This window comes from Paralichthys olivaceus, chromosome 2 (genome assembly GCF_024713975.1).
Source record: "Paralichthys olivaceus isolate ysfri-2021 chromosome 2, ASM2471397v2, whole genome shotgun sequence".
NCBI lineage: Eukaryota > Metazoa > Chordata > Actinopteri > Pleuronectiformes > Paralichthyidae > Paralichthys > Paralichthys olivaceus.
In genome coordinates this window covers 13,530,792-13,666,836 of record NC_091094.1, presented here as the reverse complement: position 1 = coordinate 13,666,836, position 136,045 = coordinate 13,530,792, and the positions used below count along the sequence as shown (strand labels likewise).

The following is a 136,045-nucleotide window of genomic DNA, read 5'->3' as shown; positions in this document are numbered from 1 at the left end:
TCGCTCTACCATGTGGACGAGATCAAGACGATGTCCTAAATCAAACTCAAGCTCTTAAGGCCGCTTTTATCAACTACTTGCAGACAAAGTTGGCTGCTGGTATCATTAATATACCCAACCCAGGTTCCAATCAGGTGAGATAAGGTTTATAAGTAAAGATTTTTCTCTCTAATCACATTCTTTAAATGATAAAAAGTTAATTGATAGTAAATTATCTTTGTGATCTCACCCAAACAAAGAGAAATACACACTCTCAAAATACATTATATAAGAATGAAGCACATTGTAAAAATCTGAACCAATAAATAGAATAGAATAAAACTTAAAACCAAGTGTTCAGCTAAATTCTTTGTGCGACTTTACAGTCTTATTTAAATGTCTCACCTATTTTCCATGCATGAACCATATGGATTGTTATTTACTGGTACAAACGATGCATATTACCACAAAGCAAATGTGTTGTTTCTCTGTAACTTCATATGTATTATTCAGGTTGTCCCTTGTTTTTTATTTTTCAGCCCGCCTATGTGCTACAGATTTTCCCACCGTGTGAATTTTCAGAGAGCCACTTATCCCAGGTTGCCCCTGACCTCCTCAACAGGATCTCCAGCATCTCGCCACACCTCATGATTGTCATCACCTCTGTGTAACCTTCACTGCTGGGAACCGTCCCACAGATGAATGTTCTCGACAATGAGCCTCAGGAAACCAGAGGAATATGAGATTTTTTTTTCCTGAACACAATAGGAATGTGTAGGATACACCCATCAACTCTTTTCGTTTTTATTTTTCATCAGTCTCTATTTGATTTTTTTTTTTTTGTCACTCCTGTCTGGTATTTTTGTCCTTCTCAAAAGAACTCAGGGATGGACCGAACCAGAATCTTATTTGACCATTTCTCTGCTGTATTTCTATTTATTGGAGTTTAATTTTAATGTTCAGAGATGCTTTGATAAAAAAAAGTTCAGGATGTTTGATCAGCAAGTGTGACTATTTGGGTGGCCTTTTCTTTTTCTGTCTTTTTTTAACAATTGTCCTATTCATTTCTTCACCAGAGAGGATCATAGAGGCTGTTGTACCACAATGGCTAGAATGACATTTCAATGTGTAATTTTAAATTATAAACAGACCTCCTCACCCAGGTTTTCTTTAGAGGAGGAAGAATTAACGGAGATCCTGTAGAGGACCACGTTTGTTTAACAGCTCCTTTAATTCCACCAGCTCTGCTCATGTTCTCACTACTGACGCAGTCCCACATCCGGCACCTGTCTTTGCATTGAACAAGCTACAGTATGATTTGGGAGTTTTTGAATACAGGACTTTGTAAATATTTTAAATATTTAAACTTTGACTGTGGAACTTGGACAACAGAGATTTGAACTCTGGGGAAAACCAGAGCACAGTGTGGAAAATTTTGATGGATATGATGACTTTTGGGTGTAAATACTTGTAACTCAAGAAGGTTGGCAGACTCTCCTGTGGAGTCTGTTGATGGCACTTCAGATTTTGTAACTCAAATAAAACAAACTCCAGAAAATTTGAATATTTATGAAACAATCTTTTATTTTTTGTGTCATATGGGTTTTCGGTTAGAGTTTTAATAACTGTATTGTGTTATAAGTAGATTGGTTTCTATTATTCAGCTTACACTCCAATAAAATCCAGAATAATAAAAATACAGTAGTCCAACAGCAGTGGAGAGAATGCAGTCACCCTCCCTCGGTTTTTTCTGATCTGAGCTTCTCTGCTCCTGTAAACCCCTTCATGTAAGCCCCGCTGCATTATTCACAGCTGCTGTTTTCCTATTGTGACATGTCAAAATCTGCCATAACACGAACAACACATGAAATTAACCAGGAGTTGTATAAAAGGTTCCATAAAATGTTAAATTTCCTAAAATCATCAACCACTCAGGAATCTGAGGGTGTACTGTACTGTTGGGTGGGAGGGTTATGCACGTCATAGTAATGCCTCCATTATACTGAACTGCCAGGGAATTAACTAGAGGTAAAGCAGGTTGTCCAACAACCAGGAGATCGTCGGCTCGATACCTGTCAGCATGCCGATGATAGAGCAAGTGCTGCAATGTAGATGCACTGTATACATGTGTATGAATGGTAACATTTTAATTTGAGGGTTCATCAAGGCTAGTAAAGCTCTATGTAAATACAGACCATCTGTGTTACATTGACTCCATCCATCAGTCAGGTGTAATCAAGTATTAGTTTTGCTTTCGCTGATAGGATCAGGATTGTCAAATGATAAACATGGTTTATTCTACTTTAACATATTGATCAGCAGGTACATGAACAGTTCATATTACTGATCATAAAACAGACGTCCCTCTCTTCTTACCTCAGGGGGACGATAATCACATGTTACATGCAAAACCTATGTTTGACATGCTGATTTATAATTTTCATGAACTAGTGTTTCAAGTCCACACTGGAGCCGAACAGCGCCACCAGCTGGTCTTCATACTGGGAGATGTTCCTCTTCATGATGTCCATACAGGGGCCCAGCAAACGCTCAAACGCCTGGATGTCGATGACTAGAGGAAAAACAGACATCGAGAGTAAGTTTTCCCATTTCAGGAGTTTCCATTTCCAGAAACAACAAACATATATATCAGTTTGCCCTGTCACACATTGTCATCATGTGCAGTGCATCAATATGATGTCAAATGAGGATTTCAAGAGAAAACAGTATATGTGGTATGTATTATCTGTGGATAATATAGTTGTTTTTTCACAGTGAACCAGCCGGGATCCTGATTCATTGAATTGCCCTGTTGAATTGAAGCCTGTGCAGTGAACTCAGGTCCCTGTCTACTTCCTGGAACCATGGTTCAAAGGTTTTATTTCTTTATGGAGGTATTCATTTGTCAAAAGGTTCACTGCAGCGCTGAGATTTCAAAATAGTCAAGTACCAAAATGCGGCATCAAATGTTTGGTCAGAATTCAAATTTTACTTTACTTTATGATCTGATGTGTCATGAATCAAATCTAAATTCCACGACAGTAGACTTAGAGTTCAACTAATCCCTGCAGAATCAAAAGTCAGACATTAAGTCCCTCTTGTAGGAGGAGAAAACATTTCCACTTTAAGTGTAAATTCTTCTGTTCACTGAATAGGGTGTCTGTGGCCGTTGTGCATCTCTGTGGTTTAGTGTGTTTCTCTGTCATCATTTTAAGTGTCGTTGGTTTGAGTCTCTTTATGGTCATTTTGCTTTTATCCCTGTAGTCTGTGATACATAAGTGTCTCTCCATTTGGTTAAGCCTCTTTTTGCCTCTCTCACTCGTGAATGTGTCTCCTTGATCATTCTGTGTGTTTTTTGTGGTCATATAATGTTGCCTTGTAAATATTTGGTGTCTCTTTGTGCTTGTTTTATGTTTGCAGTGTTTCAAACAAAAAATCAATAGTCACTTTACACAAAGGCTCTAGGGCTGTCTGACCCCTCATGCCACTGGGCCCGTGCTCAATAGACCCATTCAGTAACCCATCCATAATAATGGATAATAATTATTATTATCATGCATAATATGGATTTATATAGATATTTTCGAGCACATATGTTGTGAAAGAGAGTCAAAATTGTAATAAAAACCCATGAAGGACAGACTGTGACTCAGCCACATCCAGCGACCATCAGCACCCCAACCTGAACTACAGCCCCCTTCACTGAAAACAAAACTGCAGAGTTTTAAGGAGCTGTGCCGTTGCTAATGAAAAACATTGACACATACCTAAGCATTTGGTTTCTCCCACAGCGTAAACTGATGCTGCTCGAGGTTTGTTGGTGACCAGCGCAAGTTCTCCAAAATACTGCCCCCTAGTGCAGCGAGCCACCTCCACCTCAGCACTGTCCTGCTGGCTCGCCTGCGTCTGTGACACACAGAGACACCTGAGACTGCTGCCCTCATTTAGCACTGTGATGTTATATACATGTATGCATTACCAGACACAACAAATAAGTAATGAACCTTATGCTAAAAAATATGGTCAGAATCTGAAGAAATTCCTTAAAGGCAGACTTGACATATGAATAACGCGTTCACAAGGCAGAAAAGGTTTTAGAACTTTGGCAAACCCAAATTCCAATCAGGTCATCCTTGAGTAGTAATGAATGTTTGGGCCAAATGTAATGAAATTCCTTATCAGTGTTCCTGATGTATCACATTTACAAGTCATGAGGTCACTGTAACCTTTGACCTTGACCGCTAAAATATAATCATAAGATCATCTACCAAAATTGAATCATCTTTCAGCCCTAGTGAAAGTTTGTACCACATTGTAGGACCTTAAGTTATCACATTCAGGAAAAACAAAAATAACTATTTAGAAAATAGCTTCAGTTATAATTAGAATAGCTCCAGTTATGATACTAAAAATTGTGCTCACTTTGCTTTTTATCATTATCTTCACCTCTCCTGATTCCACAATGTAGAAGCAGTCAGCCTGATCCCCCTGCAGGAACAGAAACACGTGTTCATTTTATCTCATCAACATTAAATGAGCATACGCTCAAACACATCTCCCACAGCTGTACCTGTGTTATAACTCGCTCTTCATCTTTGAACGCACGTGCTCCCAAAACATCCACGATCTTCATTCTCTCAGAGAGCTTGTGACAAGAAAAACGAAGCGTGATGACAAATCAAATGCCTGAAGTTACCGGACGCACAAGACGACTGAACAACCACGTATTCAATGATAATGTTGTTTGTGTAGAGGTTGTGTTTCAGATCCCAAACCTCGAGAGACTTCAGAAGAGGAACACACTCGATAAAGGCCTCGTACATCCTCCTTTTCTTTGCGTTGTTTTTCACGATCAGTCTGTGAAACGTGGCTCGGTCCTAAAAAAGAAACAACCAAAAAAATTAGTTTTGTGTTTAATCATTATTCAGTTTATTTCAGTAGACTTGTAGATGTATGTAAATGCTCCACCTCAGTATACGATTGTCTAATGTCTTCATTCACTTTCAATAAATGTGATATTTGCAATATTCTTATTAAGAGAGATTCCACGTGGTAAGTGGGCCGGACAACAGGGTGGGCCAAAACTATTTTGCAATGCGGGGTGGGGGTCAACCATGACGACATCTCAGGGGGTCTATGTCCATTTATATCACATTCCCTTCTCTTTTTGTTGTGCTCAGCCATAACATTCTGTTCTTTTGTCATTCAAAGTCTCTCCTGGTGGAAATCATTGGACTCACCAGGCCCCACAGGGCGCCTTCCTGCGTTGCGACGATCGTGGCAGCTCGTGGAGTGTTGTACATCAGAGCCAGCTCACCGAAACTCCCCTTGTTGTCGTACTTTCCAACACACAAATCCACTCCATCCTTCTTCACAAAGATATCATACACACCCCTGGAGATGATGGCACACAGAGAAAACAGGGAGGGCGCTATCAGATTGACATCGTCTAGTTTAGCATTGAAGCTCTGTTATTTTATTCTCGACACCGCCATCATGAAAATTTGTTATCCCAATTTTCTGTCATCTGCTGGTGCGGATCTCTTAACCTCAAAAAGACAGTGCAGCAAAATCACAGGCCCGACACTTGAACGACCTGTCAGGGCTCCACAAGATAATGGACCTTGAAGAAGACCCAGTCAACTGGATCCTTGTCGACCCCTGTCCCAGGAGATCCCCCTGCCCCCGTCCAGCCACAGATACAGTCTGCAACATGGAATTCAAGAACTCTTTCTTTTGTCCCACTAACATTTGTCTTTTAAATCATGAAATGTAATTTTATTATTGTTTTTTTTCCTAAACTTTCTAATTACCTTGTATGTTTTAATGCTATTAATGCTAACTAAGCTATTCATTTGTTCTTCCACTGGTTTTGGATTGTAATGAAGCAAAGCGTAAGTTCAATCAGTCCAACTTTCTATGTCTCGTTCATGCACAGTTATCTCTCGCTCTCCCAGTCTCATCTAATCAGCGAACTTGGATGTTTACGATAATCCAATAGTTGGTTGCCATGATCTCAATCAGCCGACCATGTTGCTGCTGTCAGACTTTAAATCAGTTCTCCTCTCCGTCACAGTCAGCTGTCATTACAGTGATTGGCCCTGACCCCCCTCCTCCTCCTCCTCAGTCACCTCCAGTCTTCTTATCCAGTCCCCTCATCTCATCTGATCCCATCAGTCATCATCAGTGTCTAGACCCGAGGAAAAAAAACATCCTCTCACTTCTCTATGATGTAGAAATTGTCTCCGTCGTCTCCCTGATCGATGATGTGCTCCTGAGGTTTGACCAGCACCTCGAACATGGCGTCCAGAACCTCCGAAAACTGCTCCTGGAAGATATGAGGCAGGTTTATGTGAAAAACATGTTTTAAAAAAGAACAAGCTTTGTGTAAGGCGAACAAACACATCAAGATATTATCCATAAGTAAGAAAAATAAGTGACAGAGCAGAAGAATATACACTTTATACTGTATGTTTGTGTGTCTGTACAACTATGTGTACAATATATATCATCAAATTTTCCCTGAAAATTACTGTCACAAAAGAAAATATTTGTTATTCATCATTCTTACAATATAATATAATTCTCACCCCCTCCAATGTTTTAAAGAGTAAAATATATCTGCACGCGTCCTGAAGTCTCTGTCGCTGCTCGTCAGTTTTGGGATTCACAACCCGAGGCTCCGTGTCATCGTCCTCGTCATCATCGGGGTTGTAGGCCTCTGCACAAACTGCAGCAGGAAGAGCCAGTTTAAAACACTGCAGCCTGGTCCACATTAGATAATATTCATCACACATGATGCTCCAGTGACTGACCTGAAACTCTGCGACTGTATTTACCGGTGGTCGACTCTGCAGAGAGAGAGATGATGGGGACTTTATTACAGTACATTTGATCAGGTTGTTTCTTCTCATCTTAACACTGTACATATTCACTTTTCTGCAAAAAAGTGTATAATGTTTTAAAATATATACATGTGTCCCACATGTCCTGTATGTATTTTACATGCATGGTGAATTGTTCATGGATTTAGGGTTTTATTTTCTATCATATGATGATATTCTGATATGATCTGCTTATTGTAGCTGCAGTTGTCGGTAAACAGAATATAAATCCTGCTTTTGTTTACATGGACATTTGCTTGACTGTGACCTTGCAGTTTAAAAAATGTTTTGCAGAGAACAATTCCCTGTGTGAGGCTGGCAGTGTGAATCTTTGTTGTTGGGTGTTATTTCCTCAAGTTAAACTTTACTGAGCAGAAAACAAACAGAACCATGTAGTACTACTCACTAATGTCGTCTTCCTCGTCCTCTTCCTCATCCTTCGTGGACTTGTTTGTCTCAAATGTGACTCCTTTTCTCGTTGGTTTGTGTTTCTTGGATCGCTGGTTCCTTTGGTTTTCCAGAAGCTGTGTAAAATGCTGCACTGCAAATTCCACCAGATTCGGGGGCCTGCAGCGAAGCACCTCCACAGCGTATCCCTGTAAAAGCTCCTTTAAACCAGCAGGTATCTCCACATTACTCATTATTCAAAGTTCCGAGGTCAGAGGTTAGATGAGCGTCAACAATAAACCTATGACCTCTAGAGGAACCTGTGCATTTCCTCTGAGCTCAGTTATTAATCCCTGAAATATCAGATCTGAGCATCAGCTGCAGATCTGATGAAGAATCATCTGTGCGAACATCGCCGATGACTCCTCCTCCTTTTGTGACGCTCTCTCACGCACCCAGCAGCTTATTGATTTCTGTTTTTAGCACAGCTGGTCGGAAAGTATTGACCTGGACTTTTCACAAAGGTTAATTAAAGGCTGTCGATGAATTACGCCTCAGAACCTGATGATTTGGCAAAGAAACAACACAAAGAGAAGACTTGTAATGTCGACAACTGCAAAACCATTACATTGTTTCCAAAAGAATTCTTAAAGAGATGCATGTTGTCAAATTTATACTAAAACCGTTTCAAAACATTATAGGGGGTTGAAAAAAACTAGAGCTATCACCTCAGGGTTGTTTGCTTCCACCAACCAGTGAAGTGGCAGTTTACAACTTTGAATGAAAATTTGGTAACCCCTTAAATTCTATGAGGGGCGGTGTACAAGAGACTGCAACAACACCATGGTCAGAACAGAGGACTTATATGAGTGTGAGACATTTGGTGCAGATCCACATTCAAATCTGGATCTTGTGATTTAAATGTGGTTTAATTCGGGGACATATATATATATATATAAATACAACTAAAATACAAATTTAGAAAAATGCACAAGACAAGTCTCATTTCTAAATATTGATTCAGATTTTTATTTCTCTCCATGCCGACACTCACATACTGTTAATTTCATTTTATAACGACTACTCTCAGTACTTCAACTAACAAAAACAGTTGGTATCAGAGGTCACTGAGTGGAGTGTGACTGACACGATAAAGGAAAGTCTGAAAGGTTTGTATTGCTGAGAGACTGAACACACACTGCAAAACTAAGTGCACCTTTTCCCTGATGTGTACACCTGCTGGCAGATAACAGAAGGTAAGGCACAACGTGTTCAGTTTACTTCTTTTCTCTTGTGGAAAAAAAGACAACAGAATAAAAAAAGCTTTAAACAAATAAAACAATAATGAGTGAGACATTCGCCTGTCTGTGTGTGTTTAGCGTGTAAGTGCTCTAGAGGTGCAGAGTCATGACAACATCTCTGCACTGCACCATGATCGGGTCTGAACACTCTGCGTGCTCGACAGTACCACAAGATTTGAAAGATAATCAAGTACATTATTGGTTATTAATATATTTGTGTTGTTTGATTCAATGTGTGTGTGTGTGTGTGTACTGGTAATAATTCTGTCTTTGTGTTACACAGTACTGTTTCCTGGGATTCACATATGAGGTGAGGCTGATTCTTCATCACATGTTTGGTGCTAACCAGTTCAAGAACTTCATTGCGAGTTCAAATCCTAAGAAACAAGCCTGAAAATAAGAGACAGAAAAAAAACAGTTAGTGTAAAACAGTGATTAAACAAATATGAAATATAATATAAAACACTATATATACTCAGTGTTTCCCATTAATTAATCCGCCACTTCTAATTTATCCTGCCAGTTTCATAATGAACAGAAGATCTCTAACTTGGTATTCAATTCTGACTATAGCTTTTTTAAATTCTTTTTAACGTCAAATTTACGACCAAACCCTCTTTATCACTCTCACAGTGAACCATCCATCAGCCAGAACAATAAGTGAAGTCACTCACTGCGTTTGCAGGGAAAGCTCTAAGCATGACGGCATTGAAGCCTTTATACAGCGAGGCCGCGCCCTCCTCTCTTATCAGCTCCCGCAGGACGTCCCGGACGCCGTTGGGATATTTTCCCTCAGGAGCTGAGGAAAAGACAGGTTATGAAAATCAGCCACAGACACATTTGAACAGAGTCTGACTGTAAAACATTAAGAACATGAGAAAATCTTCATACGCACATACACGAGAAAGTAAAAAGTCAACAAACCTAAGAATTTTAAGGGTAAGATATTCACACTCATCTTATCTGAAAACAAACCTGTCTGGAAACGAGACTTGAGGACGTCGGGTGGAATTGCGACGGCCCAGTTAAAGATCCCGGCCATTCCTCCGGCAAACAGCACACTGGGAATGCTGAGTTCGTTGTGGCTGCAGGGAAAACACCAGCGGTTCGACTGCTCTGCTGCTTTTATAAACATGCGTGCAAATACTGTGAGGAATAAACGAATAATCACCTTTTTCCTGCTGGTGTGAGGAGATTCTTCAGCCACTCATAGGACATGAAGTACATCCCGCTCGCTGGAACGTCTGAGATACAAAAGGAGGCGTATCAGAAGCAAAATACTCCACCATAACCTATATATAACATAACTGAGAATATACAGTATGTGAATACACAAACACTTCTTTTCTCACTGTAGTATTGTTTTTTGTATTCTCGTGTTCTATTCTGGGGTCATATGTTCCTTGTAAAGAACTCTGTTGGGATAGAAGTTGGATAAATAAATGAGTAATGTTTGTTTTTGTGCTTAAACAAGTTTGCATGCGACATGTTTCACGTTCCTGATTGTGTCCCACTATTCCACAGATCTGAAGGTGATTGTAGCGCAGCAGTACAATGTGATAGTGAAGTATTTGAAATACTTTAAAAATGGCTTCAAAGTGTGTTTTAATGAGCAGCATCAAATGTAAATGTATATTTTGTTCATTTACAGGTAACTTTTAAAAAAGTCCTTTTCCAATGAGGTATAATTTATCATTATTCTATCCACCCACTTTAAATACTCAGCAAAGCATGAACAAAGCCGGACAAACACTATTCCACCAACTTAAATACAAGTTGTGACGTTTGCAGACTCAGGATCTATTGGAGTGAAGACGCACCTCTCATGAGAGTCAGAACTGTGCCTTTGTAGACTCCTCTGATCCCAAACTCTCTGTACAGCTGTTTGACACAGTCCATGGGTCCAGCATACTTCACCTCACCAGTTGCCGCCTGGATCTGTAACACGCGCACGCACCCACACACACAGTGTTGAAATGCCATCAGGGTCACTGATTGGTTCCTGTTTATCTCTACAAACCCACACAGTGATCTCTGACCTGTAGGAGGCATTTGATTCGCTCTCCGGGAGCCATGATGGCCGTGGTGAACACGCCGGACAACATCCCTGCAGCAAACAGCTGTGGATACCTGCAGGGGACGAGTGGAAGAAACTCGTCACGAAAACATTTAACTGAGCAATTCAGCCACCAACGACAGATCCATCACCTACGTGAGGATTTCATCTGGAGTTCTCTGTTGTAGTTTCTTGCCAAGACCGAATCCAAAGAAACACACGGCAAACATGGGTGCGACTCCAATGATCGGGGCTGTCATGCCTTTATAAAGCCCTTTCACTCCCTGTGAGGGGAGAAGGAAAGAGAAGTATGAGGGAGGAAAGAAGATTTGAATATATTTTTGTTTTGAGTAAAGCAGCATGCACCCTCACCTCTTTGGCCAAGGTCTTTTTGAAACAGTCGATAGTTCCAGCATATATGAGGCTCTCTCCAGGTTTGGGTTTGGCCTGAGTTTGTAAACGCACCTGACAAAGAAAGAAAAAGAGAAAGATGTTTTTCCCCACACTTAAAGGATAAAATATGTAAGTGGCCCTCACAAGAAATGGTTGTCAGAGTTAAAGGTGGAAGAACTTAACTACTCTGACCTCAACCTCATCAAGCACCTTCACAATATAGTTAAGCCGGACCGACTCAATTAAGCTTTCTGACTAAGTAAAAAATGTATATATTTCATAATTTTGCTAAGTTTACTGAGTCAAACTGGAGTCAAATTTTAAATAATTAAAAAGGAAAAACTAAAATATCACATTGTCATAAGTATCCAAACCTGAACCGTGGTTCAGGTGGCTTCATTTTCCCTGAGATGTTTCTACACCTCAGTCCTCCGGCGGTAAATTTGACACAATTTGTAAGAAGATACACGTCACCTGACGTATAAAGATTTTTTTAACTGGTGAATAAAATGTGTTCATGTGTTGCAGCTTCCAAAGAGTGATACGACCAAAACACAACAATACAAATCATATCAGTCCATGTGGATGATTGTTGTGACATTATAATAACTTATGAGAACATTTGTTGCTCGTGCGATTTGGAGTCTTAAACTCTTGATAAACAACTAAACATTTTATAAAATGGGAGCGAGACCAACCATGTGTTACACCTCCTCACTATACTTGCACAGTACATAAGCAATATATGGATATACATGTATATTGGACTTTTGTAATATTGCTATAGATGAAGATTGCATTGAAATAATCATCGATATCGTTGCTGATATCTGGAATAAAGTAACAGCTGCAGTGTCTCTGATCAGGAGCATTGATCTAGTTACTGTAGGTGTGTTGATGCAGTGCTGTGTTAATCTGAGGTCTGTGCACTGAGCTGCGTAATAAACCAGAGTGTATGTGGGTCAAAGGGCTGTGAGCACACACACACACACACACACACACACACACACACACACACACACTAATATATAATACAGCAGCAGATCAGATCCACACTGCTGACTGACTCTGCCCGGGAACATGTGTGTCTCTGCCCCACGCTTCACGTAGGGAACACGGTGTCTTTACTTTGATGGTGTCCAGCGGATGTCCAGCGAACACCAGGCAGACTCCTCCGAACCCCCCCGCGAAGAAGTTCTTCAGCGGGCTGATCGCCTGCGGCTGTTCAGACATTTTTACTTTCCGCTCTGCTGCAGGAAAAAACCCCACAAGACAATAAAAACGACAGCGAGAGGAAACACACGACGAACAGACAATGAAAGAACAAACCCCAGCTCACCTGCTCCCGGTGAACGTGTGAGTGTGTGCGTGAGAGAGTGAGAGAGAGTGTGAGCGGTGTTAGTGAGCTGCTGTCACTCTAACCTGCTGAACCTTTCACCCACTTTTCCACCCGGACCGGTTTGACTGCAACAACCACTCTGGTTTGGTACGTCCCGTTTTGGTGTCCGGGTGGAAATTCGTTAAACTTAGTTTTTAAGTTTGGAACGTGAATATATTAAATCAAACCGAGTGATAATTGTGTCTGTGTGTGTATCACTGTGTGTGTGTATCATGTGTGTGTGTATCACTGTGTGTGTATCACTGTGTGTGTGTATCACTGTGTGTGTGTATCACTGTGTGTGTGTATCACTGTGTGTGTGTATTACTGTGTGTGTGTATCACTGTGTGTGTGTATCACTGTGTGTGTGTATTACTGTGTGTGTGTATCACTGCGTGTGTGTATCACTGTGTGTGTGTATCACTGCGTGTGTGTATCACTGTGTGTGTGTATCACTGTGTGTGTGTATCACTGTGTGTGTGTATCACTGTGTGTGTGTATCACTGTGTGTGTGTATCACTGCGTGTGTGTATCACTGTATGTGTGTATCACTGTGTGTGTGTATTACTGTGTGTGTGTATCACTGTGTGTGTGTATTACTGTGTGTGTGTATCACTGTGTGTGTGTATTACTGTGTGTGTGTATCACTGTGTGTGTGTATCACTGTGTGTGTGTATTACTGTGTGTGTGTATCACTGCGTGTGTGTATCACTGTGTGTGTGTATCACTGTGTGTGTGTGTATCACTGTGTGTGTGTATTACTGTGTGTGTGTATCACTGTGTGTGTGTATCACTGTGTGTGTATCACTGTGTGTGTGTATCACTGTGTGTGTATCACTGTGTGTGTGTATTACTTTGTGTGTGTATCACTGTGTGTGTGTGCAGGGTGGTTCATGTGTGAATGTTGGTTTTTGTTTCCATTTTCATTTTGGCCTTTTCAACATTTAGTTTTGCATTCAAAAAGATAATAATTCCAATAGTTATTATTATCGTAAAAATAATAAGCGTTATTGTAATTATAATAATTACTATGATGATAATTATAATTATATTACACTTATTATTATTATTATTATTAAGCCAATATTACAGTCTTTGATTTTATGTGATTATATATTTGTATCATTTGTAATATATATGAAATATAACATTATTCGTTTGAAAATAAAACGAATATTTATGTAGAGAATACATACTACATATATAGCTTTGTTGTTTACCAGTGGTGTATATATAGATGAAGAATAGGATAAAAAGGGGGTGTAACAGTATCATATAAAATAACATATTTATAATACATTTAAATTAGCAGTAATCTATTGTTATCTACACATACCAACACACTGAAAATGCACAAATTTAAACAGGAAATTCTAATAAAAATGATGATCAGTAGTATTTACCGGTAAATACATTGTAAATCCTTACATTACATTATTACGCACCTCTATCACTCAGTGCTTGTTCATACATCTTAGTTTTTCCTCACACAGTTGTATATGAAGCATTTAATTTACATACATCTTTTTTAAGGAAGAAGTTAAAATGTGAAAACAATGATCCAATCCGAATACTTCCACTGTTAAAATATAGCTTTATTAGATTTATTATAACACAGTCAGAGCAGATGTGCAGACAATGTTAAATATGGAAAGGAAACGTTCATCTCTCTCACTAACAGTGAATGAATGAGTACTTGGACATAAATCTGATGTTACTTCTAGATTGTGTTCTCAGACACATGTTTAAAGGAGCCATTCCAGGGACAGAAACAGAGAAGCTCAGTGTAAGATGGGAGAACGACATCAATCACTACATCACAGGGAAGAAACAAGGAAAGGGATGTGTTGCTGTTTAAGAATAAGACCACGAGGAGATAAACAAAATGCCCTGTATTGCCTTGTTTTGATTTGCAGTGGAACTATGAGATTATAACCAGAAATCAACAACACTGACCAGTTAAATATTTAAGATAATAACTGCAAAACACGTTTCCTCTTCACATTAGTCAATACTCAGTCTTTTACAGCACGTTGTTAAAAGCCTTATTGCAGCACAGTTAGGCTGAGTGTGAATGCAGCATTACGACAAAACCCTCAGATCTGTAAACAGTCAATGACTTGTGGCGCTGGAGGAGTTTAGCGTGTGTCAGTTCAGAGCGATCAGCAAACGTACCAGACCGAGCCACAGGAGAGACTCAGTATGTAGCAGCAGGTTACTCAGCTAAAAGCTTAGTAATGATAACTCATGAGTCCAGGTTTTTTTTCCTCTCAATATGACAGTACACTTGCTGAACTTGATTTAGTTTGAAATACACTGAATGCGGAAGTGGATGAAAGAGGAAGCTCTGTATGCTGTAAATAAAATAATGCTTTCAGTAACACACAGTAGTTTGGTCCCACTGTTAGGGAAGCACATAAAGGCTCAAAGTATTCTCACAACTATTTTTTAATTTGAATAAAATGTCAAATCGATCAATTTGCTCTAAAATCTGTTTGATTTGGTTAGAATAAGATTTAGTCATAGTTACTGTTGCTTTATTACTTTAATTAATAAAGTATAGTTAGGTAATGTGTAATTGTTATTATTGCTAAGAATTCACTGTGAGAAAAGCTCCTAAGCTTGCCCTAGATTTGGCTATTTTTAATCTCCGTATGACTAAACCTCACAACGCACTCGTCATATTTTTTCCCTTCTTGACACAAACTTAAGACATCCTCCTGAATTCATCAGATAAAACTTATTCAAGAGGAGAAAAGCTGCAAGATCTTCTTGATGTCAATCACAGGGATGCTGGACGACCAGTCCAGGAAAACATTGGCGGAACTGGTTTGCTTCTCTCAGTACAGTCTGGCACAGATCACAGGGCGTCCCATCAAACATCAGTTCTTCTTCTTTCAAGCTTTATTGCACCTCCCTGCAGTAGATGGGAGCAGACTACAGTGTGTGAGCGTGATACTGATATGGTTAGACCTGGTTCTCACAGATATGTGGGAACTCCTTGTAGATCTGCTGCACAATGAGCTTATCCATCTGTTTGGCTGTAGCGCTCCCTTCCTCCTCTCCGGGATCTTCCTCCTCCCTTAGAATCCTCTGCAGTGCCCCCTGCAGGTCAGACAGGCGGTGCTGGTGCTCAAGGTAGTCCGTCGAGCGCATTATGGAGTGCATCAGGGAAAGGTACTCCATCCTTAGCTTCACGGGAAGGGAAGGAGAGCAGATTATAATAATGAGCTGTGAATGTAACAGAAATAGTATTGTTGTTTGTGTGTGTGTGTGTGTGTGTGTGTGTGTGTGTGTGTGTGTGTGTGTGTGTGTGTGTGTGTGTGTCACCTTGTCTCCAGGTGAAAGGTCAGATATTTGCCGGACGGCGATGTCAATCATCACCATCATGTCAGTGCGGTAGAAGATGTCAGCCGTCTCTCTGTTGGCAAAAACATCCTGCAGAAACTTGAGCACAGAGTGCGGTGCAGGCGGGGTGTGTTTGAACATGCACACGGGGTCATCTGGAGAGGAATGGACAAAAGATGAAGAATGATATGAAAAATAAAAATGAGGAAGCTTCAGGAATAGATATTAAAAATATGGAAAATATGACAAACAATGTTTTAGTTTTTTTTACCGCCTCTGTTCAGAAGCAGAAGAACTTTCTCTGACAGGATCTTGACATTTTTCTTCTTCACCTCCTGCATGATCACATTGTTGCTGGGAGCTGGACGACACAGACACAAACAAGCGTGAATCATAAAACAATAAAAGCTCCTAAAGATGTCGTCTGTCAGAAAGGCCTACTGGGGATGTTCTCACTTGTGTGGTGCAGGTTGAAGGCCAGCAGGAGGTTGAGAAAGGTGTCGGGCAGCTGCTCAGTGGGGTCGGAGGGAAGCCCGTCCTCCACAACATCCAGCAGGAACTGAACAAAGTCATCATTCAGGTGTTCTGAAGGAGGGGGGGTCAGGATTACAGGCACTCTGTATAACTTGAATGTGCTTTCTAAATAAAAGTGCAATTTCATTATTTGGAAGAATCGACTTTCTTCACCAACAACACATACAAAGCGTCTTCATACCATAGTGATGATATGGCACCTGCTCGCCCATTGAGAAGATCATAGTCAGCACCAAAGCTGTGTAACACATCTTCTGATGCTCTGGGGAGAGAAAGACACACAATAACCATAAAGATATCTGAGTAAGTGTGTGAACAATGAGAGGAGGCACAAACGTGTCTGTGGTTTCACCTTGTGTGTCATTCTGCAGGTCTCTGGCCAGCTCCATGGGCAGGATGGAGTTGAGCAGCGTGGAGATGAGAGCGGCGTCCAGGCTGCACATCGCCCCGAACACTTTGAGCAGCAGCAGCCGCAGCGACACACGGAGCTCCTGCCCGCACACATGGTGGCAGCGATGAGCCAAATATCCACACTTACACATTACTTACACAGACTACTGAGGCTAGAACAAGTGCACCCGGAGGACTGCAGGGAGGTTTGAAACATTCACTGGGCAGAATGTGTAATGAGCAATAAATATTAGTTGAATATTAATGATGAACAGGTTCTAGTAAACTGACAATACAAATAAACTTAATTAAAAACCATGACCACAAACACCAGCATTTTGTTTACAGAAACATTTTTACTAACTCTAAAATTATTATTTTTCCTGGACAGATCACTTTTCAGTGACTTATAAATATCTTTCCTCGATTCACATCTCATCTACCGGGAACACATCCATAATCTAACGAAGACGTTCAACCAGAAACTGTACGCATAGACTAAAATCAACCATATATCACCCACACTGTTTCAGACACATGCATTTCTTCCTATCATGCATTTCGTCCCTCACTATGACAGAAACCATGAGACCAAAGATTCATTACACTCTGCACTGCATTGCCCCAACTACACAAACAACGTAGCCTCCAAATGCTTTTTCCAGATCCTTGAACAATAACACCTCCAGCACCTCCCCAGCACTTAGCGCTTTACTCCCGAGACTCAACATAAGAATGCAACACTAGATTAACAGCACTTGCACTTCTTCCGGTCCTTTCCTTACATACACATAATCTGGAATGAGATCACACTGGAGCAAAAACCACTGTCACACACTGAAAACACACATTTACACAAAACTTAGTGGAAGGTCAAACCTGCAATGACTAATTTTGTTTCATTGTTTTGTTCACCTGATTGTTTCTATTTTTTTTTTACCTTTTTATTGAATTGGAATGTGATTTTACGTACTGTATATGTTTTTATCACTCTTGTCCCAAGTGGGAGAACATAGTTATATACTGTCAGGCCCACAGCTAGCAATGGTATTTTTCAATTGCTCTGTTGTCTTTTCCTGCTAGAAATAAAATGAAATCAAATAAATATATAATTTGAGTGTCATTATTTTTTTCTTACCATCTGGTAATATGAAACCAGAGAGATGATGCTCTCGCAGTGGTTGGCCTTGCACATCCTCTTACACACCTCTGGATCTGCATCAGTCTGAGGAAAAAAAGGTCAGAGCTTTTAGATATAAAAGCAAAGATCTAATAATATCATCACAACTATGTAACTTCATAATCTGAACACTCCAGAGGATTACAGAGCTCATTAAGAACTCATCCGAACATCCCAACCCTGATCTGAGTGTTGGTCGAGACGAACTGCCAACTAAAAAAAATATTTGGCAGCGGGAGGGTTCACAGATTTGTCTTTAAACACACTGTTGGATTTGTAAAGTCGTCTGAGCCGCTCTGATCCTATCAAACATGTCTGGTATTTACAACATAACATCTGGACGGGTCCTGTGGCCACATCACAGATTCTTCCAGAGAGAAAACTTTATATCGATCGATGAAAAATGTTCCTAAGCTCCTTTTTCATATCAGTTTAACAGATGTTACATTGCTGTGCATATTAATACATAATAACTCTAAAAATAATTTATTGCTTTTGTTGTGATGTCTTTTGCAACTTCTGGACACACACTTATGAAAAGTGAAAAATAAATCACGCCACTGCTGTAGTTTAATGTGGCTCTCATCAAAGATCCTCAAATGACTGGATTATTGTGCAGATGCCAACTGTTTGAACTCAGCTCGGTAAATCCAGTTTTTCTCATCATGCAGCTGCAACATGGAACAATACAACAAATAAATAATAAAATAATAGACAGAGCAATCTTAGTTTTTATCCTTTGGACAATCTATATTTTTACATCACCTTATTTTACCCCCAGCTGTTCTAGTTTTAGTTGATTCATTTGCTTTAAATTCAATTCAATTTCCTGTATTTATTTCTACAACTTTGACTCTTGCTCTTGCATTTGCAATTTTTCAGATTTTACGGTTTCTTATTTGTGTTTTCTTGGAGACTTAGAATTCTTTGTTTATTGTGTGTACTTGGCTATAATGGAAATGTATTCCTGAGTTAAAATAAAGTGAATGAATGAAAAATGTATCTTTAGTTAGATATGTGTCATAGCCATCTTCGGTCAGGATGTAACAAACCTTCTCCCACTTCACCAGCAGCCTGTTAGAAACATGAACTCTTAGACGAGAGACATCCAGAGCTCACTACATCATACCAGAATCTTCAGCAGCTCCTCGAGGTAGCAGGCGATCAGAGCGTGGTCTTCGTGAAGCGCCCAGCTACGCTGCTGGGAGTCGTCACGGTGACGGGCGAGGTCACTGAAGATTACCTCCAGCCGCTGCTCGTCATGACACACCTGACCCTGCGGCAGAGCTGCACTCGAAACCTACAGAGACATAGACACACCCACATATTCATTATAACTTGATTTGCCAGTCAGATTAACTTTAATGATCCGTTCTCTGAAATACAAAGGAAGTTAACTGATCAAGTAAAAACATATTATATGTGCGGGCATTGAACTACAGAGCATAGTGTAATCTTTACATTGGCTCTAATAAAAGCCCCTACAGTGTTTTATATCTTTCACTCATGCAGTAACTGTAAAGTTACTCTAAACCAGTGTATTCATACTTCTTCACTTGCTTTCATACCTACCGAAGAAGCTATTTTCTGTAATTCATTTTAAATGTATGACCAAACAAGATATACATCCAAGCAACAATTTTCTTATCTTTTCTTGATCAGTATTTCACTGAGGGTTCAATATCTAAATGCACTGAGATTAGAGTGAGAGATTAGATCACTGAGTATTTCAGGCATAACACTCAAAAGAGGAGGTGAATACAAGCCAGCAGAAAAAGCTTTCACCAATTGCCGTTAAACAGGGAGGAAGAAACAGAAAAGTCTGCCAGGAAATAATCAGCAGTTCTGTCATGCTTGGTTTGAAGCTGCAAAGAGTGAATTTAAAAACAGGAAATGAGAGACATTCTGTCCCCTGCATTTTAAAATGTCCAAAATCACCCATCACTCACTGTATAGTGAATTTGTAGTGCTGTCTGGATGCTAAGTGAAAAGAAGTGTAGAGATATCTATATATATCTACCATCATGCATTGTGCTCGTGTTGAATTAAGAAAAATAGCAAAGAGATGAGAGATGTGAAAACAAAACCTCAGATAAGCAACGACAACCAAGAATGGAGCTGCAACAGTCCCATTATGAAACCACATTTGAATTAACTGGAGCTGCATTTTCATTTAGATCTGCAACAAATTGCTCACACTCAACAACATCAGCTAAACATGAAAATCCTGGAGCCCATTTAACTGGTTCTTCCTCAGGTCATGTCTCACCTCTCCACAGATTTCAGTCGTTTTGGTGGAATCCTACTAAATAACAACCAAATAAACAGACGAAAACATATGCATGGATGCGTTCCAAACGTAAGTCAAGTATTAACTGTGCGACAGGTACAATGTACCTGATGCCACAGAGAAAATAGTAGTAATAGTAGTGAAGATAGTAATAGTATTATCCTATTGGACAAAGGTGTTTTTTTTCATTTTGCTGATAACTTCTTTGCATTGTCCTCCACATGGAGCTCTCTATACACTCAGTGTGGAGGAGTGAATGACTGAGTGATTTCAGACAGAGCCAGTGACTCTGAGAAATATCGAAGCTAAATGCAGCTGTAACTTTGAACCACACTGGTTTAGGCTCCATGATGCTGAATCCACATGAAAACAAATCTGACCTTGCTCTCCACCAGGGAGAGGAGAACTTGCTCCAGGGCGGAGGATGCTTGAGGCAAAGTGGTCTGCAGATGGCCGACCACCACGCCCACAGCGACCCGTGACAGCTCATAACTCAAGCTTGTGTTCTTCCGCACCAGCTCAATCAGCTCAGCCCCGATGGTCATGGGCACCGGCTCAGAGATAGTGGGGCTGCCAGGGGCACTTTCAGCGACAGACGGGGGCGCAACGGGCCATTCGCTTTCCGGCTGGTTCTCCGCAGCGGGCTCTAAAGTGGTGGTGGGCTGAGGAGGCTGAGGAGGCTGAGGCGCCAGGCCTTTCTTCGCAGGAGCAGGCTGAGGGGGGGAGTCAGAGGGCAACATTTCTAAAGGCAGCGCAGGGGGCTTCACACGAGATGGCACTGGAGGGGGGGGAGTGCTGGAGACGCTTGGCAAACTGACATCAGAGGAGACCAGGGAGGGGCAGGAGCCCGACTCCAAAGAGGTGGTGCTGATCGAGAGGGAGGGAGCAGGGGACGGGGAGAGAGAGGACACTCTGGAGGGGACCTCCGGCTCAGCTGACAGAGAGAGAGAGAGAGGGGGAGAGAGAGAGAGCTCCAGTTACAGAGCGGACACCGTGAGCTAAGACTAAGAATAGAGTCTGTTTATGTAGTAAAGAGCTGAAGCAGGTAGCATCAGCTAAAAGTAGCAAAAAACAACAACCCTGTCACATGACTGTAAAGTGGAACACTGAGATGTTGGTAATGAGCTGCAGAATGAAACCCCTCGCTCCCGCTGCCCTTCACTAACCTGCAGGTCGACTGCTTCTCTGTTTCTCTGGGGGAGGAGGGGTGATCGGAGCCGCACGTCGAGGCTGAGGGGGCACCTGCAGGAGGGGAGTCCACCATTATTATTGTATAGGGCTATAAACAGTTTGTTTATAAATGGTTAAATATAGAAAATGACAGAAAATACTGAAAGAATGTCTGTTTGTGTCATTAACAAGTCCAAAATCACAGTGAAGCACAGCCATGCGTGCAAAACTGTGTTTAATCAAAATAAATCTAATTAAGAAACATGTTTTATTGATTAATAGAAAACTTTGGTCGTAAGTTACAATAATAAATGAAAAACACTGATACCTGATAAAAGCCCTGCTCTCTTTGCATATTGTCCATGCTTCCTGATAACGGCACGCTGCCGTGGCGTCCATAGTCTCGGTTAAGGCCGTTGGGCGGAGGAGGAGTTTGACTGAGAGATATTTCACTGCTGGAAGTTGGGAGGCCTTGTTTCTGAATGGAGGAGGAGGAGGAGGAACTTCGTCGTGCGAGGGTCTCCTTCCTATGATGGATCAACTTCCTGCGACAGAGGAGGAAAATGACCTGTGTGGAGGACACTGATGGGACAATGTCTTACTGTTTAACGTGACACATCGGACATGAACATTTTGAACTCACTGCAGAACGTCTCGCTGCTCCAGGTTGTATTTGCCTCCATTTTTTAAGGCCACGTTGTGGATGCCTTCAATTGCTCGGTCGATGGACTGCAACACCTCATCCTGCTCTGGAGCCTGGCAGATTCAGAAAAAGAGAACATGAAGGGAGGAAGATGAACAAATCAAATATGCATTATCGTGGCAGCATGCTTTAAAGAAAACAGGAGAGAATAGTGGCCCGGGGACATGTTTGTGTGTGTGTGTGTGTGTGTGTGTGTGTGACTGCAGGCAGAAACAAACTGGGGCAGTTATCTAACAAAAAACAGCTTTTTCCACCAGAGTGTTTCAGTGAGGCCTCACATTCAGCCTCATTAAACCTCCTCGGCCAATGTCATTACCAACAGGAGAGAGCATTCCTGTCTGAGCCCATGATTTTACAAATACATGCTCGGACTAGTTCAGTGTCAGTCTCCCCACAGTAGAACACATGAACTGAACAAGTCATCAACTCACATTTATCTGAGAAAATAGAAGAACGAACTCCCATTGAGACTGACCGCGGAGAGATTGTTGAGAAATGAATATCTAAGGAAGGAACAAGTTGTAAGAACCTCCATCAACCCAGACAAATATCTGTCCATCCACTTTATTCCAGCACACTGAAGACGATTTGAGAGAGACTGTCCCATGACTCAGGTCTGCTCACAGACTGAGGGGGAAGTGGAACCTGAACAACCTGAGACTCTTCAACCTTAGTTATGTGACTTGTCTTGCAGCATTAAAGGATTACAAATGGGTTTGTTGAGTGTGTGTTGTTTGGACCCAAACACTTTATCTGGTTTTGTTGGTAAAACAAACTGGGTGTGACTGAGCGATGTCCAAAGCGATGTGGAGGAAGGTAGCTACTTATTAAACAATAAGAAGTTCAGTTGAGAGTCTACAGAAATAATTGCGGCCTTGCTGTTTTGTTCTTTGGAGCTGTCTTCTCTCATATTCTGGACTGAATCCCTCCATCCTGTCCTCTCTCATCCTCCTGTCCTGCACCTCCTCCCCCCCCCCTCTCTCTCTCTCTCTCTGTCTGTGACACTGCAGTCAGCAGCTGCAGTGCTGCTGTGCAGGAGGCCATGTCTCTACGATAATGCAGCCTCCCTCTCTTCCTTCCAATAATTCATGTGTTCTTCAGCAAACATGCAGAAATCAGCAGTCAGCTCCAGCAGCAGGGGCCTGCGCTGCTGCAGCTGTACACAGGCACGCACGCACGCGCACGCCCGCACGCACGCACACACACACACACACACACACACACACACACACACACACACACACACACACACACACACACACACAGGATCCGTCTGTCTAAATCCCATCAACCCTCTGATCTGGGTTACTCCTCAGTCCCAGTTCACATCCCCTCAGACAAACAGTTGCCATCGGGCGGTGTTCACCTGGATTTTCTCGATGTACGAGGCGGGGATGTAGCCGGTTTCCCCGGAGCTGCAGCGGGAGCCCAGCCACCAGTGATTGTTGCTCCTCTCCAGGATTAGGAAGCTCTCCCCGGCCGCGAAGTGCAGCGAGTTGGGCTCCGCGGATCGGAAGGCGAACAGGGAGCGGTACATACTTTATAGCGACACCGAGAATGAGCCGAGAAGAGCCGGGGCGGTGTCCGGGGATCGGCGGTGTCCGAGTTGGAGTGCGAGCGGTGTCTGAGGCGGGTTAGAGAGTCTGTGGAGGCATGGCACCGCAGGATCTCTGGCTGCTGCTGCTGCTGCTGCTGCTGTCTATTTACAATCCAGCCCGATCATCTGACCCGGGACCGCTGCCAGTCAACGCCGCAGGGGGCGCTGTCACACCCTGAACACGCCTCCCAGGCATTTTAATCAAGCACAGAGTGAAGAGAAGCCTCGTACTGTTTTTATTATATGAAGCAGACATCGTCTTAAAATACGTTTATTTACTTCTGATGAAGGAGAATCATCAATCTGACGCTTGAGACTTTAGTGGTGGGATTTATTCACTCTACTCTCGGGGTTTGTTTTTGTTTTATTTCATTATAAGACACTTTTTTAAATCAACAACTTTACAGTATGAATAATAACAAGTCTAGATAATAAGGATTTACACATGGACTGTTTGTTTCAGGGCTGCGTCTCCAGACTTGTTTAAACTATTCACTATAAAGTGAATAAGAATAAAAACACTAAATCAAATTAAAAAATAAATAAATACAAATTCAAACTTTGAGAATCATCTTCAGTCCAGAAGTATTTAACACATTTGTTTTCTTCCTCTTACATCCTCCGGACTTGGAGCTCGATTTTTCGTTACACAACACCGGAAATGAGCGTCTGGTGTCACATTGAACTGTGCCCCCCTGTGTGCGAGACAGAGCAGGTTGATTCCGCCAACATGTCCTCCGCTGTGCTGTGCAGCAGAGTCCTCCAGAGAGCGGGACACGGGTTTGTCTTCTCCTCCAGGGCTGTGCCCGCCTCCTCCAGGTATGATGGGCTTCCACATTCAGGGTTCATCATTCATTCAGGGGGGACAGAACAAAGTGTTTGGTTAAATAACTCGTATAATCAGACTCCTCTCTGTGAGACCACCACATTTAAACGTCATGTTGTGAAATGTTGGGTCAGTTATTATAAGCAGAGCTAAGGATGAATTTAAAGACATATTTTCATGATTCCCATAATGAACAATATCAGTAAACACAACAGCTGCTACAGTCCTGTTGGTTCAGCAGAGCAGATTTACCTGAAGACAAGAGCTGTAACCATCATTTTAAACTGTCAATTAATAACTTGATCATTGAATATAACATTTTTATTTCCAGACTAATCATTAGGTTTCGTGGATTACAGAAAACTGTGAAGCTGTAACCAGGGCATCTTCAGAACGTAGTGAATTTATCTGTTCACATAGGTGGAAAAGATGTCAACAACTGGGAAACAAAACTACAAGCTAGTATATAATAAAACAGAAATAAATACATTTAGAAATTAAATATTATTCATCTTTGTCACTAACATTTACGTTTGTTCAAAGCCCACTAGACATAAAGAAAATAAACTATATTATCTATGTTTTATCCAATGTTGTTACCTGTGATCAGTGGTTACTTATTGTTTTCTGAAGACATTTCATTATTATTATTGTTTTCTATTATTTGAATAGTTTGAACTGGCATATTACTCCATCAGGATTTCATTTAGAATAAGCTCTAACCCTGTCAGTCAACCTCTGGCTCCATCTTGTGGAGTTAAGCACGACATCTACACTTTCTTCAGGCCAGGACGCCTCATGAGCTCCAATCCATCACATCTCAGAAACAATGGATTGCTGAATTCTGCTGCAGCTCTTCAGTGAAAGCAGAAATGTTTGTTTCATGGCTCATGTCTGTCGTGGCTCCTCCTCAGTCCTCGTTCTTGCAGTGACAGGCCCAAAGCTTTTTTGGCAGTCAGCCTCCTCAGTAGGTTGGCATCAGATCTATGGCTTTTAAACTGGGCCATATGGCAGCAGCTCTGCAGTGCAGTCTGTTTTTGTGAAATGCAAAGAGATGCAGAATACAGTGATGAGAGAAGTGCACATAATTACATAGTGTTTTATGACTATAGTTAACTTTGTAATGATGATCAAAATAATAATAATACAAATAAAATGATCAGACTTCTGCATTTAAAATCTTATCAGTTCTAACTGAGTTTCCCTGTCTTTCATTCCAGCCCATTTCTGTCTCGTGCTCATAGACTGGGGCCCAGTGATGATGAGATGTACCAACGTACCTCGGTGTCCGTCATGCAGAAGGAGCCGGGCAGTGGGGTAATGATCCACAGCTACAGTTCCGGAGGGTTCAACATCGATGGTAATCGAGTGTTTGGACCCTGTGCTGTGCTGCCTCCTGCAATCCTGCAGTGGAACGTGAGAGAAATATACAAACTAACCTCACATGAAGCACTTTACAGCCTCATGCTTTGTGTGTCATTTTAAACAATGTTCTGTGTTTCTTATGAGCTTAAATCTCTGTTTCTGCAGGTTGGCACTTATAAAGACATCACTGAGGAAAGTGTCTCGCTCTTCCACATGCTTGAACCAAGAATAGGTAAAAAAAAAAAAAAGATGCAGATCAATATATGGAGAAATTAATTAAAACAAACACAAAGTGTCTTACTGGTACACTTCAATGACCTTTGACATTATCTACACATATCTGGAAAAATTCTTACGCAGTTAATTCCCATCTGGTGATTGGGGGAGTCTCAGTATATTATTTACATCATGTTCATATTATCAAAACATTAAGCGAAACCTTGTGCTCTGTATGAAAGCTTCTTTATGCAGTTATTTGAAATGTACCTTGATTTCATCACTCATCTATGGTCATATAAGTTATATAGAACCCAAAAAAAACTTTCCTGATGCATGTCAACTGACTTATTTTCTTTTTTTCCTCTATTCAGAGATTCTTGTGCTGGGAACAGGCGCACGGCTTGAACGAATCAACCCCTCAGTCCTCGCTCTACTCAAGAGTAAAGGCATCGCTGTGGAAGTGCAAGACACGGTAAAGTAGAACAAGTGTATCACTGTAGTTAAGAGCATATGTTCATCCTGACATGGTGAAACACTAACAATAACAAAGATGAACAAAAGCCTTGTTCAGACCTGGGGGACAGCTCTAAGTATGTCAGGTCCCACCATCTCCATATGTGTCTCCTGTGAGGTCACATTGTGATCAAATCTCACTTTGCTACATGCAAATAAATTTGTAGATCATTTCTGTTAACAAAGACCAAATGATTTTAACCAGTCTGACTAAAAAGGTGTGTGTGTGTGTGTGTGTGTGTGTGTGTGTGTGTGTGTGTGTGTGTGTGTGTGTGTGTGTGTGTGTGTGTGTGTGTGTGTGTGTGATTTGGTGTGTGTTTGGTCTGGATAGATGTTAATAGCAGGTGTGAACTAGGCCACAGATTTTCTAATTGTTTCACCAGCAACATTGAGGTTGACCTAATATTCCTTTTTTTTACCCTTTGCTGTTCATCAGCCGAACGCATGTGCAACCTTCAACTTCCTGACCAGTGAGCGGAGAGTAGCAGCTGCTGGACTGATCCCTCCACCTGTCAGCACTGCCCTGGAAGTAACACAGGAGTAAGTCCCGGGATATACGACAGTAGTAGATACTGCAGCCTGTGAGATGGTTGTTCTTCTGGGGAAAAAATCGGCGATCTCCACCTCTGATGTTTGGTTACAACAGTTAGTGTACAGATTCATATGTTAAGAGCCCCCCCTCATCTGTTGATATGAGGTTTCACTGACTGCCTCGAGAACTAAGTGTGTATACATGTGTATATAATTGAGGACACAAATGATGCAGAATTAGACCTGAATACCGTTGAAGCTGCATTCCTATGTATAAATTATATATTTGAAGCACCACATTTAGCAATAACTCAAATATAATGTATTTAATGTATTTTCATGCATAAATGTATAAGGCAATATACAGTGTGCTGTAGTTTTTAATTTTAAATGGACACAATGATGAGTAGTGCAGCAGATAAAGACAATCTGTGCAGTATATTATTATTGTCTGTGTGAATATGTTCCAGTCCTGTACCTGAGGTGTTGGTGGCGACTGTCCTTCATTTGGTTAAGCCTCTTATATCTGTGCGTATGTGTGTCCTCTGTCTCCTGCAGCGCCGCCATGGACAAGCATGTGCAAGCATGTGCAAGCAAGTGACACAATTTAGTGGCTTTGTCCTTCTCTCAGATAAGCTCCCTCGATAAGAGAATCCACAAATCCTCTAACATCAATGTGATTCATCTCTAATCATCTGCCAATGTTTAAATCCCTGTCGATCACACGCAGGGCGCTGCTCGATCACGTTTACCTGCTGCTGCTGGATAACAGAAGCATTGATTGGGGCTTAAAGGACCCATCCGTCCATCTAGATTGCTTATCCTCCAGGGGTCACAAGGGGGGCAATCCCAGCTGAGTTAGGGCGAGAGGCGAGGTAGACATCGGGCAGGTCGACAGCCCATCACAGGGTTAACACACAGAGAAAAACTATCATTCACCTTCACACGTACAGACAATGTCCAAATAACCTCATTCTAATCTTCATATCACTGGAAATCAAAACCCAGACAAATTCCAGATCTTGGTTAAGCTGAATCTTACAAAAAATGCTATTTCCAGTCAAGCTGATGCCTGGATCATGCATGAGAAGGTTTAATGGGAATATCTGAAAGACTATCCACTGTGCTCAGGATTTTACTTTGGTGCTATACATAATAACTAATTCAGAAGAACGGACCTCAAAATGATCGACATAAGAAAAGAAATTCCAAACTTTTTGTCAACATTGAATTATTTTATAGATTTTACACAAAACAAATTAAATGGGAGAAAAAATGAAACACACATTTAAATCCACACAGTCCGGTCCACATGCTACTGAAAACCCTCCGCCCAGTTGTTTGGCCTGATGTGGAAGGTCTCCGTCAGTCATTGTCTTCAGAGTTGTGCGACTGGTGTCTCTGTGATCCTCCGATGCAGAGCTCTGCTCCTGTGATTCGTCGGTACAGATCTGCGATGTCTTCACTTTCAGTCTCAAAGTGGTTTGTTGCATCATATGAGCGGGACACAAATATCTAGTGAGTCAAGAGAGAGAGGGGATCTGTTACAAACACGTGTCCACCACACTCCATATTTGTATTTATTATTTGTTTCTTTTCTTTTCCCCTCATCACCTGACTATTCTTTCCATCTTCGATGGGAACTAGCAGGTTTCTGATTGACACAAATCTAGATTCAAAGTTTGGACAGAAAATACCATTATTAAATATTGTTTAAAATGTAATCTTACTGACAATCAATAAACAGAAAATCCGTCACTAACTTTTGCATGATGGGCTCGAGAAGATCCAGGCCGGGCTGCACCTCCTTCTCCGGGTTACTGGTTTCTGAGGTCGTGCTCACCGTGGCGATGTACATCCCATCTGAAGCCACGTTGTGGGTGAAGGACACTACAGATATGTAAATGTCTGCATGGAAAATCAGAGTTGTTCATGCATTAGTGAGATAATATATTTTTTAATTTGGAATCATTTCTTAACAAAAGACAGGAATAATACAGTTCTGGCAGCTTCATGTAATCATGCACCAAAGATTTGGAACAAACTCCCAGTTCATATCAATATATGAGACATTCAAAAAAAATGCTCAAAACATATTTTTATGATCTTGTTTTCAATTGATTTAAACATGTTTTACCTCATATGTAGTTTAAACCTTTCTTCAACTAATCTTTCCCTATACATTTTATTATTTACTATTTCTTTACTCATATATCTTTTACTGTGTTAAAATGTCCTATCTTTAATACCTGATTTCCTGTTGAGTTGAGCTTGAGGGATGATGATTTGACATGAATTGGCCTCGTGGGTGTTTTTAACTGGATGATTTAATAAACAGATGACACGTATGACACGACCCACTTTCCTCACTCGATTAGGAACATAGCTGGGATCACAGATCAGCTGTTTACAGTGGAACAGCTGTTTAGCAGAGAAAGAAAAGACAAATTGTACAGAATGGACAGTTATGCCACTGGATCATTTTTTCCAGTGTATTGACTAATTTTTCTTTTTCTTAAATCTACCTTACCTTCCCCTCAGATTTCACCGCTTTTACTTTGCCGTTGTCCATCACAATCTCATCCACTGGTCTGTTCAACAGGAAAGTTCCTCCGTACTCTGCGCTCAGCCTGAAACACACAGGCAGGATGGGTAATCAACGAAACACACTGACTGCAGTTTTTAGATGTCGTTGTAAATCCCATTCAGTGTGAGTAAAACCTGGCAAATCCCTGCGGCAGCTCTCCCAGCCCGTACATTGGGTAGAGGTATGGACTGCTGGTGTGACGGGACAAAGACTCAGAGTACAGCCTGATCCGTCTGATGGTCTCCACACAGGGCTGGTCCAGGTAACTGCAGGGACACGTAGGGACGATAAATGGGATCAGGCACTTCAAGGATCATCTGTCAGCATCTGGTCCATGTACAGTATGTCCCTGGGACTGACCTGTCACTGCTGTGTAAGGCTATGGCGTGACCTGTGAACTCCATTACATCTAATCCCAGGTCGAAGCGGCAGAAAAGGTCCCGTGTGGTCATTTTCTTTGGGTTGACATCTTGAAAGGTGCGAGGGTTTCTCTCGTCAAAGTTGAGGGCGAAGAGCAGCAGCTTCCTGAACCTTCTTTTGTCAAACATGCCCATCAGGTCTGAAACATTGGGTTTATTGTTATTATCCAACATGGGCTCCGAAAAATATACAAAAACAACGCAATAAAATACCTGAAGCTTGGGCATCTTCCTCAGTGGCGGGGACCTTGTGAACTTTTCCTGCTTTGTATATATAACTGCCTTCAACTACCTTGAAGTCCAGATATCGAGTGACCTCAGTGTGCACCAAGATTTTCACCAGCTGACCTGTAATGCAAATAGACAGCACACGTTTACACTGAAACAACGGAAACAAAATGAACTGCACGAGTCACACTTCAGATGAACGATACTGAGCTCTCACCATTGGCCAGGAAAAATTTGGGGATGAGGTCGATGTTCCACTCTTTCCCAAGGCCCATGGCCTTAGGACCTGGAACCTTGAACTTCTTGTACAGCTGTAAACACAGAAACACACTGGATAATAAACACCATGATAAACGTGTGTGTCTGCATGTGTTGCTGTTTGTGTGTTCACACCTCTTCAAGGGGAGAAATGGAGGCGCTCTCTCCTCCATAGTAAGGATTTTTGTCAATGTGAAGAACTTTTTTCCCACTTTGAGACATCAAACCAGAGATGATACACTCCTAAGACAGAGAGGGAAGCTGGTAGTTAGTGGGTCATGCTGTCAGAACTAGAATCACACTCATGCCTCCACCAAGCCCCAACAGTCCCCTTTAATTCAATAAGCTGCACCAGATTTCACACACTCTCGGAAAATGTTGAAAAAGGCCCCAATATTGCAATGTTAAAGAAAGTGGAAAAAAGACTTCCTGATCGGTCCCCTGATCCAGATCTGCACTAAAATGTATTGGGTTCTTTCCTTCCACACCTGTGCACTGAGTTTTTTTGTTTTTGTGTAATCGTGCTCACAAACAAAGAAACAGACAGGGGTGAAAACAAAACCTCGCTGGCAGAGTTAATCATGAAAAGAGCAGGGGGGTGCATCCACAGATCAGGACAAACATAATGAGATAATTTAGTCGCTACAAATCCCTTCAGGGATTTTAGAAACAGGTGCTTAGAAAGTCTGCATGTGGATAAACAATGAAATAGTGAAAAACATGGGAAGAGTTTTACAATAAGAGAAACTTAACTGTCACTTATACTATCTACTTATACTAAGAGAAACTGATGAATCAGTAGTTTTTAATCAATGTGAATGTGTCTCTACATTCAAGCTTTGAAAGTTATGGTATAATTACCCTTGACACGTTTCACAGCAGAATCAAATCAAGACACCAACAGAGACTTTATAATGAACTAACTTACTGTCAGACTTTGTGCTTTAAAGAGGATTTCTGAGCTTATCTACCCCGTTAACTGACACGCTTTCCCTCATGTGACTCAAATACATATATTACAATTAAAAGGCAAGTTTTCTTACCTTAAGTCCAGTTCCGAGCACTATCACATCATATTCCTGCATCTTAACACTCACTGAGTCAAAGTGAATGCACTCTGCATCAACGTGAACGTGCTTGTGTGTGTATGTGCGTATTTGTGTGTGTGCATGGATACGTGCATTGTGTGTACTTGCACATAGACCTAAGTATGATGTTGATAAGTGCTTTGTCTTCCTCTTCACAATAATCCTCTTAAGACGAACATGTCTAGAGAGAGAGAGTGTGTGTGTGGGCGTCTGTGTGCATGAATGAGAGAGAGAGAGTTTGTGTGTGTCTGTGTGTGTCTGTGTGTGTGTGTGTGTGTGTGTGTGTGTGTGTGTGTGTGTGTGTGTTTGTGTGTGTGTTTGTGTGTGTGTTAGTGTGTGTTTATCAGTGTGTGTAGGTGTCGGTTTATATGAGAGAGAGAGAGAGGGAGAGAGAAAGAGAGAGAGAGTGGGTGTGTGTGTGTGTTTATCAGTTTTTGTGTGTGTGTGTGGGTGTCGGTTTATATGAGAGAGACAGAGAGAGAGGGAGAGAGACAGAGAGAGAGAGAGAGAGAGACAGTTGGTTGAGTGGTGATCTGCTGACTACAGGCAGTAGATGTGGTTTGTGTGTGTCTGTCTCTGTGGTACTTATAAATATCCAGTAAATGTATATAAATGTATGTACAGCAGCAAACTTACTTGAAGTATCAAAGAAAAAGTAATGACTATGTATAATGGCTCAGTTCAGAGTGGTTAATGTACTATGTTATTAAATAATGTGGATTTTATATATGTATTTTTTACTGAAGCTCAGTAATCAGATTCAAGATTCAAGATTCAAGATTGTTTTATTTGTCACATACACAATCATACACAGTACAATGCATAGTGCAATTGTTTTTGTTCCTGCTACCAGAGTAGTAATAATACATTGAAATATGTAGGAAGTGGACACTCGCTGTGGCTGTCAGATCAATGTAGTGGAAAGAAAATGTGAAATGTTTCTGAATGATCATAAAGTGAAACTCATATTTCATCAGTGAGCCTCCCGGTCTGACCTGCTGCAAAAACTCCATCACCCATGATAACTTGAGAAGAATCTATAGCACTTGTTATCTACACCAGAGTATCCCAGTGTGCGGGGATACAAACTTGTGCCATGCGCCGCCCCCCCGTGGTGGTTCCGGGACACGCTGTGCGCAGATGAAGCGCACCTCAAGGCTCCAGCGTCTTCATTTCCTCCAACGGGAGTTTGAGTGAGGAGCAGCAGGAGAACCATGTCTCCATCACAGACAGTAAGTGACTCGACTGAACCACGTTAGTTTACTGAACCTGGACTTAACCAGCGGAGTTTCATCGTGAAGTTAGCACCTCAACTGCCTCCAGGTCACAGAGAACCGTGTGGGAGCTAACATCTGCTCCTCCGGACTCCTCCTGCCTCCTGCGTGTCTTCACGCTGAGGACTCCTCAGTGAGGAGTCATGTTGTTTGAGTTATTCGTTGAGTTATTCGTTGAGTTATTAGTTGTAACTTTGAGATGAAGTGAGGAAGTAGAATGAGCTCAGAACAAAAGAGGCGTGTCATCTGCTCGCGCCTGTAATGGCAGCTAGCTAACTTTAGATGCTACTGTCACTTGTCCTGGTGTTTGTGGTCAGTCAGAGGAGGCGAGTCTCTCATGCACACAGGATGTGTTTGCACATATCTGAGTGATTAAAACAGTTTGGAGGTTAAAGGATGTAAATAGATCGAAATGATCTCAGTGATAATAAACAAGTTAAAAGTTTGTGTTGTGTAAAAGTTATCTGACTGAACCAGAAACTGGCTCTGTCCATTCATCTAATATCATGAATTGTGACATTTTATGAATCACATAATAAGATGTTTGAATGCACTGTGACACTTCTCTATCTCCAGAGAAATGGTTCACTTGTTCCTTTTGTGGACTCAAATCTGAATCCTTGAAACCACACGTTGTATATGCATTTGTAAATAAGAGCTTTTTAAAGGGCTGAGCAACGTGGTCAAAGATTATAGAGTTACAAATGTTCACATCTGATGATATCAATATAATGACAATTATATATTTTGTCTTATTGCTAAACCTAAATGTGTTGTGACACACACACATTTGTGAATAATAATAGATCTTCATTCATCAAGTGGTCAATGTCATTTATTTTTCAGATCATTGCAAACATTCAACTTTATTATTTTTGTATGTTTGTGTCAGTTTTCAGGTACAGAGCCAAACCAGCACAAGCGTGTATCTGTGAAATCTAATCCTGGATTCTTAGAGCGACTGAGTGAAACTGCAGGAGGAACAGCTTTTGGCATCGGATTGTTTTTTCTCTCAATTTATATTCTCTTTACCAATGAGGTAAGAACCACTGACTCTGCGTCTGCATTTAATGCATTATATCAAAAGCCACGCTGTTACACTGAAGGTTTAATTGCTGAGTTATGTTCCATGTTAAAGTTACTCCAGATTGACTCTATGTACCTGCCTCTCTCTTCAGGGACGAGCTCTGCAAACAGCGTCCTCTCTGGATGAAGGTCTGTCTCAGGTTGTGTCGCTGGGGCCGTACTTCAGCCTTGAGCTGCAGAACAACAACCGTCTAGTTCACCTGTCTACTCAGCTGCACACTACAGAGGTAGGCTGTACTTGACTGTTGGTTTCAGTTTTGATTCTCTGTTGTGTCAAATTGCTCCTCACATTTACATTTACATTCCCATAATAAATAATCAAGTGTAAAAAAAATTCCATACATACTGAAGTTCAGACAGGTTGGAATGCAGGCAAATCTGACAAAAAAGGGCAGTTCCAAAATATACAAAGTTTCATTTTAAATCGATACTCAAGCAATGCACAAAAATTTACTTCAACTAAAATTACACCATGTACTTGTGTTTGTGTAGCCCCTTTATGACCCCAACTACAGAGTGGTGGTGCAGGCGGTGAAGCTGCAGAGGCAGGTGGAGATGTATCAGTGGGTGGAGTACCAGGAGAGCAAGTGAGTCTGTTGTCTGCGTGTCAACACTATGGTTGAGGTCAGGTGTTAAAAATGTTGGCTTGAATACAAAATATTCTCTGACTGAAGAGGTAATTGATTTCAGGGATTACCAAGAGAATGGAGAAACCAAAACTGAGACGACATACACCTACAGTGAGTTTTTGTATTTTTTTTTACCTTTTTGGCTCTTCTTTACTCTTTGTGTATATTTTATTTGACGCACTGTGGTAACTCTGTTTCCAGACACTGAGTGGAAATCAGAGTTGGTCAACAGTCGCCATTTTGACAAGGAAATTGGTCACCAGAACCCAAGGTAAGCCAATACCTCTGAGTAGAGCCTGACTGATTTAGATTTTTGGAGTACATTACGGAGTACAAAAAATTCCAATACAGATATTTCAGCCAATAATATACTGGAAATAAATTGGGCAATGATTCCTGAGATGATGTTCTCAAACTTACAACGAAATCTAATTGAGGCTTGATATTTTACTGTTTAACCATGAAAGAAAATGTACATCATTTTTTCACCTAAAATGTAATTGTATTTACAGTGGAGTCCAAAATATTTTCTGTAACTTCACCTTAACTTAATCTTTATTTCAGTGCCATGGCGGTTGAGAGTGTGACAGTAGTGGCTCCTGAAGTCAGAGTTGGGCCCTTGGTTCTATCTAAAGGTATCTCCATCTCTAAACAACCTGTTGTAAACAGACATACTTCAGCTGGTCTGTTTGTCAGACTGTCACTCATTCATCCTCAGGCCTTGTGGAGCAGATCAATAACTTCCAGACTCTGAGTTTGAGGGATTTCTCCACCTTGAGCTTGGACACTTTTCTCACCATCTATGATGATTATTTCTATCACACTCAAAACCCACGCAGGCCGGAGGTGAGTATCATGAGGTGAACCTCTGCCTGATGCACACAGTGCTGGCCTCTTCTGTCATTATATGTTCCTTACTGGCACATTTAAAGAGTTGTTGTTATTTGTCTGGTTTTATTCATGAGGTCGGAGATGTGCGTGTGAGATTCTCTTACGCTGGACTGAGTGGTGAGACGTCTCCACTGGGCCCGGCTCAGACTGTGAGTGATGCAGATAACCTGGTTAATAGTCATCACGATCTGACATGTCAGTAAATAATGGTCCTTACGGAGTTTCTGCAGGAATTCATGAATCAATCACTGACAAATGAGGTGAACCAGTGCTGAGACTATAGGTCTATTAGTGGAATAGTTGGTCAAAAAAAAAAGGAATCAACAACAATCTAGATAATTCAATAACTTTTACTTAAACAAATATTCATTAAGTTCCAGCCAATCTAATGAGCTGATTTGTTCTGTCATTGTAAATTAAATGTTTGCTGATTGGACAAGACTTTGAACAACCTGTAATAAATGTTTTAAACTTTGATTGAATGGGTTATTATTAGTTGCCACACTATTGTCACCTTAGTGCTCTTTAATGGAATTTGAAACTAATGATTATTATTACCAATTGTATATTTTTTGGTCTATAAAATGCTATGATGACCAATGACAAAGACAACATCATAAACATGTACATGATTGATAAAATTTGTATTTAACAACAGGGAAAAATCCGTGCTTTGGGTGATAAGATCAGAGACTGGATGTGCTGTAAATAAAAAGTTTATATGTGAAAGGCAAGGACCGGAGAATGTCTGGACCAAAATATCTAGACACTTCATGACTCTTTGCTTTTTTCTCAGGTCAGCATCGTGGCCATGCAGAGAGGGGAGCAGCTGATGGCATTTAAAACCAAGTCAGGAGACACTCTGGAGATCCTGTACCTGGAGGATCTCTCTGCAGAGGTCACTGTGCTTTATCTCCCTTCTTCACTGCTGTTGTTCTGGGAAAAATTCCACATGTTGGTTAAGTGTGTGGTTCTCCACCTGGTCTTGATGCAGTTCTTTCATTGTCTCTAGGACATTTTTGAGAGAGCGCACCAGCACAACAGTTTGAAGACATGGGGTCTCAGGGCTGCAGGATGGGCCCTCATGTTCCTCAGTATTCAGTTGACCATGCGCATCATCTACACACTGGGTAAACGAATACTGACACACTGCCAATGATGATTTAATCCATCTCTGTGTCCGTCCTTCATGTTGTGTTTTGTCCCTGCAGTGGACTGGGTTCCTGTGCTCAGAGAGCTGGTGTCCGTGGGGCTGAAGATCTTTGCCCTGTGTGTCTCCTGCTCTTTGTCTCTTCTTACCATCGGAGTAGGTTGGCTTTTTTACCGACCGTTAGTGGCAGTGGCTCTGGGAGCGCTGGCTCTGCTCCCAGTGTTTCTCGCCCGCTCAAGACTTCCAGCCAAGAAGAACAAATGACTCTTGAGGTGGTGATTATCAAAGCACTTCCTGACACCTTCAAACGTGAGGGTACCGTGGCAAACTGCATAGGATTGGATTTCTTGGGTTAAACACACCAAAAATGTATCTAGTGTTCAAATTGATATAAAAATAATTTACAGAGTTCCCCATTGTCTCACCCTGATAGAGAATCACCTGGACCACAGTGTTGATGTTGTCCAGTCAGATTCAAGCTGTTGTTGCCTTTTAGCTCTGTTGTTATCAGTTGTGGCCTTTCAGTAGTTCATCCACTCATAAAATTCTACAACATAAAATCACTTCAGGGTCATTTTTACTTTAGTTGTCACTTTGTTAGGTACACTGAGTGGAACTAATGCTGTCCCATACCAAATGCTATATATAAATATACATTTCATGTTTTCGGTCTGTTGCTGTTGGATTGTATTAGTTTCAGCTGGTGTACCTAATAAACTGCTTGATTAAGTTCCTTATGCAATATGTAATCCCTCATGTCCATTGTATAATACTTTGTGCATTGTCAGGGAATTGGTCTGCAGTTGAAAAACTAATGAGTAAAGATCAATTGTGAATAAAATGTACCTATTTTTTATTTGGAGAATTGATGTAACTTCTTTTTTACCGAACAGTCTGATCTGTCGACACCAAAGTGGGGATCTGCAATTTAGTTTTATAGTTTGTATTAAGTGTATGTTAAATAAAGCACGTTTGTTAAAAACCAAATTAATTGTGTCCTGTTTTGCATCGATTGTTTGTATGTAATTCAGTTTGAGGCATTTTGCTCACATGTATGTTGAGTGTATATTTTAGAAGTGACACTAGATCTGATTGTGGTGAAAGTCCATTTAATGCAGCAGCACAGAGGCCAAGAAGTTCAAACCTGAACAGAAATATCAGTAGTGGCATATGTACCAACCAGTAACTAAGAGCCAAGAGACTGCCATAAGTACCTCTGCATAGGTGGGTCTATTCACCTCTCTGTTGATTTGTATGTGAGAAAAACATACAGGAAGCATGTACGTATGTAAAATGATTTGCTCAATATATTTTCTTGTCTTACAAAATCCATACAGATATTTTCATAAAGATCAGGCTCTGTAGGTGAGATAACCAGATTGTATTAATCCACAATTTCCACAAGTGTCCTTGAGTTTTCAGTGCAGTTCACACATGTTCCAAAAGACAGTGTCCAATTACATGTGCATGGTTGTAAACTTTTGCCTCCATCATGCTTATTCATTTTTGTTCAGTTTCTGAGCTGGACCATAGTTCATCGGGTGCCTTAGTGTCTGTGATTAAACAAACAAATAAGGCAAATAATCAAGATTCTTACAAAGAAATTTATTACACAAAACACTAAGTTTCCATTTGCGTTTTTTAACAAAATGAGTTTCCAGTCTCATATTGTGCATGTGATCATACTGCACAAAGGATTCGTATATGAAGCACACAAACAAATTTTCAACTTCATGTGTGCATCCGTTTGTTGAAATAATTGAAAGGACCACGGGTCACAGTGTACAGGTACTTCACCCTAGTTGGCTGTGGAAACATTCCTCAGATCAGCAGGCGGGGCTTAAGCACTTGACTGTAGTTGGCAGATATGACACAGCAGGTCCCTTGGCTGACCTCTTTGATTACAAGTTGATAAAGGAGGTTTCCTTATGGCAAATTTACTCATTTTTAAGTACAAAAAAGTAGTTTTCCATTACCTCAAAATTGAATACTGACAGAACTTGACTACGTATGCTTAAGACAAAAAAAAGTAAAAGCAATACACCTTTAGTAAAAACTGGGGAGAACAGTCTTTTGTGTGGGTGTGTTTGGGGGTGGGGGGTAGGTTTGACCTAATGCTCCTTCTTTCCCCCAGTAGAAAGCAGTCCTCGTGCCCTTGTTTACAGTAGGACACATTTACTGCTCTTCTTTCCCCGCCTGGCCTGTAGTGCAGCCCTGGTGGCCATCTCAAACACTTCCCTCACGCCATCCTTTGTTTTTGCTGAACACTCCATGTATCCGAAGGCACCAATCCTGTTGGCCATGTCCCGACCATCCTCTGGTTTCACAGGTTCCTACAGAGAAGTTCAAGAGGAGTTTTAAGACACAAGCATTCATCAGTAGGAGAGGGTAAATGTGTCTTTGTGTTCTTCAGTTTTACCTGCTTCATTTTGGCGAGCTCCCTCCGGGTGTGCTCATCGTTACGCAGGTCCTTTTTATTTCCCACCAGAATAATGGGAACATTAGGGCAGAAGTGTTTCACCTCAGGGGTCCACTTCTCAGGGATGTTCTCTGATGGACAAAAAGACAACACCAGTGATGATCCTTTTCATTATCAATAAACTTGGACTATTTTGTTAATTAAATCAATTTATTTGGCTTGTGAAACACTAAAAACTGTTTAAAACACCCATCATAATTCCCTACAGCCTAAAGAGATATCATCAATGATTTAATTTTTTCTGACCAACAATACAAAATCTAAAGAGTATGCAATATGAAGCAGAAAGATCTCGCAGTCTGGAATCATCAAATCTTTAGCATTCTTGCAAGGAAAAAAAGAAGAGAAGCATTCAATTGATTTAATTCTGTATACTGAGAAATGTATGCAACTGTGCTCTGAGCAAAAACAATCCTCTGAATCCTCTAGATGGAGACATTGGTTTAAATACAGCAGGTTGCAGTTAACTCATCAGTTTTGTGAAAAATGCCTTGAAAACCGACTACAGTTGTGATGTGTAGTTGAGTGAAGGTGCTACATGATGTGACACAATCACAAGACGAGGAGGGTATCAATATGCTTTTCCATCGTACATGTGTGTCTGTTAACATGACACCATTAGATCCTCCTCTTTAAATCTCTAACTGGTCTTAACTGTTGTCTGTGTTCTCTACTAATTATTTAATGAGACACCAGTTAACGAAATCAATTTTATTAGGGTGGCTATGCTTCCGTATTTGTTTTTACAAATGCCGTACCAGCATTTAGATTAAATTCACAAGAAGATTGTTATCACTTACCAAGACTGTCAGGACTGTCGATGGAGAAGCACATGAGAATGACATCAGTGTCTGGATAAGAAAGTGGACGCAGTCTGTCGTAGTCTTCTTGTCCTGCTGTGTCCCAGAGTGCTAATTCCACCTGTCACAAAAGATAGCAAGAAATCAAACACACATAACCAAACCTTGTTCAGGATGTTTTTGATCATTAGGTTTAACACTGAACTAACATAATGATCCACACTATTTTCCGGTATTCAGATACTCACAGGGCACAAAAAACAGCATATTTGCACTGAGTCTAATTAACTATTCTACATAAAACGTCACCTTGTGATAGATATAGTTACTTTGCCTGAAGACTTCTCACTCCCTTAGTAATATGATCTGTGAGTGCCTATGTAACATTTTTAATAAGGACATCAGGATCATCTGGAAGAAGTTTCATAACTAAATAAAATAATTATAAATCTATATTGTTATGGCTTGATATGAAGTGTTTATTATTATTGAGATATGTTGGCTTTCACATATGAAGAAAGCAGCAGGAGATCTGGGACAGACGTGTCCACAACGACAGGAAAATGTCAGCACCTGAGTAGAGCCCGCAGGAGGCTGTACATAACATTAGCTTCTTTCAGACGTGCATTTAACTCTGGAAATCCTCCGCATTTTCTCCAGAGGAGGAGCATTTGTGAACGCAAATTTCTCGGACTCTCTGCCAGGCCCCCTAGTATAAAGTGCACCGAATCTGATGCGAGAACACAGCAGGAAATCCCCCTGGAATCACGTGAGCAGGTGGGGATGTTGACACTTTTAACAAGCGACAGAGGTAAAAAGAAAGAGCCATGGCTATAAATAATTTGCTGTGGAAATCACATGTTTTTGTTTACAGTACATTGACGCCCCTATCGCCACAAGCTTTGGAAATTGGTTTTCTTTCTAAGTTGACGGCTTTGTCTGTGTCTTATGTGTATGGCACTTCTTTATTGTTCTGAGATATCTGTAACCCTTTTCTTTGTTTTTCAAATAAATGTTTGCATCTGTTGTGTGTTAGAAACACGCTCATTAGCTCACTGTGAATTTGGCAGACATTCTCCTACTGCATTGTCACATGGGCTGGCAGGTAAAGTTCTGGAAAATGTCTCGATCAACTGACCCATCTGTACATTTTTTAGGAAAACATCCAGAGTTCATTGCATGTCTGAAAGCAGTTTCTTTTTCTGTTCCAGTCGGGGCACTCGTGATTCAATCACATGAGGAGAAAAATATAATGTACCTAGGGAGTGATTTTGTAGAGTAGGTACAACCAGCACAGATCTGTTGCTGTAATCACTCCCAGGTGCCAGGTTACATAATACTGATTCACATCCGAAATGTGAGCAAGCAATTGTTACCTGTTTGCTGTCAACTTCAATGTCAGCAACGTAGTTCTCGAACACTGTGGGCACGTAGACCTCTGGAAACTGGTCCTTACTGAACACGATGAGCAGACAGGTCTTCCCACAGGCTCCATCTCCCACTATGACCAGCTTTTTCCTGATCGCTGCCATCGCTGCAGACAAGACACAGAAACAAACAAGGGTTAGACGAGAGAACACTTTATCTTTAACAACAGGGAGGGTCATTTTTATTGCATTCAGACATTATGCAACCACCACCACCACCACAGCCCGGTGAGAAATGATGAGCAGCAGTAACCTTCAGCTGTGTTGACACAACGCCAGAGTCTCTGAAACCAACACCCGAGGCTAACTATTTAGCATTCAACGCCAGGACTGTTTACACTCAACCAGTCAGCTGTATAGTGTGTTATATACAGGGAGGGACACGTGGACGCCATCAGAAGGCCCAGAGCTCACATCTATACAGATGATTTGAAGTGTTAAGTGGGAGTAGGAACCTTCTTCCACGATGATACATTTCCGCTCCAGTGTGACTGACCCACCCCAGAATCAAGCTCGACTAACATTTCTCATTCACCACCATTATTTCCCAACTCCACTAACCTGAGAGTTAACACGCTGAGAGCTGGTTCAGACACACAGCTGTGAATCGCTGCCGGGCCGGCGGACCTAGACTTAAACGAGCAGGAACATCCTCTGTTTACAAAAGACTTGGTGCTAGCTGGTGCAGCTACCAGCTACCGTTAGCTGGAAACGCGGCTACCGCGCTAAGTTTACATCTTTGTGAATTTCTTTGAAAGTGGTGTCATAGATAGAAGACACTCACGATACAATGAATATAATACCACGGCAGTGTTCGTGGCTCGCTTGATAACACTCGGCAAATACCTCGCTTTTTCCTTTCACCCACAAACCGGTGCGGCTAGCTAGCTAGACTTAGCTAGCATAACGGAAGTCAAGGCGAATGTATCGCTTAGTTAGCTTAGCTGAAGAACGTAGACACAATATCGGAAGAAAATATAAGTTTATCGAATATATTTGACAATAATATTGCTAATAAAACAGACTGAAAGTCCACTCTCCGTGTAAACGTTCACTTCTCACCTGCTGGTGGTTTGGAAATGAATCCAGACGGGCTCTCAGTGGTGCTTTGTTGGCCTCCTCGCCGCGGCTGCTGGAGGAAGTGATTCAGGGGCGGGGAGAGGAAAACAGAGCCCCGCTGTACAAACAGTACAACAGTACACTCCATTCATAGAACAATAACAATAGCTTTACTGACAGTACTGACAGTACTGACAGTGTTGTTATTATTATTATATGCATGAAGTTTACTGTTTGTATTACAAACCATTCAGTCCAACAGACCTGACGTGACACAGAAGTCCAGCTCTACAACAAAGTTCTAGAAAGTCTCACATTAAGGATTGTTTTAGCTTTACAGATTAATGCAATTAATAAAGTTTGATTTTTAATTCATTTTAATATCAATTTACTATTACTTGATTTTTTTCTAGTGCAAACAAAATCAGAAAAACCAATAAAACTGTTTTTCACTTCAACACCAAAATCACCATTTGGTGTAAAGACTTAGGGATTATGAAACTAATTTCTTTTGAGCAAATCATTATAAAAATAATCACCTTAAATCATAATATCCTCCGTCAAAGGCTGGAGCCCAGCAATTGTTGACCTTAACTCGGAAACCATTTTCCCACTCTTCTTACCTCTTCGGGCAGCCCTTGGGAATAGGCCATTTTGAGCCAAACCCATAGGGGGCACCACAAATACCCAAAAATATATGACTCAAAACCAGCCCAACAGAATATGTCATCAAATGGTGTACATCCTCTGTGGGCAAGAATGAACAAAACATCATGTTTCATAGATGAATCAACCTGTCATTTAATGTCAAGGAACAGAAAATTGGCACAGTGCCTACAATTGATGTGAAAATGCTTCCCACAAAATATGATCTGAACTGGCCTGACAAAATTTGGTGTTCAGCCTTTAGACACACAGATACACCTTCCTATAACAAATGAGCAAGATTAGTCATAAAACATGGCCACCATCAACCAAAATATAACTAAGGCTCATGTAAGTTTAAGGCTGTCAAATAATAGGAGAACAGTGCTTGAAATGTTGTGCAGTTACTTTTGAAATTTGTATTTACTGAAGCCAAAATATCCGGAATGGAAATGCTGCCATCTTCCGCATTGGGAGCCAAGTCGGCGCAGATTCATGAACATACATCAATGTGATAAGAACTACCTAAACTGACGGAAAACATGCGTTGACGGGCATTTGACTTTTTAGTTTGGTCCATGTCCCATCAACTAACATGGAGAAGGTGGGATTTATGAGCTATGACACAGCCAGCCACCAGTTGGCGAGTGAGACAGTTTGGCTTCACTTTTGGGGGGGGATGGATAAATGGACATAGATGTGCAGCTTGGCCGTGTTCCTCACTCTCTTTGTGCTCTGTGTTATTTCAAGAGTGATACATGGGCTCAGACTTGCTGTTTGCTAATTGATTGGTAACTTGATGACTGGATCATCAGATAATAATACTAATAATAATAATATGTACCATGTAAGCACAACGGCCCTTTGCAAGAAATATTTTGGCTTGTGATAGAAGAAAAACCACTAATGTCACTAACAACATTAATAGCGGCTTTGTTCTGCTCAACTGCCCCTAGTGAGACATGATAGTGAACCAGCATGCACAATACCAGGAAAATGAAGCAGAGACAGTTCAGTGGAACTCAGCCCACATTAATCCCATTATTTATGCCTGTTCCTCTCCTGCTGTAACATGTCAAAGTATCCTATATATAAAAAAAGCTATATTAACAAAGGAGACACCTCATCATGTCAGCAGATACTGTACATCAGTAAAACATGTTAAATACTTTTAAGAAATGACAATATTGGTTGATATTGTACTTTTGTGCAGCTAATGAGCATAAGATTATCATTAACAACATGGTACCTGTGCACGAATATACCTCATTTTATTGTTTCTCTGTATAATGTACTTCTACACTTCATCTTAGAAGGACACTTTTAGTCCATATTTAGTCTTTTTCAGTCGAGATGGAGATTGTAATTAGAAAAGTGTTTAGATGATGCTGCTGATTCAATGAACGCATACTGAGAAATGATTTAAACAGTCCTGAGGCAGAGACAGTCCGGGAGACTGAGTCTATTCTCAGTCAGTGCAGCAGTGTATTAATAACTACAGCTCTCACTCTAATCCAGATAAGAGGCTTTCTCAGCACTGCTCACTTCCACCTCGTGGAAACCAACTCAGGCATGTTTCCATGAAAACAATCACACTGAAACCTCACATTCATGTGTACGTTTGAGTAACTGGTCATTTAAAGATGAACACAAAAACCATTCTGGCGAAAGAAAAAAAAGGAGGAAGTATTTTCCGAGATTTGTTTCTCTGAAATCCACAGGCATGATCCTCCTCTGAGAATAACACCAGTGTGTTGACAGAGGCCATCTACTACCTAACATTTTTCCACAAGCAATTCCATTTCAATTCAATTTTATTTGTATAGCTCCAAATCATAATATACATTATATCAAGGCACTTTACATAGACCTTAAAAATGATAGAGAAACCCATGATCAAGCACTTTGGTGACTGTGGAGAGAAAAACTCCCACAATAACTGGAAGAAACCATTAGCAGAACCAAACTCAATGTGGGTGGCCATCTGCCTGGACTGGTTGGGGTAAGCAGAGAAAAATGGGGAGGAGAGGAGAGATGGGTGGAAAAGAGGGGGAGAGAAGAGAGAGAAAGATAGGAGGGAGGTCGACATACAGGCCAACAAGTGAAGTTGAGCACCAGATGCAACATTGGCTGGCAACAGGTGCAAACCGCCAGGTAGCTTTAATATCTTGCAGGAGCTTGGAAAACAGCCTGAGGAGCATGTACAACAGAGATGATGGAAGCAGGCTGGTTGTCTGTAAGGACGCCCAACTTAGGTACAAGAACAGGATCTTACTCTTTTAGACCAATCTAAAATCCTCCCAGGTATCCTCTGCCTCTACAGGCTGAGGCAGGGCTTGTCTGCTGGGTCCATCTTAGGCCAGATCAAGCTGTCATTGCAGGTGGTAGCAGCACAGGGAGGGAGGACTCGAGCACAGACACAGGAAGGCTGGTGCAATGAAGCAACTCTAATAGATCAAGTGATGAGGACAGACAGACAGATAGGAAGGGACAGACAGGTAGCAGGAGGACCAACACACAAAGACAAAAGAACCCAATTTTGTACAGGGCTGGTAAAAATACCAGGGAGCAGATGATTGAAAAAGAGGTAGAAGTTTTAGTGGACATTATGGACGACAGGTGAACAGGTGGGTCAGGAAACAGGAAGTATGTACAGAGACATCTAGTGGGCACAGCGAGTATGATAGAAACCACAACAGCATGTTCAAACTGCCCAGTCCTACCAGCAGTGGAAACACTCTGGATAACAAGAGGAAACATTTCTGAAATTGATTTCTGGGAAATCCACAGGCCCGTTTGATCCTCTTCTGAGAAGACCCAGCTTTGTAACCAGATGTCATTTAATACTCATCATCCTCTGATCTTCATTCTGGTTATGATTTCTGAAAGCGAGTGTGTCTTTACTTCGAACAGAAGATATCTGATTTTAGAACAGATACAGGACATGAAAGAAATGCAAAGCACACACTGTGCCCTGTCTTTTTTATTTGCTCTTTTCCAATGACTTTGTCAGTCGACTCTGGCTGCACGTCAAGAAGTGTCAGCCTGACCTTAATTTATCCACACGTTACATTGGATACAACACCGGTAACCAGTGTAGCCTCAAATATCTTAATTCTTCTATCTTTTGAATGGAAGAGAGTTATTAAGGTGACACAGCAGGAAATGGACCTCTCCTCTCTGTAAACCATGATCAGAATACCTGTTGTATCATGATGCCCATAACAGGAAAACAACTGGGATGTGAGGAAACGTTTAAAAGCTTTCTGAACATGTTACAGGAGAGTTAGCTCCGCTGTTCATGAACAGTAAAGAAACCTTCTCCTCTGTTGCCTGGGGTGTCGAACTGTCCCAGAGCCACAGTGCAAGGTCATGGAGTGTGACCCTGATCCACGTGACAGAGACCCTCATATGTGGAAGGGGTAGTCCTGCAGGTATCGCAGCAGAGGCCTCGGGAGTGGCAGGTGTTCTGGACAGTTTGTGTGTCTGTTGATGGTGAGGCGAGCCAGGTGCTGCAGAGAGGGGAAGGCCTCGGGTTTGTGTAAAGGATGCATCAGGTTTAAGGGGACCCCACCCTCAGGGTCAGGCTTTGTTTCGGGGGTAAAGTCATTGGATGCCTGGTCCTGTGGCGCGTGGCCCGAGCTCTTGTAGTGCTGTATGAGGCTGAGGACGTCCGGGAAGGACTGCAGTTGAGGCAGACCAGGGGAGATGGAGTCCAGCCAGAAACAGCCCCTGCTGTACTCGATTCGTACACTAGTAGGTCCACAGCGCGTCTTCACTGATAGTGCCAGCACATACTGTGGGTGGCTGCTGTCCCGCACCAGGAACGTACCCTCAGACTTTGTCAGCAGAGCTTCCCGAGCATCCCTCGCTGAGAGGGAACCCCAGTACCAGCCTGGATAAAAGAGGATTTGGATTTTTATTTTGCTTTGGTGAATATGGCCATTTTAAGTGTTTTACTTTTGGAAACTCCCACCAATGCTTTCTAAATATTACTCCCAGTGATGACAGAGGAGGATCACACTCATGCAAGGAAATCTCTTTATTCACAAAAGACATTGTTCGGCTTCTTTAGTATCTCAATTACAAAGTGCAGCTGCCTTTTAAATAGGAAACACTCCCCTTAAGATAATCAGCACCTGGCAAAGCTCTAAGTACATGATCACATTACCCCCAATAATCTTGTTGGCCATCACAAGGTAATGGGATTTGTAGTCGCTAAGTGTGGAGTACAGACAGAGTAAAAAAACATCTAGATAACTTTAGAATAAGAAACACACACAGAGTGTGGAGCTGTATGTCTGTGAAGTACCTGAGGTCTGTAGATACTGGAAGGTGGTGGCGATGCAGCGGAGGTCCTCTGCTTGGTCCCAGCACGGAGGAGAGGGATGTGAACAGCACGAGGCTTCTCGCCCCTCATGCTGAGTAATGGTCACTGCCCGGGCAACCATTTCTGACTGTTAGCGTGCAGACATGTCAAGATAATGTTCATGATGGGGCACTGAGAAAAATATATAAATTTACATTAGAAGTGTCAAATTAGATTCTTTTCCAACTTTCCACTGTTTTCTGCTCCAAAATATCTCTTTCAATAATGTAAGTTATAAAAACCTAGTTGGTGGTTGAAGCTATGTTTTTGGGGTTGCAGTTCAGTTTGACAGCGTCACGGTTATTGTGACAAAATGAGCCAACAAGCATAAAACAGAGCAAACTAAAACAAAGCAAAAAAGATAGAAACAAGCAAACAAATCAAACAGAAAGGTAAACACAGGATAAAAACATAAAATACTACTACTACTACTACTACTACTACTACTACTAGTACTACTACTAATAGTAATAAATACAGTGATATAACGAAATGAATAGCTTAATTATTAGGTTTATATAGATACATTTCAACAGGTATTACTTGACAAGAAATACTCAGGTACATTGTATTGTTTGCATCATATTTATATTAGTATTACAATACAGAATATCATATTTATATCATATTTATATTAGTATTACAATACAGAAACTGTTTGAATAAATCATATTTTCAACTACCATAGATATTTATGTAATTTGTGTGTATATTTGACTGTTTCCAGCACATCAGCTACTCTGTAGCCCAACATTAATCGAAAGTAATATTACATATACATGCATATGTACATGCACAATAAATGTACTTGCATATAAAACAGATCATAAATAATAATTATAATAACAACAACAATAATATTAATGAGAAATACCACATAACACACATTAGAGAGTGTCCATTATGTTTGAAATCATCTTACCTTACATCAAAGACAACCATATGGATGGGAGCAGATTTCTCAACAGTCCAGAGAATAATCCAGCAAAATGTCAATAATCAGATATCATCCACCGACTGACTGATGGAGGCGACACTGAACATTTCTGTAGAAGTCATGAGAAATGAGAGAATATATCCTGTGAGAGTGTGTGCTGTAACTCAAACTGTGTGTGTGTGTGTGTGTGTGTGTGTGTGTGTGTGTGTGTGTGTGTGTGTGTGTGTGTGTGTGTGTGTGTGTGTGTGTGTGTGTGTGTGTGCTCAGTGAACTGCAGGACAGAAAACAGCTCGGCTCAGTCTGAACTCACTCAGGTTCCAGGAATCTGTTTCCCAGAAAGGTTTTGTGTGACAGCGCCCGCAGTGACACTCTGCAGCTCTGAGTTAACACACACACTGTCTGCAGACACCACTTCCTGTAGGCTTTTCAAAACAAGACGCACTACACTTCATCTCAGAACATCTTAGACCTGTGACAAATGATTTTAAAAGTTTTAAAAAATACCCCTATTCTTTGTTTTTAGAGCTTCTCGGGCCAGGACCTTTGCTGTGAAAGCATTTATATTCTATGTAAATTCCATTTGCAGCTCCACCTATAGCCTTCCTTAAAAATCTGGAGACTCTGAAGTGTTCTAGTTATTTATATTTTGCCAATTTTTAGGTAATTGCATGGTGAAATGAAAACAATCGGATCATTTTGAAGTGATCCTGGAGTTAAAGAAATACGACTTGCAGTAACCGTTTCTGTTGTCAAAAAACAGCATGACACATAAGTGTTTTAGATTATAAAAAATACACATGATTGACTTAAAGCCTGTATTATGTCATTTTTTTATTACTTATTCCATAATATCTTAATACTTAATGTGTGTATACAAAATATTCATTCAATACTTGTGCACTGTCACCTGCATGGGAAATGTAAACAAGTGAAAGAGTGCACTCGTTTATATCTTACAGAAGCAGTTATGTCAAAGTCATGTATCTTTGTTTGTTGTTGATTTGTTATATGAATCTATTTACTTCACCATTTGAAAGCTACAATAGACTGGAGTCCAATTCCTTCTATGCATAAACATGTGGAATACAGATGATTGTTTTTCATTTTACAGTCAATTCATTAGGTCTCTGTAAAAAGAGCACCAAAGCCTCTGCAAGCTGCTTTACCACTTTAATTGTGCAGAGTTGAATTTCACCGATTGCAGAACTTGAATGTAATCTTAATATGTAATCTCTTCCATCACCTGTTGTTCTTTCCAGTGACAGTTTTGAACCTTTTATGCTGAAAGAGAACAGCATAACTTCTTTAGGTTAGAGACGTCGTCTTGATGCAGCTGCTGGCACTAACTTGTGTAATGCTGCATTCACGTTCAGTGAAGTGGAAATACAGTTTTACAACAATACACTGTATGTGTGTATGATACAATATCACTTATATGATTTAAAAATTGCAACCACAGGATTGCTGACCTTCTGACTGTCTTTTTTTAGCTGACACACATTTGCTGCATATCACACAGAAATCCATTCATTCATCCATTCATTCTCTCCAGGATCCACAGTTTGTTCTCAACACAAATTTCTCAGCCTGTGGAGAAAACTACATTGGTGAAGCAAATGGCTGTTTTTTTTCTCTCCTCTCTTTTTGTTTTCCAGGAAAACAACTGAACTGTGCCATGTCAGACACCAGTATGTCTTCAAAAAGTCAAGGTTCACGATCGCCCACCCACGCCACAGTTCCCATGTACAGAGATAATGACCACATGAAAACTGACTTTCAGTACTGTGCTGGGTTTCCAGGAAAAATAAAAAAGTTCACATCAACCGTCTTTCCCGTGAGCAATGAGAGCAGCAGAATGCACAGCTGAATGCTTCTGGGTAGAGAGGCTTCCTGGAAAACACACACAACAAATTGACCTCTACTGCTGAGCCGTGATCCCTGATGCTGCTGCTGCTGCTGCTGGCCTGCAGAGAATATATAGGACTATAGAACAACACACATGTACATGCACAGTGAGAGAGTAACAAGGTCACAAACACGAGGAAATAAAGAAAATATTTTATTGTGGCTCCATGTAAAACAACAGCCGTCACCTGAATGCAGTTAAATCTTGACTGTGTGACTGCAGGCAACTGTAAAATATGTGATTTGGATAGATTTTCCTGATGTGAAGAGTGAACCTCTGCACCAATGCAATGTAACGAACAATCCACCTTAAAACAGACGTTTCATAGCCATCTAATGATCTTTAGGAACTGTATAAATACAAGAGATCAAAAAAAGAAAGGCTAATGAGCCCCACAGTGGAGAGCAGATGGGGGATGTGGTCGACACCTTTGAGAGAAATTGGCAAACGTAAATAAATCCAGGAAATAAAAAGTATATTTATCCTTAAATAGACTGACGCACACACAGCAAGACGGTTTCTACTTTTATTTCTGGTTCTTTGGAGTTTGCATGTTCTCCTGGTATCTGTATGGGTTTCCTCTGGGTACTTCGGCTTCCTCCCACAGAGGTTAGGTTAGGTTAGGTTGGGGTTAGGTTAAATGGGGACTCTAGAGACATTTCTTTTTAAGACAGTTAAAAAAAAATGTGTTTTTTCCAGCAGAGGCTTGATGCATTTTGATCGTTTTATTTTATAGCAGTGGAAGGCGCCCTTACCTTTGCAATCACTGTCTTGTTTTTGAATGTGTCAGCAGAGGAGAGAAGATTGAACAAGATGTTTCAAAGTGCACTCGAGCAAAACTACAAGGCCAGACTACAAAGAAAAGAACTGCTTCCTCCTAGATAACAACCTTTAGAACTGTCTCCCTTCTCATAATAGATAGCTAGTGTCTTATCTATAAATCTTTTACATTGATGTGGTTAGTTGAACATTGGTTTTAGGATTTATTATTTTTTTTATTATTCTTAAAAAGAATGAAATAATAATTGGTTCCAGCTCCCCCAGAACTCTCAAAGGATAAGTTGCATAGATAATGGATAGATGGATTTCAAAAAGATTTGGCTTCACAGCAGTAGTTTTATGTGGCTGATTCACCAGAAGACTAACATGACTACAGATTTTTATCTGACAGCTGCTGCACCTTCCTAGTAGCACCTTCATCATGACTTTGTTTCCACATAAACTGGTATTCAAGCTAATCACCCTCCATCACACTCAACGTTGACTTCTCACTCAGTTTTGACAAAGCAGCTCCTGGAATTTAATATCTTGGCTTTAATTTCACAAAAATATTCACATTTTCACATTTCTGCATCATGGTGGATCTATGTTTGTGTTCGCTGCGTGTCCTTGAGTAAAAATAAAGAAGGAATGGCTAGAAATTAAACAAAAAATAACAAGTCAATTCATACATATTGGGTATCGGTTTTCTTCTTGTGTACTTATTTATACGTGTGTGTAAAGCATCTAACTTTCTTCGCCGTTCTCCCCCGCACCCTTGATGAGGCGTTTGTTGCCCCTCTTGCCTCCTGGTCCACGCGGCTTGGCAAAGGCCTGCTTTAAGGTGTGCTCCATCGGGTGCACTTCCTCGTACAGGAAGTCTTCTGTCAGGCCATCGCCACTGTCTATCTCCATCTACACACACACACACACACACACACATTGTTTCACAAGTCCTTCAGCTGATGAATCATGGAAGCTTTGGTCGTTACACAATGAGTGAGTGATGGTGCACCTTTTTGGTGACCTCCAGCTGGTAGTCTCTCTCCACCTCGTCCAGTAGCCTGTTCTTACAGCTGGAGTACAACATCCTCTCCTTGATACTGCAGGTGTAGCCAGGCATCGAATATATGAACACTGAAGGAGTGCATGAAGTGGTCAGTTGATATTTGTTGCTTCACTGGATCAGTTAGAACCGAGTCTGCTGATAAAGCTCTTTGGACAAAGACACAGGAACCCGGTGCGGTTGGCAGCATTTAGCTTGAACCAACTGTGGTTATTTTGAAACCACTGAGTATCTGCACATGTTTGATGTCATAAAAACTAAACAGAGCTGCAGTTAATTATTTTTATGACTTGGGAGCAGTGGAAAAAGCTGAAAACACAACAGTGGTCCATCTAACCTGATAAAGTTGTTATGGCTGACACATTAGCAAACAGTTTTTACACACCCTGCCGATGAGAAACAACATTAACATTCATCTGGACTTTCAAGCTGCCTCGCTCTTCTGTTACACTCATTCTGAAGAATTAAGTCTAAAATACAAGTGAAGATAAAAAATAGAAGTGTAAGTGTATTGTAAATAGAATAAAATGTGTGTATACTGAGTAATGAAGGACAAGTGCCTATTAGTATACATCAATAGGAATGAGAGCAAGATAAACAAAGTTACTGTGACTTGTCAAATCTGGGCGAGAGTGTGTACTGACCCAGCGCCTCCTGCAGCTGACCCTGGTGGGAATGTTTGAAGATGAAGAAGTGGTATCTGGGTGAATCTGTGGGGATCCTGTAGGGAAGATCGTGGGTCTCTGTGGGTTTGGTGTGAACCAGCTCGATGGTCTCTTTCTCTACATCCAGCCTCTGAGACACAATGCACACAAACAAGCTCTGGGGTCAAGTAATGCACACTTGATTTTGCTGTGGGGCTTCTTACATGTTGCTTGCTGTTCAGTTTAATTGTGATAAAGGGTGTTTTTAGCCTGAGCTCACCAGTTGTATGTAGTTGATGCGTTTCTGCTTGAGTTGCTGCAGAGCTCGTTTGGCCTCTTCTTGTAACGGGAATGCAAGGCCCTGAAGAGCCTGTGCCCTTTTATCTAAGCCAAACTCCATCGTAACCTGGACAATAAAACAAACACAATTAAAATAACATGACTGCTTGAGCAGGAAATGAATGTGCATGAAGAAGACAAAGCAAACCTTGGCTCGTGCGGTTGGAGTCCCGGTTCGTCTACGTTCATCCTGTGGACATAAGAGACAGTTTTAAAAACCTTACTCCTCTTTCTTTACAAATATTTGTATTAGGAGGAAAATCTACATACCCATACAACTTTATCCTACAAGAGGAAATGTGGAAGGAAACAGGATTAATACAGACGATACTGCATAGATAACATACTTATTATCCATATTCTGACATTTGATATTGTCTTAACTCTACCTCTGTGACTTTAATTTGTTGCAGTTCCTGCTCGGCAGCTGTGAGAGGAGCTGGGGAGGAGCAGGACGACATGTGACGCAGGTATCCCTGGAAGCACAGGTCCTCCTGCAAACACACAGACCCCAGGACAACAGGGGGCTGAGGTACTTCGTCTTTTAATGAAGATTCATGGACGAGTTATCAAACCTGAAAGCTTTCACTGACCTCGACTGTGCCAAACATTTCATCTTGGATATGACCTCCTCCGAACTCTTTCTTCAATGTGGCACGGGTCGCTGCATACATCATCTTTTGCCTCACCTGGAGGATGGCACAGCAGACAGGAGGACCGAATGAACTCCAGACATGCTTATTATGTAATTAACACTTATCACACCATGAAACCACTAATCAGCCATGACAGGTATCAACATCTCCTTAACTTACTGCTGATTGGTCAGGTGACCAGGCGATGAAGACCCACTGGTATCCCTGTGCATTCTGGGAGTCCAGACGATAGAGGATGTAGCAGGGCTCCCGAGGCGTGAGCAGAGGCAGCAGGCACTGGTCGTAGTCTTTGTCCCAGCTGTGTGCAGGCTCTCTGAATGAATCTAGCACCAACTCCTCTGCAGACAGAAAACATGTATCAGTAAACTCACCTCAGGATTCAGAATGAGTAACTACAGTCTTAATGATGTCACATGTATCCTAGTATGAGTAAATATTTCATGTTTACCATTTCTGATGACGATCTTCATGATTCTGATGGCACCTCCCTTCGCTCGGGCCAGAAACTCTCTCAGCTCAGATGTTGCTGAAGTAACCAGATATAAGGCAGACAAGTCAAAACTGAGGATGGGGGGGTTGAAGCAAGTGAGACAGAGTTAGGTAAGTAAGAACCTGAGACTCCACTTCAGGGAGAACATTTGATCCACTGCCAGGGAGTCACGCTATCACCTTCAGTGACTCAGACAGACCCGCAAATGTGCGATATGACCAGAGAAATGTGAGTTTTACTGATGAAACTTCTTCATCATCCCCTGGTTTCTGACTGTGAAAGGGAAGTTTGATGCTGAAAAATAGATTTAACGATTTGTTTAACACCCCCCCCTCCTCTCTCACCATGGTTACCAAACACAGCTGTCTCATAAATGATGTAAGATCAGGTGAGGAAGGAGAGAGAGAGGTATGCTTCCGCCAACCTGTCCCCCTACGCTCCGATTACCAAATGCAATAACACACATCTATATACGTTGCTCTTTAAATATCCATAAATGCCTTGAAGTGTTAAATATCACAATTACTGACATCACAACACTGATCATAGACAGGTGACCTGAGAATTGTGATGTCATAGACATGTGACTTTTACAGCCCACAGTTATTTATATTAACAGCATTTAAATGAAAAATCTGAGAATATCATGAGTGAGACAATGAATGCTACAACTCAGAGGTAAAAAAAAGAAAATTAATTAAAAAAAGCAATTAATCTGAACTTAGAACTAATTTAGGTCCAATTAATTAACAGAGTTGTATTTTGAAATAATTTCCCTTTTGCTTACCGTTAATTCCAGTTTGGTGGGACATCTTGTGGCAGTCACCTCTACACACTCCTCTTGTGCATCAAGGACCAGGTCCAGGTCTGTGTGTCCTCTCTCCTCGGCTCTGCTCGGCAGGTAGGCTGCCTCTCCACTGGTGGCAGACAGATGGACCCACGCACACCAGTGACATTAACGCCTGGAGGGTGACTCGGGAGATTCCTAACACTTGAAATACAATCTGCGGAACCGTGGCTGATGAGTAATAACGTGCTGTCAGTGGATATGCCACCCTAACCGCTGATCTAAAACTCTTTGCGTATCGATGACTGCAACTTTGAAGAGTCTCGGTGGGGGGGCCTCTCCCAGGTCACATACCGTCCTGTACTGTGGTGTGAGGGGCCCTTCGAGCTGTGGACAAATCCACTGCTCGTGACATCAGCGCAGTGTTTTCAGATAGTGGCACACACGTAATGACATTTTATCAGCAGCAGATACAACTGCATGTTCTCAAATTCCAGCCAGAGAAATGTGACACCACTAAATTCAACAGTGTTACCTGGACCGAGAGCGGTATTAATGCTCAGGACCTGTCGAGCATGTAGACAGAAAGTGTTACTATTGACAGCTGATGAAGAGGAGAGATGAGGTGGACAGCTCAAGCAACACATGCACTGTCAAAATATGAGAATGTACATTTTAGCAGTCAAACACTGTTCATCTGAGAGTGTGAGAGAAGAGCTGCAGATGTGAACACAGGAGGAGAGGGCTCCTAAATGTCGGGACAAATAAATCCATCACTGACACACTGACAAAGTCACTGAGATACACACACAAGTTTGTGTTTCAGGACTTTGCATTGACTTCTATTCATTGTGGAGGCCTAAACAAAACCTCATCCCTAACATTAACCTTGACCCACTCATGCCTAACCACAATTCACACCTTACCACTAACCTCAACCAGGACCTCAGGAATGACACTTTGGCTCATTAGGTCCATGTTGTGGTCCCCATGAGGTCCACTGGTCCTGGTCAAGGCCACAAGGTCAGTGTTTATAATGCAAAAGGTACAAACACGAGTGAATGAGTGTGAAAAGTTAAATAGTTATCTAGAATCTTAAAGACAAGTGATTCAACTAGCACAAGCCCCCCCCACCTCCCACACACACACACACAGAGGTTGGTGAGAGAAAGATAAGTGTGCACCTGTGAGGTTACCTGTGATGGGATCATCCATTATTCACTCTGTGGTGAGTACACAACCCAAGCATCTATACATTATTCAGCAGAGCACCCCCACTCCCCCGCTGCAGGCAGACACACTATGTGTTCAAATAAATAAAAAAAGAAAACACCCATTCATCAAAATGATCAACGATGCCTGTTTCCCTCTCACACTTGCATGTGTGTTTACAGACTGAGTGAACTTCTGTTTGAGTGAGATTACATGAGCGATGTGTTGTTGTTGTGGAAGCAGCGATATACTGATCTCATAGAACAGAATCAGTCATTAGCAGATTATTGATAATAACAGTCACCATTAACTGCAGCTATATAACTGTGTATCAAGAATTCAGGTAAAACCTCATATTTTTTAATTTCTAAAACAAGCTATCACTGTTATCAAAATTTTAAATAAAAACACTGAACATTTTTTACATTATACAGGACACGCCAAGATAAAGGATTAAAACATTCAAATTTTTATTCTATAAAAAACAATAATAAACTTTTTACAGGAAACAGTAGCACCATTGTTTAAAATACTGTAAAATACTGATGGTAAAATGTTTAACATTAAAATATTTTCTGGTATGTCTCCAACATACTATTACACCACAGTGTTCTTATTGTGACAAAATACACATGATGGTATTCCTGCTTCACCGCATGATGGCAATGTGTTACACCCTCTATAAGTCGTCAGTGCATGGAAGCCAAAAGTTCTGTTGAAAGAACAAGAGGAGAAAATATAAACGATCACACCGTTCATCACTGTTTATTCAGCAGTAGCTTATTTAGTGCATTTGATCGTCTCACCATGTTCGTGCAGGCGCTGGCAAACGTCATGTATCTGGGGTTAAACTGCAGCGTGTTGATGGGTCCTGGATGTTTCCCATCCAGCACGGCCACCTTCATCCCGCTCTCAGTGCTCCAAACGTGAACTCTCCCGTCCTCTGAGCCTGCACAGCAAGACGTGGTTAAACAAGATCAAGGAAGAGATCTCACAGGAGGGTCGACCAAACATTAAGTGTCGGAATGTTAGCTCACCGATCATGACAAACTGTGAGTCTGGAGTGAAGCAAGCCTCCAGGGAGATGCCTCTACTGTTGTTGTAGCCCTTTAAATGAGCAGAGGCAGAGAAGTCCTCAACCACATACAAGTAACTGTAAACAGGTGAAATTCAATAGTTGTGTGGCTGAGTGATAAAGTGGCTGTGTCTCTTACAGAAAAATTGTGCAGCACAGATCCACTGAATGCATTGAGGACACGAATCATCCCTCCGTTTGTCGAGATGAGAATCTGTTTCCCATCGTTACTGAACTTCAGTCCTGTCCAGTCACAGGTGCGATTAAACCTCGTCTCAAAGGAAGCGAATGGACCCTTTCAACAGGGAGATAAAAAGTGTTCAGGACACAATATAATACAGCAGCAGTACAAAAAGGCTCACACGCCCAAAAAACATAAAACATGAACACAATGGATTTGTATTTCACCTTGTCGAAAGCACGAAGGTCGTAAAGTTTAATGGCCTGTGATTCCACCCCTGCAGCAAATATCAGCCCATCAGGGTCGAAGGAACAAACAGGTTTGCCCAGTGGATTAGTCAAACCCTGAAAGACAGACACACAAATATCTAGAACGGTGCTCGGTAGAGCGCATACCTCCGCCCAACAGTCCCATTAAATGTAATCAAGCTACACCAAGTTATACACACGCATACATATCAGTTACTTAAATGTGCCTGATCAAGACATATGAATGCTTCCCGGGGAAAATGGTATAATGGTGTAATCTTGCTCACAAAAAAACAAAAAACTAACAAACTGACTGGGGTGGAAACAAAACCTCTGTATACAGAGACAAAGTGAGAAGTAACAACAGACACATGTAAATAATACCTCCATATTTAAGCCACATTCATTTTTGACTTGTGTTTGTGTCATACACTTTACATATTAATGTCCACCCCTTCCATTTAGTCATTGTTTATAGAATTTAATTGACTATAACTGCTGTATTTTGGTCCAGTTTACCATCTTAGAGGACAGGTCCATATTCCTAAAGCAGCTCTGGGGACACCCAGTGGTCACAGGACAAATTAATATAAAGAGGATTTGCATGCTGTTGACATAAAGCACTCTGATGTGCAGTCACTTCTAAAGTCCTGCTTTAAAGCACCAATAGCTACAGCAGAGGGTTCACAGAACACTCACCTGACAGTTTGGAGAGCGCAGGTCCCAGATCCGGATCGTCTTATCCAGTGAGCCTGAGATAAAAGTTTCATCCACTGGAGACATGGAGAGAGCAATAACCCTGAAACCAATATGTGGTAAACAATCATTTTAGATGCAGTTTAGTGTAACAAGGAAAAGAACAGATAACATGAAGTGTAAGTTAATGGCACCTGTGGAGAACTGGGTAACTAGTTGCTATGTCAGAGGCCAACATGTTCACGCTGATCAGGATTATATTTTACGATTAGATCTCTTTTTATGTCTATGTAAAACATTCAAGTGTAATGTGAAGATATACTTGTGACCTTATTAGTATCAGATGTGGATAATTGATAGATTAGAAGATGTACTTAATTTATAAACGTAGAGTTTGTGATCATTTATATATTTATATTACACAATATTAGAATATGATGTTTGATCTGGTTAGGACCTCTAGACCTTAAATACTATCCAGTATACACTGCAGGAGAACAGAAAGGTTTGCAGGTCTTCTGTTGGTATTTGTCTACCCATCACATGACATCACAAGGGTCAAGCATACTTTATGCTTATTTAGCCTCTTATTATGTAGTGGTCCAGGTGGTCACATACACTCACCTTGCAGTGTGTCCGGGGAAATAGCGGATGTACTTGTTGTCACTCAGAGACAGGTATCGTATGGTATCTGCACGACACAAAACATCTTTATTCACCAAAACTCCAACATGGTCTGGGTAAAAGTCAGGGGATGGGGGTGCTTTTCAACATTTCCGTTGATTTCTCAGAGAATAGGTCGTGAATCTTGTTGAAAAAACCCAAATCTGACATGTTTATGGGGCTGATGTTTATGAGTGCTGTTAGGCCTTGGCACTGTGTGACATCTAGTTACCATCTAGTTTGTTGGAGCTGTAGACCACTGTCTGTGTATCTCCATGTGTGTAGCGGATGAGGTCCACTCCATACTTCTTGCTGAACAGAGTACGTTTGGGTCTGAAAAAGAGAAAATACAATATTGATTTCAGTCAGTTCATAATGAGTGCTGTGTCTGAAACACACAGTTCACATAGAACATAGAACTGTGAAGCCCGGTTTAAAAAAGAGCAGAATAAAAGAGGTACATAGATTAAAATGGGGAAAAGACATGACATGTTTTAAAAACAAGATGAAGTGGTTAATCCATACAAATAAAACAGATAGAAATGTGTAAAATAAATAGATAAAAACAATGATGGTGTGAGGTTTTGCTTTTATAGTATAATATATTATATATATGTATGTTGTGGACTTACTTCCCCTCCTGGATGTCATACAGCACGATGCAGTCGTCGTCGCTGCTGGATATCGCGTGTTGTCCACTCGGGCTGAAGTCCACACAGTTGACCTTCTGAGAGTTCTCCCTGTAGGTCCGGGCCACTCGGAAGCTCCGCAACACACCGTCCGAGATCTTCATGTCTGCTGCGGACCAGAACAACAAACCCACCCGGTACAACACGACCACGGCTCTGTGGTCTCTGGTCTACTGGAGCCTGGCAGTCATTTCTGCTGATTGTCTGCTTCTGTCCTCACGGAGCCACGAGACGAGTTCAGTGCTCATGTTTCCATTCAAACAATCAAATCCAGCCATGTTTCATTGAGTAAACAACTAGCGGCCATGTTGTTCCTGACCGGACTGACGACGACGCACTCGCTTTGTATCTCGGCGTCCACCGAGTGGGCGGTGTTTCACGTTCACTACCATAGTCAATGGGTTGAACGGGTAGAGAGGAAGCTGCGTAGGAAACGAGCATACCTGCAGGTGCCACTCGGAAGTACTTCACTGCCGAGCAGCACGTGTTTCCTGTTTGTGCTCTCCTCTGAGTTAGTGTCACACTGACACTGATCCACCATGAACAGCTGTAGAAGAGTAACACGGACCGGCGACTGGAGCCCCGGAGTGAAAACCCTCCTGACTCGGTTCAGAACGCGGACAAGCTGCCGCCAGGACCCGTCGTCCCTCAGCCGGGGCCAGGCCACCGCCGCGGAGGAGAAGCCTCGCCTGACAGCCGCTGACCTGGCCCGGAAGGTCCAGCAGGAGAGGAGGACGCCGCCGCAGGCCGCCGAGGCTCCGGTGTCCGCTCAGCAGAAGAGGGTGGAGGAGCTGAAGCGATTCAGTCTGCAGCTTCAGAACGTCCATCCCAACGTGCTGGCCAAACACCTGCACCGGAGCGTGCTGTACCGGGATAAAGACGTAGTGGTCATCAGTAAACCACATGGAGTCCCTTTCAGAGGTAAACAAACCAGCAGCCTGGTCAGTCACTGATTACTTCAAGGACAAGATTGACTTATTGCCATCTGCCAGGACACTGTTCCTATATATGAGAAGCTGCCTGATAGTATTGAGCATGCTTTAGTCCTGCTGCAGCATTGAAGATGTATATCATGACAGTTTCAGTTGTTGAAGTATAGATTTAAAAAAAAAAGTGGAATCTCAAGCTGAAGCTGGATGAAAACATGTGCTGCTGTCTCTCAGATGACTCCAGGGTCACGTCCATTTCCTCTGTGCTTCCTGTCCTCTCCAAAATGATGGACGGGATGAAGGTGAAGTCTGACTCTCAGCTGCTCCCCTGTCTGGGCCTGGAGAAGGAGATGACAGGAGTTATCCTACTGGCCAGGAATGAAGAGGCAGTAGAGCACATACTCAGTCTGCACAGAAACAACCAATTGAAAAGAAAATACTGGTAATATATAAATAAATTACATTTTTTTTCCTCAAGGACTAACTAAACTTAACTCCCGATAATGTCTTGACATTTTCCAATGGGGCTGTACGTGAGAACGCAAATATCCAAGTGAGAGGCTCCAGACATTCTCTGGAGTTCATGTCTGGAAACGGCTGAAGAGATTCAAGGTCCCACCGGCCACACTTCACATTCTCTGTTCACTGATCTCCCTCAGGGTCATCACAGTGGGTGTTCCTGTGCCGTCTGAAGGACTGATTGATATTCCCATCATAGAGCGAGGTGTCACAGGCCCTCGGCCACACTACAAGGTGCCTCTTCTGTACTTTACATGCTGTAGCAAGTATTTGTCATTAAATAAAATCACTACTCATTTCTGTTGTCAGCTCCACAAAGTGCAAACATGCTGTGGCTCTAGCTTCACAAATGCAGACAGCAGATTTCTTTCCTTTGTCTCAGGCTATCAACGAATACCTTTTTTGCTTGTGGTCATTATGAGTTGTTAATCCATATTGTTAATTTGCAGTTAGTTTGAGTAAGTTTCTGCTTAATCATTGATTAAAACTCTATTTAATTTTAGTGTTCTTGCAGAAATATTCAGTTTAAGGTGCATGATTTCTTCATTCTCATGTTTTTTTTAAATTTCAGATGGCATTAAGTCCTCTTTTCAAAATGAATGATGCAGGTGATGGTTTAACCAAAGTGCGAGCTCATCGACAAGCTCATCCTGCCGTGACCAAGTACAGAGTCCTGGACAGCAGCAGTGGCTGCAGCCTCGTGGAGCTTCAGCCTTTCACCGGTAAGAAGATTGTTCTTAAATTACTAACAATCTATTTTTTTGTCAGTTTTTTAAATTTAATTTTTTCTTGTCCACAGGAGTGAAACACCAGATGAGGGTTCACATGGCCTTGGCTATGGCGTGTCCCATTATTGGTGACCATAAATATTCCCACTTGGATAAACTGGCACCCCAGGTACAGTGTGTTTCTAATATAGCAGAGAGAACAGGGGGACACTGACATATGCACATAAAGTAGCAACAGCATCAACATCGATGAACTGCCACCATGCCACTCGTTTTAGTGGCAGATGCAGATTTTAAGTTTGTCACATCATTTCACTTGTGCTGCACGGACAGACACAGTTCTCTACTACTGGCATATGGCAACCCACATTCCTACAAGGCCTAGTTTTTTTCAGTTTCTAAATATCTAAATAATACACTTTTGGTCCACAGAAATTACCGGAACGTGTTTTGGGAAAACTTGGCCTGGAACAGAGCAAGATCCGGCATCTTCCTCTCCATTTGCATGCTCGACAGCTGACACTGCCACAAGTTAGTCAAGCAGACATCGACGTGTCCTGTCCGCTGCCTAAATACTTCACACAAACACTGAAACGACTGCATTTGAGTCTTCCCGACAAAAAGGACGATGAATAACCAGATCCTTGCTTTTGTGTTAAATTCTGTTCAATCCAAACAATGTCTGCAAATAGTGGGCATCAGTTGTGAAGGATTTCAGCCTGAAAAAGTGTGTAACCATTTAAATTAAATGGAAATGACTGCATTACCTCTGCCAAGGAGGTTTTCATCTGTTTCTTTATTTTTAGCAGGATTATACAAAAACTACAAAACCCATTTCCTCCAAACATGGTGTGGGGATGATTCTTTGGAAGAAGTAACATTTTGGTGCTCTATATTATTTGACAAATAATGTTCACAATTTCCTTTTATTTTTCTACTATGAGAACCAGACAATGTGTACGGTTGATTGGCCTTGGCGGAGGTATGTGTTCCATTGTCATGCTAGTGTAAAGCTGAGTAAATGACTGTACAGTGCTACACAACTCATTTTTAGTAATAAACAAATGAAGCAAAATTGTATTACTACTTTTTTCAATGTAGTACAACTACAATTACGTGTCATTTCCTTGGAGGTATCACGAGAATGCTATGTCATTTTTAAAAGGCCCATTGCGAATCCTTGTTTCAAACATCAGTTGCATGTCCAGACTAGTGAGTGCCAGATTCTTTTCATTGTCAGACTGCATGACATGACTCTTCATCCAAGGATTAATAGTGCATGAGCTAAACAAAGATGTTTCCACCTGCATATCCTGTTTAATAACCTACTATACACACATACATACAGGAGTAAGTTGGCAAAAACAATTCTTGACGGGTGTTCTTTAATGGATAGCTTTGACCTGAGAAAAATGTTTCCGCTCACATGACTGCACTACAGCACTTGACCATGTGGATTTCTGAGGGTCCGCTTGTATTATCCACAAGCACAAATTACTTCTTTGTTTTTTTAAAGAAAAAACAGGCACAAGTTTTTCAGTTTTTAACATCAATACAAGATTCAATATGCAATCAGTATAGAAAAAAAAAAAGCAACCATGAGCAGTGGCCCCTGTAACTGTCCTTTAAGATGTAATGTATCATAGTGGGACATTGAGAAGTAAGACATTAACTGTCTGTGAGGTTAAGAAGTGGAGGGAGAAATATCTTCATATATTCAGAAGATTTGACTTTTACAGGAAAAATTAACACCCCTGCTCAGCTGAGACAGCAGCAATCCAACAAACTGATCAGTGTTCCCGCAGCGGTGAGAATAAAGCCGTGGCTTACATTGGTGATCAAGAGAAAGAGCAGTCCACCCAATCAGCTGAAAGCAGAAAACGTAAGGAGAGAAATTCTCGAGTGTACACTCCTCAGAAGAAAAATGATTGTTTCAGAAGTTGATCCATTTTATTTGAGATGGTCAGTGAAGTTTATAGTCAGGACAGCTACTGCATAGTCAACAATCAGTGACTGTGGAACGAGTCCCCATCAGTCCAGTCAGTCCGCTCAGTTTAGCCCAGGTTCTCTGCACCAATAATCTCCTGGATCTCTCGGACCACGATGATACGAGCCAGTATGTGTTCCACTTGCTGATTTGTGAGTGGCTGCGATGAGTACCACATTGGGCTGTTGGGTGCAACGACAGGTTCTGGAGTCATGTAGTACGCATCATTGCGTCCTTTAATGCTCTGAGGACTGGAAAAGGGAAAATAAGGGAGATTTTAAAAATATTTTGTTGCCTTCATATCGAAAAATAATCCAGCTAAGCATGATTTTTGTGATTTAATGTTACTCACCATTTGAAGAGGTAAAAGTCATAAAGTTTAATGGGACAGCGAAGTGGATTATCCGGATCTTCAATCTGTTCTTCGTACATGTCGTCAGTTCCTGAAACAGATGTCACAATATAATCAGCGTCAGCAGTTTCTGCTTCTCAAAGGCAACAATTCCAAGAAAGACTTCGACTGAGGTGAACTGCACCGGGCACCTTTCTGTCCGGCACTGTGTGGACCTTGTCCTTTGAGAAGGCGGATGCTGGTTGCTTTGTCCTTGGCATTAGTGGGGTTCTTCCTCGTGTGTCTGAGGACCTTAGAGAAAGCTACTTTCATGTGCTGTTCAGGCGTCATCAGGCAGAAATACCTGTAACAAAGAAACACGTATATTTACATCAGAAAAACATGACTGTATCATCATAGAGAGCAGATTGGGGTCATTTATTGGTGGTTACTCACTTTGTATTGAAGTACATTAGGGTAGTGAGGAGTGTGGCTGGTGAATGTGCACCGAGCTGTTTACACTCCCACAGCATCTCCTCTGTTACATGACTTGGAATGATGTAACCTAAGATTAAAATGCAAAAATAAGTACAAAAACAAAACAAGGGTACATGTTGATTCTTTCTTACCTAATGGGTGGACACTTGGTTTCCAACCATCAAGGATGTTGTGTAAAGACCCACAGAAACGTGTGTAATATGGATCAGAGAAAATATCATCCACACGTCCGTTGTCCGAAAGATACTATAAAATGAAGCATATACACATTATGATCTGATTTTTGGAAAGTAAAACAATCTTTATGTTCAAACAGGGTGGTACTAACCTTTTGTATACACAAGAATACATAATACAGAACGTCAGGGGCAAATTCTTCTTCTTCTGATCCACGTGCCTCCTGCGTCATCAGGGAAAGACCCAGGTTTAGCTCGGCTACAGCACTGGACACCAAGTCTTCTTGAAAACGCAGCGGCTGACGACCTGGACACAACCACAGAGAGATGAACACAGGCAGAATTCACTCGCTAATTTCTCAGTTACAAGTAGGACAGTTAAAAGAAGTACTTCATGACCAGCTCATGAATCAGAAAAAATGAAACTGTATTGCTTCTGGTGGTGTTAGTACATATCACGAAATATATCAGCAGTGTTGTCAATGTATGATAAAACTATTGACTTACGTCCTATTGGCGCAAGCCGGGTTTTTTCCTGCTTGCTTAACTCTATGTTTTTTCGTTTTGCCCAAAGGCGCCAGACCTCCAGGCCCTCCTCTGGCTTAAGACAGACAGGAACCAGAATTTCAGTGGGCGGTTCAGCTTCAGCCTCCGTCTGTACTTGACCCTGCACAAAAAAAAGGTTAATGCTTTGTGGGAAAGAGGGCAGCAATGGTATATCACACCTCTAGATAACAGAAGTAGAAATAATCCATGCATAGTTTTTATTTAATGTAATAGTTCCATTATATTAATAGAAAAACCAAGATGTATTAGGAAGGTCTCAAACACTATAAGAGAGTTGAATTAGTAGATTTCCAAAACTGATCCTTCATTTCTGGACTACAAAGATACATATATGCCACAAGTTTGGGTTACTTCTATATTATTTTTTATCCTCCATATTCACTGAGCTTTGGAAAAACATAGTACAAAGCATAGGACAAACTAAATTGCAGGTCTACAGTCTGTCTGTTAGTAAAATTGTATTCTAACCTGCAGATGGAGCTGCTGTTCTTGCCCCTCTTCTCCTTGACTCTGTTGTTGATTTGGGTCCCATATGTGTACCGACTGGGTAGTGTTGTAAGTCCCTCCTACAGCCTGCACTGCCACAAGGTTGTGAATGTTCCCGTTCATGAACTGCGCTGGAAACAGGGTCTGTACTATTTCTTCCTGTGTCCCAGCGGAGGCCAACTGCACATCTGTAGACCTTGAGAGGGAACTGGGGGACATTTTGTCCTTACCGTTGGTGGTGGTAACTTGCACTGTGCTGTACGTTTCCTGTGGTAAAGTAATGTGAGTTACACCCTGCTGTTGTGGCGCAGAGTACACAGGGATGGTCCAGGTCTCACCTGTGGGACCTGTGATTGTCCCTGTGGTGCTGAACAGCTGAGCACTGTCAACAGTGAGCAAATCTGGTCGTAGCGACACATAGCTTTGCTGTTGCCCTTGAGGGATGGCCAGAACAGTAGCCACTTGCTGACCCTGTGGAACAGCATAGGAAACAGCGAGAGGGACATCCACCTTACGTTTCTTGGCAGGTTGGAGAACAGCGGAGGCAGAACCAGACCTCCTGTCTGCCTCCCTAGGAGAGTCCTGTTGATGGGTAGGAGACATGGCCTCTATGGTCTGGATCTGAATCTGTTGGCCATCTTGTAGCTGAATTTGTTGTCCACCTTGCAATTGTATATGTTGGCCTCCTTGTAACTGAATATGTTGTCCAGCCTGAAGCTGAATTTGCTGCCCCCCTGGCAGCTGAATATGTTGTGTTCCTTGTAACTGGATTTGTTGTCCTCCGCTTACAGCTGCAACCAGCTGTGCCTGAATCTGTAACAGACAGCATTGTATTAAAAAAACATCACATGGATGCACTTGATATGAGTGACTGATATCAAAACTGCACCTGCTGTTGCTGCTCCTCTGTGAGATCTCCATGCTGGATGAACTGAGCTGTAGAGATTCCCTGCAGGTCCTGCGGAGAGGGCGAGGCCACCTGAAGAACCTGGCTGATGGTTTGGCCCTGCTGTTCCTGGATCTGAACCTGGTATAGAGGGGTAGCAAGAAAAATAAACACACGAGTTAGAAATAATATACTTCACAGTTCACTGACAAATTATGAACAATTCCACGAAGACCATGAATTCATTTAAATGAGTTAAGCTTCAATTATACAAAAACAATTAACAGACAGGGTATCAGCGTAATTTGTCAAATAAACATTCTTCTCCACAGAAAGATAATAAAGTGTGTTAAAGAATCTTATCCTAATAATAATATTTATAAATTTACAGACACACAGGAAAAGATGGTGCAGGAGTTGAGAAACTGAATGACTGATCCTAATTCAATGTGTAGCTACAGACATTTCTCCAAACAGCAAGTAGGGAAGAGGTATGGTTAACCATGAAGTGAATAAATAATAGAGTAGAATAAATAAAAGGAAGTGATTGTGCTTCATGTACTTTGACTGTTCCGTATTATAGTGTATCAGCTATACTGTAAATAGGGGAAAAAAGGATATCTACTATTTTTGTTTTGAATTTGAATCTTGCATCTTTTCTCAACAGTAAGTGGATTCAGGTTTCAGAGCTGGCAAAAAAACCCACCTAACTCAAACTGCAATTAATGTAACAAAGGCTATTAAACATCACACTGCTATTTAATCTGTTTTACTCTACACAGTGAGCAACGACTGCGTTTCTGGGGCCCTCCACTCTGCCCCATCTGGCTTGTAAAGTTGATGAGAAACAGATACTGGCTATAAACCAACCTGCACTTGGAGCTGCTGATCAGACCCCTGGTGCACAGACAGCTGAGGTGAAATCTCTGCAGAAGTCACCTTTACCTATTGTAAAACATATATCTAATAAGTATATATGGGCCGTGTAGCAGATAGATAAACTGTGATAACATGTTCAAAGACGGTAACCATTCTAAGAAAAGGATCTTACCGGGCAAGCCAGCTCTAGGAGCGACCCTGCCACCTCTGTGCTGTCTGTGTAGATGCAGTTGGCGTCCTGCTGCTGGTACACCATGGCTGTGGTGGTGGCGGCACCTTCCTGCTGGTTGAACTCCTGCAGCACCTCAGGGCCTTTGGCAAGACAGTCCAGGAACTCCTTCATCCTGTGCTGGGGAACAGTGCGGGCCTTCTGCCGCACATACTCATCGAAGGACACCACCCCACTGTCCTGCTCATTCATTGTCACTTTGACCTGAGGAGAGAAGAGAATGGATCTGAAAAACACTTGAAATGCTTCAAGTCCCAAACACCACATATCCACAATGAGCTGCAATGAAAGTTTTAATGGAGATCTTTGTGATGAAGAGGAGGCAGCTGTTTACTCTTAGACCTACAATTATATAAGCACAACATAATGAACTTTAAAAGTATCATTTCAATAGCTGCTCATTTAATAGGGTGCGAGGATTGACAAGGGACAAAGTGCATTTTAACTTGTGATACAATGTCTGCTCCGCGTCAACTTCTCAGTAATTTAAACATAAGTCACACAGACAGCACACATACAAGCACATGTGTATTATAAGATACTTATTTCCATTATGTGCTTGAACCAGTATCAAAGCACCGATATTATTATCACCAGACATTTTTAGTTCTCGTATAATAACAGCCTCTACGTTAGCTAGTTGTTAGCAGGCTAGCTTCACACTTAGCTAGGCAGTGTTTTGTCACAACACGCGCGAATATTTGCCTCAATAACTGTATTCAAACACCGTCAAATACCAAAGTGACGTTTTATAAATATACACCGTGTATTTATAACACAGTGCGCGTTAACAAACACCAACATAAACAGTCCATTCATTGCAGTTGCACGGGGCTAGCGAGCTAGCTAACCGCGGTGCTACTGCTAGCTCGATGGCTCTGGATCCCGTCATGCTACCTTAAATAAAACGAAATCCTCTTCTTTCCGCCAAGGCACGGTGTTTAAAACTAAAAAGCCGATAAACGTCGAACAGCTACCAGGCAGAGTGCCACTCACCCCGCCACATAGTGCATGTGGCAGCGGTGGAAATCCCCACAAACAATGCTGCGATTAGATAAAATTAAGAAGCGGCGGCAGGCAGGCAGGCGAGGTCTCTGACGTCTGCTTGTTTCAGGGGCTGAGCTGAGATCCAGGCTGTGGTGCGTAGAACAAAAAAACACAATAAGTTTCCCAAAGCTCCAGCAGAGCTCGGATTGATTTGTCCAGAGGAATCGCGGGTAGCGTTACTACACCCTGCACCGCCCAAACACACGGACGGCAGCGGGCCCTCGGTGTTTATCCAGCGGGATATTAAACGACGGAAGTAAAGGCCCCGAGATCGACGCGACTCCTCTTCAGACTGATGATGTGCGAGGCGGCGGCCTGTCCTGCTAACATCAGCCCCCTCCAGCCCACTGCACGACCAACACATGTGGATCTCTGCTGCTGACATGATCCACACTGAAAACACAACATGTGCACAATTCAACACACATGCTGTGGTGGAGCCTCGTCAGATTTCATAATGTTTCTGTTTGAACGGGCCAGATCATCACCAAAATACCACGAGTACCATAATATCTACACATGTACTTATTATCTATCACATGTCATTGTTTTTATTTACTGAACGATAGATCGATATGTATACAGACATAAAGATAGACAGATATATAGAGACATAGATAGATAGATATTCAAGATGTTTATTGTCATGGACACAGCAGATAATCACAGTTTACAGCATGTAATGAAATATATATATATGTATATATAGATAGATAGACCGATATATAGATATGTAAATAGATAGACAGACAGACCCATAATGCATACATACAGAGAGACAGACAGATGGATAGATAGATAGATAGATAGATATGTAGATAGATAGATATACATACAGACACACAGAAAGATAGAGAGATAAATACATCGATAGATAGAGAGATACATAGATATGTAGATAGACAGATAGATATGTAGATAGACAGATAGATATGTAGATAGACAGATAGATATGTAGATAGATAGATAGATAGATAGACAGATAGATAGATATGTAGAAAGATAGATAGATAGATAAATGGATGGATAGTAAATCTGAATGACAGCATCAAGTGCAGGCTATTCTCAAAATCTAGTCTCCATTTGTGTTTATATTACAGGTCACATTGTCTATGAGGTGTGGATAAAAGTGCTGATAAAATAAAATAAAGGTCTCACTGTTGTCAGACTACCTCCTCTTTATGTTCCTCCATCACTATAATTGTCCATCCATACCAATCACAACACATTTGAAATTGACCACAAAGTGAACCGGGCCTGGCACACATTTGAACGCATGTGCCTTTAACAAGATCTAACCTCCCCAGTCTGCCTTAAAGAGCCAGGCATGTGCCGCTGAGGGCCTCCCCCTGCTCGCTCCACAACAAACTGCCTCTCGCCCATCTTAAGGTGGACCACGACAGATGCACTGTAAGCATGGGCTGTGCCCCTGACACACTGGAGAGGAAAGAGTTAATTCCCACACTCACTGCAGAGGAGCTGAGGTTCTGCTCTCTGGTGGGAATGGTGGTGGTAGTTACACATGTATATTCATGTCTTTTTCAAAACGACATGCCTTTTACATCCCATTGATATATTGTAATATATATGTATATATATAGATATTTCATATGTTATGCATTCCATATTCTGTTCATTAGCCATGTTATGTTTAGCATCAGACCTTGCAAATACTTTCCAAATTAATAAGACCGTCAGAGTGTACGTGGCTATCTGGCTGCTCAGTGTCACTTCATGTGACTTTGTGGCACTGTAAGAATCTTAATGTAATCCTTTTCAGAAGGGATTTACCTCAACACAACTGCTGTAGAAAGAGGCAGTGAACTGTTATTAACTATTTACCTTTTTAAATCACCTTATGTGAAGACAATAACCTGGTAGATATTTATACAAGCATTTTTTGTGGAAGTGACCCCTGGTATTTAGGCCCCACTCTTTGTGTTTACAGATGACATCATGATGGGAGACTGCCAAGTCACCAGCCGGTGCTGCAACAGGACGTCAGCTTGAAGACTATATAGCTGTGAGCATGTGGGTAAATCCACTCTATTCGGTTCTCACTCTGACGCTCTTCATCTCCTACTCAAGAAATCTGTTGTTACGGACGCTTTTACTGCAGCAAGAGATGGAGTGCAATGCATGAGGCATTAAAAGGAAGCAGGACACAAGGAATCACAGGTATATCTGAATTATCTGGCAATAATGAAGGGGGGGGGGGTGAATTAGTTTACAGCCCAAATTGTTTTGGCAACGTGTTTTGGGAATGTTGTGAAATAACTAGACAGTCCACTACAGCCCTCCATGACAAGCTTTTTAATACATTTGCAGTTGTTGATCCACCATTTTAAAAATGTTAATTGAATAATTTCACAGTAAGTCAGGACATGCTGTATTTGTTAATCTTGTGGTTTATATGTTTCGAGCCGAGTAAAAGTAAACAGAAACAGAAACAACATTAATTTATCATCAAAACTCAAGAAAACATTATGCTAAAAATATTATTTTACACGATACTTGAGCTTTATCGTCTCCTATATGATTTTCTATTTATTATTATCTATTTATTTTCTATTTTCAACTGTGGTTAATTGAAGTGGCAGCTTGATGTCTGGGCCCCACTTTGCACAGATAGATCTGATTGGCTTATGCTGTAGTTTTGCCAAGCTGTTTTGTCCACAGATGTTGTGGAGTGTGAAGTCCCACAGGATTACTCAAGGGGATTAATGTCCTTTACAAGATTGAACCTCCAGATTCGTAATTTGGGATTCTGTATGACTCCTTTACCTTTACTTAACATCCAAAGTCTCTCTCCTATCAACTTTTTAAAAACTATGTGAAATACCCTGTAGCTCAAAATATGATATAATATTACTTCTTGGTTTTTCTGCAGGTTTTGGGATTTACGTTTCAGTGCCAAAAAATGGAAGGTTCCACTGTGCTCTTCATTATATTAATTGAGTGTCTCTTTTCACTTGGAGGTCTAATTCAAACTTCATATTCACTGGATAACTCTGATTCAGTGCAAATAAATCGAAGCATGGACAGAAACAAAACTACCTTCAGCATGGCCAGTGATTCTGTGGAAGGCAGCAGACATAATGAAGACAGTGCATCACCTCAACTTATCAATAAAACTCACATTCCAGTGGGGCATGAGGGAACCAGTGATAGAAACCATCCTGGACCTGGAATCACTTTAACTAGAGCACAAGAACTTTCACTACACCACTTACGGGCCCAGGACAGAGGAGCTGACAAAGCTAATACTTCAATAACAGCACACGTTCACCCCAGAGTGCAAGTCATCTCAGGGTCAGCTTTCTTGAAGGGCAGTCACATGACAGCTGAGGGACAGTTCAAAGAGACTCTTACATCCATAGGAAAGGATGACTCTCTGGATGGTAAGTGAACATGTGCTCCCCCTGCGATTCTAAAAGGATAAGCGGTATTGATAAAGGATGGATTCATTATTCTGTATCCAAGTCTTTTCTCATTTCTTTCTTCCATTCTCTTTCAGGTGGTGACAGCCTTAAACACCCCGTCCAAACAAATGTCTTTACTTCAGTGACAAATCGCAACCCGCATGAACCTGGAGGTCCCTGTGTGCTCGGTCTTAGGCCTTGTGTTGTTCTTAAAAACCAGAATGGCACCAATCTGCTCTGGGACGACATGAGCCGAACGCTGGCATTCGCCTGGGAACTACATGTCTTTGGATGTGCCAGCCTTTTCATACTGATGGCAGTCCTGGCAGTTTTGGGAATGGCCAGTGCGTGCACCCTCCCTCATTCCCTCTGTCATACCCTGACCCTGGTGAACAGTCTCCTAGTTATGGGTGGTACCTTGCGTGGGGTCCTCCTGCTACTTGATCCTTATGGTACCCATCAGATTCTCTCCCGTGCCACTCTAGCAGCACTCCATAATGTTCCTCTCCAGCTTCTTCTGTGGGCACAGGTTGCCCTCGCCCTGGTTACACTGGAAGGGTTGAAATTATTCTTTTTTCCTCCAAAGCTGCAACGCCCATGGGTCGTTGGAGGGCTGGCTATATCACATTGCACTCCATTACTTGTAGCAGACCTATACTCCTTAACTTTATGCCCTGCTCTCCCTCTGTTGCTGCAGACACTCTCCCTCTGCTGGGGCCTTCCATTCTGCATAGGAATCCTCACCAAGTCTCTCTCTTATCGAGATCCCTTCCTCAGGTCATCTGTGCCTCAGTGGTTTCCTTCTTACAGGATTGACAGGCGAGCAAAGCGGGTAACAGCAGTGTGTGCCTTCTTCGGGGTTCTCTGCTGCAGCCTTCAGATGTATAGTCTCCTCTGGCTTTATGGTTTACTGGGGAACTGGAGGCGCTTTGGCTGGGGCTGGTGGCTTAGTCAGTTTTGGGCGAGAATCCTTGAGTTATCCTGGGGTTTCTCTTTGCTTGTCCTGGGATCCTGGATCTTCTGGATGCCCTCTAATGGACAGTCAAGGGCTGCTCATTGGCCTATCAGATTTGAGATGTCTCAAGGGGTGGAGGAAAAATGCTTGTGGTGTAGTTTCCTGGCCAATGTGCGAAAATGGCCACTGAGAAAATCTGAGACAACCTTGGAAGACTTGATGCCGAATAACTGGGCAAAATATAACCTGTCTAGAGCAAATGTCAGTAATAACATTATGTGCCCGTATGATGACCAGCCATCTAACCTTACAGTAGAATACAAGCCTGATCCAGTTAACAATAGCATCTCAGACCCTCAGCCTGTACTACTGTTGCAAAAAGTAGGGGAACATGAATGTATTCTTTCACTGATAGAATTTGACATGCGGCCCCCGTCTCCTATCAACCTCAGGCGCAGCATTGACAATGCCCTTCACCATGAACAGCTTGTAGCAAGAGGCCTGTTCTCAACACCGACCTCTTGGACTCACACAGAAGCCAATAATGGGGACAAAACAACTTTCCCTCCAACTTATGTTAGATATGGGTGGATGTTGGATCCAGAGTCTTATTGCGTCACTTAATCATTTCCAAGTCAATGATCAAATACTGTCACCCAGTGCTACAGCTGATTACAGTGGAAGCATTGGGTCTCAAACCAGTGTCTATAAGGAAGGAGAGTTTAATTCAGTGCTGTCAGCAACGCTGCATCAGTATGACTGGTCTGATGATGTCACAGACCTCTAAATTTGAAGGTTCAGTGTCTAGATTTAAATAGTTTCTAGTGGTGAAGTTGCAGATTGCTACCAACACCCCTCACCTCATATAGGAGAACCTACGGTGGCCTTCAGGTAACCTAATTTTGTGAAAGGCTATCTCTCGAGCCAGTGTTTGTTTTGTCCGTTCTAAGCTACTGTAGAAACATTGTGGTGCAAGATGGCGGACTCCATGGAAGAGCACCAGCTCCCCATGTGGATATAAAGGCCTCATAAAAAGACATTATCACTCTAGAAAGTAATGCTTCTGCAAGAAATGGACCTTATGCATGCAAAAAGTATTTACTTTTGTTAATCTAATTTGGTCTTGAACTGAAGAATGCTTGGAGTGGTATGCACATGTAACTCTTGATTTCACAAGTTTGGAAAAGATAAGGCTTTAACTTTCTTTGGATCTTCTGATACAATTTTTATACGTTAAATGCTTAAAAACATTTAAATGAATAGAAATGGCAGGAAATACTAGATATTATGACTTTCTAATAATGCGAGATGAATAATGTTTTTTTTGTATATGCCGATGTTATGCAGGACAAAACAGATTCTCATCATATGAGTCAACATCTGTCCTGCATCAGATTTATGTTGTAACTGTTAAAAGTAAGTGTCTCTGGTTATATGTGAAGTTACCACTGCAACATGATTGGAAGTTTTCACTTTGTTGTAAATAAAGCAATGTTTTGAATCATTCAAAGTCACAGTCATTGCTTTTTATAAATCAACTATCTGGAAAAAAGTTACTTTAATCTTAAATGCCTTTTTAGTAGAACTGATCACAGCAAGCATCTTTACGCTTTCAGTTCTGTCTCACCAGAGTACCATTCTGAGGTCAAAGGTCAAATCAAGTTTTGGTTAAAGTAATGAGAATTGATATTTGTAACTTATTTTCTCAAAAACATTTTTTAATATGAACTTACTCTATATGTAGTTACATTAAATATAAATTGAGATTGAGACTCTCAGCCAAGTTAATGTAAAGCAGGATCAGAAAACAGTCGGTTATTGTTACAGAACATGCTGAAATAAAGCTGCTCTTCAGTTTCCCTCTTCTTTCCACTTCTCATTCATGTGTCACATGATGGATCATCACCTGCTTCTCCTCAGCTCCTCAGACCTGGCTGCCTGTGATTGGCTAGTCAATTAAGCAGCACTGAGGAGAAGCCTTTAAGTGTGGCACATCCACACAGTGACAACCTCAGTGTTTAGCTTATCAACAGTTTTACACACAGCACATGCGTAAAGTGCGCTCATTGTCAGAGGTTGGATGCCTTTCAGAAATGATATGCTGCTCTTTGTAGTGACAGCGACTCTAGTGTGTTTAAAAGGTTTTAATGGACAAGCTGTTGATTTAGGAGCTTTGCCTGCGTTACAAGGCAGACTTCACTTCAGGAGTGTGTTGTCTGATGATGGACAACATGGATCTGCGCTCCCAACTCGATACGGATCCCTCACCTTCAAGTTTGATAAAGAGGGGGATCAAAACGTGGCTCCTGGTAAGTTACAGATCATCTGTCTCTGAATGATGCAACTTAAAGAATCTGACTGATGACAAAATGTCTCTTAATGTCAGTAAGGTCTGAAATTTGTTTTTAATTTAAATGGGCTTAAGAAATGTATCAATCATTATATTTTCAAAGACTGTGCTAAATATCCTAACATCTATATACTGTAGTGCATCTTTTCATACTATAAATCTTATGGGTGTTGAATTTTGATTTGGACTTGAAGGGAGAGAAAAATCCCTCATACATCAAACAAGTTAGCTGTGTGAAATTTGCCAGATTCTGTTTAAAACAGTACAAATGAACATTCTCAAATGTATCACATTTTTACTGGGAATGGACAATGTACAGTCAGCTACTATCTCCAACCCACAGCTGCAGAGTTGGCAGATGAAACCTGAATACCAAAACAACTTTGCATGGATCCTAATATGAGAATATGTTTTTGGAAGCTTAATATAATATCTGTTCAGAGTTGGTGAATGAATTTGGTTAAATTTTGTAGTTTATAATGACAAACCTGTGACGTCCATCAACAGATTGAGTTTGTGCTTGTGTTTCCAGTGTTGCACAGTTTGATGGGAGCAAAACTCAAGCATCTGGATCCATCAGTACAATGCAGTGACAACTTGATGACTCTGAAGGTCAGACGGGTAGGAGCTCCTCACGTTCTTGTGAATAGTGGTAAGTTTCGAAGTAAATTGTTTTTCAATGCTGGAACGCACGACGCTGTCACCGTTTCAACATGGTTCTAATGACAAACAGGTGTGGGACCTCTTACCCCTCTGTCTCGAATGTCCTCCAGCTGTGGCTCCTCTGTGAAGAGGTCCCGCAGGCATGTGGCTTTTGCTGCACCCTACCACAGCTGCCATGTCACCCAACAGGTAAGGTTCATTTCTTGTGTTGATAGTCATAGTAACTAATTTGGTCTTTTAAAATAATCTGCAAACATGCAAGTCTTAGTCTGTATGGATACCTGCAATTGAAAGTATATTTATAATTTGGTCTTAACAGCACTCCCTGAGTGAATCTACTTTTGTTAATTACCTCTCCCCAGGACGTTATTTTATGATGTCACCCTTGTTTCTTGGTTTATTTGTCAGCAGGATGATACAAAAACTAAAACGATTTCCACGAAACGTAAGAGGTTGGGCAATGGGACTAGAAAGGACCCCATCAAGCTTTGGTGCAGATCAAGACACGTTTTGTTTTATTTTTTAAAATCACTTTCTTTAACTTGTAGGGCATTTTATAAAATTCTCACCAATTCCCCAGTGAATAACTGATGGATCTTGATTTAAAAGAACAACTCAGACATAGTGGGTAATTCAGTTGAGAATGGTAGCTTTGTCACCACCATCTTTTAACTGACCTAAACTTTTTTACTTTCTTTGCCCCTTTTTTCCACTAATTTTTTTTATTTTTAATATCACAGGGTGGTGACTATGTACTACCACTGCGTTTATGGGGGAAACCCATGACCATGTCCTGCCCTGCTGTGCTACCACCACCTTCTGTTTCCTGCTTCCCAACTGGAATGGTGGTGAAGATTGGGGGTATTGCAGCAAATGAACTCAAAGTAAAAGGTAGGTGACTTGACATATTGCTATTTTCTTGATTTACAGAATGCTTCTGTCAGTTTTCTAATTTGATATGAAAACTGTTGCAGTCTCTGGTGCATGGGTGTCTCTGTCATCAGTCTGTGGCAGTTGTGGAATTGCTGTTGACTCGTTATCTGGAGGATTGACACTCACTGCACCCTACAACAGAGGCCTGTGCATAGAGATCAAGGTATTGTGGATGCCCTTGTGGTAAAACACTGAGATGCATGCATGCTTTGGATTTACCCAGTTTCTTTCCTTGCAGGATGAGGAGTATTTGCTTTCTCTTCTCTTGGTGGATGTGGAGCTCTTAGTCACATGCCCCTTATTATCTGAAATTAAACCAACCACATCAACAACTACACCCCCTAGTGACAGTAGTCCAATCTTGCAGTTCCCTCAGTTCCCTCAGTTTCCACAATACCCAGTATTTCCTGTGCCCACTCCTCCAGCAGACACCCCTGCTCCTACCATGAGTACAGTGGCACCACTACCCCAATGGATGCAGTATCCCTCAGGTCCTGCACAGTATCCACAGTGGCCTCAGTATAACTTCTTTCCCAGACCTGTACCACCAACACAGTCTACTCCTAATAAAAACACTGCTGCTGCTACTGAGTTACCTCAGTTGCCACAGTCTCAATATGATGGGAAGCCTGATCCCCAGGTGCCTCAGTTCCTACTGCCACCTCAGTATCACTTCCTCCCATTCCCTGAACTCCCAAAGCCTCCAGAAGGCCCGCCCCAAACGGTTCCAAATCAAAAACCTGTGCCCCAGCAGCACAAACCACAACCTCTGTATCCTCAGATCTACCAGGTCCCTGTGTTGTATCCACCACCAAGGTATCCCCCTCAAAGACTAGCTACTCCATCTCCAACTGCTGCTCCTACCACCCCTGCAGCCACCACCCTCAAGCCTGCTGTTCAAAAGCCCTTTTATGTTCCACACCCTTATATGCAATATCATGCACCTCAGCAGGCTCCCATGCCTGTATTTCCTGATCCTGCAACCACACCTCTTACAAACTCAGCTCCATTTAATCAGCAAGGACACCAGCCTATGTACTATGCTGTGCCTCCATATTACTATTTCCCTTCTCACCAGAGGCCACCAAAACCTGGTAAATGGTCTGCTAATGACCCCCAGGAGCATTACAGTCTCACAGATGATAATGATGATGATGATTAACCTGGATTTGGCTTGTAAAACTGGAATAATCACTTTCCAAGGATCCTTTCCTACTTGATGGAAATCAACTGCTATGTTGCTACAGGGCTAGCAACTTGAATTTCTTGTCATGCATTTAGCAAGGATTCAAAATGTACATTTTCTTAAAGGGGAAATAAAGGGCAACTTGAGATACACAACCATTGCCTGAATATGTATGTTTATTTGTTGTCTTATCTGAAGTATTGGTAATTAAAGACATTCAGGGGTGTGACTCAAATCTCCAAATTTGGTGTCCACTGACTTAAAAACCATGAAAAGAGCCCACTACAATTTCTACGAAACAGTGACTTCTTCAAACTAATTGTTTTGGCCTTCTTGTGAAGCTCCATGATATCAATAAGAGGCAACAGGGCAAGTATACTTTTTTGGTTTTTGTTTGTTTGTATTTTGGAGTATGCTTTTTGAGGGGTATAAAAGATTTCTTCAATGCTGAGTTTTGACCCTTGTCAAAAATTCAGGTTCCTAGTCCAGGGGTTGAAATGCAACTATAGAGGGCTAAAAAGCTTTTTATTAATCTATTATTTAATTTACATCATCATGAATCATGTATTTTGTTTTAATCCACTAATGTATTAATGGCTTAAGCCTAATTGTTTTCCAACACCTTGGCCACACTGCTTGGAGTAAAATTCAGGATGGTTTGGTTGCATTGAAATGCTCCAATATAAATGTTGTGCCAAATACCTAATCAGTAAAACGTTTAGTTTTTTTTGTGTGGACTGTAACTTCCCTTTAACCCTTAAATAACTAACATGATCCCAGCAGCATCAATTATACCAAAGTCCCCCTAATGCACGATCATTTCATCTTTTAGTGATAATCAGTGTAGTGCACCTGTTTACTTTAGTTTGGTTCAGCTTATTTCGAACATTTTTATAAGTCTGAAGAAAAAAAACATTTGTTAAATAGAAATCAGCAACGAAAACAACTTAACAACAAACATTCCGTCACATGAATGAACATAGATTCATATGTTAATATTATGATGCACGTCAATATGGATCATGTGCGTGTCTCTCGCGCATCTCGTCTCACGTGACATTGTCTCAGCCAATACGCGTTCGTCTTGAAACACTTGTGCTGGTTTTTGTTTTTTTGTTTTTAATGAAAGTATCATCTACTTATAAACAGTTATTTATTGTAGACTTATTCACGTACGATTACATTTTAAAACCTGCAGCACGATCCACGCACAGCGCCGGATCCCTTACAGTCTCCTCGGTGCAAACACAACCACAGACGAACACCCAGTTCTCAAACACAGCAACCGACCGGACCGGCTCCTGATGCGCTCCGCCGGTGAGCTGCCTGTGTGCGGCTCAGCTGTTCTGACGTCGAGCACGCTATTTGACGTCACCGTGGGAGTGTTCCGCCGTTGGGAGAAATGAACGGTCATCAACACAATCCTCTCCACGCTCATGTAAGTTCACGCTGGCTAAACACTCGTCCATCGTCCTCCGCGAGCTGCTCGTTGAATGAATCGCGTGTCCGAGGCCCTCGGCCCTCGCACGGCTCACGGTCGGTGGACAGGGGGGGTGGTTTACGGTTGGTTGTGTCGCCGTTCCCCGGTCGCCTGAAGCGAACCGTGGCTGAGGAGATGGTTATTTTTTTTTTTTATTAGCTTGGGAGGCTAACCGGGATGCTAACTGACAGCCTGAGTGGACGGATGGCGAGTAAGCGCCTGTTTTGAGCCCCTGGACAGCCTGGGTGGGCGACGTTAAGTGTATTTACATGTGAGTGATGCTTTTATTTTTTTATTGCCGTTGCTGTGTAATTACCGTGTTCAGGTTCCACCTCAGAGACAACACCCAGATCTGACAAGCACATATTTTATTATGCCACAGCGGTGAAACCAGGACATGCTAAATGAATGACAGTATCAGCTGACTGAGCAGACCGTCGTCAGGAAGCACTGGATGTTGTTACCTATAGAAAGAGGAGAGATGTTGTCTGGTGCAAACCTGCACTGGAGGAGCTGTAGCTCAACACCAGCCTGAAATACAAGACTGCTGAGGTGTGATTAAAGCCTGGTGGTGTGTGACAGATGGTCAGCAACACATCTCCAATCCTAACTCCCCCTCTTTGAGCCTCTCATACCTGTGAGGAAAGTTTCACAGAGGTGGACTAAAAGAGCTGCACAGGGACAATAAAGAGACACGTTTAGAAGAAACCAGTTTAGAATCAGGAAGCAGAGTTTACAACTATTTTAAAAGAGGTCAAGTGGAGATAAAAATGAAATCTGTACAAGAAGTAAAAAATAAGTTGAGGGAGAAAAGCAATACAAATGAAGTAGCTAGAACTGTGTGAAGTGATACAAAAAGAATATGATACAATAACAGCATGGCCTTGTAAAATAGTTTATTTTAAGTAACTTGTGGATTCAAAAAATGTTTCAGTTTGGTTTTAAAAACTGCATTAGATGGGCCATTCTTCAGACCATCCGACAGCTGGTTCCAGCGCTGCACTACATCACAACACTGCGATGACTGTCTCATGTCCGGTTTGTCAGCAGTATGGGTTTTGAGGAAGTTGGTAAGATGTAATATTTGTAGAAGAACTAGTTATGACAAATGGATGCCATGTTATTCATGGCTCTGTCAATAATGTGTGCGTGAAATTTGGTTACGACGATTCAAGATACAAGTCCAGATTAGGATGCACGCAGTTTTATGGTGAAAAACCATAAACCCAGTAATTACTCTCATGAGTCTGGTCTTTTACTTTTTAATTTTACTGGCATCAGAATCAAAAATACTTGATATATCCCTGGGAGGGAAATGGGTTTTGTGACAGTCGCTTCAGCCAAAAGTAAAAATATACACAGACCAAGACAATAGCAATAAATAGAAAGGCAAAATATAAAGTATAAGAGTTTGTAAAAATATGTGCATTATAATACAGTATGTAAAAAGTATATTCAACAATAAAGCTTATCAATATATTCAATATTCAAACAGCAGACTTTAAATATGAAGTAGGGCCGATATCTGCAGCTGTGGAGGAACTGGAGGCCAGTCTGGCTCTGCACAATCAATATGAGACACTGATGCCTCTGCAAGTAAAGCAAACGCGGCACTGTTACCTCGCCCCGCTCAGCTGCACCGGTGTGCACCCTGAGGTGAAACGAACGCCCCCCCGGTGCACCGCCTTAGCCTGTAGTGCTAGCAGCTGGAGGAGCAGAGAAACCATCAAACTGAGAGCAGCGAGTCTCCATCACTTAATATCACACAACGATTCGAGACAACCGACAATTTAGCGATAAACTACATTGACACTTTCAGCCAATATGTCTTATTGTTGTGTTTGTTAAAGACCGGGCCTACGGACGTTAGCCGGCGAGCTAATGTCATCCTCCTCTTATCTCGAGCTAACGTTAAGCTGCTCGGGCTCAGACTGTTTGCAGTAACACAACATAACTCACAAATCCTGACAAACGTGTATGATTGACTTCAGCATGTATGACCATTTCCACCACGTGTGGAGACACTGAATGCACCTGTTACACTGGGACATCCCAATAACATGTAACATGCATGTGGACAGAAAGCTCTTTGTATTGTTTTACTTACTTGCCTCGACAATAGGAAACTTTATTTGTAGCAACAGCAGCTCTTGAATAGGATGGTGGTTGTAAGGACCCCGGCTGTTATATGAAGGAAGTGATCTTTGTATTCGAATATTTCTACTGTATATTATTGTGTTAACCAATTGTTACATTATAACATTTGTGGCTGTGTGAGTGTGTCCTGCAGATACCCTCTGGAGAGGTGGGCTATTTGGCAGCATTAATTAACATTAGACAATTAATTAAGCTAACAGGCCTTTGGGGGCCTGTGCTGTACAAAATTACAGTGTTTTTTATTTTGCCATTTCATTTACGAACCCTCAGACTTGCGTGAGCTTGGTTGTTGTTATTCTGAAATCCCTTCCCGTGTCATCGGACCTAAATATGTGTTCGATCAATTGGCTTTGTTCATGTAGACTCGGGGTGATGTTTAATGCCATGTTATATGAACACTTTCAATTCTAAGTTGAGAGCAAACCCTACTGATTTGGTTCTTGAACTTATCTCACCTGTAAGGTACCCTGTGGAGAATTGAATGTAAACCTGAACTGGATGATTGAAAGACATATTACTGCCATATAAACATAGTTGTATCAAAATGTGAACAAATGCCTAACAACACATTTGGAAGCCATTTGATTTGATCAATATGTATGTGCATGCACTTGATTGATTTATGTCCAATATCTTCTCTTCTTATAGCTCAGCTGTGGTCTATGTTACCTCCTATTATCATTGGTTTATCTTCAAGATTCTTCACTCTGTTTGTCCTCTAATATCGGACTTTGTCTGTTTGCTGTTTGGGGCTGCGATCAGCGACGTCCTGCTGCTGGAAGCAGGGTTGAAGAGAGTTGACTTCTCTTGTAAAATAATGTGTCAGTCACCAGAACACGTGCTTGTTTTTTATTTATTTTGGTTCCCATATGCTGTCACATGTGCAACGGCTCGTCAGCCCAGGGTCCACACAGACATTGCTTTACTGTGTCACCAGTGGGCAAAAACTCCTCAGGGTACCTTTAACATTTAGCATTGGTCGCGCTAACATAGATGGTGCAGAATCACCATATCTAGAATACTTTGTCTACCCTCCTACTCACATGTTTACTGTTATCTGTCTGTGATTTGTTTTATTTTCATTTATTTTATTTTATAGTTTCATTTTTTCACTTTTTTTCTTAACTCTGTAAAGCGGCCTTGAGTACCTTTAGAGGTGCTATACAAATTTAAGCTATTGTTATTATTTATGTTTGAAAAAATGGTCAAATGCCAGGAAAAGATCTGCATTGCCTTCACACGCTTTTTATTTTTCTGTTTTTTTCCTTTGCAGCATGTGATTTTTCTAAATGTCCTTGGAAACAGCTGACTTAAGTTTGACAGCTATCTCATTAGAATTACCCAGAGAGCGTGGTGCAGGGAATTTGCTTGGATTACAAAGCCCTTTCCTGTGTTAATAGACCCACACTTGATCTGCTGATGAACACATATAGAGGTGTTTGTCTGAAGATGGATTCTTGCTGTGTTGAGCATCTCTTTATCATAATAAAATCTTGCTTCATTTTACTTGATTATATTGATGCTGAACAATATTATTGCCATCACTCTGTGTATGTCACAATATATAGGTTACTATACTATTAGAAGTTTAAATCAGATAAATGAAAAATACATTTTGCAAGGGACAAAAAAAAGGCACATGCACAACACTGAGAAGATTGCGTGACCTTGAAACACGCATGTACAGAGAGGGATAGGCGAATGTTGGCTGACCTACTTCAGAAAGAACACTTTGCCCTCAGCCTGGAGGAGTCAGACACCACTGTCTTTTCATTGTAGTTAAAGGATGTAGTTTGATGTCTCTGCACAACCTTTGTTCCTGTGTCATATCTTGAGCTTACAAAGCCTCCTGCTATGCACTGCATTGACTGACTGCGTGGTCATAATCAGTGATTCATAATCAGGAAATGTGGTTAGAGAGCAATTCTTTTTTCTATGCGAGGCAGCAGTAGATGAAGCTTAGTGATATAATCACATTTTCTATGTAATTGCATCATGGTTTGCGCTAATGTGTCAAAAAATATATTGATGCAGATGAATGAACGAGTGAACGAGCAATGGTAGCAGGTGAATGCTAAAACATCGATTTAAACATGAATGAATCTATTTAAAATGTGTTATTCTTTGTACAAGCATGTTGATCAGTAGATCAATTGGAAGGATCCTATTAAGTCTAATGCCTCCAGGCCTCCACTGTGGGATCCATTCCAAATCAGCTCCACTGTCAAGACAAGAAATGCGCATAAAAAATACTAAGTAAAATTGAAACTCAAAAAGAATTGAGTATTATTATGATAAGTGTCCCATAACTATGTCATTGTTTATGCCACTGAGTGAAGGTTGTGGCTTTAAACCATTTTTCTATGAGCAGAGAATGACAAACACTTGATAAACAGGAAAACATTGATAAAATCTGAGGTTGATCAGATATACCTCCTTACGATGCTGTGGTGAAACCACTCAGAACGTCCTCTAAAAGACATAGAGAAGAAAAAAAACCTGTCCTTTCCTTGTCTGACAGTGGAGATGACCTGAGAGCGTAGTCTGCACCGACAGTCACTCCACAGAGGAGGCCTGCTGTTCTACCAACTACCCTTTAAATAAGGGCTTTCTAACAGCAGGACCAGCACTGAGTCACTGTGTGTCACAATGGAGCAGTAGATGGAGTTTGTGTTGAGAGACTCTGCTGCCTGCTTGTTAAGTGATGTTTAGTCTTTGCTGACTCATGCAGCCATTCATCTGTCTGTCAGGTCCATCCCTTTGTGCTCTGGATATTTTATCTTGGGTTCAGGGAAACATGTAACATGTCCAACTTAGGTTTGTAAAACAGGCTATGTGGGTGCCAGTGGAGCTCTAGATGCCACCTGCATGAGAAATCACTGTGCTTGAACACTGGTTTAAAAAGCTTTCAGTTTCATGAGATCTTAATAAACAAAGTAACCATGCAACTGGGTTCAAAACGGAGTATTTTGGCTATATTGAGGAATAGTTTTTAGTATAGGGTTAAAGTATTACAAGAGTCATCATTTAAGAAGAAAAGTCATAATATTTAACTTTTAGGATCCCAAATCTTGAACCAAGCTGACTGTCTCTTAACTATGAAACCTCTTAGATGTAACCAACAATAGCATCACTACCAAACATTCTGATGAATTCTGAAAACTGATGTGATGATCCATGTTGCAGCCATGTTTTGTCATGTCTCTTTCTATATACAACTGATTCCATTACTTAGTGTAATGTCATGTATCAGCATTATGTGTGCTGTCATAGTGTCCAGGCATCGACTACTTACTGCTGTCTCTTACGTTTTTAAACAAAGCTCCAGTGTCTCAACGTCAGCATCTTTAGAAGCTTTTAAGTCTCACTTATGCAGGATTCCTTTAACATATCCATTAAGTTAATGCTCAGTCGATGGCATGTTCAAATCTGTAAATGTCTGTGTGATGCCTATTTGTGAACTGTTTTGTTTCTCTTTTGTAAGGAGCATATTTATAGTTTTTTGTTTATGTGTCCGCTTCATTTAGTCAATCCTGAGTTGTGAGTCAGAAGAGGACAGGCTGGGCTGATGGTAAGCTCTCACCCCCTTCCCTGTCTTTCTTTCTTTCTTTCTTTCTCTCTCACTGTCTCATGGGTAAACTATAATGGTTTAAATATATTAGCAGTCATCAGTGAGGTACAAACTTGGAATGGTTCTTTACGTTGCAGAAGTGATCCTTGTTATGAAATGAGATAAGAGAGGTGATTGCTCTGGATCTTAATCTGATGAGAATCAAATGTCCATTTAGAATTTCATTTACAGTTTTCACACTCTTTTTGTTAGCATCATGGAAGCACTCAGTTATGTTGATTTTGTTCATTTTCATGATAAATACTTTCTGAAATGTAATTATTCAACTATCTTGAGAGCTTTTGTAAAACTGAGCTTGGAATAAAATAATGAAATGAGACTTCACAAAAAGTCAAAGGTATCAAATTTCAACATTTCAGAAACTGTTCGCAAAAGCTTGTTTATTTTTGAGATTATGATTTTTGCAGCACTGGGTTGGCACCGCCAGACATTTGCTAAAATGGATACCTAGTGTAATTATTATGAATTATCAAGAAACATCTTATATTGTGCCGACAAAAGTGGTCACGTCTGTGCCAACCCAGTTCAAGTTGCTTTGTGTTGGTTTATATTCTGCTGCTGCTGTTTTTTATGTTCACCACTCATGGCTGCATGTCATAATCATTTTTATTTTCCTTTTGTGGTAGACAAGCATGACATTGAGCCAAGCCACAGATGCATGCCCACTCAAAAGGCCCAACTGAGCACCATCCCCTCTGCTTCACGGCTTTCAACCAGCCTCTCAGAGGGGGGGGGGCGGTGTCATCGGGGTGCAGCTATTCCCTGCACCCCCCAAGTAGAACCTCACTGTGAAACTGGAGGTCTCTGATGGATCAGGGTAGTAGTGAACAGAATCCAGATGAGCCGGACACAGGAGGCCGAGCGGAGCTGGAGGTCGGCAGGAGGGCGTCGGAGTCAGAGCACGGCTTGTCTAAAATCACCCATAATGCCCTGGAGAACATGGGAGCGTTGGGCCATGGCCTGAAGCACTTCTTCCAGCCACAGCGCCGACGCTCCTCCGTTTCCCCACATGACTCCGCCTCTACCTGCGCAGGCGCCCCTCCCTCCGAGCCCACTGATGTAGGGTCAGAAGTAGGGGATGCTCCTGCCTCCTCGGCCCTCCCTGTGGATCCTGACAACCCTGCCGCTTCCGCCCCTCCTGCAGCTCTGAGCCGCGTTCTGCTGCAGATCCGAGGTGCTCCACCCATGATGAAGCGAGGCACCAGCCTGCAGAGCCGCCGCAGCAAGGCTGGGGGTGTTGGGGATGCTCCCCAAAAAGGGAGCCCCCAGATCCACAGGCGCAGCACCCACGAGGCCCTGCTGCAGGCTGGACGCCCACGCTCCTCCTCGACCACAGACACACCTAGCAGCCCAGCATTAGCTGACATGCTGCTGACTTCTGGTTACCACTCCACCGAGGAGCCTGACAAGGTGAGTTCTTCAGAGGAAGAAATTCCATTCTTGATGCCAATGACTCACTGGGTGATTTCAGTGTTATGAATAGAGCTACAACGACATTCACTACTCTTTTAAAATCACTCAAGACAAGTGGACCTCTTCAAATGTTTTATTTCATCGACAATCCAGAAATCTAAAGATACCGGATTCATTTACATGACATATGATGCATATCAATTTTTCCAAATTCAAATGTGTCAAAAAAGGGACGTAAGGTGTTTACCACCAATAACTGACTGACTCCATGGCAACAATGTTACTGCTTCATCCTCCAAAGCACAAAAGAAAGAGTATGTTCAAAATATAAAACCTGTTTTGTCCCAAATAATAGTAAGAAAATGTAAAACAATAGCAGACACATAATCTGTGAAGGTGAGTTCTACAATTATTTTACTGACTCTTCTAGTTGAAACCCCTTTAATTCTTTATATTTATGTTCTTTGCCATAAAATCTATTGTACAGCTCTCATTACAAAATATGGCATATTACTGAATTCAGTCCTAAAGTTTTATACACAGAGAAAGTTTAAATAGTAGATTTAAATAGAAATAGAAAGAGACACTGCACTCATGAGGATTATTTGTGTTATTTGTGCAGAAATGTTTTAAGTGAGTGAACTGAGGGAAATGTGTTTAACAGGCTGTTAATGGTTCAGATGTTCCAGGATGAACCGGTGAATGTGGAGATAAACTGTCAGCGGTGGAAGGTCAGAGATTGCGTTTGAGTGGTTGTCACTATGAGCTTTAAGCCTTTCTAATTTTAGCTTTTGCTGTCTGAGTGTACTTCAGGTCAGATAAGGCTCGCAAGGATAAGAGATCTCAAACTTGTGTCCTGATTTGTTTTTGTTGTTGTTTGACTCTGACAGTTTATATGAATCCTTAAACAATAGCTCTAATGTTATTATCGGTGACATTTCAAAGGTCAGATACTAGCTGTATAACAAGAAATATCTGGAATGATCAAACACAAGGAAGTAGACGTTATAAATACTGGCTACTCCGTGGTGTGTTGAATTCACTTTATCAGCAGGTATTATAAGCAAGTTGCAAACATTGCACATTACAGTAAGGGCTGGTCTCTCTTATGATTTGGCTCCATTCATTTTGTGTTAATGACCAAAGTTTAATATTTACCTTTCTTCTCAGTGTGGGCCTCAGGGCATCGAGTTGATTGGCCTGGACTTTATAAGAAAACAGAAATAAAATCGATGGCATAACTCCATTAGAGGCCTAAGTTACCTCAGCTACAATTAGTCAGTGCATTTTACATCCCTATCTGTGACCATCATAGGGAACTTCTGCTTTACCTGCACCATCTACTGTTGTGAATGTGTAGTTACATACAAGTTAAGTATAAGAAGATGACATTTGATACTTTACAGAAAATGAACAGGGACAACAGTCTTTAATCAGACCATTAAATCACAGTATCCAAACTGTTTTAATTGAAGTGTTGATGATGTGTTTAAGTCATATAGTGATATTAAGTTTTTATAAGAGGGGATTGATGACATGATGACTACAAACAACTGTAATTTTAATGTTTTTTTTATTAGAAACTTATAATACATGTAGGCATTTTTTTCACATTTGTGATCTCCTCTCTTTTTCTCTTTATTTATTTCAACAGCTGGATCGTTATTATGAAGGATCGGGCCCCGCTGTGTCGCCCAACGCCCTCCCCTATGGTGCAGACGGTTACGATGTAGTTGACAGTACCCCAGACCCCCAGCGAACTAAGCAGGCCATTGCGCAGCTACAACAGAAGATCCTCAAACTCACAGAACAAATCAAGATTGAACAAACTGCGCGCGATGACAACGTGGCTGAATACCTTAAACTCGCCAACAACGCAGACAAACAACAGAGTGCACGCATCAAACAGGTGTTTGAGAAGAAGAACCAAAAGTCCGCTCAGACCATCCAGCAACTGCAGAGGAAGCTGGAGCACTATCACCGGAAGCTCCGAGAGGTGGAGCACAACGGCATCCCTCGGCAGCCCAAAGATGTTTTCCGAGACATGCACCAAGGGCTGAAAGATGTTGGAGCCAAGGTGTGTTTTTGTACTGACGCCTATTCTCCACTCTCATATCATTATAGAAAAGGATTTTTGTCATTTTACTGACTAAAGGTTACACGTGTAATATCCCTTTTCCAACAAAGTAAAAAAAATTGTAATCAATATATTTAGTTAAATTCAACGTAAGCAACTTGCCTAATACAAGTGTGACTCATGAAATGAATCATTGCTGCATTAGGTGTAGATGGGCCAGTATGACACATGCTCATGCAGACTTATTGAGATGTGTTACTGGCACATGTAATATTGTCCTGGGACATTTTCAGCCTATTTCACCCATTTACAGCAGTGAAACCAGATGTCACATACAGTTTTGACTTGGTTACAGGTTACCGGCGGCTTGTCCAGCTTCTCGCAGGCCACTCATTCTGCAGCCGGAGCTGTGGTGTCCAAGCCGAGAGAAATCGCTTCCCTCATCCGTCACAAGTTTGGCAGCGCCGACAACATTGCAGCCCTGAAGGACTCTTTGGATGAAACCCAGGGAGATGAAGGTGTTGGTCCTGGGGCAACAAGGATGCTTGGGACTGGACAGTTGCAGTCCAGTCCGAAGTATGGCAGCGACGATGACTGTTCGAGCGCTACGTCTGGATCTGCAGGAGCCAATAGCACGACTGGAGCCCCTGGAGGCCCCTCTAGCTCCAAGGGCAATACCTTTGAACATGGCCAGGTCTCTGGCTTTGATGCAGTTCTCCATGAGATTCAAGACCTCCGGGAAAATCAAAGTCGACTTGAGGAGTCTTTTGAAAGCTTAAAAGCCCACTATCAGCGGGACAATACAATGATCATGGAGGCCCTGCAAGAGGAACGATACAGGTAGCATATCATATCCTGTTTACTGTAGTAAGTAGGTCTGTGCAGTAGAAGAAAATGTTCTGGTCATGATGTGCTGATGTTTTCACTATTTTGCAGGTGTGAACGTTTAGAAGAGCAACTCAATGACTTAACAGAGCTGCACCAGAATGAAATCCTGAACTTGAAACAGGAACTAGCCAGTATGGAGGAAAAGATTGCTTATCAGTCCTATGAAAGAGTGAGGGACATTCAGGTAAGCCTTGTCAGAATGAATGCAATATATTTATCATCACAGCTATTTCACTGACAGTTTTGCCTCTGACCTGCAGGAGGCGCTGGAGGCATGTCAGACGCGTATCTCCAAGATGGAGCTGCAGCAGCAGCAGCAGCAGGTGGTGCAGCTGGAGGGTTTGGAGAATGGCACAGCGCAGAATCTTCTTGGGAAACTCATCAATGTGCTGCTAACAGTCATGGCAGTCCTTTTGGTGTTTGTGTCCACTGTGGCAAACTGTGTGGTCCCCTTAATGAAAACTAGAAGCCGCACGCTCTCTACGCTGCTCCTCGTAATCCTCCTCGCCTTCCTCTGGAGGCACTGGGATGCCATTTCAGAGTATCTGCATCGCTTTCTCCTGCACCCCAGATGACCGGCTGGGACAGGCTTATTTATGTGATGAAGGGACAGAGGGTTTTGGAGCTGATGTGCACACTGACCCATACAGGGAGTTGAATCTCAATCGTCCTACCTTTTCTTCTCATTCTGCAAATTCTCAAAACACTCAGGAGGATTGCATCAGAGGTTTGTCACTTTGTCACTTTTTCAAGAAGTTTTTTGAGAAGAATAAAACAGGATAACTGGAGGAATGGTTGGATGTTTGGAATTGACTTTGTGATGCAGATGTGACACTGGCACGTACTGGAAGGATGAATGGGTCATAGTTAAAGGAGGGGCTGAGAGGACTGCACACTTGATTTCTCTCATCTGAGTGAATTTGTTTACATGTGGAAAACTTTGCATCGTTTCCCCACAGAAGAAATTGTAATTCAGAGTTTTATTACTTTTGAGCCGATTTTAAGTGGTATTGTTTTGAAGTCACTGCTATTTTTAATACAGCTGATTGATGGCTTTTTAAATTTCTTTCAACTCTAATGACATGACAGTGTTCTGCTAACTTAGCTGTCCACATTTCCTTTTTGTAAGTTCTCTCTTCTGGTCTTGCCATTCTGTATTTTTTCACTCTGCCCTTTCTTTCCTCTACTCAGTCTTTCAAAATTTTAGCTTGTGAGACCAACTCTTCCTCTTCATGCTCACTTCACTCTGAAGAATCGGGTGCTCAGACTTCACTGGATCAAATAGTAGTGCTTTCTTGACTTGTATCTTTTGGATGTGTGAAGTCAATAACACTGGTTCTGCCACAGCCGGGAAATGACTATCAACATCTGGAGTTGGGACCCCGCCCTCCAGGGCGACTGGATCCTACTTTCCTGGCGGCGTTACCACCGCAGAAGAATAATCTATGAACTGAATTACATACTTGAAGAGCGGTTTAATTGCTCAAAGAATCAGTGCTTCCGTACTGTTTCTGTTAGTGACAATGAAATAGTAATACTTTTTAGTTGATTTTTTTATTTTTTAAAAACAAATAAATATACTGTTTTAAAAGGTGATATTGAAAGAATAACTTGTTTGTCTGCATTGTCATGAAGTGACACAGTACAAACAGCCAGTGGCGCATATATCAGCCATATGTGTGCAGTGTGCTGTGTTTAAGAGTTGTTGCAGTAAACTTCTAGACCACCTTCCCTACACACTCACATACCCCAAAAACGTGACAGACAGACATCATCTCAAACCAGCGACAAAAATACACACACACTTACACTAGGTAAAATGTTAAAGCTAAAATGTTATAGAGAATCATTTTGGAGGCTGCAGTTTGTGGTGATAATGAATTGCGCAGTGTACTGACAGATGTTTCTTATTTAAGCCACACTATTTAATGAGGGTAGTAGACTAAGGAACAGGAACATCTCTGTGTATTTTTTTGACCATAAAAGTGGCAAAATCCTCTTGAACTAGATTGGCCTGTAGAGCGCATTCTTCCACTAAAGCCCAACAGTCTCTTTAAATTGAATCACGTGACGCCAAGTTGCACACACTCATTCATACCAATCCTGTAAATGTGATCCATGTATTATTCCCTGAGAAATTTGAGATGTCCCCTTCTTCTACCAAGTTTCATTGAAATCTGCTCAGTAGTTTTTGTGTCCTGCTGAGAAACCAACCAACCAAGCAACAAGCAGGTGGGTGAAAAAACAACCTCCTTAGCGAAGGTGATAAAGAAACAACAGTGCAGCAGCACTCACATGAGCTGTGAAGGTAGAGCGTGGATGTGACCTTTAACTTATCTTTTAATCATTTTTAGTTTTTTGTCATGATGCACAGTAAGGCACAGAATAATCGTCCATCACGAAACTGTTTGTGAACAGGTTGAACAAAACTGACAGGAGAGTCAGTGAATTTTATTCTGAGCCCACACAGGCCTCAGAGGATATAATTGTTGACAGTCATGAAAGTGTGTGTTTACTGTAGGTAAATAGGATATTATATTTCCATTTCCTTTATTTTAACTTTACCATTTTATTGATAACAATTATAAGTTCATTACAGTAACAGAAAGTAATTAAGAATGTGAAGTTTATTTTATTTATTTGTATTTAATTTAGTTTTGATATACAGTGACAGCTCACTGTTTGAATCATGGACTATATTAGCTGTTGCTAAGCAACATGGAAACCTAACAGTCAATGTTAGCTAGCAAAAGAGATAATTAACAGGTTCAGGTTTAACACATCGCTGTGATTTATTTTGTTATAGGTAAACGAAGAGCACACTTAGTAAAACATCATTTCATTTATTAACTCCAAGTGAAAATACCTGCTTCAACCCCAGTGGTTTAATGCAGTCTGGCAGCGTGAAGTCCAGTGAGTGGTAAGTATCTACTTAGTTATCAGTATTACTACAAAGATCATGCTGTGTTGATATGAAAAGTATGTGGCCATGAAGATTCTGGGTTTAAGTGCAGGTCTTGAGCGAAATCTCTGCCAGTGAAAGTCAATATTTGTTGATGCTCAAACAATAACAGTATATAAAGATTTATTTGCAGTCATTGTGCTCAAAGCATCACATTTTATATCTAAAAATGTTCCACTGCACCGATTATCAACAGTTTTTCTATGACCTGCAGGGAAAAAATGAGTCTATATTTGTACACCAGGTACGTGCAGGTCCAACACAGTGGTGCCAAGCTGAGTGCCTTCTGGTACTTTTGATGTGGAAACGGGCAGTTTAAACTATTTAATGCACAAAAGGCCACATTGATATTTTATTGAATAAAGTATAATCATCCAATCCAGATGATGTAGGGGACAAGACAACAACGTCATTACCAAACCTGAGCAGAGGTGAGACTCACTTTGAAGCTGAACTCTGATCAGATATTTAGACAGAGAGATAGAATTATTATCATTTCATTCACACATAACACCACGGAGAAAAAACTGAATTCACTTAGAGAAGAGAAAAATTCACTCAAAGACAAAAGAGAAATTCCTATGAATATAAATGTTCTTGCAAAAAAAAAAATCACTTACAGATTAATTATTGAACCCTGTGTGTGTGTACACGTGTGCACGTTTATGGACTGAGATTATTTTGAGGTTAAGTCATAGACTTTTTTTTTTTTATACTACAACAGTTTTTTTCTGGCCTGAGGGTTATCTTAACCCAATCCTGTTCATTACAGGTGACAGGAGACTTCTCCAGCTTCTTTCAAGACACTCATTCCTCTAATGTCCAAGCATGGGATCAGTCTTGTCCCTCAAGTTTCGCAGAATAGATGGAAAGGCAAAAACCCAGGGAGACAAAGGTGTTGTCCCCAGAGGAGCGAGGGCGCTTGATCCAGGGCAGCTGCAGTCTGGCCTGAAGAATTGCAGTGATAATGATAATCCCAGTGCTAGATGTGTCTCTGCAGGAGCCAGTGACGACACCCCTGAACAGGACCAGGTTAAAGACTTTAATGCTTTACTCCCTGAGATCAAAGAGCTCTGGAAAAAAACAGCTCAACTGGAGGCAGACTTTAAGAAATTAAAAACCAACACACAAGACCTCGGAGTGATTACAGGGGAACTTGAAGACCAGCGGCGCAGGTGGCACGTGCTTACAAGAGTAATGAACTGGGTCGAAAGAGATGAAAAGTTTGTGATATGTATTTGTCATTACGATTTTCCAGGTATGACATTTTAGAAGAGCACATCAAGGACTTGACAGAGCTGCACGAGAATGAAATTTTGATCCTGAAAGACGAACTAGCCGATATGGAGGGGATGTTTGTTTATCAATTTCAGGAAAGAGCAGCAGATATTCTAGTAAGCCTCACTAACCCTTACCCTTACAAACCATTTTCACAACAGACATTCTGACATGAGCAATCATTCTTTGTGTCATTGACAATATAGCCTGTGTTCTGTTGAGGTGAGTCAGGGTCCTGGTATTATGTAACCTGGATCAATGGAATAAAGCATATTGAATATGTTTTAGCCTTTGACCAATGTTGGAGATGAGTACTAACTGTGCAAAGCAACTGTCCAAATTATGCCCCTGAGATCCGAACGTAGTGAACAGTGCAGGTTTACTCCGTCAACTGATAACTTCACTGAAAAGCTAAATGTGCTACTAAAGCACACAGTCTGTAAAGAGCAACATGGAGGGTCACACCACAAATCTTCAGACCTTGTCTCAAGATAGGGTTTCTGTGTCAAAATGAAGAGTGGGTGGATGCTTTATGTTGCATAATTAAAATCATAAAATCTAAAATCAATGAAAATCACAGGACCACAGGTTAATTTAGTCAATGCTGCAACTCCAACTATCTGTTATGGAAACATGATTAACTGTAATTTCTCAGATTCTATCAGACTGTTCAACTATAAAGAGGATTTTTGTCTCTGACCTGCAGGAGGAACTTCACACACGTATCTCAAAGCTGGAGCTTCAGCAGCAGATGCATCTGGAGTCAGCCACAGGTGGTGGGGTTTGCAGGAAGCTAGTCAATATGATGCTGGCTGTTCTGATTGTCCTCTTGGAGTTTGTGCTCATCTCTGTCATCTTCTTGACAAAAACACCCAGCTGCATATTTTCAACACTGCTTTTTGTAATCCTCATCTCCATACTCTTGAGGTACTGGGATATGGTTTAGGATTATTATCCCATTTAAAGTATTCAGTATCCTAAAATCAAAAACTGGCTCAGGCATCATTAAAAAATCAGTGGATGGACACTAAAATATCAAGTCTCATCTCAGTGTCAATTGAACAGAACTGAAAACACCATGCAAACAGAGGTCAAAGTTTAAACATACAAATGTCACATGAGATTTAAATTGAGTCATTCTGTTTTAAACCTACATACAACTGTAACATTTCCCAACTTTACCCATTAGTGAAATGAGATGTATGGCAAACTACCTTACCAACCAACAGTGGAAGTTGGTGTTAATGGATTGCTATTCAAACTGGTCACCAGTTCTGTTGAAGTGTTAATGTGTGTTGACCACAGTAATAAAAGAAAAGCACAAGTGATCAAGAAGTTAAGATTTTATTTCAAGACAATACAATATAAAATCAGTTAAGAGCTATTCATTTATTCTGCAGCCTTCCTCCCTCGTTTCCCAGTTGCTTTGGTGGCAGGGGCGTCGCTCCCTGTTTTAGTCACCTTGCTCTGGGATGCCTTTGCCTCCTTGGTGTTCTTTGCTGCCTTTGTTTTGGTTGAATCTGCAGCTCCCTTGTCATCCTCCTTCTCAGCAGCTTTTTTAGCTTTTGGCTTCTTTGCTGGAGCAGCTTTTGTTGTGGTAGCAGTCTCTTCGTCTTTCTTTGACTTTTTGGGAGGTTTAGATTCCTGAAATGAAAAATAAAGTAATCTAGTCATTTGTAATCTTGATTTAAAAGGAGCAAAGGGCAGTTCTGCTCAGGGGAGCCACAACAAGTTAAAAGTGCCTTAAAAAACAACAACACAAGCACATACATCGCTACATTATAGAATTTTAGACAACATAATCTCTCTCCCACAGATGGAGCATTAAAACATCTCACCTCCTTTGACTTGGCGGGTTCACTGTCAACATCTTTCTTTTTTTTGACTCCTGTAAGAATTTACAAGGAATTTAAAATTGCCACTTACAAGACTGACCTTCCTGAGTAATGTCACATTCTATTTTCACCTGCTTTTGGGGATTTCTTCTTGGCTCCATCTTTGGCTGGTTTTGGAGCTTTCTGCACATTAGGATCTGTATTCTCAGTTTTTGACTTTGGCTCCTTGACTTTGGGTGCAAGCTTAAGACAGGACAAAAAAAACAAACCCTATTAATGACGCAATTTGACCCGTGTTAATGAAGCTGCAGACCTGACCGCTTACCCTGAATTTACCCATCGCGCCTGTGGTGCTACTGGAGTTGGCAGGACGCACCAGCGTGCCAGTCTCGATCCCCTTCTTCAGGGCTCTCCGCACCAAGTGCTTCAACCTCACCAAATCCACAGAGGGGTATTTCTGTTTGATGTAGTTCTGTATGGCTTGGGAGGAAACCCCTTTGCGCGAGTCCAGCTCTTTGAGCGCCTCGTTCACCATAATGGCTGTAGACGGATGAGTTGAAATTTTACGCAGCGCTGCAGCATCTAAAGAACAAACTATGTTTATACATTGATCGGGGGGAGGGATGGTTTAAACACTGGCCACACAGCAGCAGCTTAAACGAAATATCAGTCATTGGCGTTTGCGCACAGACCTGATTTAGCTTTGACTTTCTCCTCCACCGGCGAGTCGCTGGGGGATGGCACAGGCGCACCAGCAGAGTCCGCTGCTGGCTTTTTAGGAGGCATCACAACAACAGCAGAATATTTAAAAAACAACAGGATCACAATGCAGACTCCCCAAAGAGTAACAGTACGCGACACGTGCTCCCTGTCCCTGCAGTCTCCGTCTTTATGCAGTTGCTTCCGGTAAAATGAGACCAGGTGCATCACATCACGTCAGGTGCGATGCATTAGAGGCTGTCAATTAAAGCCATCAGGGGACTGTGCTGACGTCACAGCCTGTCCAACCTGTGTTAGAGTCTCTCTGTGATTATGTTCCCACCAATATTCTGATATGAACACGATCAAGTGTTCAATCAATAAAGTACATCCATCCATGTATGTTTCCATGTATGTATGTGAGCACGTATCTATCCATCCATGATAATTGCCTGAATAAGACACTGTCAGGTAAACAGCAATGTGCATCTTAATCTCATTGTAACATCCATCTGGAGTTGCTACAGCATTTTGGGATATTGACATGTATGTTACCAACTGTTTAGTATGTAACATGTAAACAAGAAATTAGATGGAACTCTCTATAGTCATGCAAACAACATCATCGAAACAGTCTTGACTACTGTTAGTAAAGGCGTTTACAGTGTGTAAGTGTATGAATGATTTTAAATAACTGACCCAGTATGAAGTGTGTACTTTAGGCCCCCCCCCACTCAAAACAGGATGTAAATGTCCGGGTGATTCACTTCTGAGGCTCGCTGTGGTTTTCTAGTTCTGCAAAATGACATGCTATTATGTGTGTCTGTGTATTCAGACACACATACTGAGGTTTCACGATTCTGGCCGGCTTCATCATGGCAGGACTTGTGTTGCTCGTCATTTTCATAAGTGGGTAGACATTTTGTAATTATCAATGTTGGCTATTATATTGTAGTTTTTGTTTCTGGTTGTTTATGAGACTATAGTGTCAGTTATTATTACATCTATTTTATTTCCATTAGGTTCCTTTCACGAGATTCAACTTCAAGGTCAGAGTCTGATCTTTTACATTTCACATTCAGCTCTGCTGTTTTCACTCTATGTGAAGTTTATTGTGAGCTGTTATTGATTTGAGTTTTTAATCAGTTTGCCTGCACAGTAGAGTTTCTTTACCTTATTTACCTTAATCTGAAATTCCACATTCACAACTTTATGACATTGATGCAACTATTGAGAGCTTAATATAACTAAATGTTTTTCTTCACTCGTTCAGCTCTTTTTCAACCTAAACTGGTGATGAATACATCAGCGATCACAGAGACAGACACTGTCACAATGCACTGTCAGCCTCCACCTGCTGTGTTGAAGTGTTATTTCTACACTGAGGGACAAGAAACCAAAATCTTCCCATGTCTGAAGACACTGTCAGGGACTGAGCTGCTGCTGCTGGCACATAAGAGCTCCCCCGCTGAGGTTAAAGTAAGATGTTTTTATACCGTAAAGTTAGGACATAACCATTCTCCGTCTCTACACAGCAACACATCCTCCATCACCATACGCAGTGAGTTACTTCTTTTTCTGCTCTTTTACTATAGTGCAGCATGAATGAGTGAGGGAAGAGAAACAACCATTCAACAACTTCTTTTCCCATAACTCAAGTTTTGTCACTTTAATAAGTACATTTTCTTTCTCAGGTTCTAGATTTTAAAAGTTTTGTGAACAGTATTCACAGTATAATTGTATTTATGTGCCTGCAAAGGAAACTGATCCATCGCCTTTTATTGTATAGAGACTGTGGAAATAGAGTCACACGAGATGCAAACTACGCCATTTCCTATGAGCACAGGTAAAACATGCTGCATTTAAATTGAAATCTATCCTGACAAAACACTCACTATTTTTGTTCTGTTGAGTTGTAAAAGTTGTTTTATTCAACAGGACCTCCTACTTCAACTCCTGTAACGTCTATAAATGGTAATGAAATTAAACATATGGTGTGACTTTGTTTCAACCATTATAATGAAATGTATTTTCCTTCATTCATCAGGTCTGACGGTCAGTACTAGAAACCCAAAGGAAAATGTTATTGCTACTTCTCATTTGAGTTCTCCGTCACTAACACCGGTGAAAACAGCATCAGGTGACGAAATCACTCAAGTTTTTTTTATGATTCACAGAAGACTCAGACTTAGATAGTCAGACGACAAGGAAAACATTCTTTAATTCTTTTATCCTTTAATTTTTATTTTTGCCTCCATGAAACATTGAGTGCTAATTTCTGGATTCGTCACGTTTGACACTTTAGTTACTTATTCACCAGAGCAACACTGTTTTTTCTTATATCTTGTGTGTCACATACTTGAAGAAATACTTGAGATGTGTTCTTTTAAAAGTTGTTCCTTTTTTGGACCTATTTCCAAGCATTACACTAGAATGTATTTTCCTTCATACATCAGGTCTGACTGTCAGTACAAGGAGCCCAAAGGAAAATGTTGTTTCTACTTTGCAAACGCCACTGAAAGTAACATCAGGTATTTCTACCTTTCTATACTTTTTTCCTCCAAGAAATAGTTCCAGGATTCATCATGTTCACCACCTGTCACTTTACTTTGTCACTAGAAATACAGTAGTTAAGTCAAGCAGACGAAAATAAAACTATCATGACAAGTCCAGTGTGTAAGCTTTAGGTGAAAGGGATCTACTGACATAAATTGAATATAAAATAATCTTAGTGATGTTTTCAGATACAACTTCACCACTAGATGTCACTAAATTCTACACAACGAACCTTTAAAAGTTCTAAAAAAAAACATTTAACAGGTCTGGAAGTTCACAGACCTCATACTTCAACTCCTTTGACGTCTATAAAAGGTAATAAAACCACATGCAATTTGTGCCTTTTTCCAAGCATTATAATGATGAGGTGTATGTTTCTTTATTCATCAGGTCTGAATGTCACACCGAGGAACTCTAAGGAACATGTTAACTTTTCTTTTCTTGGGAAACCAGGTGACAAAATCCCTTTTCTTAAAGATTCACACAGATGTTGAAAAAACATTTATCTGAGAGTAACAGATGTTTTTGTTAACATTTAATTATATACCTTTTAATATTTCTTTCATTTTTAATTTTTGCCTTCAAGAAACAGTTATTGCTTATTGCAGGATTCATCAAGTTCACCACTTTAGTTATTTTACTTATTCGTTTCATATTATGTGGTGTGACATGCACGGGTAGAAACTCTGAAGGTACACACAGTCTGACATGCACGGGTAGAAACTCTGAAGGTACACACAGTCTTCCTGTTGCTTTACTGATACTCCACTCCTCTGAAACAGAAATAAGGATGTTGACACTGGTGGCAGTTTCAGCTGGTTTTGGAGTCACCGTGGGTGTCATCTCACTGGGACTGGGCATTCTCAGCACCAGAAGAAGAAGTGGTGAGGACTGTGTCCATTTACTGTATATGTCCAGTTAATGTACATGTACATACTTGAAGTATGTTACTGAAATGTTGGTATATAAAACCATCCACATGCAGAGAAATGATTTAAGTCTTTTAAATTTGTATCAGACTCAACAATGCCTGTGTCATCTTACAAACTCACTGGTACCAAGAAACTGAGCAGACGAGAGTCTCAAAATGAACAAGTAAGTGAGACACGAGGCACAGTATATGGTTGTTATAGAGGTTTATAGATGTTATAAGAGCGCTCAGAGTTGGTATCTTTCTTTTCTAGTCAGATGATTACCACACCTACCACACCATCGCTGAGAAGCCGCCTGAACGAGCCCCAGAGATGGTGTACAGCACCCTGCAGCTGGTTTAAAGGGAAGACAGAGGAGACTGCCCAAAGACCTGTTTTTAAACCATGTGCAATTTTAGTCTCGACATTAATACAAATCGAAGTGGTTGATTTGACATTCCTGAAATAGTTTTAATAATGTGACTGTGGTTATTGAGAGGCCACTTCTTATAACATTGCGTATAGCAGACAACATTATAACATCATACAGTGTTTGGAAATGTACTCTATTTATATGTACTGTAATATGTATTAATAAGGATGTCCTGTATAGCTTCTCTACAACAGACTACAAACATTTTCCAATCTAAATGACCAATTAGATTTCAGTCTGTCATGACTGAAAGACATTAGTATCTTAATCGCTTCAGAAATGAGAGGCTGTTTCTGTTTTTGTCTCTGTTACATCACTTGGCTATTGTTAAAGGTGCAGTGTGTAGAATTTAGTGTTGTAGTTGCATGTTGCAGCTGAACACCCCTCACCTCACCCTCTCCTTCCAAACATGAAAAAGAACCTGTGGTAGCTTCAGTTGTCATAAATCTCAAAAGGTGTTTAGTTTGTCCAGTCTGGACTAATGTAAAAAACATGGCGGCCTCTGTAGAGAGGACCCCCTTGATGTAAATATAAAGTATTTAAATATAAAGAGTCTTTTCTAGAGTAAAGAAAACTACAATTCATACAATTTAGATGAAACCAACTAGTGAAAACATCATGAAGATTATTCTACATTAAATTTCTGCCAATAGATCCTGTTCACCTAAATCTTACACACTGGAGCTTTAAGCCTCTCTGGGTTTGGAATCAGAAACCTGGATACGACGTTATTGGCAATTACATCTGTTCTTGCTGCTCCCTTCATCTCTGTCAGACATTTTCTTTCGTATGCAAACTTTAAACATGGATACATTCCTCCATTTAGTGTGTTTTCTCACGAACGTTGTAAATATTGTTATGCTGTCGAGGTTTCTATGTTTTCTTTCCTGTCAATGTGTGAATATGAGCTTTACAAATACAATTTTGATCGATTGATTCACATATTCTGAGTGGCTTCTTCTTTCATTTTTAATATAATTGTTTTGAGAAGTGAACCGTCACCGTCATCTCTAGAGCCAACATACGCTTTCTTTTTCACTACTGAGATGTCTTTGCCCACAGTGACAGGATCACAGCATGTGATTATCAAGTGCCCTCAGGTTTAAGTTCTGCTTTTCCCTCTGCAACATTAAGCAGAAGTCAAATGAAACAAGATCATGGGAGTGAGCAGTTGTGGCTGTCAGCTTGCAACAGGCAGTTCTCAGGAACCAAAACAAAGCTGGTGAGAATTAGTTGATGAGTAAAATGATAAAAACTTTTGACTGTAACCACTTCCTGTTTGTGACAGGATCACGCTGTATGACCACATCTATGCAGAGAGTACGCTGGGAGCGGCGACAGTGCACGCACTTTATCTGACCTAAGTGACAGAACATCAGCTGGTAGATTTAGAGATAAAGACATGAGAAGCAGTTATTTAATCACCTGTAAAACAATACATCAACATTTGTGCAGCCAGAGTTAAAGCAACACTGTGTAACCTAGTTCACTGTTTATTAATGAAGTGTAGAATTGAACCTGACCTTATCGTAACCTTAACCTTTGACTAAGTCTTCACCCTGAAACGGAATGATTCATGTTGTGAGGAGAAGCTTCATCTGCCCACAAGAAGGCCCAGATGTGCCCATGTAAACAGGTTTATGTCCCTGCAACATTAGTAATACACACACATACACACAAACACACACAATATTCGAAAAAATTAACACACGTGTAAATGAGGTAAAATATGTCTTTGTTTATTCGTCAGCTCTCTCAAACTTACAGTTGAGAGTACGTGGTCACCTTGACAAATCACGGCTGGATGTATGAACGTGATATTCTTCAAACACACTTTGCTGAATCTTCATCATGCATCTTTAGCTCGTCTGAACCGTCTCCTGCTTTAATACGAGGAGAAACTGACAGAGGAAAGTTCACGTGTTCTGTTTTCTCTCCAGTATTTTACATGATCCACATTATTATCAACATCAGAAAGAACTCAGTAATAAACTTAAATTATCTGAGGAATGTATGAAAAGTATGACGCCACTGTCAATAGTCTTTTTTTTTTTTAGCATTTGAATGCTAGGAATACAGAGCGCTCTGCCTCCTTTTCACATGACAAAAGTGCATTTCACATTCTGTAGACTTTTACATTAACTTTCAGTTTGTACTTTGCGACACAGAAACCTATTTGATGTCTTATATCATCCTATTTCCTTTGCATTGACTGGAGACATGTTGCTTCTCTTATTTAATTTCAGTGCACCTTAAGGACAATATGGCAAACTGTGAACTGCAATGCTCTGAACAAAGTCACCAAGCACTCTCATTTTCTTTTACTGCGCCACATCGTTCATGATTTCTGCATTAATGGATGCGAGTCTCAGTACTACAGTTTTTTTTTGTTTCCTAGTGGAGCGCTGCCAGTTCAGTTGCAGAGCTAATGAGCAAATTCATTTCTGATTGGCCATATTCTCTATGTGTTTATAAGCTTAATCTAGTTTGAGTTCGTCCTCACTGAGGTCTGGTCCTGCTGCTGACGGTCACCTGCTGACGGCCGCTGCTATCAGAGGGAGCAGAGCTGCTGTTAGAGCACTGGAGAGGCGTGTTGCTGAACCACACTCCATGGCGTTTTCCTGCAGAAGAGAAGGTTGTATGTGATGAAAGATTTTTTTGCAAGCTCATGTTTAGGTATGTGACTTTTGGAAGAATCTGCTTTATCGCAGCTATTCTTGGTCGTATTGTTTCCAGTTATTATGACAGGACAGTTCCTTCAAGCTCATATAAACGTCTGGGATCACAGCAGCATCGCTAGAACAAAGTTCAAAGGGACAAAATCCCTGAGCGATTAGACAACCAGACAAATATACACTGTACAAAGAGAAACCTGACTGAAGCATCCTCCCTGAAACAGGAAGAACAGTTTACACAAAGAACCCACAAAGGTAGAAACACAAAACAGAAAGCTGGATCAGAATCGTTCATAAGAACTACTAGTACTCAAATACACTTTATAGAAACCACTTTGTTTCAGAGTAAAATGAGAAGAAAGCCTATAAAATATTGTTAATATTTCCTTGTTGCACAGGAGAAGTCAGCACACAGCTGCAACAGGTATGAAAGGTTAAAAGAGTCAGTCTGCAACTGAAAGTTCAAGTTATGATTATCCATTCATTTTCTTGGCTGATCTGCGAGTTTATTTAAAACCCATACAACTGTCTTTTTACACATTTCTCTTTCTTCGTTTTTTATTATTTATACATTGCATGCATTCCCTTATCTCAGAATTTAACTTGGTGTGTACAATCATATTATTACAAGAGGAATCCAAAACTATGAAAATGAGATGAAAAACTAAGATTTTCTATTAATGATTATTTGTGTAAACCTCGTGTCTTTCCTTCCGTGGATCTGAGTATTTCAGAGTGGTCTCACATATACAAATGTACGCAGACACAGGTAACAGTACACAGGCATGATGTCATACCTCAGGGTGGAACGGATGACATGATTCAGGTTTCTTTCTGTCCTTCTGAAACTTCAGTCTGTCACATTTCAGGGACTCGTTGTGTTCAGAGATGTCAAGGAAAAAAAAGACAAACTGAACAGAGCTAAGTTTAGAGCTTCACTAACCTACAGTACATCAGGACTCGTTGAGGCTGATGTGAAACTGAACACTCGAGTGGTACAACTCCATAAATAACCCCTAAGAAAAAATGTCGCTCTGCTCACTCAGTATTTCTATTCTGAAACAAACCACATACTCAAAGCTTCAACTCATCAACATTGGTGTTTCCATTACAAAGGATATACATGATCTCGATGGGGTCCATGGTTACTGGAGGAGAACTGCTGCAGTCACACTTATTGTCCACAACAACCATGAAGAGGTTGCTGCTGGGAATCTGCTGTATGACAAAAGACCTGCAGCCCAAACACACACACACACACACACACACACACACACGCACGCACGCACGCACACACACACACACACACACACACACTGTTAAATATGGGTGGATGTCGAGGAATTGATTTTTGAAATTTGAGTAAATAATGGAAAATGGCCTGCAGCAGTACCTGGTGCAGCCCTCACAGTCGATGTTGCCTGTTGTTTCTTTGATGGTGCGTTCAGAGACAAAAGCAGGGTATTCTGTGTCACATGGAACCATCATGGTTTTACCCCGAGACCTCTGAGCTGAATGTGGGACAAAGAAAGCTGTGCTGAACCACGGTTGTTTGATACACAACAGTTAAAGAGAGTATATCCTGTCTCACACACACACACACACACACACAGGCCTGTGACAATCATCAGCTGTGGTTACCTTTTACTGACAGGTCCACGTTCCACCAACTATACAGGTTAAATTCTAGCAGAAAACTAAAGAGAGATACACAAACATCACATTCAAACAAACACCGCTGGTGACAGTATTAATTACTATTAGATCAAATTAACTAGTGTGATTATCTTCCATTTGTGTTTTTTCATCATTTAATGTTTTAGTTATCTTGTGCTCATTATCATATACATACAGAGTAGTACAGGTATTACATATGCCACAATATATAATTAATCTTCCCATTCTAAACAAATACATATAATTTTCTTACATGACAAGTTCAGTCAGGAGCCACTTCATCACAGTGAAAGGCTAAGAAAGAGAGATAGAGAGAAACATTTAATGTTAGTTTAATCTTTATTCATATTTCACTAGTGTCTAAACACAGTTCACCACGAAAGCTATGAAACGCACCACCTACTAGGGTCATGATATGAAAGCAACACTGTTTAACCTGAAAATATCAGTTTCAAAATGAGTTTGATGGGTCACTGACTCTTTGTTGCTCTCAGTCCCACGCCTCACCCTTGTTGCCTGTTCTTTTACTGTGGTGAGAGTGTAACTGTTAAACTGTGCTGCACTTTTAAAATATGGAAAATACTACTATGGTTCAGTTGTGTTTCTGTTGAGTGAGAGAAGCTACACAATCAGAGAGTTCTCTGAATTAATCACCACGTGTGGCTGCAGAGGGCGCTGTTGCTCCGTAGGTTACAAAGTGTTGCTTTAACTCTGGCTGCACAAATGTTGATGTATTGTTTTACAGGTGATAAAATCATGCTTCTCATGTCTTTATCTCCAAATCTACCAGCTGATGTTCTGTCACTTACGTCAGATAAAGTGCGTGCACTGTCGCTGCTCCCAGCGTACTCTCTGCATAGGGCCTGGTAGTCATACAGCGTGATCCTGTCACAAACAGGAAGTGGTTACAGTCAGAAGAAAATACCAACAACAACAACAAATACAATCATTAACAAAAACATGCTTTTAATGCCAGATTCACTGGAGCCCTGTGTTAAACTGTGGCTCAGACCTTTTGAAGGATCCCATCTGGAGAAGTTTGTTCATAACGGCCCCCTCCACCTCTCCAAAGAAAAGCCCTGTCTGAGAGAGAAGTTATTTCAACGCACGCAGCCACGCACTTCCAATCAAACTGAGGATTGAAGTTTACTAAATAATGGAAAAAAAGAAATAATCAAACCAGCAGTAACTGTTTTTTATCACTTGCAGAACTATCATCTTTTAAGTAGATGTCAACCTGGTGGAGATCTAAATATGTATCCTAGGACACGCACACACACACACACACACACACGCACGCACGCACGCACGCACGCACGCACGCACGCACACACACACACACACACACACACACACACACACACACACACACACACACACACACACACACACACACACACACACACACACATTACCTGAGAGTGCTCCTCTGTCACCAGAATGAATCCATTGTTGTCAATGAGATAACAGTTAATGTCCTGTGAGTGGGAGAATAAATTCGATTTAGTGAACAAAACAACAAAACTATGGGAAAAGAGAATAAGAAGTTAAGTGACTGTTTTTACCTCATTATCGCAGCTAATGCTACATTTTCCATCCAGAGCCGTACACTGACAACAAAACATAAAGAGTTTCATTTCACACCAACATCAAAAAAACAACCGAACACGTCACGTTAGTTGTTGTGTAGTTACCTGTCTGCAGGCCGTCCAGAACTTCCTCTGAAAGAACTCAAGCTTCATCTGGATCCCGACAGCTGAGCAGAGCACAAAGAGCACAAGAGACTGAACGACAGTAACTATTACTTTATTTACACCGATCAGCCACAATATCACAACCAATGACTGGTTGCAGACTGTGGTGCATCAGTGTATTTTTTGGCCTAGTATATAGATTTTGAATCAAATTATTGATTCAGAAAGAACTCTTTAAGACAGGCCATACATATTCACAACATTTAAACTGATAACTAGTATTAGTGGTTTGAGGAGAAAGAGTAAGTACTTGGTAGTAAATAGAAAATTGTTAAATAATAATAATTGACACAAAAAAGTGTGACAAGTTAAAACAGTGAAAGAACAAGAAGAACCCACAAATAAAACAGGATGAAAACAAATAAAAAACGTTTTTCAGAATTAAAAACTAAAAACTTTAGGATTCATGATGATATGAAATTCAGTTCAGATGTTGTTACCTGCAACAATCGGAGACTTTCTGTCATCGAGCAGCTGAATTGCTGTGCTGGCCAAAACCACGCTCTTATTCTCTAAAGCTGGAGAGATGGAGCAGATAATAAATATCATTCATCGGTTCACGTTCTGCTCAGTAGATGGCGCCCTGCACTCAGCATCCTCAGTCAGTAAGAAAGAAAACCTCAGCAGCAGTTCATTACTGTACAGTAATGGAGTCCAGTCGGAGGCTTTTCCACAGCCAGATGACTGCAATCTTTCTGAAACGAGCGCTCTGATGGGACATTTCAGGTTATGATGGTGAAGCCTGACTGGATGCAGTTATCATTAACAGGGAAAAGGTGGTAAATGTCCTGGAGAGTGAGGCTTTATATTCTCCTTTCTGCAGCAAGCAGTCTGATCAGGGGACACATAAACTGGAGGAAAAAGCCGTGAGGGAGCTGAGCTGTGCTGCACGTCCTCTCAGTGGAAACCAGTAAAAACCACAAACCACGTCAGACCGAGGGATAAAGAGAAAGATGTGAAAATGCTGAAAAGGAAGTTTCCAAAAAGTGTTATATATTCTCCTGTTCTGTAGTTTCAAGCATTTGAACTTGTGTGAAGGAAGGCGCAGATACTGCAGAGACACATGTCCTGTGTAGCTGTATCACGATATTTGATGGTGCACAGTTCACAGATGATGAGTGTCTTTGTCCTGCGTACCTGTGCTGAAGGGGATGGAGTAGATGAACGTGCCGGGGACCTGCTCTGCTGCTCTCTTGTACCACAGAGGGAAGTGATCAGCATTAAACACACCCTCCTTGTCCTCCGCTGTCAGGAAATCTCTGAGGACGCACACAGGGTGAAGTGAGGAGCCATGGATTAGATTCATCAGGCGCAATCACGGCCTCGCCTGGTGCTGTAAGTAATGATTAGAGAAACGTCGAGCAGAGGCACTCACTGATTGGAGAGCTGATCTGCAGGAACAAACAGGTTGGTCCTCGACAGGCCGGTGCGGGTTCCCAGGAAAGTGATCTCCACTCCTTTGTCTGAGTTCCTGCAGGTGCCACACAGAGCAGAGCACATTAAGACATCATGCTTGATTTATGAGTGTTGACCCTGAGCATGTCTGACTGATGATTACACACTATTACACAACCCTATGTGAAATTTAGGATTTCATCTTAAATTTATGATTTACAAAATTATTAGTGAAGCACTGAGTAGGCTGTGTATTTTCACTAATGGCTTTGTTAATGGTTTAAAAATCCTTTACTACTATTATTTTTGAGTGAGCCAGTTTTTGAAAACTCCCTTCTTCACCCTGACATCTTAGTAACAACTAGAATTCAGCTCAGAGATGACATATCTCCACAAACACTAAAACCCAATCTCACGATGTTTGTGAAAAAGTGAAAAAAAATACCCTTGATCCCCCAAAGTGTGATGGGTTCTTCCTTGGGTCATGCTCCACCTCCACATTTCATGGAAATCAGTTGAGTAGGTTTTATGTTATCCTGCTAACTAACAACCAAAGCTTCGCGGAGGTAATTACAGTTTGAATGGTACAGTTCAAGCCCGACAGTCCCCTTTAACAAACCACGTTTAAATTCACTAGATCCAGATTTTATATTGAATCTGCTTCAAATTGCAAACACAATGTTGACAAATGTCCTATTTCACAATGTTAAAGAACTTGAAAAAAAACAATTCCTGGATTCGCCCTTGATCCAGACCCACACCAACATTCAATGGGCTCTGGCTTGGGTCGAACTCTACCCCTCCACAAAATGTTGTGCAAATCAATTGAGTAGTTTCTGCGTAATCCTGCAAACAAACAAACAAACACCAAATGCAGCAGAGGTAACTACAGACTTGTTAAATCATCATTAGTGCTGTTTGTTGATGATCATTAACATTTGTAATTGCAGATCACTCACAGGCAAAACTCATGAGCCTTTGCTAAAAGCTTTCAAACATCTATGATCTCAGATTTGAAAGTATAGTGGTGCCCCATGGTTCTTACTCTGACTTGTTGAGGGCCAGTCCGGTCCAGTAGGCCTCCAGTGGAGCAGTCACCACCGCGTCGAATAAAACCTCCTGGATCAGCTCTCTGTCACCTGCCGAATGTGACACCGTGACCCCGTCAACAAATACAGACTTTATTTTGATAATATTCACGATACAGACTCCATTCAGTCCTGTTGATGTATCCGCCTCAGATGTCTCTTACATTTGAGGTGTGGTCTGCGCCCCGTCATGAAGAGCTTGATGGCTTGAATCTGGGTGAGGTGACGATGCTCATGCTGCTCCTCTGTGTTGCAGTAGGTCCTGCGGTCCAAACAGAACCACAGTGTTACGTCATGGGTGCCTCAACTTCCCCGATGAATGCTGAGGCATAACCTACATAACGCATGAATGCCCTCTTCCATATAATCCCAGTGTTACCATTCATCTGCCAGGGCGACATCTGGCTGTTCCAGATCACGGAGCCCTGAAAAACACAAGTCAGTAACGCTTCAGCAATGCCAGCATGGGAGGACTGAAACAACAAGCAGGTCACATGCATCTCAACTGTACTCAGGCTTTTGTTAACAGCAGGGGTGAGAGGGGGGCCCCGAAAATGGCTGATTAAGTTGGTTCACATCATTTTGCTATCGGACCCCTTAAATTCTATAATTGGCTATGAACAGGGGACTGGTACAACACCAAGATTGGAACAACAAGACCCCATACTAGCTTCCTGCAAAAGCTCTCATAAATTTAGAGGTTTAGTTAAAGACTAGAATGTGTTATAGTTACAAATACATGAATATGGGAGAATATTGCAGGTAAAAGTTCATCAAAGTTTATCTCCACTTTTCCACAGGATGCAAATGTTTAATTCGCCCCCTCGCTGGCACAGATTGAAACTGAACGGGTTGCCACTCTTACATTGCACCGTGGTGCCTCTGCCCTAAATAGCCATTCTCAAACATGCACTGAAGTCTGAAGTTTTCCCGATATTTTGCAGAGTGAGAACGCAAATGTCTGAGTTAGTTGATTAGGACAAAAGTAAAATGTCCCATTGCACCGTTGTAAGAGTACAGCGGTGAATTCCAGCGAATTCCTGAATGCTCTATTCAGGTGCCATCCCTCGTCTGAATGCTGGGTTCTTTATATGTGAAAGGCAAACTCTGGAAAATTGGGTCCAGGCATTTTACGGGGGTTCATGTCTGAAAACAGCTTCTGATGCTCTTGGGATGATGGTGGGGGTTTGAACTTGAACTTTACTACTTAACTATTACGTACTTGTTTTACTTGAAGTTGAAGTGACGTACCTGCTTCGACTGACACATTTCCTCTGAAGAAGAACTTGCCATGGCCTCTGGACAGAGCCACTCCGACACTGGAAACACCAAGAGAGGAGTCAGTCAGTGTTTGACTGGAGTAGAGACATAAACTGACAGAAGATCATATAGGAACGTAATAAAACTTCTCTTCCACCTGAATGGAGTTCCTTTAATGTCAGTGTAGTAATAGTCATTGTGCATTTTCAGGACGCGCCTCTAAAACAACAGAAGAACAGCTCCGATGAGATTTACTCCTTTAATCCAGAGACAACAGAGAGAGAGAGAGAGAGAGAGAGAGAGAACGTCTTTATCAGCAGCCTCACCCCTTTGTCCACTGTCTTCTTCACCTCCATAGAGAACGTCCCCGTCCTCCTGTTCACCATAGCGTTACGTAGCTGAAACATAAAGCACACGGAGCAGAGAAGTGGAGGCGGGGTCATTGATCCAGCAGATTGTCATTAACTGCAACCTGACTGTGATTCTGAAACCTGAGTGTTAATACTGTGATAGTTGTTCTAATAGAAACTGTCGTTTTCATAGGACAAAGTCAAGAATATAGAAATTGCACAGTTACAGTGAGAATGTTATATTTTGATTCAAGTACATTCAGTATTCCCCATTGTACACAACAAAATAACTTTTGTATATTTGAAACATTTTTTTCTGTATTACTGTTTTTGACACACGTACAATGTCGTCTTTGTCCTCCCACTCCACCTCAGAGAGATCCACGCTGCTGTAGTTTGGCTTCCTCCTCTTCTGACCCTCCTGATACTACACAAAATAACACAATATACACAATTTAATGATCCCTGTGTGCAACAGGGTTTTATTTGACTAAAGGTTCAACTATTGCTCCGACATGTCAAATGACAAACCAATGTAAAACCTGCACGTGACACAAGATTTTACAAATTATGAGTTAAATAAATAAATCTCTAAATTTGTTGCCATCATTAGTCTTTTCTGTGTTTCCTTGTTAAAACAAAGACTCTCATTTATAAAAGTTCTGTTGTGGCGATTTTGCAGAGTAATTATTTAGCAAATCATGTGTGAAATTAACACTGTCAGGTAAATTAAAAATGAATTAATTTGATTGATAGTAAAAGCCACGCTCAAACAACTGTACGTCAATGCATTACAATGTATATGTCAGATGCTGCTACTGTACGTAGTCGGGACCACAAGAAAACCACAAGTCAATGACTACAACCACAGCACAAGTATTAGCCACAAAGAGACACTCACAAAAATAAAACACCACAGACACGCACACAGAGTTGCACAGAGAGGAATAGCACTAACACTGGCACACACAGATCCACTATAGCACAGCCATAGCTCCTGAGGAACCAGCGGTCCCAGCGTGAGCGGCTGTGGTCTCTGCCAGCGAGTGTTAAGTTACCTCTGGGAAATTTCAGGCCAGCCAGCCCTATGAGTGGCCTTTATCCCTGCATGCATACACCAAAGGAAAAGGTGGGGATTACAGACTATACGAGCCCATGTCGCCTCCCAACCACAAAACACATTAGTCTCTGCGTGCCCTCGTCAAGGGGGGTTCACGTCATCATTTTGGTTATGCATACAATTTTGCATGGACAAAAACAAAAAAGAAAAACAGGGTAAAGTCAGGGAACGCTATAGAAGACTGTAAAACAAGTGAGTTACCAAAGGCCTGAGGTCCGGATGTGTCAGGATGTAGCCATTGTTTGTGATGGCAAATGCGTACCCATGGATCCCTAACTGGAGACACAAAGTGAGAGACAGAACGTGGAAGATATTCATTTCTTTTGCAAAATGCATATTAATACATTCATTTATTTAAAGTAAAAGTACACGAGCAGCTGATGGTACCATATGTTTGGGGATGAGCTTCATCAGCTCCTGCAGAGGGATGTCTGTTCCTACGACCCCCAACAGAATACCCTGGTTCTTCTGCATGAGAGGATTCAACACACACACAGATACACGACTTTAGGTGAAAACTCTACAATCCTCTCTTAGTTTCTAACTCACTCATCCACTCACCGTTTCGTTCTTTGTGCTGAAGACTGGCATGGCTACTGTGGTCATTAGACTTGGACCTGCTTTGTCTTTCAACTGAAAAACAGAGTTACAACATAATGAGTAATAAATATAGAGCGGAGTGAGACCAGAGAGAGAGATATATAAATCACTACAACTATTACAAGAAGGAGGGAAGAAGTACTTGTGTTTTTTATTTAAATTAGTAATACAGCTCTGCAAAAGTACTTTGTTACAAGTACAATTCCTGTATTAAAGGTTTTACCTAAATAAAAGAACAAAAATTGTATGAACAAAGTGTATTTTTGTTTGCACTGTATAATATTACTGGATCACTGGATTATATTAACTAAAGCATTAACATATAGACGGTGCTGATCCAGATGAGGAGAAGCCTACCTGAACCACCTGTAGTTTAATGTATAATGATGCAACATATTTTATAGATTGAACATATGGTTTGATAGAAAATGTCAATCTTCTGAGGAGCAGTAACAGTATCAGTATACAGAAGCATATAAGTAGCAGAATCTGAAAAGTAAAACTGAACATTATCACTCAAGTAAAGCACAAGTAACACAAAACTAAAATCACTTTCCTGATACTGATGATTCAGCAGAATTAGCGACAAAAATGAAATGAGAAGGGCCTGGAACGTTTCTCTCCGCCAAGGCCCAACAGTCCCCTTAGATTCAATCAAGCTGCACCTCATTGTCATAAATATCAGTTCCCTGAAAAAGTCAGATTTTTTTCATCACGATCCAGAAATGATTCTCTGTGAAACTGGTGAAAACATAAAACTAAAAAATCCAGTCCCGCCCCCTAATTAGGATCCACACCAACATTTAATGTGTTCTTTCCTGACCCGTAACAAACCCTTCCACCAAGTTTCACATGAATCCGTTCAGTGGTTTTTGTGTAATGCTGGTAACAAACAAATACTGAATGAAAACATAACCTCCCTGGTGGAGCTAATAACAACAAATCCCAAACCCAACAAGCCTTGGGCATGTTCAGAAATGCAGCAACCTGAACAACAAAGAATTAATCAGGTTTCACAAAAACATTAAATTAAAATGTCCACAAAGTAAACTAGACCCGTAGACACTCGGAGAGCGTATACCTCCACCAGGGTTAGCGCTCTATCTCGCCATGACGAAGAAAGTTAAAACAAAACCTCCCTTGTAAAAAAAGCAGCAGCTTCATGACCTAACAGCAGCAACAAAATAAAAAAGTATCACTGAATCTAGAAATGTCAGATTGATTTGAGCTTTAAAACAACAGAATTTAATAAAAATAAATGTGGCTAAAATCTAAATGCAGTCCTTTAGAATAATACGTCTACATGTTCCTCCTCACAACCTCCCTGTTGTCAAACCTGCACCATGTGGGGCTCGTGTGGGGCTCAGGACAGGGTCAGCTGAGGAGGACGAGGGCTGACATAATGAAGCACATGAGCGCTGTTAAAGTAGGTCTGCTATTCCCTCACCTCTTGAGTTGGCACAGCTGAGCGTGCCTGTATCCATGCTACTGTGTGTGTGTGTGTGTGTGTGTGTGTGTGTGTGTGTGTGTGTGTGCGCTGTCGTTCATTTGTGTATGTCCATGCATATGAAACAAACAAGCTGTGAACTGTGGTGTGTACTACTTAACTTGACAAAATGAAGAATGGTGGCTCCTTAAATTCATCACAACACACAATGGAAGAGAAAACTGGAGTGTTTAAGTCCACACACACACACACACACACACACACACACACACACACACACACACACAGGAAATCCACAAATGCCCAACCACCTCCACCTCTCTCTCTCTCTCTCTCTCTCTCTCTTTCTTGGTCTCTCCTCCAATGTCAGTTTTATTATAGGCTTTAGGAGATAAAATGCAATGATCCACAGAATGATGAATGGTGTGTCTGAGGCTGAGATACAACAGCACACACTCCAGAGGACAATCTCCCAACCCTTCTGTGTGTGTGTGTGTGTGTGTGTGTGTGTGTGTGTATGCTCATCGTCTCCATACAGGAAAGTAGTGAAATAAATGCCTCTCCACTGCTTCTGTTCCTCAGAGGGAAGAGTCTCATCTTAAGGAATGTTTAAAGCCTAATGTTGAAATGCAGGGACAATAAGCAGCTGGTTATCCTCACGTCACTTCTCATTCACACCAAACTGTGGTCCCAGTGTTGTTGTCTGACTTTCTAATTTTAAAACTATACTTTCTAAAACATCCAACCAGTGCTTTTACAATAGATTATACTTTATTGCAATAATAACAAAGCCGCTTTCAGTCACACACTCAGCCTGCATGGATCATCAGTGGGCTGATCCAGGAACTTTTTATCAGTAAGAGTCAGAGAATAATTCATGGATCTTGATGAAAAAAATCCTGATATTTGTGAAAATCTGTTGCAACTTGATTGAATTTGAAGGGACTGCTGGGCCGTGGCAGAGGTATGTGCTCTAATGTCTATAACTCCGACTCCACCTGGGAGCACACAGAGATCTGATCACATGCAGATACTTACTTTATGAGCCTGTGAGAGCTGAAATGAAAGAAAAGACACATCAAATATTGAATCGTCGTTTGAATTAAAGTCAGCACATTCTGCATTGACTTTGTGGACACAGATGTACAGCAGGGGGAAGATCCATGCAGATTAACGGAGCTCGTGATGAGGAATCATTGCAGCAGCACAAAGAGTAATGATGAGAGAGCAGACGCACACGTGCAATCTCACTGTGCAGTGCAGGGGTGGACTAAATAACAGGAACACCTTACAATTTACTATAATGCAGAATATCAAAACCCAAAAAAATACAGCCTGGGAAATGACCTGATCGTGGAACCTCTAGGCTACAGTGTCACTGCGTTTGTTAATGTAATGGATGACATAACACTGAGGTCCCTGTTGTTTCAGAGAGCATGCTTATGCACTGTTCACTCATTTTATATCTTAGACACTTGCACAAAAAGTCATGACACTGGTAATATGACAAACTTACAGCACTGTCCACATAAGCTTCAGTCCACACTGTGTCGTGCTCGTGATCGATAACCTTTGGTCGACTCATGACGTGAAGGTACCTCATCACGTTCTCCTGAACGTCTGCTAAGGTGGAGATCTGACTGAAATATCCTGCAATAAAACACACATACACATGCTGCTGATAAATACACAAGTCTGTCTGTTTGTCTTTCTGTCTGTTTGTCTTTCTGCCTGTTTGTCTTTCTGCCTGTTTGTCTTTCTGCCTTTCTGTCTGTTTGTCTGACTGTTCGTCTTTCTGTCTTATTTTCTGACTGTCTATTTGTCTTTCTGTCTCGTCCAATGTTGTCAACAACCGCCCATCAGTCACTGTGTCTTCAAAATGTGTGAGAGGCATTAATACAAAAAGAGTAACCTGATGGGGGGGAAAATTATTTACTTTTCCAACTTCTTTCCAAAAGAAAAATTCTGTGAAGTCACTGTGACAGAGTAAAACTGAATTTTAGCCTTTTTTACTCAGCTAAACTGTGTTTTCACCAGATTCAATCAATGAGTCTGTTTGTTTTGGAGAGCAGGAGAAGCACTGCGGATAATTTGTGGGAACCACTGCGGAGCTGGTCTCCAATGGTGGAGCTCAGAGCGACACAAGAGTCATTTGACTCGGTGTCAGCTCCTGCTGTTGCTGACAATGCTTCATATTGGACATGTAAGGTTGTGTCGCAGTAGGGGTCTGAGTGGGGAGGGAGGTTTGGGGCTTGTCTCCCCACGATCCCCCATGTGATCTGTTTTCCTGGCTGTGACTTTCCTTTCCAGAGGGCACTCATCCAGAGCGCTGACATGTCGGAGCCATCAGCAGCGAGCAGCCGAGGGGGAGACAATCTGACAGGAAGAGGGATTAGAGCAGATTGACCCCTGACCCCCCCAAGTGCCACTTCATTGCATCTTGGCAGAAAGAGCCTGAGCCACCACACACACACACACACACGCACAGGCACACACGCACACACGCACACACACACACACACACACACACACACACACACACACACACACACGCACACACACACACACACACACACACACACACTCAACACACTACACAACCAAACCACATGGATCCCAACACATCCCTAACCCGTCACATTAGTGCACAGAAACACCACATCAGGCCTCATTCCACTTTCTGATGCTGGACTGTCTCAGAAATGAGCTTATCTGAAAGCCTCAAACCTTTGTTGGCACAAGCCATCCATTTCAGGTTATCAGCGAACGCAGACTCTCGTCCGATCAGGTAAGGGAAGATCCGCACCTGTGCAGGGGACACGCAGATGTCGACAGATTCAAAGATGGAAGGATAAACAAAACATGCAAAGCGATGTGTCTCCCCAGTCTCCCACCTTATCCTCCCGTCCTGACTCTATCTGCATGAGGAGCAAAGAGTGGCTGCATGTTTTTACATCCTCATGAGGGGACAGAGTTCAGCTGCTTTTCCACCTCCTCTGTTTCATTTACAGTGACTTGTGATATTTTTTCCCCCCAGTTTTCAGTTTATGCAGATAAATTCAATTAATTTTTTTCTGTTGGGGGTTGGGCACGAGGGCACGTTCCACTGTCCTTTTAGAGAACGCTGTGTGACACTTGGCCAAACCAGTACGGCTCATTGGCTCCAGATGCTTTGCTAAGCATAATGCATATAGAAAACACTGAATGGCTGCCATATAGCGGCCCTGAGGGTGTATGGGGGGGGTGGGACACCCTGCCAAATACTGCCCCGTACGCTGCCAAACACTGCCAACACACATATGCTCGGTAGGGCTGAATAAAAGCCCCTGAGCTGTTGTTTTTATTGCTGTGTGAATAGCACAGCAGTCCATTTGATTTCAATTGCTTTTAGGTCTGACAAAGGAAGCCTAACAAAAGATTTTAGATGTTGAGACCAGGAAGAAGTGTGGAGCGAGTGCTGGGGGGGGGCACGAGGACGGGAGTCTCTGAGACTGAGCTGCTCGTTCATGCTCTGCCCTTGAAAGCACTTAATTTCCCATGTTTTATTCCTCATGGGGCAAATATTGCTCTGTAATGTGTCAACACCGAGAAAAACATCAAACCGACATGGGGTTTTACATTACAGAGTTAGTAATGAAGGACGAAACCAATTCCTCCAAACGTCAAAGGCAGAGCTCTGGCCGGCATATAGAGTATTAAAATGTACATCTATCGCTGAAGCAAGAAAAGTGCAGCGCAAGCGGAAAATTCAGAGAAGGACACGAGTAACGTTGAACATTAGGTACCCTGTGGCACAGAAAGAGAGAGAGAGAGAGAGAGAGAGAGAGAGAAACTCACCTTTCTTTCTGGCCAGTTGTGCCTCTCAAAAACGTCGTCGTACATCTGAGTCGCCCCGTCGGTCACAAGCATTATGGCCTGGCTGCACAAGCTGCCACGACCAGTCTGATTGAACTGCAGAGAGGAACACAGTGTCGATCAACATTCAAAAAAATCATACGTGTGTTTAAACTTTTAACAAACAGCCAACAATGTCTGATGACATCTGATATGGCGGCTGTGAGGCCTTCAGTTAATAAAATACCGATAATGTCTCTGTAAATAAACTTGAGGGGTGTGCTGCACTTTATTGTGAGAGAAGAAGATGCATGGTGGTAATTAAGTGGTTTATTGACCTGTAACAGGGAATGTGGTGAGAGAGAGAGGAGTTTGTTGAGACACACTCACAGACTGAAACCTGCTGAGTGCTGCTGCGTACAGGCCAAGAAACAATCCCCCCCCCCCCCCCCCCCCCCCACTCCACATGCCTTGGGCAAGAACCCCAAATTTCCCCTGACGGCTGTGTGAATGAGTGATGTATGCCAGAGGGGTGCTGCACATAGATGCACTGTGGTGGATGGCAAAACTGTAATGTAAAGTGCTAAATAAATATACAGATCATTTACGATTTAATGTGAACTCACAACGATTCTGTAACAGACAATTCCAGGCGCATTTGTTCAAAATTAAATTCTTGATTTAGGCTTTGATTACGTTCTGGACAGCCAGGAGAAAATGCTCTGGGGTCTTAAATGTGAAGTGACAGGTTTGAGATCAACAACAGTGGCGACGTAACTTTAAAATGTTTTTGTTGTACCAGACGTAATCAAATATATTTTCCTTTATAGTTTCTATTGTTATTAAGGCTGAAACACTTAATCCAGATTATTAGAGACACAATATTGTGCTGCACAATTAGATATGAACTGTGAAGTAACATGGTCATTTATAAAATCTGAATGTAATATAATATGAATTGCTTTGATTATAAGATCATCTTTACAGGTAGAACTAAAAGCATTGATGTGTTCTATACAGGTGACCCAGTGAATCATGACAGTGAACCAGCTCCAGCAAACCCAGGAAAACTAAAGTGAAGCAGCTAAATGTGATTCAGACAGAAAAGGTCAAAGCGGCCGTCTGTGGGTTTTTATCATCAAGCTCAGGAGACAGTTCACTGACGGTAGAGGTTCATGTATTTCAAGAGGTGCCAAGGCTTGCACCATTCAACACTTCCCTAGCTCGTACCCTACAGAATCTGAATCGCTTTAATCGTGTTGTTTGTTTTAGCCACTTTTAGTTTAACAAATGATGCTGTTTCAAATTATTTCTTGCATGGACCTATTACGTTTCCCCACAGAGAAAGAGAAGTGGGCAGAGTCTGAAGCAATTACTGCAGGAGTCTTCAGTCTTTGTTTAAGTGTGTATTATACCGTTTGTTTCAGTATCGTCCAGAGTGTGGAAATATAAATGTCCCAGATAAAAGACTTACAATGAGCAACAGGGACATTTCAGGACTTGATGTTGATAAAATCGGAACAATCCTCAGCTCTTTTTGTTTTGGAGCCGATGTTCTTGCTCTGAACTCATTTAAGAAGCTGTATTACATACTATGTGATCAAATGTGGTGAAATTTAGTCTTGCTGTTTTCGGATTCTTTCATATCACCCCCCCCCCCCCCCAGTGAAAACATGTTGTATCTCAGCTCTGCTCTCATTCAGTTGACTCAATGTAAAAAATGCTGCAGTGCTCTGCAAGAGCATTTTTGTTGTTGTTGATCTGCTCCACGATATAAGGCTGCATTTTGACTTCACTCACTGGGCAGCGGCACAACAGTGAATTTCGGAAGCGTGCTGCTGGATACCTGATTACCATATTCATTGCAGGGCTTTAATTAATCTGACAAATGCAGAGGTAAAAGCTGCACTCCCTCAGCTGCAGCGGCGCAGCCAAAGCTCGCCTGAAAGCAGGGAGATAAAAAGAGTGCGGCGTGGCTCCTGGCCTTATCTGCTTTGTGTTCCAATCAGCCACGTTATTAATCATTGACATTAATTAGAGCCATTAATCACGCTTCAGAATAGATGTGTCTGTGTTTGGAGGGCGGGATGGGGATAGCACTGGAGCGTTTCAACAGGCTACACCTCCCAGACGCTCAGATATATTTGACTGGAGTGGTGCTTCTTCCTATGATTAGTTGGGAACAGGCAGAACATGCTTCAACACTGTCACTGGAAACAAATGTGGCTGGTAAAATGAATGTTTTGCTAATGTTCTGGAAAAGTGAAGCCTTAGAAATAAATGAGAATAAAGTTTATTTGTGATATCTGAGCACACGCACACATACATTACTTTTTTCCAAAGTAATCAATAAAAAAACGATTTTGTGAAAGCTCATGAATACTCATGAATACTAGACACATTGTCACATAATCAGTAAACAGAAAACAAGAATTTAGATGATCTGCTTCATGATAAATAATTTCAATGGAGAATAGACTGGGCAGATTTCTGTTTGAGCAGCATCCTCATTAAACTGACAGTCACAGTTTACTGTAGTGGAACTTACATCACTCAGGATTGTGAACGCTTCGGTCAGAGCTTCGCCCAGCAGCCCAATCCCTTTGGCAAACAGCTTGTCCAGATGTTCACGGAAATGCTGACAGATAACAATGAAAGAAGGAGACAAAAAAAAAAAAAAAAAAGGGTTAAAACATTAATCACACAAACTCAGCCTGATAAAAACAAATCCACATGCATTAATCACAAGTCAGTTTGAATAGAGACTCACGTCTTTATTGGTTCTGTCGGCCCGCACCAGTGTGCCATTCAAACAAGGCTCCACATAGTGAATCTCCTGATTATACTGAGGACATATAAACAGTATTTAGATGAGAGAGAATTAGATAAGCCTCAGCACGAGTGTCTCCAAATATCCAAATAAAAGAGTCTTTAGTAAAACTTACTGCAATTATGTTGAAGAAGTCGTCATCTCCCAGAGTGTCTAATATGGAGGAGACGGTCTGTCTGGCAATGGTCAGCCTCAGTCCTTTCATACTTCCACTTACATCCACTAAGATAACTACATCCTTTGGAGACGTTGCTGCCTGGATATACCTGCGATATATAAGAATAAATGATACACTACCAAACCCCAACTGTTACAATATTGATAATAATTATAATTTGTGCAACAATATTGTCTCTGTTGTGTGGAGGCTCACCACTTTCGATTTCTGCAGTCAAAGCCGATGACGCCATGTTCATCTGGATGCCACTTCACTCCTGCAGAGTAAATTCAGGAAACAGAGACGGAGGCAGAATAAAAGAGTTTCGCAGTATAAACTCAGACACACAGGATATTTGATCAAGAATACAGCAAATCATTGTGTATTTTCTTTTTCTTTCTTTTTTTCTTATCATGATCAATGTATTTTAAGTTTTAAAGTAATATTGAGAAACCAGAGGCAAACATAACAAGAACATTACATTTTGGATCTTGTAGAATAAACTATGAACATAAAAATATAAACTATGTATTGTACACAAATTGTACAACACAAATTGTACATGTGTACAGGTGAGTTTGTTGAGATTCTACTGTATATACTCATAATTGCCAACATTTCTCCAGGAACATAAATTGTCTGTGCATCCAAAGCCTGGTGAAGTTTATCCCTCTGAGTCATTGACCTCCTCTGTTGTCCAGAGACCATTAAAAAGACATCAGTGAGCTGCAGGAACAACGTGTTCCCTCATTGTGATGAACACACACACTGTAGTTTATCTTGAGTAAAACCACACATCCACCATCCAGCAGCAGTAAATGCACATTCTGACAAAGAATACTACTCTGTTCCTGTTATAGTGAAGGTTGCTGAAATCTACTGTGCACAGTTGTTACGAGGGATTATTTTCATCCTTTTTTAAAAAGTGAAAGTAGCCTATATATTATTTTCTTTGTGGGGACATTTTTTATCATTCATGGCACATTTATAAAGACAAATATCTCCAGAAAGAATCTATAAGCAGAAGGAAATGTTCCATGTTGAAGTTATTTTTGGTCTTTCATCTAATTCGTTGACATGAAAGAAAAATATAAAATAACATTTTACGTTTTAGTGTTAATTGCCGGTAAAATTAAAACTGAAAACATATCTATTATCTTCTATCGAAGAGCACAGAAGACGTTGGTGTGATTTTAGCGTTTCAATAATAAATACATTAGTAAGAGAGTCTCTCTCTCTCTCTCTCATCTCTCCATTATATTTTTCTTCTTATACATTAAACATATATACGCAATATATATCATTAGTGTCATTTTATCTCGGAGGCTTCACTCCAGAGAGCCGGGTTTCACTTCACTGTGATGGTCTGATATCTCTGGAAGGATCCAGCAGCTGCAGCAGCCACACACTGCTCCTCAATGTGGCTGAAGGTCCACGCCGGCAAATGCTGATTAATTACAGTCTGTATATATGCATCCTCTCTGATGGTCTGTAAAATTACAACATTAGCCAAATCACCCTTTTACTTCTCCTGAATCATTTGTTCAGATCTTTTTCTCTCCTGCGCTGACAGCTGATGGCTCCCATGGGACAGCCCTTTCTTTTCACACACACACACACACACAGAAATATGAAATGGTAGCACTCACCAGGGTACTGTCTGAAGAAACCCTTGGCGCTCCCAAAGTACTGCCAGATGAGTGTGGGGTCTCTCTCAAAATTATCCACAAACACTTTATTCAAGGCCTCAGACCAGTACACTCCGTTCACTATGTCAGGATCTGAGGAGGAGGAGGATTTTAAAGAGACAAGCCAATGAAATGGTGATAATGATGATAATGGTGTTCATCCTGGACCATCCTGGTCACCATTACCGTGGGCACAGTTGACCTTTGTACCTTATTGACCCCCCCATCCACAAAGAAAAAGGAGATTTAGTGCCTGACTCCCTCATCCCCTCCCCTCCTGCTGCTGGATGAGCCTCCCTTTGTGCCGTGAACACGGACTTATGGAGAGTCCATTACAGCCAAACAAAAGCAGCCCGGGCGACTCACAGGGAGAGGTGACACACTCTGTTATACAACAAGAAAAGAGCCGGCAGCTTCCGAACGAGCAACATCTTTCCCAGCCCCGCCTCCCTCAGCTCTCTGTCTGAAGTCGTTGAATTGTGTGCTTTCTCCTCCAGCCCGGACAGCTATCGATCCACCCCGAACTCACTTCTCCCAGCCGGTAACACTGATACAGCTCAGCTTCCATCCCTCTCCCTTCCACCACTCACTTTCCTCCCCCCTGTTCATCAGCCCTCTGTGGGTAAATAACCCCACACTAATCCTGTCCTCTGGCTGCATGGCCCCTCACCTTTGTTGTACATGTTGGTGGGCACCTGCACCACACTGAGGCTCAGGTTGACCGACAGGTTATTGAAATGGTCGTTGGGCTCCAGGAGAAACTCTCCGCCCAGCTCCACGTTGTTACCTTCCTCGTCCACCTCATTGATCAGCACGGCGTTGAAGTATTCATACTGAGGAGAGGAGCGAATGTGGAATACGTGAGAGACGTGAAACTCAAAACAAGTAATTACAAGAACAGATTCGTATCTTACTTGTCTTTATAAATCTGCCTTACAAACATGTCCATGTACACTGGGTGTTTTTGTTGCTTTATTGATTCCTCCTGTAATTACTGTTCATTATCGGATTCCTTGCTTATATGATTTTATTGCACAGTAAGTGACGGAAGACAAAATCCACTGTCCAGTGGCGCATTTTTCTGAAATCAGGGGCCATAAAGGGGCCACAATATGCTGTGGACCAATTATATGTCCAACATCTATGTTCAATTCCTGTTTCAGTAACGTTCACATGTTGTCATTGCTTGTTTACTGTTGGCTCTGTAACTCTGAGCATCATTGAATATATTTAGAAAATTGTTACTTGATCAAGCATATTATGTACTTCGAAAATTCTTAACAAATTGTCATACTTATTGTTAGTAAGTGATTAGTTTATTTAAAAAAGACAACTATAGCAGGACAGGGACACTTCAGAGTCCAATGAGATTTCAGCTTGGGCCGGTGTCCTCCAAGCCCCACCCCTGGATTCGCCACTACCTTACTTGAATTTTTTTTTTTCGAATTTTCTCCAAAATATTTATGTGGAACAATTACAGCAACCAACGCCTGTTTTAATGGACGTACGCATGTGACTATTGTTTTAAGTTAATTTTCAGGTCAGGTTATATCTGTTACCACACCTCAACCAAAACAATGATTGTTTATCATATGCACAATAATACGTGCAGTCTACATATGCCATCACAACTACAAGCCATGAAATAAGAAATAATAAAATAGGACAGCTGACTTTTAAAGGAGCAGAAGAAAATAAAGCAAATGGCATAATAAAATCAGAACATTTATATACATTTCCTATCATCTACAAATAGTTTTTTTAAATAATGTATAATAACAATAATATACCTTTAAAAAGTAATATACCCTAATATTGTTTTTACATTCCACAAGCTTAGTCCAAAGCAGGTTAGAAGCATTTGAGTTTCAGCATCTTGCTCAGGGACTTTTCAACATGTGAGCATGAGCGGTAGATGATGAATTAATGGCTGACTCGCTCTACAACCTGAGTTACACCAACTCTTAATGAACAACCATTAAGTACATGACAGTGTGGAAATTTTATGTGAAAGTTTAGTCAGCACCATTTTTTCTGAATGCCTCCATTTGTGAGAACGTACATGAAGTATTGCAGTTGTCTCTGGTGTCTAAGAAGCCCCCCCGGATGTGCACAGAAAGCTTCACGGGTGCCAGAGAAAAGTCTGGCCTCTCTTAAGTGAAACCCAACAGTGTGTCTGTCCTGTCCTTCACTCCCTATACTGCTGCACGAGAAATACTTCATCCCGTCTGAGCAGCCTCTCTGTGGCCTCTGGTCCTCATTGTCTGCGCTGAGAGAGAGAACGAGAGGGGAGCTACGGAGGGAGAGAGGAGAGAGATTGGTGATGGACTCTGCTGCATCACACTCGGGGGAGGCCGCACAGGCATCACCATCAAGCAGCCCCTGACAGCTCATACCACGCCTGAGCAGCTCTCTGACGAGCTGCGGTGGGGCGAAGGGGAGGAGAGAGCCGCAGAGGGCGGGAGAGAAACGTGCACCCTCAGCAGAAGTGATAGTGCTGTGGAGAGGCACGTTAACCACCAGGGTTATTACTGTGGAGCAGGCCATGGGACACTGCAGCTCTCCGAGACGCCCCACTGACTCTTACACCACTGCAGTTATCTGGAGGCCCTACTGCAGAGACCAGCCCTTCACTGCAGACAGCTGGGCCTTTACTGTAGAACCAGGCTCCAGTGAATGGAGGTGTATGGAGGTGGTGGGTCTCAACCAGTGCTACTCTGAACCCTTTCGATTAACAAGCCCTGTACTTATATTACAACTAATATGATCTGCGGCATCCTGTCCTCATGTTATGGATCACATTCTTCAAGAGGGAGATTTTTTTAAGATGTTGTTTGATTTAATAAATGTTTAACATGGGAATTATTGTTTTAAACACGTTTAATCAGTAGCATAACTGTAAGAATATCAGGGGTGCAACATTTTATTATGTTAGGAAACTTCCATGGTAGCAGTGGGGCATTCAAAAAGCACATATTTCTAAAACAGTTTATACACTTTCTGTTCTATATTCATTTTAAATCCTAATATACAAAATAGATTCTCTAGTAAATAATTCTTCCTAAATTACACAACAAAATGCATAAATGTAATCTTTTCATTTAACATTAAAAACGACAGAATCTGACTCCTCAAAAATGATTAAATTCACACGTCTGTACCTCTTGCTTATTTGAAATGCTAAAACAATAACCTCATGAACCACTGCATATCTTCCTTACTTTGAAAATATAATAGAGGCATTTTCTAGGCCAACATTAATACCAAAAAATCTCTATTTTTAATAAATAAATATTACAACAGATACATTTCTGAAAAGCCAAGTTTCTGCTGCTCCATCAGACCTGATCTGCACACCCTTGAACCACAGACACCCAGGTCAATGCAAAACACCCGACTGAGCTGACACGAAGCAGCCGAGATAAGGGCGGCGGGCTTATCTCCTCGTGGTCAGTGAAATGGTGCATGAAGAATGTGCGGTGTCAGAGGAGGCGAGCTTGGCTAAATGATGCCACAAGGAGTAATATTATAGCATCACATCATTACAGCAGGTGGATATTGAATTTTTTCTTATTATTTTTTATACCCTTGAAAATGAAATTTCAGTGATAGGCCTGTGCTACCAATAACTGACTAGAAAGTCAAAACAGCTTTCATCTATAGGCTGTGCATAACGATTTTACTCTTAGAATTGTATTAATTTTTTATAGTTGGAACATTATTTCTCTAAAGCAAAAAATTTATATAACTTAGCTGTGTTAATTTTATAGAAAGGTTTTAAAGTAATTTTTTTAGAAAACAATGTCTTTAAAATATATTAAGCATCTAATTAATGCCGGTGTATTTTACTTTTGTCAAGCAAGTCCACAATAACGTTATTTGATCTGCAAGTTGTCAATAAGGTGACTTTAAATTAAGATGGAAACCTTGTTTTATTAATAGCACATTGAATATGATTTATCAATATGATGCCTAGAGAATAAATAAAATAAACCTTTATATTGAACTGTAATTTTGGTCATTTCTGTTTCAGAAGGACAAAGAAGAAAAGCATTTCCTTTGAAACTCTCATTTTCTTTAACCTGTGTTGTTACAGACGTGTGAGCGGGCGGAGAACAAGGTGACTGAAATGTGTTGGGATGATGTAAATGCTTCTATTAACTGTAAGTGCTGCCGTTGTTTCAGTGGTGTTTTGTTGCTCCAGTGCGTTTCCAATCTGGAGCCATGAGAGTGAAACAATGCGCCGCGTAAAAGTGTTCCATTCATCTTAGTCCACACAGACACACACACACACACACACACACAGAGAAAGAGAGCGAGAGAGAGAGAGAGAGAGAGAGAGAGAGAGAGAGAGGGGGGGGGGGGGGGGGGGGGGCAGTAACAGAAGACAGGAATGCTGCATTACCTCTGCAGAGACTGAAGCAGCAGCTCTGTGCGCAATGAGAGTCGCTAAATTATGTCCTGAGCAGATTCTGAGGACATGAGCAGATCCTGTGAGGTGTAATCAAAATAAGAAGAAATGCAGGCCGACCTCTGTTTCCCATGATTCTCTGAGCTGTAGCCCATGTTACTGCAAAGACTTGAGCCGATGAAGGTTTATATATCTGCATAGACATTTAAAACAGATCCTCCTGCAGCTCAGCCTCTGGTTTTGCGACGCCTCTTTTGTCCAACAGGCCTGTACCGTTCTTTACAGTTGTTCCGTTACTGTACGTGAAACTCTGAGATTTGCTTTTGAGTTTTCCCGGTGAGTTATGACAGCATGGCGCCGCAGCCTTCAGTGTGTGAGGCTCAGCTTATCAAAGGAACATTATGAATCACAGCGCTGACAGGACATCAGTGTGAAGGACGCAATTAAAGACTTTAAGGCCTATTACCCTTCTCTCACCTTGCAGCCGCTCCTCCCCTGCCCGACAAAAAAAATGATCCAACCTCTGACGCAATGACACATTTTTTAATAATTCTGTCTCCCCTTTTCTTTTCTTATTTCCCGTCTCACCTGCAGGTCGGGATTGTCCTCGTGTTGATGGTGCGCTTCCTCTGCCGCCTCCACCAGCCGCTGAGGAGGGAAACGATCGGTCAATAAGGGCACTGCTTTTACGCACACGATTAAAAATTATATAAACTGTATATATAAATGTAGAAACCACCGTGTCCGAACGGCCTGTATATAAACAATTTTATAAATCCTACTACCAGCGTTTCAAAGTCTTCCACAAACTTTCCAGAAGGCCTCTATAGAGCAGCTACCCAGAGGAGTTTTTTACTCTCTGCTGCTCTTTGTATTTCTCAAACATTGCTCTGGTGCTCTGTTATTTCCACATCTGAACAAATGTCAGCCCACTGGAGGACCACAGCCAGGGTGAACAATAATATCTGGATGAAATCGACATTTGCTCTCAAAAGTAAATGTTGCCCAAATATTGAGTCTTTCCCCTCCTTGTCATTCCAGGACAGAAAAATGTATAGAAAATGTGGGCCACTGCTGAGGGGTGCAGGTGTGAAATGACTGATGGAGACAGGATGGGGGTGGGGTGGGGGGGTTTCCCACAGTGCACCAGCAGCGGTAAAGGTCTATGGTTCCTCCTGTAATAACTCGTTTCAGGAAAATGTGCTTGACTCTGTGTTTCTCACACACTCCGGTCACTCTCGCCTCCCGTAGCCGAACGGATATAATTAACATCAGTCACATCATGTGTCAAAATAACTGCAATACAAACACAACGCTGAGTTCAATTGACCTTGTGGTGCAGAGATCTCATGTCGTCAGCAGCTGAGAAAATAAATAAAGCCATGGAGGAAATGGGAAGTTTTCTATTTGCTTCATACTGGTGCGTTATTTTCACCTTCAACATTTTATTAAGGTCAAGGCCTCATTTAGCTTTTTATATCAAGAGCAATGATGACGTCATCGGTTATTACGCATGTGCCAGACATGAGAGTGAGTTTTTATCATTTTTAATTTGTAAGCCAAGTCATGATACAAAGAAAACAGGTTTATTAAATTAAGTGCCCTCCTGCCAGTGTAATTTATGGAATTGGTATGAATTGTCACCCACATGGGATCAGGCAGGGAGAGATAAACGTTATCATTACCCAGCAGTCCCTGCGAGGTGCAGCATTAAAATGGTTACAAGCTCCAGAGGCTGCTGCTGCTGTTGAGGCTCTGACTCTGACTCCAGCTCAGACCTGGAGTGAAATAAACTAGATATAAGAGCATGTCCCAGACGAACCCTTGTCATTACCTCACCTCAGGAATTCAGGTAGAGCCTCAATTCCTAATAAATTCATTAGACCATTTAAATAAACATCCTCACTCTAAAATATCTAAAAAATAATAAGACTATCCATCATTAAATTCATCAAGTTTAACAAAAGCTAAATATCACAGAGCTGCCAAATTGCACAATGAGATTAAAATTACTGATGCAGAATGACGCTGCACTGAGAGCCACTAGATGTTACAACAACTGTACTATAAGAGGCATTAGCACAGTAAGTGAATGAAACAGGCACAGATGCTGCAACCTCTGTAATGAAATCCTTTACAAGTGTAGATTTGTAATCCTACCCCTGATTAAAATAACCACAGACTCAAAGGTGTTTTTTCTTTCAGTGCATCATTACATGTAAATAGTCTGTATTTTATAAAACAGCTTCTTGTCTTGATGACCACACAAAGAGCTTTACTGTACAGTTTTTCCAGTCAGACATTCACCAACACATTCTTATGACACTTCGTCATACTTCACTCAAACACTGCTGTCAGAGCAATTAGGGGGTTCAGTATTTTGCCCAAGGAGACTGGGATCAAACCTCTCTGGTAAGTGGATGACCCACTCTACCTCCTTAACCACAGGAACCCCAAAATAAGAACATAGGCTGAGCGTTATGAGCAGTACTTAAAGACCCTCTCTCAAGAAATATATAAAAAGGACATTATATAAAACTCCTCTCTACCTCTGACGCTCTCCCCTACACTCTGATCATTTGAATACAGTCCCTTACCTCTAAAACAAAATGAGAGAAGCCAGATGTCCACTCACCCTGGTGGCCTCTGCTTTTTTCCGGAACATTTCCTCCATCTTCACAGCCAGACTTTTGACCAGTTTCACTCCATCGATTTCCTCCACTCTGACTGACTTTTCAAATTCTTTATATTTCTGAAAATAACCAGAAAACAACAGTGTTGGCATTGACACAGAGGAAAACTGAAAATCTTGTGACACTAAAAACATTATGGAAGTTTAAGCCCAATTAGCTCAACTACATAATTAAAAAGAAACATAAAATAAGACATCATTTCATCACTTCAGGGGATCTTAAAACTTTCACTAAATTCCAGTGAGTCAAGAAAGAAGAAAGCATATAGATAACATCTTTGTTATTTGTGTGTTCTGCAACATTTGAGAGGAGCACTGCTTCACTGCTCCACAGAGACTGGGAACTGTTAAACAAGGCTTATAAGCCTTCACATGTTGGCTGACAAGCTGCATGCAGCCAGTCTCAGATGAACGGCTGATAAGACCCTCTGCAGCACACAATGATTGATCGTCTTTATCTGGTCTCAGTCATTGGCTGCACACGCAGCGTCTCCCTCCCTGATTGGCTGGAGAGGGCCCTGTTGGGTGGCCGTTGGGGGGGCGGGGCCGGCTCTGGAGGCTATGCATGGTAAGAGGGTAATTGAAATGGAGTCAAAGCACAGGAGAAAGATAATAATGTGTCAAGCTCGGCTGATTCTGGGTAATGAAGTACACCTCACATCATGCTGATTCTGCTGGATGCACAGGACCTCCAGTGATACAGAACAAAGCCTGCAACAGCTCCGAGGAATATAACATTACATAATCCCACACCTGCCCTGCAAACACACACAGACACAGACACACACACACACACACACACACACACACACACACACACGCCTGATGAAAACAAAAGCATGTCCCTTTCTCCCTGTCCATTCAGCCACATCACACACACACGTCCCACAACCTTATCTAAAAATAAACATATCTCACAATGGGCTCAAACACTTTACACATTTTGTGCATAGAACGCACAAAAAATACACACACATCAGTACATGAGGCGACAAATTACCTACTGAAAGGAAGAGTGTGGGCTCGCAGTGGAGCAGAACAGTTCATTTCACGCCTGTCCTCCTCGCCTCGGCACCCTCAGTCCCCCAGTCACCCTCCTCCTCCTCCTCCTCCTCCTGACTCACACTCCTCAAGTCTTCAAGTGGAGGTTAAGCCCCATCCATCAAAAGCACTGATCATGATTATTGATCAGAGTAGTGACCAGTGCAGGAGTGAGGTCTGCCTGCCAGCAGCAGCCTGTCGAGCCTCAGTGTTTCCCCACTTTTCTCAAAAAGTGTTAGTGGAAGCGAGTAATTCATCATAAAAGAATCTAATGATCAGGCTTAATGAGAAGCCCCTAACGACCCGTCACTTCCCTCACAGCTCACTGCTTTGTGCTGACTGGCTCTGCACAGCTTTCTGCAGACATGCATCCATGAACAGGAGCATGAGAAAAGTGCTTACACACACAAAAAGGGAAGAAATCTGGAGGGATTATACCAAAAATGATTTTGGACAATGCTAAAATTCAGATTTGATAACAAAGAGAAGAAAGTGATGCATTGTGCTTTAGCATCGAACACACATTTGCACTCAAATCTTAACTGTAATGAAATGTCACCTCAGAGCAGGGAGGTCCCAGGTTTGGGCCCTGGAGCCGTTTTCTAAACGCTGTTTGAATGCTCTCCCCATGTTTGCGTGCGTTTCCTCGGGGTGATCCGCCTTCCTCCCACCCTCCAAGACATGCAGCAGAGCTTTTAGCATTAATCCTGCTGCTGCCCTTCCCAGAGGCGATGCCCTCAGAGCTGGAGTTGGTCCCTGGACGTGGGGCTGTGATGGCCCACAGCTCCTAAAACAGAGAGGAGACGAATGCAGATATAAACAGAGTCTCAACTGAAAATGATCTATACATCATTGACCAGAGCAGAAAAACAGAAACCACTGTCCAGATCATATGGTGCAATAGATGTAAATACATGTCTGACAATGTCTCCACGCAATTCTGTGGACACCTTTAGCACAACGCAGTTTGACACCACACCACAATGACATCTTACTGGAGTATTTCGTTTTCGGAACGCTCAGTGTATTTGAAAGCAGTGATGGTCTTTTCACTGCATTCTCTAAAGACCAAATTCAGGCCTATTTCCCTTCTCCCACCTTGCAGCCGCTCCTCCCCTGCCTGACAAAAAAATGATCCAACACATTTTGGTTGATAACCTTATTTAGGAGCCGTTTGGTACCCTGCTGTGTTTATGATGCATGTCCGTTGTTTTAAAAACTCATTCAGACACCAAACTACTTTCCAATTCTAATGCAGAGCCCGTTGTTTTAAAATTACACTTAATATGTCACACTGCATTCTGGGGAAACATTGTGTGAAATGATAATGCACAAGATTTCAAGAACATCTGTGTTTGATGTGATGCAGCCACTGAAACACGGTGTAATGGCTGTGAATGATACTTGCTCTCATCTGTTGAAGACAAAACGACCACAGAGTTCTTTCTTTTAATATGGTGCATTTTCATGGTAGCATCTAGTGTTGCTGCTTGTGCAGTTTGAGAATATGCTTTTGTGCCTCGTCTCTGTATTTTCTCTTCTTTTCTCTCTTCCTGTAAAGCACATTTTTCCCATAATATATCCTAATGACATCATTAGACTTTGATCCATTTAAAAATGCCAAAGGGCATGAATGAGATGTCTCAAACCACATCACACACAGAAGCTGTTTATCTTCCATATTTGTTACTGTACCCAGGCACATGAACGTCACACAGAGCGTGTGCCGTATGCACTGTATCCCTGGACACATCACTGCAGTGCAGTTTGCAGCATTCACACAGCGGAGCTTCACCTCCAGCTGTTCACTTCACACTCTCTGCTCTGGTCCTCGTGTAACAGTTCACCATTTATCCACCTCTCCCACCTTCAACCACCTCGTGAACACAGAGCACACCTCTGCCAGCAAGTGGTCACACATGTAAATCTACTGCTTCAGATCATCGCTCATCCTTCTTCAGTTTTCACTTGTTCATCATATCACCGCCCCTTTACCCACTATCCAACCCAACAACACACATTCAATTTGTCTCCTGGTCGCATTCATATCCAGAGGTTGAAACTCTTCACTCCAGAGAGTTGACTCGAGAGATGGGATGAGAGATGAGGAACAGAGCTGTGGTTAATGGGCCGTATCAAGTACAAACACATGTGCCCCCTCTCTCTCTCTCACACACACACACACACACACACACACACACACACTGAGATGCAGGTCTCCGTCTCAGCCAGTCTCCTCTAAAACAACGCATCAGCATTCAGCTGCGACACCAAAGTGTCTCTGCAGTCATTAGAAAGAGAATACAGCCTTACACCGTGCAATGTGTGTAACTACATGACCGTCAGACAAAGAGAAAGAGCAGTGGTGCTCACACAAGAAAACAAGAAGAGTACCTTCTGCAGTAACTGGGATCCAGAATATTTTGCAGAAATTGATTTAATTTCTCCACCAAATGCTGAGGCCCAGAGCTTTACACTAAAAAAAGAGACAAAAAACAGACAAAGAAATTACACTTCAGCCAACAGACTCAGATATCATAGACAAATCATAGACAGACAACAAATACATGAAAAAGTAACAGACTGATGTATTTTTAAAAATATAAGCTATTGCCCAGATTTATTATATTTATATAATATTCCATACTCTCAATAAAATCTGCTTATTGAGCATTTTATGTTTATTCTTATTTTTTTCTGACATGATCCATCAAAATAATGTTAGCCCAGTCCGACCTGTAGGTCCAGACAGATGATGCTTGCTATTTTGATGATCTACGTACTGTAAATATTGGAGCGTCTTCTTTTAAACTCTAAATGGTACAGTAGTGTACTTAAAATATATAACGAAGATGACTACAACCACCCTACAGGAAACAAATGTTTCTAGGAGTGACCTGATTAATTGATTCAAAAATCCTTTGAAAAACTATTTTAATAATTTCTGAAAAATTAAGGATTAGTAATTTTCTTGCGATTGAGTTTTGTAATAAATTTATCTTAGTTGATTTTCTGTTCTCTGTTGGTTTGCAAAATTTGTAGGATTTCTGGTGTAACATTGTGGGTTTTAAACTACATGAACCATTTGAAAAGTTTCCAGTAAAATGCAGTACTTGAACAGAGCTTTTTTGACACCATACATAGTAAATAAGTTCCCACAAAAAGATTTAAAAGATGTAATAATGGCATCAGTGTTTTACAGGACATGATTCAGTATTGAAATTTGATGATCAATGATTTTTCATTGATAATTGTTGGAGGCAGATGTAGGAAACTAAATCCTGCAGTTTGCTGCAGATACGATCTGATTTAAAAAGAAACATGTTATTTGAACGATTCACACATTCACACAATGAATGATCAGTTCACCTTAGAAAACATTGGCAATATTTGATTACTGTAAAGGGCTTAAGAGCTGTGATTTCAACTAACATTTATAGTTACTGTAAAAGTTTGTAAAATTGATTAACAATCGGCTCTTCATCAATTTTAATTATTATACAGTCAGAAAAAAGATTAAGTTATATATAAAGAAGTAAACCTTGATTTAGGCAGAACTAACAGCCTCCCACAAAAACCACAATAAAATAAGACTGAAATATAAATACTGTTTTGCTGTAGAAGTTTTTTCAACATACTCTGTTTTTAATTCCTCTTGGATTTTTGTAATCCTCCTGGTTATTTAAAATCCCCCCTGTAATTGTTTCTTTCTTCCCTCCACCACAACTCTAGTAAAGGCATTAATAAGGCCTGTGTGGGGGAACACCTCAGTGGTCTGTGGTTAAATTAAACTCCATAAAACAAACTTCATCATCAGGAAAACAAACAAGAAACAAACTCAATTTTCTCCATGAGCAAATTCCAAATCTCACAACTCTCATATTTAAACTTCTCCACAGTCTATGAAAATGTAAGACTGGTATTTTACCTGCCAGTAAGATACCAACGTGTTAGTTATTTACATGTGATGATAAAGTTGCAGAGCTGCTGCTCACACTCACACTGACAGGGGGATTCCTTGCTGGGACCCCGCCACCTCCACCACATTCAAGCCGACGAAGATCCAGAGCAGATGGAAGCTGCTGCTGCACATGTGGGAGAAAATGCTCTTCCAGTTCCCCAACATCTTCATCTCCGCTTAATTAAAAATATATATATTTATGTACAGTAGATTCACAATAAAGTCCCCGCTCCAGCACCGTGCTGGACCCCGGTGCTCCTTCTCTCCTCCGGCAGCACGTACTCTACTGTATCTGAGAGAGAGAGAGAGGTAGAGAGAGAGAGAGAGAGAGAGAGAGAAAGAGAAAGAGAGAGAGCACCACCCTCCATCCTCTGCTCTCCCTCACTTCCTCCGAAAAGAGATTAAACCCTGAGTCGTCTCTCTGCTGCAGGACGCACGGGTCTTTATTCCATGGAACGCGTGGACGAGGCGTGAAGTGGACATTCAGTGGACATTCAGTGGGATTCACTCAGAGAGACACGGACTGTCGGTCTCGAGCTGCAGAGGAAAAGAAAATCCTGTTACCCTGTATCTGTAAAACACTCAACTTTTGTTCTCCTCTGCAGCGCACATCTCGTGTGTGCGTAAAAAGGAGCATCAAACTGGAATGAACGCAGACGCTGCATCGCACCGTGCACGCTTTGTGTCGCGCACTGTCTCCAGTCCCCACGCTGCACGCACGTAGATCTACATGCACGTAGATCTGCACGCGTGCGTTTCGTTAACAATCACTGAAGTGTGATGATGTCGTGCAGGAATGTTGTGCAGAGTGTAGCCTGGTGTTTAAAGAGAGAACTCCCACATAAGATGGCGATAGTGAGACTGCAGATGTTGGACGAAGGTTTCAGCCTCCAGCAGCACAATGAAAACAAAAAAATCATGGAAATTAAGAGCTCAGATAATTAATACACCAAATAGTAAAGTGAGAGTGGATACATTTTGTTTCCTCTGTCAGTGATTGGCTGAAGTCTGGTTAATCACTTTAATTCAATTTAATAACATTTTGTTGCGATTATTTCCTAATCGCAACAAACATCATCCAAAGGAACTTACAGGACAGGGGACAAAGTTTGAAGGACAATGGACAATTCCCACAATGAGCAAGCAGGTGGTGATCATTGAGAGAAGAAAAAGTGAGGGGGAGACACATCCAA

At 41.4% G+C, this 136,045-nt stretch overlaps 17 protein-coding genes and 1 long non-coding RNA gene across 43 annotated transcripts in view; 9 read left to right on the top strand and 9 right to left on the bottom strand.

The window, feature by feature from the left end:
- The window catches only part of LOC109638551 (msx2-interacting protein), an 18,033-nt gene extending 16,490 nt beyond the window's left edge, over window positions 1-1,543 (top strand). For all 3 annotated transcript variants that reach the window (XM_020101576.2, XM_020101574.2, XM_069537202.1), the window contains exons 14-15: window positions 1-134; window positions 519-1,543. The exon at window positions 1-134 is cut by the window's left edge and continues 25 nt beyond it. In XM_020101576.2, the coding sequence (XP_019957135.2) occupies window positions 1-134; window positions 519-650 (266 nt within the window). In that variant the 3' untranslated portion in view covers window positions 651-1,543. The remainder of the gene's footprint in view (window positions 135-518) is intronic.
- Window positions 1,544-1,551: 8 nt separating this feature from the next.
- Window positions 1,552-12,474, bottom strand: prkar2ab (protein kinase, cAMP-dependent, regulatory, type II, alpha, B). The gene is made up of 18 exons (XM_069537302.1): window positions 12,340-12,474; window positions 12,129-12,250; window positions 10,980-11,072; window positions 10,764-10,891; window positions 10,591-10,681; window positions 10,372-10,489; window positions 9,723-9,795; window positions 8,698-8,700; window positions 7,270-7,499; window positions 6,795-6,830; window positions 6,570-6,709; window positions 6,201-6,307; window positions 5,220-5,373; window positions 4,755-4,856; window positions 4,550-4,624; window positions 4,402-4,467; window positions 3,747-3,885; window positions 1,552-2,551 (listed from the first exon to the last, which is right to left on the bottom strand). The coding sequence occupies exons 2-18, from the start codon at window positions 12,231-12,233 to the stop codon at window positions 2,427-2,429; spliced, it is 1,785 nt and encodes a 594-aa protein (XP_069393403.1). The 5' UTR covers window positions 12,234-12,250; window positions 12,340-12,474; the 3' UTR covers window positions 1,552-2,426.
- Window positions 12,475-13,952: 1,478 nt separating this feature from the next.
- On the bottom strand, window positions 13,953-23,530 carry nckipsd (NCK interacting protein with SH3 domain). Its single transcript, XM_020101731.2, has 13 exons — window positions 23,360-23,530; window positions 21,934-22,046; window positions 21,619-21,835; window positions 21,287-21,362; window positions 20,501-21,054; window positions 18,960-19,130; window positions 17,789-17,875; window positions 16,613-16,751; window positions 16,442-16,522; window positions 16,183-16,311; window positions 15,998-16,087; window positions 15,709-15,881; window positions 13,953-15,570 (listed from the first exon to the last, which is right to left on the bottom strand). Exons 1-13 carry the CDS (start codon window positions 23,528-23,530, stop codon window positions 15,346-15,348), a joined length of 2,226 nt encoding a protein of 741 aa, XP_019957290.2. The 3' UTR covers window positions 13,953-15,345.
- Window positions 23,531-23,711: 181 nt separating this feature from the next.
- On the top strand, window positions 23,712-27,485 carry ndufaf3 (NADH:ubiquinone oxidoreductase complex assembly factor). The gene is made up of 5 exons (XM_020101536.2): window positions 23,712-24,409; window positions 25,637-25,832; window positions 25,947-26,013; window positions 26,372-26,472; window positions 26,950-27,485. Exons 1-5 carry the CDS (start codon window positions 24,252-24,254, stop codon window positions 27,055-27,057), a joined length of 630 nt encoding a protein of 209 aa, XP_019957095.1. The 5' UTR covers window positions 23,712-24,251; the 3' UTR covers window positions 27,058-27,485.
- A 773-nt stretch (window positions 27,486-28,258) lies between these two features.
- LOC109638488 (rab GDP dissociation inhibitor beta) lies at window positions 28,259-31,881 on the bottom strand. Its single transcript, XM_020101480.2, has 11 exons — window positions 31,580-31,881; window positions 30,672-30,779; window positions 30,496-30,589; window positions 30,264-30,398; window positions 29,992-30,190; window positions 29,766-29,897; window positions 29,575-29,674; window positions 29,294-29,465; window positions 28,808-28,952; window positions 28,659-28,713; window positions 28,259-28,559 (listed from the first exon to the last, which is right to left on the bottom strand). Exons 1-11 carry the CDS (start codon window positions 31,619-31,621, stop codon window positions 28,410-28,412), a joined length of 1,332 nt encoding a protein of 443 aa, XP_019957039.2. The 5' UTR covers window positions 31,622-31,881; the 3' UTR covers window positions 28,259-28,409.
- Window positions 31,882-32,665: 784 nt separating this feature from the next.
- On the top strand, window positions 32,666-37,641 carry LOC109638449 (transmembrane protein 43). Its single transcript, XM_020101432.2, has 12 exons — window positions 32,666-32,856; window positions 33,791-33,937; window positions 34,077-34,211; window positions 34,477-34,571; window positions 34,675-34,724; window positions 34,815-34,884; window positions 35,178-35,248; window positions 35,332-35,459; window positions 35,579-35,653; window positions 36,301-36,402; window positions 36,517-36,634; window positions 36,716-37,641. The coding sequence occupies exons 1-12, from the start codon at window positions 32,839-32,841 to the stop codon at window positions 36,916-36,918; spliced, it is 1,212 nt and encodes a 403-aa protein (XP_019956991.1). The 5' UTR covers window positions 32,666-32,838; the 3' UTR covers window positions 36,919-37,641.
- A 597-nt stretch (window positions 37,642-38,238) lies between these two features.
- Window positions 38,239-42,555, bottom strand: LOC109638588 (transforming protein RhoA). Of its 2 annotated transcripts, none has more exons than XM_020101634.2 (5): window positions 42,423-42,555; window positions 41,310-41,467; window positions 39,934-40,054; window positions 39,074-39,204; window positions 38,239-38,987 (listed from the first exon to the last, which is right to left on the bottom strand). In XM_020101634.2, exons 2-5 carry the CDS (start codon window positions 41,463-41,465, stop codon window positions 38,814-38,816), a joined length of 582 nt encoding a protein of 193 aa, XP_019957193.1. In that variant the 5' UTR covers window positions 41,466-41,467; window positions 42,423-42,555; the 3' UTR covers window positions 38,239-38,813. The 2 variants fall into 2 exon arrangements, with proteins under 2 accessions (XP_019957193.1, XP_069393251.1); XM_069537150.1 differs by lacking the exon at window positions 42,423-42,555 and adding an exon at window positions 41,922-42,268.
- Window positions 42,556-44,860: 2,305 nt separating this feature from the next.
- LOC109638538 (cytokine-inducible SH2-containing protein-like) lies at window positions 44,861-48,700 on the bottom strand. Of its 4 annotated transcripts, none has more exons than XM_069537168.1 (4): window positions 48,681-48,700; window positions 48,356-48,479; window positions 47,377-47,565; window positions 44,861-46,959 (listed from the first exon to the last, which is right to left on the bottom strand). In XM_069537168.1, the coding sequence occupies exons 3-4, from the start codon at window positions 47,513-47,515 to the stop codon at window positions 46,472-46,474; spliced, it is 627 nt and encodes a 208-aa protein (XP_069393269.1). In that variant the 5' UTR covers window positions 47,516-47,565; window positions 48,356-48,479; window positions 48,681-48,700; the 3' UTR covers window positions 44,861-46,471. The 4 variants fall into 4 exon arrangements, with proteins under 4 accessions (XP_069393269.1, XP_069393271.1, XP_069393259.1 ...); XM_069537170.1 differs by having other exon boundaries at window positions 48,361-48,479; window positions 48,681-48,698; XM_069537158.1 differs by lacking the exon at window positions 48,681-48,700 and having other exon boundaries at window positions 48,356-48,564.
- Window positions 48,701-51,235: 2,535 nt separating this feature from the next.
- LOC109638555 (WD repeat-containing protein 82-like) lies at window positions 51,236-60,132 on the bottom strand. 3 transcript variants are annotated; one of them, XM_020101583.2, is made up of 17 exons: window positions 59,725-60,119; window positions 59,325-59,425; window positions 59,054-59,120; window positions 58,433-58,532; window positions 57,713-57,829; window positions 57,444-57,599; window positions 57,267-57,336; window positions 57,036-57,178; window positions 53,900-54,073; window positions 53,678-53,773; window positions 53,474-53,578; window positions 53,355-53,369; window positions 53,233-53,274; window positions 53,026-53,151; window positions 52,746-52,896; window positions 52,051-52,172; window positions 51,236-51,950 (listed from the first exon to the last, which is right to left on the bottom strand). In XM_020101583.2, exons 1-17 carry the CDS (start codon window positions 59,883-59,885, stop codon window positions 51,783-51,785), a joined length of 1,914 nt encoding a protein of 637 aa, XP_019957142.1. In that variant the 5' UTR covers window positions 59,886-60,119; the 3' UTR covers window positions 51,236-51,782. The 3 variants fall into 3 exon arrangements, with proteins under 3 accessions (XP_019957142.1, XP_019957140.1, XP_019957141.1); XM_020101581.2 differs by lacking the exons at window positions 57,036-57,178; window positions 57,267-57,336; window positions 57,444-57,599; ... (3 more) ...; window positions 59,325-59,425; window positions 59,725-60,119 and adding exons at window positions 54,189-54,266; window positions 55,018-56,437 and having other exon boundaries at window positions 53,900-54,078; XM_020101582.2 differs by lacking the exons at window positions 51,236-51,950; window positions 52,051-52,172; window positions 52,746-52,896; ... (4 more) ...; window positions 53,678-53,773; window positions 53,900-54,073 and adding an exon at window positions 56,676-56,941 and having other exon boundaries at window positions 59,725-60,132.
- A 32-nt stretch (window positions 60,133-60,164) lies between these two features.
- Window positions 60,165-63,032, top strand: LOC109638554 (pseudouridylate synthase RPUSD4, mitochondrial-like). Its single transcript, XM_020101580.2, has 6 exons — window positions 60,165-60,702; window positions 60,945-61,152; window positions 61,370-61,463; window positions 61,801-61,951; window positions 62,029-62,126; window positions 62,390-63,032. The coding sequence occupies exons 1-6, from the start codon at window positions 60,321-60,323 to the stop codon at window positions 62,591-62,593; spliced, it is 1,137 nt and encodes a 378-aa protein (XP_019957139.2). The 5' UTR covers window positions 60,165-60,320; the 3' UTR covers window positions 62,594-63,032.
- Window positions 63,033-63,325: 293 nt separating this feature from the next.
- On the bottom strand, window positions 63,326-70,209 carry LOC109638553 (transcriptional regulator QRICH1-like). Of its 3 annotated transcripts, none has more exons than XM_020101578.2 (12): window positions 68,894-70,209; window positions 67,940-68,200; window positions 67,759-67,833; window positions 66,892-67,029; window positions 65,985-66,815; window positions 65,457-65,616; window positions 65,102-65,256; window positions 64,905-65,019; window positions 64,732-64,840; window positions 64,488-64,639; window positions 64,297-64,387; window positions 63,326-64,195 (listed from the first exon to the last, which is right to left on the bottom strand). In XM_020101578.2, exons 2-12 carry the CDS (start codon window positions 68,186-68,188, stop codon window positions 64,012-64,014), a joined length of 2,259 nt encoding a protein of 752 aa, XP_019957137.2. In that variant the 5' UTR covers window positions 68,189-68,200; window positions 68,894-70,209; the 3' UTR covers window positions 63,326-64,011. The 3 variants fall into 3 exon arrangements, with proteins under 3 accessions (XP_019957137.2, XP_069393121.1, XP_019957138.1); XM_069537020.1 differs by lacking the exon at window positions 68,894-70,209 and adding an exon at window positions 68,760-68,780; XM_020101579.2 differs by lacking the exon at window positions 67,759-67,833.
- A 617-nt stretch (window positions 70,210-70,826) lies between these two features.
- LOC138413492 (proline-rich transmembrane protein 3-like) lies at window positions 70,827-74,930 on the top strand. Of its 3 annotated transcripts, XM_069537032.1 has the most exons (4): window positions 70,828-71,221; window positions 71,723-71,812; window positions 71,934-72,444; window positions 72,561-74,930. In XM_069537032.1, the coding sequence occupies exons 3-4, from the start codon at window positions 71,964-71,966 to the stop codon at window positions 74,042-74,044; spliced, it is 1,965 nt and encodes a 654-aa protein (XP_069393133.1). In that variant the 5' UTR covers window positions 70,828-71,221; window positions 71,723-71,812; window positions 71,934-71,963; the 3' UTR covers window positions 74,045-74,930. The 3 variants fall into 3 exon arrangements, with proteins under 3 accessions (XP_069393137.1, XP_069393133.1, XP_069393132.1); XM_069537036.1 differs by lacking the exon at window positions 71,723-71,812 and having other exon boundaries at window positions 70,827-71,221; window positions 72,022-72,444; XM_069537031.1 differs by lacking the exon at window positions 71,723-71,812.
- A 493-nt stretch (window positions 74,931-75,423) lies between these two features.
- Window positions 75,424-78,707, top strand: LOC109638516 (uncharacterized). Its single transcript, XM_020101532.2, has 6 exons — window positions 75,424-75,729; window positions 76,303-76,422; window positions 76,504-76,622; window positions 77,174-77,324; window positions 77,408-77,529; window positions 77,605-78,707. The coding sequence occupies exons 1-6, from the start codon at window positions 75,501-75,503 to the stop codon at window positions 78,526-78,528; spliced, it is 1,665 nt and encodes a 554-aa protein (XP_019957091.1). The 5' UTR covers window positions 75,424-75,500; the 3' UTR covers window positions 78,529-78,707.
- A 952-nt stretch (window positions 78,708-79,659) lies between these two features.
- tmcc1b (transmembrane and coiled-coil domain family 1b) lies at window positions 79,660-91,805 on the top strand. Of its 4 annotated transcripts, none has more exons than XM_020101697.2 (7): window positions 79,660-79,990; window positions 85,717-85,760; window positions 86,447-87,230; window positions 88,888-89,310; window positions 89,666-90,150; window positions 90,247-90,382; window positions 90,459-91,805. In XM_020101697.2, exons 3-7 carry the CDS (start codon window positions 86,628-86,630, stop codon window positions 90,771-90,773), a joined length of 1,962 nt encoding a protein of 653 aa, XP_019957256.1. In that variant the 5' UTR covers window positions 79,660-79,990; window positions 85,717-85,760; window positions 86,447-86,627; the 3' UTR covers window positions 90,774-91,805. The 4 variants fall into 4 exon arrangements, with proteins under 4 accessions (XP_019957256.1, XP_019957257.1, XP_069393154.1 ...); XM_020101698.2 differs by having other exon boundaries at window positions 79,714-80,303; XM_069537053.1 differs by having other exon boundaries at window positions 79,715-79,990; window positions 86,965-87,230.
- Window positions 91,806-92,470: 665 nt separating this feature from the next.
- LOC109638525 (uncharacterized) lies at window positions 92,471-95,773 on the top strand. Of its 5 annotated transcripts, none has more exons than XR_011245861.1 (5): window positions 92,471-92,571; window positions 93,005-93,118; window positions 93,933-94,335; window positions 94,419-94,554; window positions 95,145-95,773. It is a non-coding gene; the product is annotated as an uncharacterized lncRNA (long non-coding RNA). The 5 variants fall into 5 exon arrangements; XR_011245864.1 differs by having other exon boundaries at window positions 92,488-92,506; XR_011245862.1 differs by lacking the exon at window positions 92,471-92,571 and adding an exon at window positions 92,697-92,715.
- On the bottom strand, window positions 95,767-97,481 carry h1m (linker histone H1M). The gene is made up of 5 exons (XM_020101539.2): window positions 96,966-97,481; window positions 96,599-96,855; window positions 96,405-96,516; window positions 96,277-96,326; window positions 95,767-96,082 (listed from the first exon to the last, which is right to left on the bottom strand). Exons 1-5 carry the CDS (start codon window positions 97,198-97,200, stop codon window positions 95,828-95,830), a joined length of 909 nt encoding a protein of 302 aa, XP_019957098.1. The 5' UTR covers window positions 97,201-97,481; the 3' UTR covers window positions 95,767-95,827.
- A 242-nt stretch (window positions 97,482-97,723) lies between these two features.
- LOC109638462 (uncharacterized) lies at window positions 97,724-101,814 on the top strand. 6 transcript variants are annotated; one of them, XM_020101454.2, is made up of 12 exons: window positions 97,724-97,881; window positions 97,995-98,021; window positions 98,246-98,533; window positions 98,762-98,818; window positions 98,911-98,946; window positions 99,020-99,112; window positions 99,429-99,503; window positions 99,793-99,843; window positions 99,919-99,981; window positions 100,311-100,412; window positions 100,547-100,623; window positions 100,713-101,814. In XM_020101454.2, exons 1-12 carry the CDS (start codon window positions 97,848-97,850, stop codon window positions 100,800-100,802), a joined length of 993 nt encoding a protein of 330 aa, XP_019957013.2. In that variant the 5' UTR covers window positions 97,724-97,847; the 3' UTR covers window positions 100,803-101,814. The 6 variants fall into 6 exon arrangements, with proteins under 6 accessions (XP_019957013.2, XP_069393212.1, XP_019957014.2 ...); XM_069537111.1 differs by lacking the exon at window positions 98,911-98,946 and having other exon boundaries at window positions 97,743-97,881; XM_020101455.2 differs by lacking the exon at window positions 99,793-99,843 and having other exon boundaries at window positions 97,743-97,881.
- Window positions 101,815-102,590: 776 nt separating this feature from the next.
- On the bottom strand, window positions 102,591-135,682 carry LOC109638461 (calcium channel, voltage dependent, alpha2/delta subunit 3). Of its 2 annotated transcripts, XM_020101453.2 has the most exons (39): window positions 134,893-135,682; window positions 133,286-133,367; window positions 131,451-131,678; window positions 129,794-129,910; window positions 127,747-127,806; window positions 123,418-123,580; window positions 122,709-122,840; window positions 121,276-121,336; window positions 121,018-121,168; window positions 120,843-120,917; window positions 120,621-120,710; window positions 118,076-118,189; window positions 116,966-117,044; window positions 115,755-115,888; window positions 115,277-115,294; window positions 112,753-112,824; window positions 112,579-112,659; window positions 112,393-112,467; window positions 111,415-111,498; window positions 111,048-111,119; window positions 110,879-110,940; window positions 110,713-110,780; window positions 109,841-109,886; window positions 109,626-109,723; window positions 109,419-109,512; window positions 108,354-108,449; window positions 108,116-108,237; window positions 107,419-107,496; window positions 106,919-106,980; window positions 106,790-106,834; window positions 106,640-106,702; window positions 106,237-106,307; window positions 106,034-106,109; window positions 105,478-105,518; window positions 105,189-105,244; window positions 104,941-105,058; window positions 104,669-104,781; window positions 104,345-104,427; window positions 102,591-103,493 (listed from the first exon to the last, which is right to left on the bottom strand). In XM_020101453.2, exons 1-39 carry the CDS (start codon window positions 135,021-135,023, stop codon window positions 103,401-103,403), a joined length of 3,504 nt encoding a protein of 1,167 aa, XP_019957012.1. In that variant the 5' UTR covers window positions 135,024-135,682; the 3' UTR covers window positions 102,591-103,400. The 2 variants fall into 2 exon arrangements, 1 of the variants encoding a protein (XP_019957012.1); XR_011245852.1 differs by lacking the exons at window positions 102,591-103,493; window positions 104,345-104,427; window positions 104,669-104,781; window positions 104,941-105,058; window positions 105,189-105,244 and having other exon boundaries at window positions 106,237-106,303.
- Window positions 135,683-136,045: the final 363 nt, after the last annotated feature.

Bases quoted from the DNA above. Each gene is read 5' to 3' on its own strand.
- prkar2ab (XM_069537302.1), bottom strand. From the start codon at position 12,233: ATGTCTGAACAGCCGCAGGCGATCAGCCCGCTGAAGAACTTCTTCGCG. The intron at 10,490-10,590 runs GTCAGAGATCAC...CGCGTGTTACAG, and splicing joins GAATCAAATGCCTCCTACAG to ATCCAGGCGGCAACTGGTGA. The intron at 6,831-7,269 runs GTGAGTAGTACT...CTCTCTCTGCAG, and splicing joins GGACGAGGAAGACGACATTA to AGTCGACCACCGGTAAATAC.
- nckipsd (XM_020101731.2), bottom strand. From the start codon at position 23,530: ATGTACCGCTCCCTGTTCGCCTTCCGATCCGCGGAGCCCAACTCGCTG. The intron at 16,312-16,441 runs GTATGAAGACGC...CCCCTCCTTCAG, and splicing joins GGTGCCATATCATCACTATG to AACACCTGAATGATGACTTT. The intron at 15,571-15,708 runs GTGACACACACA...CTTCCCGTGAAG, and splicing joins ACCTTTCACCTGGAGACAAG to CTAAGGATGGAGTACCTTTC.
- ndufaf3 (XM_020101536.2), top strand. From the start codon at position 24,252: ATGAGCGTCTGGTGTCACATTGAACTGTGCCCCCCTGTGTGCGAGACA. The intron at 25,833-25,946 runs GTGAGAGAAATA...CTGTTTCTGCAG, and splicing joins CTGCAATCCTGCAGTGGAAC to GTTGGCACTTATAAAGACAT. The intron at 26,014-26,371 runs GTAAAAAAAAAA...TCCTCTATTCAG, and splicing joins CATGCTTGAACCAAGAATAG to AGATTCTTGTGCTGGGAACA.
- LOC109638488 (XM_020101480.2), bottom strand. From the start codon at position 31,621: ATGCAGGAATATGATGTGATAGTGCTCGGAACTGGACTTAAG. The intron at 29,675-29,765 runs GTTTTACTCACA...TGTGTGTTTCAG, and splicing joins CTGCCGCAGGGATTTGCCAG to GCTGAGCGCAGAGTACGGAG. The intron at 28,560-28,658 runs GTGATGAGGGGA...TTGACTCACTAG, and splicing joins AAGATGGAAAGAATAGTCAG to ATATTTGTGTCCCGCTCATA.
- LOC109638449 (XM_020101432.2), top strand. The intron at 33,938-34,076 runs GTAAGAACCACT...CTCTCTCTTCAG, and splicing joins ATATTCTCTTTACCAATGAG to GGACGAGCTCTGCAAACAGC. The intron at 36,635-36,715 runs GTAAACGAATAC...TTGTCCCTGCAG, and splicing joins GCGCATCATCTACACACTGG to TGGACTGGGTTCCTGTGCTC.
- LOC109638588 (XM_020101634.2), bottom strand. From the start codon at position 41,465: ATGGCAGCGATCAGGAAAAAGCTGGTCATAGTGGGAGATGGAGCCTGT. The intron at 39,205-39,933 runs GTAAGTGATAAC...TTTGTCCATCAG, and splicing joins CGACAGTCCTGACAGTCTTG to AGAACATCCCTGAGAAGTGG. The intron at 38,988-39,073 runs GTAAAACTGAAG...ACTTCTCTGTAG, and splicing joins AGCTCGCCAAAATGAAGCAG to GAACCTGTGAAACCAGAGGA.
- LOC109638538 (XM_069537168.1), bottom strand. From the start codon at position 47,515: ATGGTTGCCCGGGCAGTGACCATTACTCAGCATGAGGGGCGAGAAGCC. The intron at 46,960-47,376 runs GTACTTCACAGA...TCTTTTATCCAG, and splicing joins CCAGTATCTACAGACCTCAG to GCTGGTACTGGGGTTCCCTC.
- LOC109638555 (XM_020101583.2), bottom strand. From the start codon at position 59,885: ATGAAGATCTCGGACGGTGTGTTGCGGAGCTTCCGAGTGGCCCGGACC. The intron at 58,533-59,053 runs GTGAGTGTATGT...TATTGGTTTCAG, and splicing joins TTCCCCGGACACACTGCAAG to GGTTATTGCTCTCTCCATGT. The intron at 52,173-52,745 runs GTCAGTACACAC...GCACTCCTTCAG, and splicing joins TCAGCTGCAGGAGGCGCTGG to TGTTCATATATTCGATGCCT.
- LOC109638554 (XM_020101580.2), top strand. From the start codon at position 60,321: ATGAACAGCTGTAGAAGAGTAACACGGACCGGCGACTGGAGCCCCGGA. The intron at 60,703-60,944 runs GTAAACAAACCA...GCTGTCTCTCAG, and splicing joins ACATGGAGTCCCTTTCAGAG to ATGACTCCAGGGTCACGTCC. The intron at 61,464-61,800 runs GTGCCTCTTCTG...TTTAAATTTCAG, and splicing joins GCCCTCGGCCACACTACAAG to ATGGCATTAAGTCCTCTTTT.
- LOC109638553 (XM_020101578.2), bottom strand. From the start codon at position 68,188: ATGAATGAGCAGGACAGTGGGGTGGTGTCCTTCGATGAGTATGTGCGG. The intron at 66,816-66,891 runs GTGCAGTTTTGA...TGTCTGTTACAG, and splicing joins CAGAGGAGCAGCAACAGCAG to ATTCAGGCACAGCTGGTTGC. The intron at 64,388-64,487 runs GTGCCCGGTGCA...CATCTGTTTCAG, and splicing joins ACACAGTGCCGGACAGAAAG to GAACTGACGACATGTACGAA.
- LOC138413492 (XM_069537031.1), top strand. From the start codon at position 71,964: ATGGAAGGTTCCACTGTGCTCTTCATTATATTAATTGAGTGTCTCTTT. The intron at 72,445-72,560 runs GTAAGTGAACAT...ATTCTCTTTCAG, and splicing joins AAAGGATGACTCTCTGGATG to GTGGTGACAGCCTTAAACAC.
- LOC109638516 (XM_020101532.2), top strand. From the start codon at position 75,501: ATGCCTTTCAGAAATGATATGCTGCTCTTTGTAGTGACAGCGACTCTA. The intron at 75,730-76,302 runs GTAAGTTACAGA...TTGTGTTTCCAG, and splicing joins GGATCAAAACGTGGCTCCTG to TGTTGCACAGTTTGATGGGA. The intron at 77,530-77,604 runs GTATTGTGGATG...CTTTCCTTGCAG, and splicing joins GCCTGTGCATAGAGATCAAG to GATGAGGAGTATTTGCTTTC.
- tmcc1b (XM_020101697.2), top strand. From the start codon at position 86,628: ATGGATCAGGGTAGTAGTGAACAGAATCCAGATGAGCCGGACACAGGA. The intron at 87,231-88,887 runs GTGAGTTCTTCA...TTATTTCAACAG, and splicing joins CCACCGAGGAGCCTGACAAG to CTGGATCGTTATTATGAAGG. The intron at 89,311-89,665 runs GTGTGTTTTTGT...ACTTGGTTACAG, and splicing joins TGAAAGATGTTGGAGCCAAG to GTTACCGGCGGCTTGTCCAG.
- h1m (XM_020101539.2), bottom strand. From the start codon at position 97,200: ATGCACCTGGTCTCATTTTACCGGAAGCAACTGCATAAAGACGGAGAC. The intron at 96,327-96,404 runs GTGAAAATAGAA...AAATTCTTACAG, and splicing joins GAAGAAATCCCCAAAAGCAG to GAGTCAAAAAAAAGAAAGAT. The intron at 96,083-96,276 runs GTGAGATGTTTT...TTTTCATTTCAG, and splicing joins AACCCGCCAAGTCAAAGGAG to GAATCTAAACCTCCCAAAAA.
- LOC109638462 (XM_069537099.1), top strand. From the start codon at position 97,848: ATGGCAGGACTTGTGTTGCTCGTCATTTTCATAA. The intron at 98,947-99,019 runs GTAATGAAATTA...TTCATTCATCAG, and splicing joins TCCTGTAACGTCTATAAATG to GTCTGACGGTCAGTACTAGA. The intron at 99,504-99,792 runs GTATTTCTACCT...AACATTTAACAG, and splicing joins GCCACTGAAAGTAACATCAG to GTCTGGAAGTTCACAGACCT.
- LOC109638461 (XM_020101453.2), bottom strand. From the start codon at position 135,023: ATGAAGATGTTGGGGAACTGGAAGAGCATTTTCTCCCACATGTGCAGC. The intron at 112,468-112,578 runs GTACCATCAGCT...TTGTGTCTCCAG, and splicing joins AGCTCATCCCCAAACATATG to TTAGGGATCCATGGGTACGC. The intron at 106,703-106,789 runs GTAAAAACAGTC...TCCCACTCACAG, and splicing joins GCATTAGCTGCGATAATGAG to GACATTAACTGTTATCTCAT.